This window comes from Colossoma macropomum, unplaced genomic scaffold, assembly GCF_904425465.1.
Source record: "Colossoma macropomum unplaced genomic scaffold, Colossoma_macropomum, whole genome shotgun sequence".
In the NCBI taxonomy this organism is placed as follows: Eukaryota; Metazoa; Chordata; class Actinopteri; order Characiformes; family Serrasalmidae; genus Colossoma; species Colossoma macropomum.
This window is the reverse complement of record NW_023494802.1, coordinates 6,650,546-6,794,724: the sequence shown is the minus strand read 5'-3', so window position 1 is coordinate 6,794,724 and position 144,179 is coordinate 6,650,546. Positions and strand designations below refer to the sequence as shown.

General features: G+C 38.6%; 2 protein-coding genes across 2 annotated transcripts; one reads left to right on the top strand and one right to left on the bottom strand.

Moving 5' to 3' along the window:
* Nucleotides 1-29,221: 29,221 nt before the first annotated feature.
* On the top strand, nucleotides 29,222-109,889 carry adcy6b (adenylate cyclase 6b). The gene is made up of 23 exons (XM_036591589.1): nucleotides 29,222-29,398; nucleotides 33,021-33,223; nucleotides 35,760-36,648; nucleotides 81,040-81,189; nucleotides 83,006-83,127; nucleotides 85,561-85,672; nucleotides 86,925-87,052; nucleotides 87,725-87,883; nucleotides 89,194-89,335; nucleotides 89,579-89,707; nucleotides 92,214-92,242; nucleotides 92,639-92,786; nucleotides 94,222-94,319; nucleotides 94,467-94,554; nucleotides 94,668-94,784; nucleotides 96,100-96,258; nucleotides 96,393-96,568; nucleotides 97,925-97,948; nucleotides 98,416-98,548; nucleotides 100,954-101,217; nucleotides 102,033-102,237; nucleotides 103,626-103,750; nucleotides 106,088-109,889. The coding sequence occupies exons 3-23, from the start codon at nucleotides 35,761-35,763 to the stop codon at nucleotides 106,214-106,216; spliced, it is 3,525 nt and encodes a 1,174-aa protein (XP_036447482.1). The 5' UTR covers nucleotides 29,222-29,398; nucleotides 33,021-33,223; nucleotide 35,760; the 3' UTR covers nucleotides 106,217-109,889.
* Nucleotides 109,890-118,081: 8,192 nt separating this feature from the next.
* LOC118822443 (hormonally up-regulated neu tumor-associated kinase homolog) lies at nucleotides 118,082-129,838 on the bottom strand. The gene is made up of 10 exons (XM_036591499.1): nucleotides 129,041-129,838; nucleotides 126,523-126,815; nucleotides 124,575-124,630; nucleotides 123,542-123,680; nucleotides 122,132-122,259; nucleotides 120,854-120,989; nucleotides 120,591-120,768; nucleotides 120,418-120,498; nucleotides 119,468-119,693; nucleotides 118,082-119,131 (listed from the first exon to the last, which is right to left on the bottom strand). The coding sequence occupies exons 1-10, from the start codon at nucleotides 129,254-129,256 to the stop codon at nucleotides 118,377-118,379; spliced, it is 2,208 nt and encodes a 735-aa protein (XP_036447392.1). The 5' UTR covers nucleotides 129,257-129,838; the 3' UTR covers nucleotides 118,082-118,376.
* Between the last annotated feature and the right edge of the window lie 14,341 nt (nucleotides 129,839-144,179).

The following is a 144,179-nucleotide window of genomic DNA, read 5'->3' as shown; positions in this document are numbered from 1 at the left end:
CGGGAAGGGCCGCCTCAGGCCGGATCCCACAGAGAACTAAAGTTGCAGTCTCCTTGCACAATAGGTAAGATCATCACAGGACCGGGTTCTTTGCATGATGGATAATGGAAAATCAAATTTTTCTTGGTTTTCTGAAAGAAAAAAAAGTTTAATGTAGTATGTAAACGTATTTACAGTCTCACAAGGTACTGTTCTCTCCAGTCTGTATGATAACTAAGCTCCAAAAAAGACCTGTTTTGAAATGTTTTCGCAATGTCACAAAAACCAGAGCATTTTCGTACATGACTAATTCAGCCTATAGCAGTTTAGCCCTGCTCATTCACGCTGGACACGATGAGTATTTCAGCTCAGACTGCTTTTTGAAAGGGTTACAACAATCAGACGTCATTTACATTTACAGCATATAAAAAGTTTTGGTGCCCCTGGTCAAATGAAGTTGTGTCTACACGGAACAAACGTAAGTAGAAATTTTAGAACACAATTTTTACTTATGTGAACAGTTGAAGAGGCTGGAAAAAATAAACTGTAAAATATAAAATATACCATAACTTTTGCACAGGCCACTTTTTTTTTCTAATGTTAAATTCAGCAAATAAACAGTTATTGTGCATCACAATGTGCAGAAGTGTGTTCTTTGTAGAGGACATGTTCATTTATTTTCACATAGAAAATCAACAAAGCATGTCATTTAAACAGGGGCACCACACTTCTGCATATTACTGTATATGTATGAATCTTGAAGGCAAAAACAACCTGATTAAATCTATGTAAAAGACAGAGGCTGAAAAATGGTAATGTAAAAAATAATTAAGACTCGTTATGGTACATAACATCAAAACTGAACCTCTGGAAAAACAATGAAATGTAATGAAAATGCAGCAGATGTGCTCTTTAATTCCCACAATGGAGGCATACTGAGGAGAGGGCAGGTCCCACTGGGCCAGATGCCTTTGCAGCGTAATTCTGACAACACAGTGATGCACCATGCTCCAGAAACACAAGGTGAGTCAGCAGCTAGGCGTCTACGCAACCTCTCAGCGGGGCCACACGAACTCCAGCAGAGCCACATTACTGTCCTTTCCTTCTACAGGCTCTGCTCAATCCGTGTGGCTGCGCAGGCCTGCTGGCTGCCCCCGGCTGTAAGGACCCTACTTTGGAGTCCATTATCCTGGCAGCATGTGCGCTCGCTCATTCAGCTTGGCCTGCTGGAGAATTAAGTGCACTCCAACGCAGCTTCTGGCCCATAATGTCCCGGGGCAATGCTTTCTTTCTGCATTTAAGACATGCGCTCGTGTGCGTGTCCAAGACTTGAGGAAAAAAAAACGAACACGTGAATGCATTAAACGCATACATACAAGCTGAAGCTGGAGGCAACCAAAAAGAGCCTTTCATAGCAGAATGGCTGCATACTTCATTACAGCTCCACATTTACCTCACACAGGGATTATTACAAGATCATTTAGTCCCTTCCTCAATATCTCTGACATCTCACTGAAAAATGTGTATTGATTTGAATTAAATGAATACATTTATTACAGGTTTTTCTTATAGTTTACTTACGTTTGGCTGCAATTGTGTTTATGTATCATGTTTTATTCATGTGAAAATGGTGCAAGGAAGGTTTTCGGGGGCAAAATGGGCTATCAGGGTATCTGTGAATATATTGATAACTTTTACAAACTTGTTATCTCCTGATGATAAGGCCAAACCTTATATAGCCGTGCCACTGGGCAGCTCAACATGTCAACAGTTAATGGAATTTTAATCCCTTTAAAATTGGTATTGGACACAAGTGTCCATGTTGATTCACCCCCAATTAAAACCGCCTGCTTTTGCCAAATACTACATAATCCCTAAACATGTTTCAGTTTATTCCTACAGTGCTGTGCTGAAGTCAGAGACCACTCTTCCTTTATTTAGTTTTCAGTCAAAACTGCCTTTAATTACAAGCTTTTCATTCTTCAGCATTAAGAAAAAAGCATAAACCATTTATTTAACACAAAATTGCACAGAAGCCTAAACAACTCAATGCAATATCTCTTTTTTCAGTATTTAGTGTGTTAATTCTTTGCCTTTATTACGGCTTCCATTCTTTTCAGGCGACTTGCTTTCAGTTCTTCAAAGAAATCTGCAGGGATATTTTTAACACCTCCAAAGTCTTACAAGTTGCATTTTCTGCATCGCATGATCCAAACACATTCAATAATGTTGTGGTCTGGCCTCTGAGGTGGTCTGTGGTTGGAATTTTTGTCTATTTTTTCTCAGTAAGGGCTTCTTGACATCCTTTCAGACTCATAGTGCTTCTCCCAGTGGAAGGACAGACAGAAACAGCTGTGGATTTTTTTCAGATCTGAAGCAGCTTGATTTTCTCCTCTCTCTCAAAGACGAAAGATTTGGTGCTGCTTTTTCTGACAATTTTTTAAAATCATTTTTTGACCTCCAGTTTTGGAAACTGCCCTTTTTCCACTTATTTTTCCTTTAACTTCCTTCTTCTTTATGCAAAAAGTAAAGAAGGTGGAAGTTACTGTATATTTAATCTCCTCAGAAACATCAGAAACATCTGAAAATTGAAAAAACTTAATTGCTGTTTTGACTGGAAGTTAAATAAATGAAGGGTGGTCTCTGACTTTTTCACAGTACTGTATATTCTATATTTTGCGGTCTGTTAGAGATCATTGCTCTTTCATGGAAAGTCTTTTATTGTTTGTGTCTGTGTTGTATTTTACTCTTTGATAAGTTATTTTATGGTTAATTATTGTAATATGATCTTTTAATGGAGAAAGGCACTATGTGAATAAAACATGAATAAAACTATAATACAATCATTTTTATTATTACAGACGAATATGCAAGTCAAAAAATTTACACAATGAGAGAGAGAGAGAGAGTAGGGTGAGTAAAGAGTGAGTGAACGGACAGAAAAGGAAACCTCTCTCTCTCTCTCTCTCTCTCTTTCTCACTCTCTCTCTCTCAGCCTTCGGACTTGAGAGGAAGAAGACTGTGTTTTTCGCTCTGTCTCTAAATATAGATGTTCTTCTATTCTGCTCTCTCTCTCTCTCCCTCTCCTCCTCTGGCTGATGTGGCCAATTGGGCCGCCTGGGTGCTGGCTGATGAAGCGTTCTAACGTGGAGGGTGGGCCAGGGCAGGGTGGAAGGTGCTCGCAGGGGATCTGACCAATGATGCAAATTTCCTCTTTAAAACAGAAGAAAACAAATGACACGACTCTCTGTGGCCGTTTATTCACCTAACATCTTCAGATAATCGTACAATTTGTGTACTTCGCCATAATTATGTAATTACATAATTAGTTACATGATTATTTGTGTAACAATTTCATTTGTGTATTCACATTTTGAACAGACAGATTCAAGTCTGCAGGTCAGAGCTTTTTCTGTTTGTCTTGACATTAAAAAAAATTATAAAAATGTGGCAAAAAATGTAAAGAATGTGAATGTAAATAGAAAACAAGATGGCAGAAAATATCTTTTCATTAAATTCAAATAATATACAACAATAATCATAATAACGACAATAATAATAAAATATCTCCCACTGTACTTGTATTCTACTCCTAGTGTATTGTACTAATACAATGTGTATTAGAATTTGTGCCTTCAACTAAATTTCTTTGCTTGTTTTGATGAGCTATGAGTGACAGATTAAAGGGTTCACATTGTGTATTTTTAGAGTATTTTTTCTATGAGGTCCACATTTGACATTTGTGTGGGTTTATGCACCAAAAATAGTCATAAGTAATTTTTATATGAACATTTCCAGCCTCTTTATGACTTAAACAGGCTGTTTTTATGGCTGTGCCTTTAAGACTGATATATGTAAATGACCCCTGATGGGCTGCCCTGTACTGTGCCTCATCAAAAAGCAGTTCAGGCTGAAACACTCCTATAAGTATAGCATGAAGGGGTGTAGCTGACCTGCTATGGGCTAAATTGGTGGACATATGTAAATAAACTGTTTTTTGTGGCATCACAAAAACAGTGAATTTAAAATGGGCTCTTTTTTGCACCTCATTTTCCATATATGGCCTGGGGGCGAAACGGAATGCTTTTAAATTCACACAATCTGTACATACTACACCAATTTAGACTGTTTTTAAAAAAAGCAAAGCAATTTTTTTTCATGACATTCGCCCATTAAAGAAAATCTAAGAAGAGCCACTTCAAGACATTCCATTATGTCTGGCATTACAGTTGACTGGATTGCAGAGATTCACTTTCAAATACAGCATGTCTGGAGTAGCTATTTCAGTACAGACGATCAAAGTATTGTCTATTACTGATGCCTAGTTTCTAAAATAGGTCTATACACTGTTCCGCTCTTCAAACACCCACCAGAAGAGCTCGCAAGAAGCCATAGGTGCTTTCACACGACTGCGTGGTACACGTGAGGCCGAAGCCTGGAGATATTTCTCAGAGGCGCTGAAAGCCAATCCAGCAGAAACATCATGTACTTCAATAACCTTCCATCTGGATTGCAGAGCAGGTTCAGCTAGCCCCCGCTAGTCACTGAGCCAATCAATATAGCAGCAACACACGCACTGATAGCTCATCCTGTCCCAGAGAGCACTTCCTCTCCTCCTTTCCTCTTAAGTTACCTCGCTGTTTGTCTTCCATAAGCAGCTAGCGCTACCTCTTCATTCTAAAATAAGCTCTCTGGTGTTAGCCTCCACCACAGTTACACAATACTTAGCACAGGCTAAGCATGCTTCTAATGGTCTTGTCATTGGACACCAAGTCCCAACAAAGACTCTGTGCCTCTGTTGTTCGCATGCAATGGTAAAAATAGGAGGAGCATCTCACATTGCAAGCATGAATGATGAAGATGCAATGAGGACAATGGAATGATGTTAAATTAACTGACAGTGATATGCTGGCGATGGCGCTAATGGCTACACAATGACTCAGTACAGAGCGTAGCAGGTCTTGATGACTGTCACAAAACCTTTTCAGTATATGGAGGTCAAGATCAAGCTACATTAGCGCTCTTTGTCTTTCAGGTCATGAACCCCTGCAGATTCTTTGCATTTTGTAGGTCCAACTAGATAAGACCATGTGCTAAATCAGCGGCTCTTTTACTGCCCTGTTGCGGCTCCACAGCAGAAACAGATTTTAGGCAAAAATAAAATAATCCTCCTTTGCAGTAAAATAAAGCTCTGCTGATCATTCTAACACAGTTTTAGGAATAAATGGTCTTAAATGCTGGAGTTAATGTAGCCTATATTGGCTAATTCAGCCTTTAACACTGAAAGTTGGTGCACTGACTGCTGGTCACCATAGCAACGCAGAAAATCTTGCCTAGCTAGTAGCTAAAGAAATGACAAAGAGAAAGGTTTAAGAGAGCATTGATGATTTGGAGACGAATGGATTATTTGCATTTATAAATCCAGCTGGTTTCCTGATACGTTTAATCTGTAACGAGAAACTGTCAAACACTAAAAAAGCAAAGTTTAATTCAGCTTTTCATTCGGCAGCTTCTTGTTTGAATTGTCCCGTTCCACTTCCATTTAAGGTGGAATTCGAACAAGAAGCTGGCAAATGAGAAGCTGACTTTAGCCTCGTAAAAATTGAACAGTGAAAGATGTTTTACAAGCAACTATTCTACTCTTGTTTCCTGCTGGAGAAGCGAGAAAAGCAACTATAGCTGTACTAAACCTTAAAACAGAGCAAAGTAAGTCTGTGTTTTCATTTATATTAGCTATATTTTTAGCCTATACTAGTACATCAGCACATACTGAGACAAATTTACAGCCAAGATGGTAAAATTTATATAAAATATTGTGGCTCCCAAGGTGGATTCTTTTTTTTTGAAAGGATAAAATGGCTCTTCTTAACATTTGGGTTGCGACCCCTATGCTAAATGAATAACTGTACATGTAAGTCATCGCTGGCATATTAAAACCTACCCACTGTGAATAGTCCTCTGTTTGCTTATATGACTGCAATACAAGCTGAACTCATCAGTTTAAACACAAAACACCACCATGGTAAAAATAACAAAACATGTTAAATTTAACAACAACCAGTGTATCGTAACTGTATGAACTGTAACAAGAAACCGAACAGAAGTCAGCCTATTATGCCATCATCGTATTTTTTCCAATTATTAGATTTTTTTCTCCAGTTCCTAGGTAATTTTTTTCTGCAAACATTATACATAGCAAAAACAACAAAAACAAAAACAAATCATTTTACTTATAATTTGTAATAGCCTTTTAAATGTGGCACTCCTGTTTTTGTCCATTTCAAACCTCAGTAAAGTGAAACCAAATACCATGATACATATTATATATCATGAAAATAACAAGTGGCATGATGTTATTTTTGCCTTATCGCACACCCTTAGTTCAGAAGATCATTTGTGTTTTGGAGACGTACAGTTGAAATCAGTGAAATTTGCTTTTGCTTTTACAGGACCTTTATCTCCATTACTATCACTTTTTGCTTGTGCAAATATTTGAACATTTCAGATATGCTTTGCATTGTGTTAAAATTTCATCATGAATGGAATAATAGAAAAGGCAGAAAATTACTGGGACAAAATACTGTTACTTCAATTCCATTATTATTTAAGACTGTTTTTCCTTCTCCTGTACAGTTACTGTTTCGGAGATGCGACAGCGACCATACGCAAAACAGTACAGTACATCATTCACAGAGATGCAGGTCGAAGCACAGGCAATCATATACACATTTACTATGACACTCTCCATTCAAACTGATTGTCAGTGCAATGAGGGACAGTGTCTCTAGTGTATGTTTATAAGGAGAAGAAAACTGGAGCCTCCACTTCACAAAAACTCTGCTGGTTCATCAAATTTAATCAAAGCACTGTGCACTGATGCTTCACTACACACACGGAGCACTCTTTTCCTCGCGGGACAGGCTTTTAGTGCTCTGTCTCATGCAGTATTTAATTGACCCCACACTCAGAAAGCCCAGCGGTTCCAAATGCACTCCTTCCCTCAGCACATGAGAAAAGCCCTGAGAGCCAGAGAGCCAGTCTGCTGTTGCTGCTGCTGTCACAAACACGCACTCATCTCCACACCAGCCAAACATGCTCTTCTGATCGCAGAATTACTCAGAACTGCACTGGAAAAGTGCAAAAAGTGCTGCATGGAGTTTATGTGATTGAAATATGAGCATAGTTTTCACATAAGCATGGTCAATATGATGCTATTTAGCATTATCATGACACATCACGTCTCATTATGTCACAATACGCTTGTCTGACTAGACTGTGGATATAATAAGTATTTCTAGAACACAGAGCTGCACGTTTCATTTCATAATTATATTCAATATTCAATTATATATATTCAAGCATAATTAGTCCTTGTTGTGTTAGTCCTCCAAAGTGACTGTATTCATAGTTTTGATTGTGATTTTTTTAAACGCAGCACTACTGGTACCTATTTGTCCATTCCAACTTATCATAAATAAATAAATATATAAATATTTAAATATATAAATATTGTGACGCATATCGTGCGTCATGGATTTTCTTCTTATTATATTTCTGTCATTTTGTCCACCCCTAATTCCACATAATATTTGTATTTATATGGAAGTGATCATATTTGATATAAATATATCAAGTCAATTCAATATATCATTTTTTCACTGTGAAATACAGTAAATCTTCCCCGAAAAAGTCAAATGAATATTTGACTATACTTTGTCTCAGATGCACAACATAATGAAAAGATCATAATATTCAAGCAGCACTTTAAATTCTAATTTAAAACATGCAAATTTTCAAAAGTACTCAAAAATTAAACTGCTTTATGAGTTGTCAGATATCCTCACTCAAACAGAGTAAACTCAGCATATATGGACACCTCAAAACAAAATGCAATTGCAATTAATATCGACAAATTTACATTTTGTAATGAAAATAACAAGGTTCATATTTAAGTGCACACGTGCACTCAACAGACAAACAGCAAATCTGCAGACAAAAAGTCAAACTAACACCAACATACATGCTATTTCAAAACATCGTACTATTCCAGCCACGCACCAGCTTTAAAGTCATTCTAAAGAAATCAACATTTAAAAAGGATCCAAAGAAAAGCGCATAGCGTCCTGCACGCCTTTCTTTGGTGCGTTTCATTCAAAATTTATTGTGATGAATATTTCATGGACTGCTGAAATTATTTCAGAGCGTAGCAGCTTTGAATAGACAGCGCACAGCGTATGTTCACTATTACATTAAACAGCAGGTAACTCAGTACAGATGCCTTAAACTGCCTCAAAGCAGGAGGAAAGTGATGAATGTTTGGATACTCACTCATTGGGAGGTACGGAGAGCGCGCTCTGTCTCTCTCTCTCTCTGTTCCCCTGCTAGTCAGTCATGGTGCGCTTGCTCTCCTGGGTAGAAGTGAAGTGTACTGTAGCATGCATGCAGGGTAAGTCTCTCTCTCTCTCTCTCTCTCCCCTTCACTCGCTCTCTACGTCCTAAGCCTGTGGTATGCCATTAGCAGGCTGCTTGTCTATGTATAGTCTCTCTCTCTCTCTCTCTCTCTCTCTCTCTCTCGCTCTCTCTCTCTCTCACTGTCTCTCTCACACACTCTCTCATGCATATACACTCTCATTTTCTTTGCCACTGCATTGCTGTTTGTATCACATAATGTCTTAATCACATTTGTTTTTATACAATGTCAGGATGTGGAGTCATATATGTCCCATTGGATTATATTTTAAGTACCTACATTGGATATCTATCTATCTATCTATGTCTCTCTCTCTCTCTGTCTAATATATATATATATATATATATAAATATATATATATATATATACATATATATATATATATATCTTTGCTTGCAAAACCATTTTTCAATTTTTGACAGAATTTGAAATCGTCAGCTATTAAATATGTAAGTACCTATACATATAATAATATGCCCCATATGTATTATATATGTAAGTGCCTATATATAATAATAATAATATGTCTCATATGTATTACATAGGTAAGTATCTATATGTAATAAAAATAATAATAAGATGTCCCATATGTATTATATGTATAAGTACCTATATATAATAATACGTCTCATATGTATTAAAAAAACGTTATAATAATAACATCCCATATGTATTATATAAATATCGTCACAGTTTGAAGAGATTTTTTTATTTTTTATTTTTATTTTTTTTATATAATTATAACAAGCCAGCTGGTGTTGACACTGTGCCAAAATGACAAGTGCACCAAAAGACATCACTCAAACGGATTGTCACTGTCAGGGCAAAACTGTATCTCACAAAAAAGTTCTTACCTTATAATAGACTTCAATGTAAAAAAGACTTTTTCCAACTAATTTTGGATGATTTCCACCGTTACATTCAGCGTGAAATTTTTAAACAGTGTAAAGACGAGCTGGTGTTTGTACATGGTGTTTATATAACCCGAACTTTAACCTTAGTAAGAAATGAGAAATGATCTGCCTTTTTAGTCTGAAAACACAAACACTTTACAACGTCAGGAACATTTTATTGCTGTTTCCATCACATAAAGTGAGACTGGTTAGTTAATCCTCTGAAATAATGAAAGGTGATACATATAATGTCACCTAAAGAAATTTGCTCAGCTCGGTATCCTGACATGAGAGGAGATACGTCTGAACCAAAACCTTCAATCCACTTACACTCACACCATCATCTCACAGCACTTACGCACATCTGAAACGTGCAGGTATCAGCCCCGTACTGCACTCTGTATTCTCACACACTTCCTCAACAGCATCAAAGAAACCAGCACTGCTTTTACACTTTCATGTGCCAACTCACAGGGCAGTTGTGGGTGAGCTGTATTGGCAGGGCTGTGGTTTGGGAGCCACTGGGTTGCCAGGTGTGTCGTTTTTGTCAGATATATGGAGGGGTCCCATGTGTGTGTGCTGTCAGGACAGCCTCTGTACTCCTGCAGTACTGACAACACTAAGCTGAATAGAAGAACACGCTGGACAGGCACGTCACACCACAAAAACTTTCAGCAGGCAGAGCAACAGGGCTGAATAGACTCTTATAGCGTTTGTGTCCATCTGAGCTACAGTGAATTTGGCTGCTAATTCAACAGTATAGGTAGAGGTGTAACCCTGTGGTATTTACTTACATTGAGCTCTCCTATTGGTTAGGACCTCAGGAGCTGAACAGAAAGTCTAATGTTTCAGATTAGCCTCTAGGATAATTAGGAACTGACAGAGAAATCAACCAGTTATGGTTTGATTTACAATCAGAGGCGTAGCCAAGGACTGGCCAGAGGTGGCCAGTGCCACCCTGGAATGAAGCATGGCCACCCTTCTGGCCACCCCTGTTATGGAAAGTAAGCCAGTCAGCCATCACTAATAAAGCATCAATTATGCTTTATAGCAAAAATCTGCCATCAGAATCGTTATCAATCAGTTATGATTCTGATGACACCACATTTAATAATTAGTGTACTTTTCTTTGCTAATTCACTCAGCAAACAGCCCAGCTGCTCTGTGAGCTAGACTACGTCTCTGACTGTAAGTGTGAATGGCAGCCTGATCAGAGCTTTTTTATTTAGAAATAAAAACAGTGGCAGTAGCTCTATGGCAGGGTTTTTTTTTTCCAAATGAGTCACTGCAAAACTGCTACATAAAAGGTAAGTACACATTAATATGTGTATTTTATTCATATATAAATATGAAATGTCTTTTACAAACTTCAAAATTACTGCATTTTATCTGAAATGAACAACTAAATCATTGTTAGCTTGTTAGCATTCTCATAGACATGTTTTTTTTCCTTGTTTTTGATTGAATATCAACATTCATTGCCCAATTTGAAGGTCTGGCTCTAATAGTTCATCACTGCTTCAAATCAATGCCACAGTGCTGAGTAATCTCAAATAGACTTGTTTATGTGGTTCCTGACACTGCATGATAGTGTTGTCTAAAACCCCATTTCCAAAAAAGTTGGGACACTGTGCAAAATGTAAGTAAAAACAAAATGATATGCAAATCATCTAAACCCTATTTTTCATTGAAAATAGTACAAAGACAACATATCAAATGTTGAAACTTTTAAATTTTATTGTTTATTGAAAAATACTTGCCCATTGTTCTCAATGTACAATGGCAAAGAACGTTTGCTTTTCATCATCTACAGTATATAATATCATTAAAAGATTCAGAGAATCTGGAGAAATCTCTGTATGCAAGGGACAAGGCCAAAAACCATTATTTGTTGGCAATGATCTTTGGGCTCTCAGTTGGCACTGCATTAAAAACAGACATGATTCTCTAGTGGAAATCACTGTGTGAGCTCAGAAACACTTCTGAAAACCACTGTCTTTAAACACAGTTTGTCACTGCATCCACAAATGCGAGTTAAAACTCTAAAATGGAAAAAAGAAATCATATATATACACAGGATCAAGAAATGCTGCCACCTTCTCTGGGCCCGAGCTCATTTAAAATGGACTGAGGGAAAGTGGAAAAGTGTCTTGTGGTCCAACAAATCAAAATTTGAAATTCTTTTTGGAAATCATGGATACTGTGTCCTCTGGGCTAAAGACCACTCAGCTTGTTATCACCATGCAGTTCAAAAGCCAGTATTTATGATGGTATAGGGGTGCATTAGTGCAAATGGCATGGGTGACGTGCACATCTGTGAAGGCACCATTAATGCTGTACAATATATACATGCTTTTGGCAATCTTTTTCAGGGAAGGCCTTGCTTATTTTAGCAAGACAATGTCAAACCACATTCTGCACATTCTATTACAACAGCATTGCTCCGTATTAAAAGAGTTCTAGTGCTAAACTGGTTTGCCTGCAGTCCAGACCTGTCACCCACTGATAACATCTGGCGCATTATGAAATTGAAAATATGACAAAGGAGACCCTGAACTGTTGAGCAGCTGAAATCCTATATCAAACAAGAATAAGAAAACATTTCACTTTCAAAACTATAGTAGACGGTCTCTTCAGTTCCCAAACATTTAAGAGTGTTGTTAAAAGAAGAGGTGATTAAACAAAGTGGTAAATATGCCCTCGTCCCAACTTTTTTGGAATGTGTTGTTAGCATCAAATTCAAAATGGGCATATATTTGTCAAAAAACAATAAAATTTCTTAGTTTCCACATTTGATGTTGTCTTTGTAGTATTTTCCTTTAAAAATATGGTTTACTTGATTTGCACATCATTGCATCCTATTTTTATTTAGATTCGGCACAGTGTTCCAACATTTTTGGAAATGGGGTTGTATAAAATGAACAAAAATATAGATGACTAAAAAACCTACAAAACACAAAATAACAAAAGCACCACTCACTATTGTGCTAATTGAAAAATAAAAAGAATGAAACACTAACAACACTTACAAGCACATTTTTGTGCACTGTAAGGCTGTTAGAACAGCTAACAAAACATTGCATATATTTAGTTTCTAGATAGGCCTCCAAAAAGAATAAATACATATTCAATATAATAAATACATATCTATTTCCTCAAAATGATCCTCTTGGTTGTTGCAGGTTTGCAATATAATCCATTTTTGCTTCACACATTTTACACACAACACTCTGAGCGAGAATAATCATCGCATTCAAAAACATTTTTTTCAGGCCAGTGTTAATAAGGAGTAAGGATTGAGTAGTCTCTGAACTGTGAACGTGTATGTGCTATGTACTTGCCTTATATATCGGACTAAATGCAGGAGGCCAGTGTTCATTCGCCACTCCTAAAGCTACACTCCTGCCAGTCTAATTATGTCACTCTTGTGCTGCATGTGTAATTTCATGCATTCTGTCATCACAGCTCTTAATCGCATAAACTCATATTGTGATGATGATAAAGATGTGCTTAATCATGCAGCCCTAGTGGCAATAACAAAGTCAAAGTTATTACCAGACCCAGAAACATGAAACTGAAAGCCACATTGAAGCTGTACTGTGTAAGTTTTGGAGATGTAGTGACCTCTCTGGTGAAAATGTGTAATTGCACACAATGAGCGGAAGAAAGTGTCGTAACATGGGTCATGCTTCTGACCCCTTCCCCGAATGGATGAATGTGATGATTGTGACATTAAGGCCCAATCCCATTTCTTTTTTTTACCCCTACCCCTTGTTTTTGAGTGTCACCCTAACCCCTTGGAACTGAGTTACAAGGGGTAGTGGTTAAAAACTTGCCCTATGAAATGGGACAACCCTCAAGTTACAAACATCGCTTAATTAACAACCTACTAGCGCTGCTCTGCAGGCGACCCAGCATGTCTTCAGTGATAGCAGAGAAGGGAGAAGTTCAGCAACCTCGCTGCTGGGCTTTAGTCACATTTAGCGCATCAAATGCCTTCAAAGAGGGGGATAAGACAATCATTTATTATCACCCACTCCAATTATTTGGTGATACGAAGCTGAAGTCATCTATTCACCAGCTTCTTGTTCGAATTTTCCCGTTCCATCTTAAATGGTGCAGCAGTTACATTCTGGCGCTTCTGGCGTCAACACTGCTAGACTATTTAAGGTGGAACGGGAAAGTTAGCTGGCTACTGAGAAATTAGCACGCTATTAGCGATTTTTTTTTTGCTTGTTATGAAGAAAACGACCATAATACATTAAAACGACACTCTCTCAACTAAAATTGGGACCCCCTTACCCTAGACGTGAATGCGCAAAACAGAGGGCTAAGGGTTAAGTGGTAGGGGCAAGGGGTGAAATGGGATTGGGCCTAAAAGAGTATTCAGAAAGAAGTAAAGTCAAAACTTGGTTCAGGATGTTTCTTCTGAGGATGTGAGTGAATTATTGACTATTGTCATCATATCTTCATCAGTATAATGTTCAATTAGCATTTGAAACCTAAACATCGAGTCGGCCTTCTTTTTGAGCCTGTGTGTGTGATGTAAATTCTTAAAGATGTATGACGTAGTCTGAAAAACTCCCACAGAATCTGACCTGATGTCTCTGACTTTTAAACGACTATTGCAGGCTTTACAGGGTGACTCGCTGCAGTGCATCTAGACCATAGTTTAGCATGTTTCTTTTTCTCCTGAGTCATTAATGCCACTCCTTTCAATTCAAACAAGAGAATCTTACATAGTGTTGCTTTAATGTTTCTAAAACATATTTGAAAAAAAAACTAAGAACATTATGCAATTGCTGTAAACCATGCCAAACTGTCACTATCACTGCATGATACAGTTTTATAAAATGAACAAAAATGACTGCTACGACTGCTTTGAGGTATGCAACATACTTTGGCTATTTATATACATAATGATATATCATAGTTCATTGATGAAGGCTTTCTCCACTTGCAGCTTTACTACCAATGACTTTCCCCATAAACAGATGCCATGTTATGAGCTTTTTCATTCTTTTTTCAATCAGTGAACTGTCTCCTCCTCCTTTATAATGTTTCTAGCTATAAGCTTCAATTGCTTGCAAGTTGCGTTAGCCTTGTAACTCCAGGGCAAAATTAAACATGCAAACTTCGGACATCAAATATGTCTTGGCTGATTTATTGTGTTTGGAATAAGTAGAAGATTGTGTACATTTTGTTTGCAGCCAAACTATCGCTTTAAAATCTAATAAGAAAAAACAGTGAAGATGTCTACTGCTTTACAGAGTTTATGTTATAGCACTGCTATGCAAATTGAAAAAGGATCAAATGAAACATACCACAACAGTGGACAGTCATAACACAAAGGGAGGTGTAATGGATGGAGCGCACATAGCAGTTAGCATGGTCCATTTTCAATCTTCACTGAATCTAAGATCTATAATAGATGAGGATATGTTGCTGAGAAAAGTCAGGCAAGGAGAAGAGCAGAGCGGGCCATCAATTCAGATTCCATGAGTGCACAGTGCACGTGAATAAAACATGAACAGAGGGGCTTGAAAGCTAAAAAATCCACAATGTTATCAGAGCAGAGAGAGAGAGAGCAGGAGAGACAGAGAAAGATGCTCCTCTCCTCTGGAGCATTCAGTACCAGTGTCTGTCAGTCTGTCCCTGGCTTCTGCTCACTGGGCCGACCCTTTCACATGCCTCATGCATAGGGTACAGTTTTAAGGAGCTCTGGAGTTAAAGGGAGGGGTGACACCTACTTGCTTTAACAAGTCAGTTTCAGTTCTGTAATTAAATTCTTTGAAAGGCCTTTATCAGTCATAGTCACACTCTTAAACAGTGCTAGAAGACCTAACCTAAGATCAAGGAAACATCTTCAATAATACATTTTATATATATATATATATATATATATACATAAAATTGGTTAAGAGCCAGATTTGAAGACACATTTGGGACTTTTACCTGTCTTGGACTAGCTTTGAGTGACTTTAATTATGTAAAACAAATGATTGAACATTTCATTTTTTGGCACTAACAAAACATTTATAACACTACTAATACTAATTTCAACTAACTTTATCAAATGCTTCAGTAGTGACTGTTTCGGTAGTGAAGATTTTAGTTCATTTTAAGCAGGAAACACAGTTATGTAAAATCATAATATTTTTATTAAAACACAAAAATGTTTACTTAATTGCAGAGAATGTGTGTTTCGGTAGTTACAATTCTTAATGTTACACACTGATTTTCAGACATTTACTTCAAAACAATGGAATCTAACTGCAAATCATTTGGCCATGAGGGACAGGGATGCAGTCTCACTTCCTGTTCTAAAATAAGGCTCCATCTATGGACTAAAAGTCTGTTTCGGTAGTGACATGAATACATGAAGCAGCACTTTTTCAATATTTTGTTTTTAATTTAACAATTAAACTCATCATACATCTAAATAATTCAGCTTCACTTTAAAATGAATTTTAAAAGATCTGTAAAAATATTGAAAAAAAATATTTTCACAAGTTTTACAAAAAATTTAGGGGTTAGGGTTTGGGACAATTTTCCAATAGAAAGTACCCTATAAAAGATAATTTTGCATATATTTAGCTTATTACTATCTCAGTTAATGGCTTGGGTTCAAATAGATCATAACATAATTCTTGTACATACGTAAGTAATGTAATACATTATGGCATTGTGCTTTACAAATTTCTCCATTTATCTTTTTTTTTTAAATAGACAAAAATAAACAAAAAAACAAAAAAGTAAACCAAAGTGTAGTAATTATAATTATTCAGTATACGCCATGTGTTACAGTGATTATACTACAGGTAAGTGGGTTTTGACACTCTGCTTCATGTCGTGCATAAGAACACCCCTTACGCATGACAAGTACCACTACCACACTGAGTAACCTACCTAGAAGTAGTTGTTAATGTAAATGAGTGCAAAGTACCTTAACAGTTAATTTGTTAAATCTAGATTTTAAATGACGTACATTAGCTAGCTATGTTTTATTGGCTGCCTTGGATCTATTTAGCATTGCGGGTGAGAAGAGCAGATTTTGTTGCACATCAACAAATCGCTTCTGTACAGCAGTAAGTAAATTAACTTTCATAGTTTTGATGCTCTTCATCTCTCTTTCAACAAGACTCTGTAGCACACTGACAGCAGGAATCACATTCAAGGCTAAAGCATCCTCACATTTCGAGAATTATGTCTTGTTGGAGTGTTTTTGGCTGGTTGAGCTGTAGTTAAATGTTCTCTAAAGCCAAGCATACCTTGTTTTAGAAATCATGTTCTAAAATAGACCATCGTGTATGGACAATGCCTAAAGCATGTACGGTCTTTGCTACTGCAAATATTGAACTTTTTTGCTACCGTTTTGCTAGCCTACATGTGTCAGAATGTTTAAAGTCACCGTCTTTACCGTCTGACTACAGAAACACTTTGCTGTGCATGCAGACCCTCATTCACTGCCAGCTTGAGTCGTTTGTTCGTTGGTGTGGCAGTGCATGCTAGATTTACGTCCCACAGTATCTGGTGATATTGGATGTTGCTATCAGTGCATTTTTACGAGAACAAGTAAATGAGCACTGAGTTGGGCTGATACCCGATAACAGCACCAATATAGAGGCATCCTAATTACACACTTTTTTGAAGCATTTACTAGCTAGTAAATGAATTATCCTTGCATGCCTGTCGATTGGCTAGTCTTAAAAGCCAGACTTTTGCCAGACAGCCTGATGCATTTCATAGCTTACCGTGGCCAAGACTTACCCACTTTGACAGGAAAGGACCGTTGACAGACATGCAAAATAACCAACCAAAGACAGCTGTTGTTTTTGTGTGATATTCAAAAACACACCTACAGGAAACAAACTTCATGCTTAAAAAACAGAAGCTGAGACTACAGACTGGAACACTCCTATCTTTTATTGGGTCTTTTTTTTGTTGCAGCATGTTTGACATCCATGGTTTGTGGTTGGTCATTTTGGTCATGCCTTACTGTTAAAGTAAGTTGTTCCTGGCTATCTTAAGCGATTAAACCCCTCCAGGCTCTTTAATGATAGGCAGACGTCTGGCTTGTGAGATGATTGAAAGTGTTCCTGTGCTGTCTGAAATCAACTGTCTTGCATGAAATTGAGGTCATAACACAGCATGAGTCAGGTGCTGTGTAACGTGTGTTTGTTTTCTTCTACTGTCTCCCACAGGAGCACACACTGGAGAGGAAAGAGGAACACACACAACACGCATGGAACTCCTCACATCAAGCACTGCACACAGCTGACTCCATGCTGTCTCCATACAGGAAAGGAAACATCTGCCATGCATATAACATTGAGGGTAACAGGACTGCTACAGTAAAAATACTGTATATATTTTGTGATAGGGTGGCGTCAACAAGATTCACCCTTTTTCTTAGAAGCAGGCTAAATCTGTGATGCTCAGCTTTTCAATTTTGCGTCTAGCTCACCTATCATTGCTGACTGTGTTATTAGACAATTCTGAAGAATCTTTGTGAAATGAGTCATAGAACTACACACGGTTTCAGATTCAGAATAGTCAGAAACATCCTCAAGCGGAAAAAAGGGCAGCAACAGACTGACCAACAATTTTTTCCATTAAAACATCATTTACTTGTTAGCTTGATACTGTACTAGTAGCCATTAGCTATCAAGCTAACATCATTACCCTCAACATTCAAAAGAGCATGGAGTAGTTAAACAGTCCCAAGTGACTAATAAGAATACATTTGTTCAGGCACTGGACAATTCTGCATCACTGCAATAGAGGTATATAAGGTACATGCCGAATGTCAAAGCCTACGGGAGGTCATTTCTGAACAGTATCATTTATGTATATAGATATGAAGAATATGCATTTCATAAGTAAACCTGCTACATCATTTTGAACAGTGAAAACTAGAAAAGTCTGTTTTTTTTGGGAAAATGTCCTTTAATGAGCCAGAGCAGGAGAGGAACAGGAAAAACCATGGACAAGACAGCAGCTGCGTGTTAATGCTTTAAACACAGGCCAGAAAGTACTAATTCTGGTGATGCAGATGGTCTGCACTGAAAGGTCTGTGTGCCTTAGCACTTCTTTAAGAGGATGAGAAGTAACTTTGGATGAATAAACACTACAGATTGTGAAAATTTGGCAGGACAAATCAGGGTTACAGTCAAGCTAAAAACTGTACAGTATAGGCCCAACTTTAAAAACTTATATTTGAAAAGTAAACCAGCAACATTGCTTTAAAAACACTAAAAACTGCAAAAAGATTTTAATACTTTAAAGGTGAGGTGTGTAACATTTAGTGACATCTAGTGGTGAGGTTGCACATTGCAACTGACTGAACACCTCTCCCTCACCCTTCCTTTTCCAAGTGTGTAGTAGAACCATCAGATTTTCTGCTGTCATTTGTCCCAATTTCATTTTGCTTCTTTTTCACTTCTTTGACGACGAGGCTTAACCCTTCCTAGCTTTTTCTTGTGCTAAATAATAATAATGATCCTCCATTTGTCAAAATTCTCAGGACACAAAATGGTTAGCCAGCCCAGGCAGCAACCACTGATTCTTCTTTTTTCACGTCTTCCAACGGGGGCTACAGAACCACCAAATTCAAGCTGCTGCTTCAGTGTAAAAACACAACAGGCACCCTCTAGAGCCAGTGTTTGGTTTGTCCATTCTGGGCTACTGTAGAAACAACCTGCTGGAAGATGATCCGCTCACTATGTAGACAAGAAGAGCTCATTCTCAGCTAACGAAAACACAATGATTCATAGTAACACGTGATTATTCACTAAGGAAAACATGGTTTTGTATACTATATTCCACCTTCAAGTCTATGTGAATCAGAATTCATAACCCGTTTTCTTTCAGTAATGTTAGGGTCTTTGTGCTAGCCAAGCATTTTCTGGGAAGGATTTTGCGGGAAGGAGAGATAAAACATGATTTTTTTAGTTATTATTACGTTTCCCCGCCCACTGGTGCACGGTGACGTAATATGGTATGATATTATAGTGCTTAATATGACCATGAGCTAACGAGGGAGAAAAGGTCAGTTTTGGTTTTAGGTTAAAGTGCTGAAACACGTTGGTGATACAGAGGGTCTATACTGTGTTTTAACTTTTGTCAGAGGATGAGAAGAGAGAAAGAAAGGTGGAAACCGACAGATAGATAGATAGATAGATAGATAGATAGATAGATAGATAGATAGATAATACTCCTTTTTGAATGAAGAAGTCACTTCATTCAACTTTGCCCACTACAATAACGCTAGATTTGAATTTAAACCTCACCCATCAATATCTCAACAATAACGGCTTACCGTTTTAACTAAGCTGTTCGACTCTCATAAGCTAAAGAACTCTCTCGTTTTTATGGCAGTTGATGTCGTGAGAGGAATAAAATCCACTGTCCATGTCGACCAAAACCCCCCTTCTGTGTCTTGTTGCAGCAAACCCCGCCAAACTGACCAGCACTCACATCTCTGCTGGCTGCTGCTCGGCAGCCGCTCTGTAATCTCCCTCAGCACCAACACAGAAACAAACAATACGGGGAAGAGACCGAACTAACCTCTTTTAGCAAAAAGACGCTCGAATTGGAAAGGGACATCCGTGATTTAGGAAGTCTCTGTCACCACAGCCCAACTTCAACGAGGAGCTACAGTTAAAGAGACGCTACGAGCCGCGAGCTGCTCTCTCCGTCGAACCATGCTGTGTGAAATGGCTCAGAGTTGGCGATGCTACGCTAACCTGCCTGTAGTCGCTCGAGCCTGCACAGCCACATCACCGCGCGCTCTGCTGAGCGTGTAGCTCGTTAGCTTTGTCAGCTAAGATGATTAAGACGTGTGTCTGTGGCAGTTTGGTCCTCATTCTGCCCTCAGCATAAAGAACAGCGCCTGTGTGTAAACGAGCAGCAGAGACTGAACTTGGTTCCTTATTCGAATTTTTCAGTTCTGCCTTAAATGGTGCAGCAAGTGCAGCCTGGGGACTCTGCGCCTGAGTGGAAGTACAGCACCATTTAAGGTGGACCGGAATATTCGAGCCGCTCAAGTGTGAAATGCACCATTTTAGAGAAACGTTTATAGTCAGAATTGTTCACAGTGGTGCTGATAGCGGTGTCTACAGTGCAGTTCTGGCCATTTGACCGATTATCCAAAATGACCAGTGAACCTACACATATCCAGAGTTTATATATGTAATGCTGTAAACTGTAAAATTACAGAGCCCTGTTGGTGACATACCATATAAATAATAATAATGTGTGGCCACGTCTTTGTAAGGCATGGGAACAAGATAATTAAGTCATGGCCACAACTTATTAAGGCACGGGAACGAGATCCTAATGAGTGGCCACGACTTAGTAAGGCACAGGAATGAGATATTAAGCCTTGACCACAGCTTAATAAAGCATGATCTCATTCCCACGCCTTACTAAGTCATGGCCATGCATTAGAATCTTGTCCCCACGCCTTACTAAGTCGTAGCCACTATTTAATTATCTTGTTCCTACTCCTTACTAAGTTGTGGCCACACATTATTTTTATTTTTATGAAATGTCATCTGCAGAGCCCTGTCTTATGTCGTATTAAGCTGTGGCCACGACTTAGTGAGGTGTGGGAACGAGATAACTAAGTAGTGACCACAGCTTAATACGACATAAGACAGGGCCCTGCAGATGACATTTCATAAAAATAAAAATAATGCATTAGGATTTTGTTCCCATATGTTATTTTTATTTATACAGGATGTCACCAGCAGGGCTCTGTATAAATAGTGATAAACAAAAAAAAAAAGTTTGTTTTGAGTATTTTACCTTACAATGTACCTCTTCATTGTGAATAGTTTAAAAACACAACTTTTAATTCAAAACATCCAGACAAATGCTACAAAACAATGTCTCAGGCATCTCACCATTATTGTAACTGTTTTTTGTAATAACTTTCTGTGAGGTAGCTTTGAGAGACAATGCTGTCTTTGGACGTTTGGTTTCTATCATCACCACTGTGAACAGTTCTGACTCAGTAAGTTTCTCTAGAATGAAGCATTTCACACCAAACCACTCTGAAGGACTTTACTTACATCCTTGTCTTTTAATTATGCAGAAGTGTATAGAAATTGTTCAATGCGCCTTTAACAAACACGTCCGGGAAAGTCAAAGTCGAAGCTTTTTATTGATCCTACACAGTCTGTCAGGGACATTTATGCACTGAAAAGCTAGTGGAGAGACTCAGGTAACATGAATTTGAGAGAGAAAAAGAAGGAAAATCAGGAAATACCGAAATAAGGGACCATCTCGCTGTATTCCACGATAACACAATGAACAAAAAAGTCATTTTTTAACATATCTATTAAAATCTCAGCCCTTAAATAGTCTACAGTGTGAAGTCCTGAGTGGAGAGGAGAACAGAGCCATGCACTCTTCTCAGTTTTCACTGATGTGGCACTTTTGAGGTGGGTTTGCAACTCTATCTATTTTCATGTGCACTACTGACCTGTAAGGGCAGATTACATCAATATCAGAAAGATAGGCTGACCTACTGTAGTCAGCAGAGTTCTGAGACATCACAGGGTTAGGTTAGATCAATAATAACAGCCTACTGTTTTAAGTCTTTAAGAACAAACAGGCCACTGGTGACATGGTTACGGCATGTCTTGTTGAAACCTAAACAACTTTTTAACAATAATCAGATATCAACAGACTTCAAATTCAATAGCTACTGCTTCACAGTGGAATCTAAAGTGTTTAATATGTAAATAGTCTATCTTTCACACCACACACTGAGTACGAAATCTCTGGTTGAAGTATGTTCAGGTTGCTCAGTTTTTTCCTCTGCTTTATTTCAATATCATTTATTTTTAGCTACATTTGACTGCATGTTATTCAACTTTGATTTTTTTATTTTAATCCCTAGAAACCTGTGTTAGGAAGGTGTTATATACAGTATGCAGAGTTTTGATGCTTAACTATTATTATTATTATTATTATTAGTAGTAGTAGTAGTAGTAGTAGTAATAGTAGTAATAGTAGTAGTAATATGTTGAAGTACTTTTTCTGTGCTTTTATGTATTCACCACTAGATGGCAGAAATAGGTAAAATTATACCCAGGAATTTTCTGTGTATGTGTGTAACACAAATCCTTTATGGCAGAAATGGCAGCATATGTTTGATTTGCCTTATACAGCAGTTAAGTGTGACCTGAAACAGGAGCTATTGCTCGATGCTGCAAACCAACCTTAAACTAGTCTTTTCAGCCTTATTTATTCATTTCTTTTCCACATTTGTAAACATTAACTGTATTAAGTATCAAAATTGGACAGCAGAGATGTGATATGCAAGTGTTTCTGCTTGGAGAGTGATTTTCATGGTTTTTGCTTTATAAAAATATAATGCAATGTTATGTAAATTACAGTCAAATGCAAAAGTTTGGTCAGATGACATTTTGTTGATTTTCTAACTGGAAAGAAGTTAACAATTACTGTTTATTTAACAAATTGAGAGTTTAACAAATTGGGAAAAATAAATAAATTTTCCCCTATGTTAAACTCATGCCATATTTAAGTGTGTTCTCAGTAGAGGATATGTTGACTTATTTTCACTTAGAAAATCAACCAAACGTGTCATTTGACCAGGGGTGTTCAAACTTTTGCACACAACTATGTATAATATGTAAATAGATGTTATAAAACTGAAACTAGGCAGAAATCTCTGATCCATGTATGTTCAAGTTGCTTGGGTTTTGTGGCTTTAATGTGAGCAAAATAGGAGCTTGTGTTAGATTTCCATAAATAATTAAGTCTTTCAGCTTCATGTATTTATTTATTTTGTAGCTGCTGGAACAAAACCTCATATTTTCAAATTGGTAACTTTACAGGAGAAAGAAAGCACATTTATAAAGAGGACATATTGTGCTCAATTTCATTGTTCATAATTTTAGTTTTGGGGTCTACTAGAATAAATTTACATGCTTTGATGTTCCAAAAACATTATTTTTCCCTTACTGTGCATCTCTATTCACCTTCTGTCTGAAATGCTCTGTTAGAGCTCCTGTGTCTTTAAGCCCTGCCTCCTGATGAGCCCAGCATGCTCTGATTGGTCAGCTCACCCATTTTGTTCTGACTGGTCAACTGCCACAGAGGTTCTACCCCTACATGTTCTGCCCCTGTCTGGTCAGGTCAGCTTCTTCTCAACACAGCTGCAAAACTAAACAAACTCTTCCCAGCCTCCAGTTGTTGCTGTGTGGTGTGTGAGGCCATGCCAAGCATGCTAGTAGGTGGACAATAAGGGTTGTGTTATGAGATTGCATCATCTTGTAACAAAGGAAAAGGGCTGGAATTCCAAGAGGCAGCTGAGAAAAGTGGTTTCTGTGGGAGAGAGTTTCTCCCCCTGGTGTGTACTTTGAGTTTTGTAACTTTGAAGACTGTTTACTTGCACAAAAGGTATATAACACGCTAAAGGAAAGGAAAAAACCAGAACAGCATAATAGGTCCTGTTTAACTTGTAATGGAAGTTAATGTCATAAGTAATTTTGGACCGTTTGTTTGGGTCCATTCATCATGAAATTTTAACATAATATTAAAAAGTCAACAACAACGAAGGTATAGAGATACAAGGTTTTGGCAACACAGCGATTATTTATTTCATTTACTTGGATTTGGCTATTTTTCATGCATTTAGCATTCAGCCTATAAAAAGATGTTCTACAGAGCTACCACACTGGTCTGATATCCGCAACTGAGGCTCTCTGGGGAAATTTTGTGTATGCACCATTGCTTGCAAACAGTGTAAGGCCTACAGCAAAGTGTAGCATCAAAAATAAGCACCAAAACATTACATAACAGCCTCAGTTTGGGATACTGGATATTTTAGGCTTGTTCAGTTTCTTATCACCCATGACAAACACAATCTTCATCATTACTTATTTACTTATCTATACCAGAAAACAGGGTGTCTCACAAATCCACAAGGCAATTTTACCATTATATTGCTCCATATCATGATAGTGATATGCCTTGAAGTATATTTAAAAAGTCTCAGTATTATTTTGAACAAAATGTACAGTTGTTGGATCATGTAAATGCTCTGATTGATGAAAGCATCCACAGAAGGTCTGAGGTTTGGCCGGGATGCTGACGGCATGCAATGAAAAATTTTGTGATTTGTTAAAAAGCTCATTTGCATATTGCAGCCAATCACAAAGGCTGGTGTTGCAATAACAATAAGCAACCAATATACTGCGTAGCACCAGTATCTAGTAGCTAGCAAGCAATATCTCACTGAATGAGTGAGTGACAGACAACATCAACAAAACACAACATAGTTTAGTAGTTTTGAACTCAACATGACCACCAAACTAGACACAGAGCACAGGCTGGAGCTCCACACTGTTCAGAGGGCACTGTCCGTACGCAAAGCAAACACAGGCCTATTTGCATGGTGGGGCCTGTAGCCTCACACACACTGTTTACAGCAGTGGAAATTGGCAGAATCCTCAAAACAGGCCTCATAACACAAAACAGACGGGAGAAATAAGCCAAGGTTTTGAAGAATTGTTTGGATTGTTTGTCCACTGACTCCACTTTTTTCTCTCTCTCTTTAGCCTACAAGCACTCTGGGTTTTGTCATTTCATCATTTGTTTCTTAGTACTTAAGATATTCTTCACTGGAAAAATGCAAAGGCTCTGGGAATCTTCTGCACATCCCAGCTTGTCTGCAAGAAGAGCAACACTTCACCATTTCGAGCAAAAAGGAGATTCATCTCTTAACATTCTACATTTTAGTTTGCTGACTTAAAATAACTCAGTAATTTGTTAATTACCCACTTAAAATACCAGGCTTATTCATACTACGGCTTATTATTCAGTAATACAGGAACTCCAGTGCAAACTAGTTGAGCTATTCTTGGGTTATAGAAGTGTGTAATAAGGCTTTGGGCCTGCTTGCAGGCCCCTGGCCTTTTATGCGGTTAAACAAAACCATTTATTTAGCAGTTTCTTTAGTACTGTTTAAGGCCTTTAATGTCAAAGATGAGTTCAGATGATTCATATATTCAAATAACCAAGCTCATCCTGAATGTGTGTTCTGTATCTGTGTTCTCTTTGGACTGCAATCATGCCCATATGGTGAAATGGAGTAAACAGAGAAATGGAAAAATAAACACTTGTTTTATTGATTTTTTTGAAGTAGGTTTGGTATTGGTTGGTGTTTCTGACAGAAATGAAAAAGCAACTGTGGTTCTTTAAGAATAACCCCAATTTGTTAGTAATTACGTAATTACCATATAATAAATGTTAAAATGCAATAAGCCTGGGATTTTAAGTGTTTCAAAATTCATATTTTGAGGGGTTAACATTAATAATCACGTGTATTTAAACTCTAATGCTGGTTAGAAAGCTGTGCTAGATGGATTTTTTGTTGCCTGGCCCTTTTTACTCGTTCACGCAGAAAATCCCACAGATTTGCCCAGATTTGCATCTACACACTGCGCCTCTGCCAGCACTACAGTCATCTAGTTCTATTACTATCTTCTAGACCCATTAAACAATACAGTAAGCATTAAGTGTTCTTTGCCCTGTTCATCTCCAAGTTCTGTTTAAATTCGATTAAAGAACTTATATTATGGAATAATAATCCACTTGCATAAAGAATGAGAAAGTCAAAGGAAATTATGAAAAACAAAAAATTTAAGTTTACGATCATTTAAAAAAAGATTAAAAGATCTAGATAAAAATGACAGCCGTACAAGGCCTGGTAGACCACCAAAACTGTCCTCATTGGATAAAAAGCACTGAAATCTTTCATCTTTGAGAGAGAGGAGAAAATCAAGCTGCTTCAGGTCTGAAAACATGCACAGGTGTTTCTGTCCATCCTTTCACTGTGTGAAGACAACTCAGTGAAATGGGTCTGAAAGGATGTGTAGCTGCCAAGAAGACCTCAGTGAGAATTTGCAAAAACAAAGAAGGTGCTGCTGTTCTCAAAACAATAGCCTGACCACCCCAGAGTCCAGATCTCGACATCGCTGAATGTGTTTGGGATTACTGTGATCATGAGAAGCAGAAATTGCAACCAACTTCAAAGACTGAACTTTGGAGGTGTGGAAAAATATCCCTGCAGAATTCTTCAAAAAACTGAAAGCAAAGCTTATTGATATGTCATTTTGTATTACAATATCTACCATGAATCCAGCTATTAGCAGTATATTAGTGAGTAATCCCTCTGTAATAACTTATAATATGCCTAGAATATTTTTAGGAATGAACATGTAGAATTTGGTGAATGCAGATGTCTGAAATTTTGGTTCTGAATGTGGAGAAACTTGGATTTTTGAGTGAGATCTCAGAAAACATGCATCATTTTTGTGAATGCTGTTGCTGGTTTAAAGGAAATAGCTGGAGTACTGTTAGAAATTGTTAGATTAAACTGTGAAGAGTTTAACATTTTCATGATTACCCAAAAGTCTGAAAAATGATTGACAGCACCAAAATTGTCATTACTGCCTGTAGCGTCTTGTCTTAAACACAGGGCCATCACTCACCGTCACAGGCTGAGGTGTGTAAGAACGCTCCTGTAGTCATCTCTCTCACAGGATGAATAAACGAGTCCTATTCCTGTGTTGTATTCGTGTGATCTGTCGGTGCCAAAGCCCTGTAGGTGTGCATGCATGCTGGTGCACATTAACTCACTATTATCTCAACGCTGGATGATCTTTTGAATGTAAAGCCACCTGCCTTCCACACAGCTCAGAGAGAATCATTCTGAACTGTCTGCTCTTATAGAGGTCAAAGGTTCATTTTGAAGATTGCCCAGGAGTTTGAGGACTGAATCCACTTCCTGTCCTCATGTCTGGAGGCTTTTTGCCTTATTTTTGCTGTCAACTTATGAATTGTGACAAGTTATTACACATTGGCACAAAAATAAGGCAGCAAGCTGTGAAAAAACCAATCATCTACTTAACACCACATTCCTAATGTGCCCTGAAAAGTGATAGTGTTTATTCTTTGAGTAAATCGCTGCTGTTGGAACAAACCCTCGTAACTCCTTTTGTCATTTTTCAGTTTTAATCAAATCTGAAAATGCCTATTGCCCTGTACATCGTGTGTAAATTTTCTTCTGTAAAATTCTCATTTTGGAGAATGTGAGGTTTTGTTTCAACAGCAGTCAGAAAGTGGGGTGGGGGGGCACTCCAAAGACTCTTGTGCCCAAGGGCCTCAAGAGACCGTGATCTGTCCTTATGTGTTTTCTGCTTTTTGCCTAATGCTGAAAGATCAATGACTTATACTTAACTGCCATTTTCACTAGGAAACCAATAAATGGAAGCGTGGTCTCAGAGCTGAGTAGTAACTGGTTAAATTTACTCAAGTACATGTACTTAAGTAAAATACTGGTGGATTTGTACTCTCCTGAGTCTTTTTGAATAAGAATCCTTCACTTCTACTCAAGTAGGCTGTACACTCTCAGAAACAAAGGTACTAAACAGTCACTGGGGCAGTACCTGTCCTAGTACTTAAGTAGTTTTTGACCCAATACTTGTGTACTTCTACTCAAACTGTTTTTAGGAAGGTGCTTTTACTTTTACTTGAGTTATTACTTTTACTTGAGTATGGGTTTAAGCTACTCTACCCTCATCTGGTGGAACCTTTTAGCTCAGCTATAGCTGCTTTTCTCGCATCTCACTCAGGAAACTTTTTTCTCAGAAGTAGACTAGTTTCTTGTAAATGTCGCTTGACATTCTACTTTTTACGAGGCTGAAATCAGCTTCCCATTCTCTAGCTTATTATTTGAATTTTCCCGTTCCACCTTAAATGGTGCCTGAGGTGCCAGAATGTAGCTAACAGTGTAGCTAACTGTTAACTGCTGCACCATTTAAGGTGGAACGTGAAAATTCGAACAAGAATTTTTAGCGTTTGACAGTTTCTCGTTGCAGATTAAACGTATCAGGAAACCACCTTGATAGCAAGAGGATAGTGGGTCACTGTCGGCCCGCTGATGGCAGAGCTGGTGGTCCACTGGCGTTTTGCTCAGCATTTTCTGGTTGGTCCACTGGTGGTTAAGCAGAGTTTTAGACAAAATTCATCGCTCATTTTCCACTCACAGTCCAATTAGCTCATTTTTCCTTCCCTCCTTTCTTTAGTTATACTTTGTAAATTAGTTTAGTAATTAATTTTAGTCCACCTCAGTGTCAGCAACATTTTCTATGAAATCATTTTATATCAGGCCTTGTCATTATTTTATTTCTCTCAGTTGTTTGTAATATTTATCTAAGTTCATTTTCCAAAATAAAACTCTGTGTGCATTTAAAATCTTTTTGGGGAGATTAAAAACTAGTTATTCCTTATATGCAGGACAGTAACCTGGGTGGTCCGAGGGTGTGCCAGTAGTGGCAAACAGTCAGCAGGGTGCCGACCTTACCAAGCCAGCGGACCAATATATGCTCGCTATCTGGGCGGTCAGAGTGCTTATAAATGCAAATTAGTCCAATTATCTTAAACCTCTCTCTTTGACTTTTTGTTAGCTACTAGCTAACTTAGGCGACACTGCTGTCTGTGTTGCTATGGCGACCGCGCCACTGTTCAGGGTTAAAGGGTGAATTAGCAGTTGGACATTAACTCCAGCGTTTAAGACCATTTATTATTAAAACTGTGTTAGGACGGACCTAAACATCTAATTCTGCTGCGGAGCCGCAACAGAGCAGTAAAAGAGCCGCATGTCCCGACCTCTGGTCTGTGTATCGATCAAGAAGGAAAACGGTGGAATCGCTCGATTCTAACATCAACACTGGTCTGCATGGCCCGTCATCAGGCAGCCATGCAGCCATCGGCCTGTAGGTGGCCTCCCGGCTCTGGTCCAGCTTTTACAGAGAGAGCGAGAGAGAGAGAGAGAGAATGTGTGTGTGAGACAGAGAGAGAGAGAGAGAGAGTACAGGACGGACGGGACTGCACACTGCAAAATCACAACCAGAGGATATCGCTCTCTCTCCCTCGGTGTGTGTGTTTCCTGCGAGGAAAGCAGATACCGTGAATATGTGTATTTAAGGCATGAAACACGCTGAGCTGCTTCTTGGTGAGTGCTACTGTATGTGTGTACCCTCGATATAGATCACTCCTGTAATGTGGAGGTGCGCGTATCTGTGTATATGAGCAGGCTGTGTGTGTGTGTGTGTATGTGTGTGTGCTCGGTTTGCAGTAGGCTGTGTTGTTGGTTAGCAGCCACAGCAGCACCATCTGAACCAACAGATCACATTTCACTTATTACATGCTAACAAAAGGCGCAGCGGAGCTAAACACGCTGTGGAGTAGAAAACAGAAGGAAGGCGTGCTTTCTGACCGCAAACGCTGCTGCGTTTGTCTCAGGAGGATTCACTTCAAGTCGAGGCATCTCGATTTTGCAGGACACAGCAGTGACCGCTGGTTTCTGGTGCTGCTGGGCTGGAATACAAGATGCAAATGTGGGTGAATTAGCTTTGTGGGCAAGTTTGGAGTTTGAAAATCACACGAGCAGCTGCCATTAGACATCCACGAGTGTCACTCTGTAACGTTAGTTGGTGCCCACGAAAACTTACGTTTACTAGAAATGCTGTTCTCAGTCTGTGCTAAAATGTAGAGCCCCTAAGGTCTAAGCACTGTTCAGTCGATGCTGCTAGTTGTAACGAGACTGAAGTTCGAATTTCCAGTTCCACCTTAAATGGCGCCGCAGCTACAGTGTAGCGACTGGGCTTCGGAATGTGAACGCTGCGCTGTTTAAGGTGGACTGGAAAATTCGACTTAAGAAGCCAACTTCAGCGTCGTTTAGTACCCGTACAGCAGAGTGCTGTTGCTTATGGCTAAAGTGTCCTACGTTCGTCTCGTATGAGTTTTGGCGTAGACTTTCAGTTCATCCTGGTAGCTGGTGTTATGGTGGCTTATGTAATTCGAGCTGTGATGCGTGTGTGTGCACTGAAGTACTGAACAGGGCACTAACAGGCTTTGCTACACTTCAGGAGCTACAAGCACAGTGTACAGAATGGGAGGAATAACCGTTTTGGAGGGACCATAACCTACATGAGGGGTCTCAAACTCAAATCGCGTGGGGGGTACTAGCCAGGTGGTCTTCTCCAAGGGGGGCTGGATGAAAAAATGCAGGGAAAAGTGCCTTTTTATGAGTATGAATCTACTACATGATGTATACACTTGTTAAAGTGCATCTTAGTCAGTGTTTGTTGGCTCTGTCACCATAGACCACCACCACCACCATTACTACACTCTCAGAAAGAAAGGTATGAAACTGTCACCGGGGCAGGCCCCCCTCTTGTCACTGAGGTGGTACCCTCAAGGGTACATGTCTGTACATTTAGTCAGGGAACATAATTGTGCCATAATCCGTTGAAATTGTATTTTCTAAGTTGTACTGACTCCACACACCCCGTCTCGTCTCCAGGCTTTTTATTTTATTGTTCTGTTTTAAACCATTAGGTTCTGGAAAGGTACAAATATGTATTTTTCACCTGGAAAAACTTTAAAAACTTAAGGTACACAACTGGAACCACATTTACATTGTTTGTACCTTGATGAACGAAGAATGTCCCTGCACAGAACCCGTATTTATAACAGTGTACTACTTCTAATTGCAATAATTATTATAATAATAGTAATAATTAGGCAAATATTAGGCCATTCATGAGATGAGTCAGATGTATTAGAGCAGGAAAAAATTAAAAAGTTTAGTGCATGGCATTTTATCAGCACGAGAACTTTGTCTAGTAGTAGTTCAAGGCTATTGGACTTGTGGTTAAAGCTGTTACGATACCAGAACTTTAACAACACTGATAACCTGTGTGTTACAAAAACGATATCATGGCAAAAAAAGGAAAATGAAAAACAGCCAGCCCAACAAATTATTATTTAAATAAAAAACTCATGCGGCTTGTGAGCAGCTTCAGTGCTATAATCGAGATATCAGAGTTCATCCCTAGCAATGCCCCCATCCATCTGTGGCCAGGGTGTAATTGGCCTAAGTCCTCCTGGGTGGGTGAGATGGGTTATGGGGTGAGATCTAACTAGTGGATTGAATTGTGTGACCAAATTGGGGAAAAAATGGGCAAAAATCAAGAAAAAAAGAAGAACTGTAATGAAGATTAAGGCTAACATAACACGGTAATGCTAAATATTCTGACTTAGTTATTTTATTTTAACAAAATGAGCAGAATGTCTTCGGGTGAAGAAGAATATCCTTTTTGTGCCTCACAGAATGAGTGAACACTGCTATTGGCTGGGCTACTTTTTCCTAAAAACTGAATGTGCTTTCACATATCTGAAGCCCGTATCCCAGTTTGGGTTGTTTTGATTGTGCTAGTGCCTCCACAGGACAAAGCAGAAGGAAAACTAATCCTTTTGGATCTATAGAACCTTTATCAGTAAGTTTTAATTGCTGGGACACAACCAATCCATCGTCTAGGTTTTCAAAACGCCAAAGCCAGCAGTGATTGTTTGAGCGAATTCATATTGGCTTCGAAAGTTTGCAGAAATCAAATAGAGGACGCCTAAAGTAAAAAATCTAACTCAAATAACTACAAACAACTACAAACAAACCTCCTTTGTGTTTAGTGTGCGAGATGTAATGAGATACATGGGTTCATATTCATTTATTAATGTCCCAATAAATCATACAAATATATACCATTCAGCATGTAAGAAGGCCTTTAGTGTGTTGAATTGGTGCAGTGTGGTGTCACCAATCATTTCATTTAACACAGTATATAAACAGTGCAAGGCATTGTCCCCAAAGACATTTTGGGGACACCAGAATATGGAATATGTGTCCTGATATGGACAGCGGAGCGCTTGCCATGCCTCGATTTCCTTTCGCATGGCCTAAGAAGCTGGCTTAGTTGTTCAGCTGCATCAGACAACATTGTGGTTGAGGCTTAATTCACAAAACCGTATGGTAGTTAAGTGTGAATTCCAGCAGTGTCTGTCAGTCAGTGGCAATGAGTGTATGGGATGCGTGTGTAAAACACATGACTTGAGAAATTTGATGAAGCTGAAACTGGCTTCTTGTTCAAATTTCCTGTTCCACCTTAAGTGGAGAGCAGAAGATTTGAGCAAAAAGATGCCAAATAAGAAACCAGGGTTTTGTGAAACAATATTTAGTACAGTTATTGTTTATTTAATACGTTAAACTCAGCAAATAAATAGAAATCGTGCAATAATATTTGCAGAAAATGCCATATTTAAGTTTGTTTCCTGTATACATATATACAGAAACCATTAATTAATTATTAATTACGCTGTGATGTAATTTTTCTTTATATGCAACTCGACATGCAAAGTAATCTTGAAGACGTTTTGCGTTTATGAGCGGCTTCATCAGACTCAATGATCTAGATGTCTGAAAGCCCTCATAGACATTGGGGGCTTTATTTTCCACACTGGCTCCATGTTCTGGATGTTTTGGGGGAGGATCTCCGAGATGCTCTGAGATGCTCTCATTAGGCCTTTGAAAGTTAAAGCAGCTGCAAGTGATCTGTGTCCTTTTGCTGACGGTGTAACTTAGTGGTCTGTTAAAGCCAGGGGAGCTTTTTCCTGCTTCGTTCTAGCCTTGCAATGACAGCGACCTGCTATGTTTACCCATAACACTCAACATATGCCGCTCTCTTGTCCAGATCTAATCATGTGTTCTTGTTCTCTCTCTCTGTTTGTACGGACAGACTCAGCTTGCTCAAAGATGCAGAGTTCTTGGTGCTCAGCAAGATTCTATTATTGACCATCTGCTTAAGTGGGTGTCTTGGATCTTTTAGTCACACCCAGTGTGTATTCAGAGCAAGTTGGTGCCATTAGCTCTGCACGCTGGCTTAAATGCTGGACCTGGCTGAGGAGAGCAGCACTGCAACACCAGGAGGAAGCCACACAGGTAATGTGACCTCTCCAAGAACACTAAGCTTTCATGTGTTTTGATGGCCTGGTTTGTTTTACATGTTTGGAAGGCTAGAGTGGACTTAGACCGCTGAGTAGAGCTAGAACTTAGACCGTTGTGCTTCTGATTCTATTAGACCTTTAGAAGTTAAACAATTAAAGGAGGAAAACATATCAAATATTTATTGCAGTTCCATACTGATTATTTTTCGGAGCTCATTGAAATTGAAGAAATTACAGTTTGTCGAACGTACAGATTCTAAAATTTCTCAACATTCGATACGTGATTGCATTTGTCAGTAGAAGAGAATATATTTTTATTCAGATTTGAATTAGATGAAAAATGATTAGGCATACAGTCATACAGTCAGAGACCTTATAAAGGAGGAGGAGACCAAGAGCCAATTGACTTGCTGGTAAAGTCACTAGTGGGAAGAGCCCTGCCTTATCGTGAAGACGTGCATGTGCAATAACCAAAACAACCTGAAAAAAAAACATTTTTGGTGTGTCATTTAAGCCTCAATGCAAAAAAAAAGGTTAAAGGGAATCAGTCATGCTTTCGAGTAGTCATAATCCACGTAACAGTCCTCTACATAAACATTCAGAACAAAAAGTCATGACATTTTGCTGCATAGTTACAGAGAGATTGAACGATTTTATTCCAGAATCTACAAAGCTCGATTCCTACATCTCCCAGAGTTATTCTGCGCCATGGCCATACCCCCTCATCTACCATGAGTTCAGTCAAAATAGTACTACTGTTGTTAAATTGCTGTGTTTTCTGTGAAATTCGTAAACATATTTACGTTGTTGAGGAATGATCAGTTAATGAGTACTTGGCTCTTGTAAATAACCTAAACACAAATCAGAAACACAGCAGTAGATGTAGTGAAAACAGATGAGTTCAAAACAGGTTTTTTCAAGAAAGATTTAAAAATTTGACTTTTTGGAGATCCAGTCCAAACTAGAGTTTGACAGACATCACCAAAAGGGGAAAACAAGCGCTGAAGGTAGGCCGTCAGTAAATGACCCGTGACCCAGAAGGATAAGCGGTTTAGATAATGTGCGTGTACTGCTTGCTTTATAACATTACAATGTGTTTATCTCAGCAAAGCTGCTGGAAATAAACAGAGCCAAAATCATAAGTTAAACTCTTAGACTTGAGTAGTTGTCTTCCCCTCACGCTTTAGGCTAGCCTGCTGTTTGTGCCGTTATTATCTTTGTCATATGGTTTCATGGTTGTTTCAGAATCAAATGTTTTATATTCTCCAGCTATCAACTCTGAAAATGTAAACTCACTGCGAGACTCTGTCATATCAGAGATATATACTCTGCTCCATCAGCCACTGTGGCTACATCTGTATCCCTGGTTGGATGTGTTTGAAGGGGGTTTAATGGGAGATGGTTAGTGGTGGTTGTGGACAGACTGTTTCTGTTTAAGAGTCTGAAGGGTTTGAGTGAGTGAATGGGAGTGTAGGCCGTGCACACTATACAGCCGCGGTGATTCTCGGGAGCTGTATTTTCTCTCTATTTGAAACATGCCCAAAGTCGTCACTGCTGTGTTTTACCTCTGGCATCATCTGATATTCCAAAATAGCCAAACGTGACTGACTCCCTTTAAGCGATCTTTGTTTGATTTTTACCAGTGATTTCAAATATGTTTGAAATGTTTATGTGGCTTTTAGTTTGAGGTTTATAGGTCTCTCCCCATTCAAAGAGATAGGAGACTAGTCCTGTAATAACTGTAATAACAATTGGAAGTAACTGCCTGGGGGCATTGCCAAGATGGCCACCAAGTGGGCACACTTTGCTAGAAGGACACTGGTACAGTCTTTTTTTTTGCAGAACAAAAAAGCTTCCTATTTCCATTTCTTGTTATTTGATACTAAAACAAACAAAAAAACAAAACAAACAAAAAAAGTGCAGATCCCGTCCTGTCAATGCTGCAAAATATGAATAACTATGTAACTAAGCTGTAATTAATTATGTGATTACATTTAAATAACTGTGAAGTGTAAACTGAATATATACAACAATGTTGACTCTACACTCTTAGCAAAAACAGTTCCATATAGTACCCAAAAGGGTTCTTTGGCTTTTAAGTGCAATAGTGGAACACTTTTTGGAGCTAACCCTTTCAAGAGGGTTCTATATAGAACTATCTACAGCACATTCTCCATCAATCTGAAGAACCCTTTCATGATACAGAACCAGTTAAACATGCACACGTTTCTTTAATTGTTCATGGTTCTATATAGAACCATTTTCTTTACTAAAGAACTCTTAAAGAACCATCTTTATTTAAGAGTGTAAACTTAAATATTCTTCATATTTAAAACCCAAGTCATTGCACACACAATTCACTACATAAGCTACATATATAACTAGTATTAATACTTAATTACATACTTATAGCAAAACAACAGTGATTATTTAGTGTAACAGCACTCACAGATCACTGCTTCTGTGAACTACGTTAGCAGTGCTCTGTGTAATCGTGCATCCTTGCCACCTCTGCTCTTCCTTTCTCGCAGGATGTCTTGGGTCAGTGGCTTTTTAGTCGCCCGAGCGGACGACCACAAAACGGCGTGGGGCGAGCGCAATGGCCGCAAGTGGCGGCGCAAGAGGGGCTCATCGCTCTGGAGCCCGCGCTACATGAGCTGTCTGCGCGACCCCGAGGGTGCGGATGGTCCGGCCCAGGCCGTCCAGCCCCACCCACATGGAGGGGGCGGAGCCAGCAGCAGCAACTTCAGCACACGATGTGTCTGGCAGGAGGACCACTATGTGGGATCCAGGGCGGTGGACCTGGCCTTTGAGGATGGCGAGTCCAAGAGGATGAAGGAGGAAGAGGGGGGTGAGGAAGGTGAGGAAGAGGAGAAGAGGGGGTTAGCGGCTAGGATTGTTTTAGGGTGCCTGAGGCAACTGGCCCATGTTTTCCAGTCCAAGCAGTTCCGGTCAGCCAAACTGGAGCGGCTCTATCAACGCTATTTCTTCAGACTGAACCAAAGCTCTTTGACCATGCTGATGGGAGTGCTGGTGCTTGTATGTGGGGTCATGTTGGCCTTTCACTGCGTCCATGGACATCCCAACGTGGCCTTTGTCTCAGTGCTCTCGGTGGCCATGGCCCTCTTCCTGGCCATGATGGTGGTCTGCAACCGCAACGGCTTCCACCAGGACTACATGTGGATTGTGAGTTACCTGGTGATGGCCGTGCTGGTAGTGGTGCAAGCGTTTGGGGTGTTCATGGTAGCCCCCCGCAGTGCCTCAGAAGGCGTCTGGTGGTCCATCTTCTTTGTCTACATCATCTATACGCTACTGCCGGTGCGCATGAGGGCGGCAGTGCTGAGTGGAGCCGTGCTCTCCTCTATCCACCTCATCACGGCCTGGAGACTCAACCTGGAGGACGACTTCCTCTGGAAACAGGTAAGGGACATGTCTGGGGAGAGACAATCATATTTAAAACCTCTCTAATAAGACCCGTATTGTTGTAGACAAGTGGTCTGTAGAACATTTCTGCAGCAGGCACAACCTCAACCTCATCCTTGTCTGGCATGCAAAGGTCTGTTTATCATTAGGCCTGATTACAGTTGTTTGTAATTGCCAATAATCAATTAGTTTTCATCTAACTGCTCTTTTCAATGTGTGTAGTGGTCCACTATGAGTGCTTAGTAGGTGTTTTTAGATGTTATTGTTGAGCATAACATTTTTAACCCCTTAAATAGGAGGTTTTCTCATGTAACCCAGGAATAACTGCCACCTGCAGTGGGGAAGCGGTTGTGTTTGCGTGAGTATGTTTGAAATAGGCTAAAATTCACACATTGTATTCCTGGTGGGAATATACCAAGACAGAGCGTTTAAAGTGACCGACAGCTTTGTGTCCAATTGTGACGGAGTCAGTAGCTCTTGTCTTTGTTAGCAGAGCTTCCTTCACTGCGTTTGTACATTAGCGCAGCACTGTAAACTCAGCTTACGTCACAGTGGGCATCGGAATGTTAGCGTAGGTGAATTTTTAGGAGTACGAGTAAATATCGGCCCGATACCCGATACCAGCATTGGTATCGATGCATCCCTACTTTTAATGCATCATAATATTTCTTAAAGGGCCAGTAACCCATATTTACATGCAAATGTGTTGGTCTTTGTGACATCACAAAAACACTGAATTCACAACCGATTGTTTTTGCAGTTTATTTTGCATATGTGAACTGTATCGACTCGGGAGTGAATGGTACTTTCTGAAATTTTACCAGTGTTTAAAAAAACCAAATCAAATTCTTATTTTAAAAAAGTGAGGAAAATTTGTTTTTTCAAATTTTGGTTTGGTTTGGTTTTTTAATTGGGCCCTTTAAAGAAACTTGAATTGCTAAAATGAATTGCTGTTAGTGTATAAAATCAAAGCATTCTTAATTTACAAAAAGTGCTTTTGAGTTGAATGGAAAACCAATGAATTGCAAATCTATTTGATTCACAATCAGCTCAGAGATTCACTATCAACGGTTAAGATCAGTGTATCTAACTCGGCCAGCTAGCACTGAGCTTCTCAAGTGCACTGTGGGCATGTTAACATGTTAAATCCAGTGACATTCTGTATGAAGCAAACATCAGACACCAAAAATGTCTTGGCTGATCGAGTACATTTGGGTATATATATATATATATATATGTATAGAGAGAGAGAGAGAGGGAGAGAGAGATTCCCTGCTGTAAATATTGTTAATTACGTTGTAGCGAGCCTTCTAATAGTGTCATTAAGTTACCCAGAGCTAATGTGCAGGAATGTTTTGACGTCCAAAGCAGTTCTTTGGAACATGTTTGTGTTACATAATCTTATCACTAAGTTCAGTAACCTTGAGTCGTGTACGTTATGTCAGTGTGTGTAAGTCAGTGACACACTTTACATTCTTTCCTCTTTTCAGTGCTAAAATTAATGCGGCTCCTCTCTCCGAGCTCAGTGGCTGTCGTACGGCAGTGCCAGCCGGCCTGTTTAGCAGACAACCTGGTGACAGATAATAGCATAATGCTGTTCGCTGTCTGCCTAGACAAAGCAGCTAGCAGTCCTAGCAAAAGGCGGGCTTAAAATTGGATGCACTAAAGAGAAAGTGGTCATGTTTTTATTTTATACATACTTATCTATTTCAGAGTTTCATACATAGTTTTTATTTTATATATAGTCCTGAGGGCGTTTTTGATAAATGCAGCTGACTCAAATGAATGGGTTGCTTGGTGACTTCTCTTCTAATCCACTTTATCTGCCCTAAATCTGCACTAAATCATCCACGTAATAATCACTCTCTCACTCGTCTGTAAGTGAGGAACTGGAGAAATCTTTAAAAGGTGCATGTTTGAGCAGAGCCCCACGAGGACCAATTAACTCGCATCTCCAGGTCTTACAGAAAGCAAAAAGAGAATGCTTCACTTTGATCTTAATTCTGTCTTAGAGGGCATGTATGATGGAAAACTGATTTTTTTTGGCTGTTTTTTAAAGTTTATGTACGCAAACGTTGTAAAAGTTTCAAAACGTATCAGTCCATAAGGTATATAAGGTATATATATATATATATATACACAAGCTGTTTTTGTTACTGTTTCTTTAAGACTGTTATATGTAAATGGTAAACGCGTTGTTTTTATGACATCACAAAGTCCGTTCATTGAAAGTCATTTGCTTTGGTAGTTTAGTCAATGTACATCTACTGGGGAATTTACGATAAATTTAAGATCGTTAGGAATGTTAGCGTACTGCACCAACCTCTTTTATTTAAAAAAAGGAAAAGAATATTTTTCCATGATATGGGCCCTTTAAAGGCACAGTCACAACAACAGTGAAAGTGAGGCTGAATGGTCAGCTAAAAATGAATTATGACTGGTTTTGGTACATAAAACCAGACACATCTAACAGTAAAATACCAGAACAGTGAGGCATATGGATCTATTCATTTTTTCATTCAAAACTCCATCCAGCACAAGTCCGTGTTTCGAGCCGTGATCGGTGGGCTCCAGTGCTGACGCTGTGCAGGTTAATGCTGGTTCAGTGAGCTTGTGCTTTAGCGGGTTTGTTCCTTGGAAAGCTGAGCCGTGGGCTCCTGCTTGGCACTCAGTATGGTGGGAATGGATCGAGATAATGGTTGCTGATTGACTGTCCCCATGCCCTGCAGCATGTGCTGGTAGATTTTCGTCATCGACATTTGGGATCAAGTTCAAACCCTGCAGGCAATCGATGCAGGGATTAAAGTCCACTGGCCGTTCCGATGTCATGCTCTCTATGGTTTTGGCCTTGGTGCTGGCAGGCCTGTGACCCAGTGCAGAACTCATAACGCGCAACACGGAAAGCGATGAGGTATCAACTCAGTCGGGGGCGTTTGGACAGTGCATGATTTGCAGTCCATGTGTTACCAGTGTGATCTTTTTGGATGATTCAGTGTTGTCCCAAAAACTCTCCATTCGGACAGTGTTGCTCTGATTGTGGTGGAAGTCCACACTATGGAAACATCTTTTTAGCTGTTAAGAGACTTAGTTCAGCAACCTACAATAAGCTCTGTGGATTTCCTGAAAATTGTGTTCTGTCATTTTTACTTATTTTAACAGTAAAGGCTAAAATGAATCAACTACTGTTTTTCATATTAGGTCTGACTGTGTTAGTGACCATCTGATATGGTCATTTTAATAACCAATAACATCGAGCGGTATCACTCTGATGTCACAATAAACTTTAAAATTAACATCAGAAACTCACAGTATTAAAAAAGTGTCTGAACTATCCAGAATTTTCTTTTTTTTTATTTGTTCTCTTCATAAAAGTAGTGTTTATTCTCATGCTAAAGGTTAGGCTGGGGTACAATTTACATGTTGTTATACTAACTATGATGATGATGGTGGTTTGTGTTCAAATTTAAACTGTCAGCACAATGTCAGCTGTGTTTCCGCCAATATAGATTAACCCGCTGGTCAAGACCGGCCAACATCATTGGTCATCCTATATGTCAGTTGGGCTCTCGACTGTATGCCAGAGTGTTCAGTGAAAATCTGAACACAAGCATCAGCCTAACTGGGACATTTTATTATTTTTATTAGCTAGTCTGAAAGAGGGATCGACTCAAATTTCCTATTGTTTTCTATGATTTCATGTCTCAGTCACCCTCTCCTTACTGTCTGTACACAGCTGCCCAGTACATCAGCCTAATCAGTTCTCTGTGACTCCGCTCTCCACTGCGTGATCAGTTTAGCTGGCATTCTGGCGGTTTTCAGGTCCAGCTTCCTCAGCGGAGCATTAGCTCCTCAGTTTGGTGTGTTTACAGGTTAAAAAGCCCTCTTACGCAGCGGTTTGGCAGTGAAAGAGAGGCTGTAAGAGTCCATTTGACTTAATGAAAAGGCATTCAGACGCTCATTCTTTCCCCTCGCCCACTAACTTTGTGAATATGAGGCCCTATTCAGGCCCATCCCAGACAGAGGGCCTGTCTGTCTGCATGTCTGTCTGTCTGCCTGTCTGTCTCTCTGTCTGTGTATGAGGGCAGCAGTGTGGCCATTCACCTCACAGTCGTCGTACAGCCGCAGGGGCAAATCTGAGAAGGCCACCTCATCTACTGAGAGATCGTCAATAAGCTCTTTCTCTCTCTCTCCCTCTCTCTCTCTCTCTCTCCTTATCTCTCTTTGTCTCTTTATCTTTTTCTCTTTCTTCTGTACCCATCTCCACCCTCCATTTCTCTCTGCCTCTCTCTCTCTCACTTTATTTTTCTTTTTATGGGTTTATCACTCTTCACTCTTTCCCTCTCTTTCTCCCTCTATCTGTCTCTCTCTCTTTCACCCTCCTTCTCTTTCTTTCGTTTTCTCCTTGTCTCTCTCTCTCTCTTTCTCTGTTTTTTCTTTCTGCCATTTTCTTGTGTTTTCCCCCTCTACCTCTTTTTCTACATCTGTCATTTTCCTTTCTCCCTCTTTCTGTTTTGTTGTCTCTTTCTCTCTTTCTTTAATTTTCTCCCTCTCTCCCTCTTTTTGCCTATCTTTCTCCCTCTCTTTCTTTTGTCCTTTTTCTCTCTTTTTCTTTCTTTTTTCTTTTTTCTCTTTCTGTATCTCCCTCTCTTTTTTCTCTTAATCTTCTGTCCTCTCTCCCTCGTTCTTTCTCTCTTTCATATGCATTTCAGTTTCTTACTCCTCTCTCTCTCTGCCTCTTGCCATTCACTCCCTCCCTCTTTCTCTCTGTTTTCTCTCTCTCACACTCTCTGCCTTGCCATTCAGTCTGTTTAGCGCTTCTCTCTCACTTTCTCTCTTTCCTACTTTTTTGGGTCTTCTCTCTCTCTCTCTCCATCTCTCTCTGCCACCCCTCTTCTTTTTCTGTTTCTCTTGCTGTTCTGCCTTTCTCTCTCTCTCTCTCTCTCTCTCTCTCTGGTTGAGGGTATAAGCAGTTCAGAGGTCGGATGTCTGCAGAGACAATAGCCGTCTTTGTGCAGAAATGCCGTGATGGGGTTGAGTTATGATGGCAGCAGTGGATCGACTCTGCAAAACAGAGCTGTTCTGACGTCTACGGCTGAAAAAGGAGACTCTTTTTACCCTTTTATTGCGTTTCCTACTCCATTTTCCTTCTCTCTCTCGGTTTTTGACACTAGACTGTTTTTCACAAGTCAGTGTTTGAGGTGACTTTGATTTCCACCACAGGATTAAAGTGTGAGTTTTGCAGCCTTATGTGGGATTTATTCACAGCGTGGCTACTCCATAGCCAATTTCTCTTCACAGCACCTTGTATGGAGAAAGAACCCCTGCTGATGGCCTCGTAATGCTCTGCGTGTAGCAGACAGAACCAATTGTGCCGTTCTGTGGGGACCTGTTGCAGTGAACACGTTCAATTAAAGGAAGTCCATTTGAGAGGCTTTTACAGTGACTAGGGTTGAAATGTTATGATTTGAAATGCAACCAAATATCTGATTAAATACGTGATTTCTAATCAGATTCAGCCAGTTTTCTTCAGACATGCGGTTGGATAACACACGACTGAACCTACTGATCTTACATATGAAATTAAATTACATTTTACCCCCTCAGTGAAACAGCAGTTAACAACTGGCCATTTGAGTGATGATAATTCATGTTTTAAAATTTCCTCCTGCTCTCTTTTACAGTAAGACACTGAGCCTGATGAACACACTCCAAAACCAGATCAAATATGCGTAAAATGTAAAACATGCTGACTTTTACATACAGCTATATCTGATTTTTCTCATCATGAGATATGATTTTAACATTCACCTTATTTTTAGTTATTTACATGTTTTAAGTAATTTTATTTAGTGAAATTATCTTATTCTCTTGGCATATAACTGAACCTGAAACAAGCAAAATGATCTGCCAGTAGAACAAAACAAGTGAAAAATCGAGAAATAAATGAAATATTTTATTACATTCTTACTGTAGTCACATGATGAGAAACAGTAGATATATTAAGTAGATTGAAGATGTTTTCACTTGCGATGATGGAATTTTTTGCATTTTTATTTGTGCCACATATTGACTTATGATGTAATTAATTTGTAATTGTGCATATTCTCCCAACAATGTATACAAACAGTGTATATATGCTGCTGTTGTCAGAACAAAACCTTGTATCTCCAAAATGGTAACTTTACAGTAGAAGGGAAACACATTTATGTTTAATGTAAGTCAATGGAAGCAGACTTTTTTCCAAGTAATTTTGGGCCGTTTCTTTTAGGTCATCATGAAATTTATATACAATGTAAAGGCCAAAATGCATTTTCAAAATATGTCAAAAATTATATTATTTATATATCTTGCTGCTGTCAGAACAAATCCTCGTATCTTCATATGTATAGTTATTATATTGTTTATATAATGCCAAGCATGGCTTGTTATTGTTCAGTTAACCTTTTAAGATAAAAAACACTGACATTTATACTGCTGAATTGACTGTTTATTGTCAAAATGATTTCTCAATGCTGTCACTGTATTTATTTCGATAAATAAAGAACTTGATATAACAGAGCTTAATATTGATCGATTTTTATTCTGTTTGTGACGCAAACTACCTTTGACTAGGAATAGGAAAACATATACTTTTATTATAACTCTGATTAAACCAACCAAAACCCATCATTTCTATAGTGATGTGAACTGTTCTGAATGTGTTTGCATGCTGAGATCACAGTGTGTCCAACAATAAAGACAGAATAGAAATCTTCCACATGAAGATCCATTTTACTGTCCAGCGTGGACGTACACGCTCACCAACCACTCTGAGGGCAGATTTGAAAAAGTTAACAGGGACAAAGTGAAACATGAATGTATCCCAGTTGAAGTCCATGTTGTTTATTGTCTGTTTTTTTTAAACCCTATTATTTGATTAGTGACAGCCCTAAAAATAGCACCTAATGTCAGCCTCGATGCAAAACCCAGCCTACGTAATGCAGGATTAGAATCAAGCTGCACTGCATTGACTGACAGGTCTTATTGCGTACATGAAAAAAAATCATTAGCGCAGCAGTGGAGAATTCTGGGCGCTCATGTTCAGCTGTGTTCTGCTGATCTGATGCATCGAACGTGTTTGTCCTTTTTCTAACCGCAGAGTTCTTTCTTCCTTTTCCTCTGCCCTTATAAGCCGCAGCAGGCTGGCTCTCCTTTCTGCTGCAGCGGAGTGATTGGGTGTCGACAGATCTCGTTTGGAAAATGAGTTACAACTTGTAGCTAAATAAATAATGCCAAGAATGTGCTAGACATGTATCTATGCTCGAAATGATGGTGTGTTTAGTGGACAGTGTGTCTTGAAAAACTCATTTACAACAGCACAATGCATTGCAAAGGAGTGTAAAGACCAGTGAAAGTGATTTTAGTGTGTGTTTGTGTTGTATATGATGTGCAACACCAGCAGAAAACAGAGCCTGACTGATGTGAAAAGTTTAACAATATTAGTTTAAAAGGGGTTTAAAATTCTGATAACTGGTTATAAAAGCCAACACGTTTTTTAGATATTTAATGCTTGATATATTTGTTAGTTGTCTTCTGTTAATCGTCTTATCAAAGTTCTTAAAGGATTGTGTTACGATCTATTTAAACTCAAGGCAATAATAGAGATAGTAATAAGTTAAATATATACAAGATCGTCATTCATAGAGTGCTTTCTGTTGAGAGGTGGCTGTTTAAAACCACAACCCCTAAATTTCAACTTGTGAAAATAATGCTTACATTTTTTAAATATTTCAATGTTTTTTTGTTTTTTTTTTATTTTAAAGTGAAGTTGAAATATTTAAATTTATCTTGAGGTTAACTTTTAGATTTAAAAAAAGTTTATTAAACAAAGCTGCCTCATATTTTCATGTCACCACCAAAACACGAAGAGTTTTAGTCCATAGGCGGAACCTAGTTATAGCCACACCCCTGCATTTTAGTGTAGGTGGTGAGACTGCATTCCTCATGGCCACATAGTGAGCAGTTAGATCCCATTGTTTTGAAGTGAAAGTGTCCCAAAGTCTGAAAATCAGCATGTAATCTTAAGAATTGTCACTACTGAAACACACATTTTCTGCAACTCCGTAAACTTTTTTGTCTTTTTAATGAAAATATTATGATTTTATGTGTGTTCGGCTGTTCAAAGCTGTGTTGTTCAATGTGGAATGGCCATTCATTTATTCTAATAAAATGACCATAATTAAGGGGCAGGGTCACTCAAAGCAAAAGGGTTTTAGAGTCCATTAAAAGTCCGAAATTTGTTTTTAACTGAATTAGCTATTGTTTTTCTTAGTTTTGTCTTATTTTTATTATAATATCCTAGTTCTTTAGGTTTAGCTGCATTTTTAAATTAATTTTAAATTATTTTAAAAATAAAGTCATTTACAGTGGTTTCATGTGAAATGCTTCATTGTATAGAAACTTACACACACAAATTTCTTTACGGTGGTGGTGATGGGAACCAGGGGTCACAATGTAAACATTTTATTTTCTCTCCAAAATGACCAGTGACCCTACATGTGTCTTGTGAGTTTTTATATGTATAATACTGATAAAATAGTGGTAACATTTTATTTCATATACATTTTATGACTATTTTGCCAGCAGCTTGTACCTCTTTGCCATGAATGGATTGAAAAAAAAAATTAAAGACTAAAAGAAAAGGATGCAGCTTTTAGAAGCAGGACGTCTGGTTCCTATCACGACCACTGGGAGCAACTCTGACTCTGTACGTTTCTCTGGTGTATTTCACATTGAGCCACTCCGACTGACCATGTTTTCATATTTTTTGCTTTATATAGACTCTATAAAAACTGCCATGTAAGTAGGAAACCTTCTTAAATCTTCAAAAGTAAAAGTCAGTGGATCGTTACAATACGAGATCCCCATAAATCTGTGGTACCTTAATATCAAACCGTTTTGATAAGCCAGCTGACATATTTGTTGGGCCCTCAATAAAACAAACTTTTGACTTCAGATATGATGCTGAAAATGCCCACCGAGCCTCGCTGCTGGAATCACGCAGGATTAGTGTTTCCTATAGTAACTGAAGGACATCATGTTTGACTAACATGCTGTCCACTAAAGCTCTGATTCATCTGTCCATTCAGGACTTGTTCTCCCAACTCTGGAGGATTATCCGGGGGCTTTCTGGCAAACTTGAGATAAGCATTCATGTTCCTTATAGACAATAGTGCTTTCTCCTAGCTGTTCTGATGTCAGTTCCAGCTTTGCCCTCGTCTCTTTCACCCAGATGATTCACTGGCGTCCCAAAATGTCTCCATTTAGACAGTGGTGTTTTGATTGTGGTTTGGTGGAACTCCAGACCATGGAAACATCTTTTTCAGCTGTTTCCAGCTTGGAACCTGCAAAAGAAGGTCTCCAGATTTCTTTTAGATCACATTTTATACCACTGAGAATTACTCAGATGGTAAGAGTGACACTTGTTAAATCATATAGTTCGAATTAGGCTTAAATGTATACAGGAAATTTCAGTTAAAAGCTGAACATAAACATCATTGGAACAGATTAGTTGTGGGCAGTATGGGCAAAAATGTACTTCACTGTATGATTAAGAACACAGAGTTTCAGTATATATCACTGTTTAGAGCATTTATGTACATTCTTCTTTTAATAAAAACACTTTGGATGCTTAAAAAAAGCCTTTTTTTGTACACTAACGATGACGTATTATTCTGGATGTGCCTTCACGTTTTAATAAGAATTTGCTTCCTAACCCTAATGAGATAAAGGCGAATGTATGTAAAGCTCAAAGCGGCTTCTGTGAGCCCAGCAGGAATGGTTCTGAATGTTGTTTCACGTCCGAAAGTCATTTGTCTTATATGTGCAATCTACAACCGTCAGACGCTGCTGATTTCAGGAATTATTACAGGCTGTTCACTCTATCACTCTTAGCTGAGAAGCCGTGGAGCCTCTCGACTTGTAGGTCGTGACCATGGTGTTGCCTAAAGCAGCTGGCTGAGGGAACAGTGCCGCACATGGAAAGCCAGCTAGTCTCTATGCTAGGTTGATGGCTAACAGTTAACCCCAAGAGACAGGCTTTTCCTTCAACTCTGTTCCCCCTCATTAACTCATTAACTCATTACAACCTGATGACGCTCCTTTGACAGTAAACTGGACTAACGTATCTCAGGCTGCACCTCACTACATGAGAGGTGAGAGAATCAGCATGTTTTGTACTGTTTGTATGTTGCATCATCTGCATTTATTTGCATCTTGTATGACAATAATGACAAAACTAATACCTTAAAAAGAATTTCAGCTGGTATACTGGATGAATCCGTATATCACCCACTTCTAGAACAGGTGAGAGAACAACTATTTTTTCAATGCTAGAAGCGAATGACAGGCATATTTTTTTCTCTACACACTTCTTCAAGGGTTCTTTAGTAAGGAAAATGGTTTTATATAGAACCATGAACACTTAAAGAACCCTTTGCATTACTAAGGCGTCCTTTGCATTGTGAAAGCGTTCTTCAGATTGATTAAGAATGTGCTGTATATTGTTCTATATAGAACTCTTTTGAAAAGGGTTCTATATAGAACCATCCACAGCATTATATACACTCTTAAAACAGATAGTACTTTGAGGGTTCCTTAGTAAAGAAAAAAATTCTTTAGAGAACAATGAACACTCAAAGAACCCTTTGCATGATTAAAGGGTTCTTTGCATCATAAAAGGTTCTTCAGATTGCTGTAGATGGTTCTAGCACCCAAAAGGGTTCTGCTCTAGGTACAATGTCAAGTTGTAACAGTAGAATTTCAACACCAAATTTCAACAATTTCACACTAAAGCACTCTGAATAACTTTGTTAATAATTGATCTAAATCAGCAACCATTTTAACACATCAGTGTTCACACATAAGATACACGAAGATACGTCCTCTGGATAGACAAAGCACTTTTTGTAAGTCGCTCTGGATAAGAGCGTCTGCTAAATGATGTAAATGTAAATGTAAATGTAAATAAGTCTTTAAGTCTAATGTGGGACAAAACATCAAAACTAAAAATCTGTCAGGTTGCCAAGCTCTGCATTCATGAAATGACAGACGTGTGTCATGTGATGGACAAGTTAGTCATAATCCTCCGATCATCCTTCTGCATGAGGCGTGAGTCAGAGCTAAATTAGCAAGCCCTGTAGGCACCATGTGACTTGGAATTAAAATACTTTCCTTCTTTTTTTGTACTGAAAACTTAAGTGTGAATATGTGTACAAAACACACACACGTGTGTATATGTGTGTGTGTGTGTGTGTGTGTGTGTGTGTGTGTGTATGTGTATACTGCATGCAGTCATATGCCGAATCATTTGTTGAGTGTAAAGTAATAAAACATAAATGTGGCCTGTGCAAAAGTTAGTGCACATATGTTTTATTTTCTTCTGAATATGTTAAACTCAACAAATAAAACACTAAAATTAGCAGAAAATGCCGTCTTCAAGCTCGTTCCCTGTAGAGGATGTATATATTTGTGTATGAATTTTTGGGATTATCCTACATAAAACTGGAGCTACGAGGCAAATGTTGCTACCAAACACAAGAAGTCAATATTCATCCAAATCATTTCTGTAAATACATTCTCAAAATGTCTTTTGGATCGCATAAAACGTATCCAGCTCTTAATGAAAAATGCACATCTTGCCGAAGTGGTTTAGAGAACAGTATGACAAACTGTCGACTTAAAAAAATGAGCAAAGCTTCACTGTGTAGCTGAATGCTGGGGGCAGATATTTTAGACAGCAGGGTTGTTGTGCTGAATTTCGACTCCCTTTCATGCGCACACAAACATGTGAACGCAGTAGATTACATTTAGATTAGATTATATTTCTGATGTTTATTTTTAAACTGAAAATATAAGTTTAGTAACCGAAACAAGAGAAACCATGAACATCCGTAGTGTCCGTACTGTGTACAACTGTGTGACATGCGAGCACACGAAGGGTGTCAAATTCCGTGGCGATTTGGAGAGTTCAGCTACTCTTTAAAGATTTGGGTGACTATTGACTTCTAGTGTTTGTTAGCGACATTAGCCTCGAGTGCTAAACTAAAAAAGCAATGCATGTCTTGGATAATTGTTGTGTAATTTGTGTATATTAGAATTTTTGCTGAACCATTTCTTTAATACATTACTTGATATGATGTAGATTGTAGACTGGCCTGCATTAGTGTGAATGCCTCACACCTACAGCAACTCATCTGGAACTTCCAAGATTGGTCAGAAAGTTCACAGCACACAATTAAACAAAGCTGTAGTTTGTTAGGCTCTTTTGCATGTTGCAGCCTTCTGTGATATTTGCACTGTCAATGTCTTTGTGGCATATTGTGGTATATTGTCTTCTCAACAGAGCTGCTGAAATGTTTAAGTGCTAATTAAACCTAAGGATCCCTGTGGTTGGTACACTGGCTGGTCCTGGTGGAAAAACCAGTTCCTGTCACTATAGGCTGTTATGAAGTTGGCCCAGTGCAGATGCACAGAGATGCTACTGATTTCATACCACAGCAGATAGCAGCAGAGATAAGGGTTTACGAATGGCTTAGTCATGGGTTGGAGGTGCACGTGGTGCCTTTAGTTTAGGGGCATTCCTTACATGCTGTTCAGTCAGGTGCTCACCAACTCTAATGTCAACCAGAGTTTAAATGACAGGTGTTTAGGAGTTACTGTCAGCTCTGCAGTCAAATCTGGATGTGCTGCAGTTTGACTGGAATTGAGTGGAGCGTGTCTGGTTGCATAAGTGTGGTGAAATGTTTTTCTTTAAGATCCAGTGAAAGTCTTACTCATGACAGTAATGCATGCCTCATTATGAAGGAAATGTATTGCTGTCTTGTACTTAGAACAAATAATGCTCAGGCCGATCACAGCTTTATTTATACAGCTGCTTTTTTACTTTCAAACTTTAATATCTTTGTAAAAAGTGCCTATTTCTGCCTTTTAATGTACTATTCACTATTAATAGCCTGATGTCTCAATGCTGCTGTTGCATTTTCTTTCATATGTAAAGAATATGATCTCACAAAGCTAGAAAGGTGGTTAGTCATGGTGTATGATCAGATGGTATTGATGCTATTGACTTATAAAAGTGGTATTGCTGTCTGTGGCAATATTTTTCATTTTAAATTTTACTGTAAAATTACAGTAAATTACGGGCTACTAGTTGCCTTACTTTCACAGTAATGTACTGTAGCATTTTAACAGAAGATAACAATAAAATAACAGCTGTGCACTGCGCTGTCACAGTTACCTTCCCACAAGATTGCTGTGATGTAGCTGTGTTCTGCGGTACACTTACAGTAATAAACTGGAATTAAAATACTTCTGTATTTTTACGTAAAAACTGTTAAAGTAATGCAACACAATAGCCAGTAATTTATTGTAAAATTATATATAAAAATACTATATTGTAGTAGACCTATAATTATGTTCATTAAACAACACAAAAACCAATATTAATGAACATATTTGTTCACCATGTTTTGCAATATATGGGTCGAATATCTCCAAATATGTATTTTTTGAATGGAAATACACATTTAATTTTACCTTTGCTCATCATTTGCACAAACATGACCAAACGATTATATTTGGCAGGACTGAAAGCAGTAACATTTTTGTCAACACCTCAGTGTTCCAGCATTTAAACAAACAAACGAATAATAAATAAATGAGTAATGTAATATTTAAAAAGTCTCTAAAACACTGAAGCCTTAACCATCAGAATAAAAATTCAAATAATTTAATTGAAATGTTTTTGCCTTTTTATTTGTCATGTCCCATAATTCTGTGTGGTACAGCAACATCAACCTCACAGTAATCTGCATTGTTATTACAGAAAATATGAGTTGATTTCACAATAAAATGATAAATACAGTATTTAAGTGTTTAATATTATGGAGTCCTGGCAGTCCTTAACAATATAGCATGTGCTTTCTCTAAGACACAGGAGGCGCCTCTACATCTCCTCCAACTGCTGGTAATGCAACTTAGACAGCTCAACACGCTTGCAGGAGAATACTAACTGCTAATGCTCTTATACTACACTGCAAAAAATAGTATCATGTCAAGTGAAATTATCTTACTTCTAGTCGATGTTTCTAATATTTCTTATTTAGAGATGGTTGTGCACTTATTATAAGATTATTCAGCTTATTTTAGACATTTTTTTTGACCTGTTTTAAGTAATTTTCATTTAAGTAAAATGATCTCACTATACTTGCAGATAAGTTTGCTGGTTTCAAGCACAATTCTTAAAACAAGCAAAATTATCTGCCAGTGTAGTGAGATAATTTTACTTAATGAAATTACTTAAAACAAGTATATTTGCTAAATAAGTTAAATAATCTTACAGTAAGCTTACAACAATTTCAACAGGAGAAATATTAGATTTATTGACTAGATTTAGGATAATTTTACTTGACGATACTATTTTTTGCAGTGCAGCTAACGGACGTTGGCTACCATTGTGCTGAGTGATGGGCAGGATAGGGAGGACCATCCTACCCGCCTAGAGAGTGCGAGGCCAAATACGTTGTCTTGGACCCCCGGCTATGGATGGCTGTGGGATCAAAATGCATGATCTCCCAACGATAAGGCCAGCACTTATATGGTTGCACCACTCAGGCTAAAAATAAGGATGTGAGTAGACTTTTGACTGGTAGAGTAGGAGATTTGTTTCGTGGCATTATGATCAGTGAAAAAGACCCTCTGTTCAGTCCTCTTAAGCAGCAGTGTTTAGTCAAAGGAAATATGACAGAGCCATTAAACGTGGCATTTATGTAACCCGAACCTCAGCATGTGTTCCTGAGTGTGAGACTGATGACTGAAGTGTGGTGTTCTCACAATGCTCCCCAGCTTTTTTTCTGCAAGGGAAACAATAGTGACTGACTCAAATTAGAAAACAACTTTGCAGCATATTGAGGAACTCCGAAAAAAGCTGGTTTAAATGACCACCTGAGTGCTTTCATCCTGAGGGCTGATCTAAAACCAGTTCTCGTACCACGATCTGTAATATACTGGACAAGGAACTGGCCCCAGACCAGCAGCCAAGGGCAGAGAGCACTGGCTGTGCCTCAAATTAGCCTTCATGCTGCCTGGTACAGTCTGGCTTGTAAAGTCAGCACGGTGGGTGATATAAATGAGGATTAATGATAAGTGGAATACAGCACTTGAAATAACTGCAGTGATAAGAGTAATAATAGCATGTCTAATAATAGCAACTGAACAGAGGATCAGGCTAAAATCTCTAATAGCAGACTCTGCATGGTGTGCTAATGACCGCTGCTTTATCTCACAGTAAATACAGGGGTTTAGAGCAGAGCGCTAGGCCGGGCACTGCCAACTGCTACATATTAGGACTCCATTAATGGAGTGATGTGTTGATTTTCGTGGCATGCAAGCCCTGGGGAATGTTCACTCCTTCACCTCCAGCACCCTGCTCCATCTCTCTCTCTCTGATTGTCCCAGTTTCTGTTTAGTTATGTATCGCACTGATAATGCTTCAGTGAGAATTAGCTTGATTTGTATAATAGTTATAAATATAATGTGAGTATAATAAAACATGCTAATAAATTAATTAAGGTAAATACAGTCAGAAATCATCCTTCATTGATGTAATTTTCACTCAAAATGGACAGAAAATACTAGATTTTTTTATCATCAGGAAAAAAAGTGAAAAACATATTTAACAGAAAATTACACAGTGGCCTCAACAGCTGATATAATATCAAAATTAGAATTAGTGTCCACTTTTCACCTTTATTACAGCTTCTGTTCTTTGTAGGAGACTTGATTTTCAGTTTTTCCAAAGTTCAGTCTTAAAAGTTGGTTGCTTTTTCAATACTCACTATCCAATGAATTCCCAACACATTCAGTGATATTGGGGTCTGGACTCTGGGGTGGTCAGTCCGTTGTTCTGAGAACACCAGCAGCTTCTATGTTTGATTCTCAAACGTTTTTCTCTTTTGTCTGTTCCCTTTTCTTAGTAAGCACTGAGTTGTGTTCTCACAGTGGAAGGATGGACAAAAACATCTGTGGATTTTTGTTCAGATCTGAAGCAGCTTGATTTTCTCCTCTCTCTCAAAGCTGAAAGCTTTAAGTGCTGTTTATTTGATGGGGACAGTTTTGATGGTGTTCCATGTTTGCATGGTTGTTAGGAGCCATTTTTTTTCCACTTATTTTCATTTGACTTTCCTTTTCTTTATTCAATCTTATCTAATCTCATCAGTAATATCTCCTGAAAAAATGTATAACTTGTAATTAATGGCCGTTTTGACTGGAAATAAATACATTAATGGTGGAGTTTTGCACAGTGCAGAACGTACAATAATTGAATAACTAAAATGAAACAATTAAAGAATGAAATAAATGCTTTAACTTTCCAAAAAGATCTGATTAGATGTAAACGTATAACTCTGAACGAGATTACCAAAACCAGTACTGAAATCTTGTATACTGGCTGACACTGATCCAGTATGTCTTGTTTGAAAAGTACTAAGCTTTAAAATGTTTTTAATTGAAGCAGTTCACTCAAGATGAGCATCTAAAAGTTGGCTATCATGATCAACCTACTCAATCACTCTACTACCCTACAGGAAGAACTACACAGCTAACAGCACATCACACAGTGTGAGTTAGAGCTGCTTCAGGACTTTTGTTCCAGGATTGAATCAGATTCATTCTTTTTTTCCCTCCGATATCCAATCTAGCATTTCCTGCTGATATCAGCTTGATACGATACGTGGTATCAGATCGGTCTCTAATGTACATGGAGAATAAATGTCGTTTGTGAAAAGTTAGTTTAATGTTAAAAGGTTTGTTTTATGCTAAACCATTATGTAAGTCTTTGACTTACCGTAAAAGTTGCTTGTAAACATAAGGGAGATGAGGGACCCGCAGCCACCTGCACCCTGCAGCTACAGCATAATGACAATACAGAGCAAAAGAAGTTGATTCCTCTCAGGAAAAATCTTGTCTTTGGCTTTTTCTGTTACACTTGATTATGGCCATTTAATGCCATACGACTGAAGTAATAGTTTTTCTGGCTCATAACTGAGTGTTATGTTGTGTTTTCAGAAGAGGGTGAGTCATATCTAGGCTAGACTATTTCATACTGTTGAATCATACAAGCCAATTGAATTATGGCTTATGAGTTGGGGGCGATCCTGTGATATTTGTCTTCCAGACTGTTCGGACTTTGGAAGAGTGTGGTAAGCTGTGTGCTTAAGGGTGGACAGTATGGTGAAACATTACGTCACTATAGACCTCTAGTATTTCGTGGGTCTAGTGTTTCTCAGTACTTAAAGAACACTGAACAACTGCTTTCTTATAGAAAGCCTGTACAACAATAACTATTGCGGTGATTGCGCAGCTTTAGCAGTTCCCAGGTGGTTGCCAGGGTGTTGATGAGTGGAAGCTTGGCTGTTGCTGAGTGGTTGCAAGGGTGTTGTTAGGTGGCTGCTATGGTGTCCTAGGTGGTTGCTAGGGTGGTGCTGGGTTGTTGCCAGGGTGTTGCTAGGTGGTCGCAAGGGTTTTGCTAGGTGTTTGCTATGTTATCCCAGGTGGTTGCTAGGGTGTTGCTGGGTGGTCGCAAGGGTGTTGCTAGGTGGCTGCTGTGGTGTCCCAGGTGGTTGCTAGGGTGTTGCTGGATTGTTGCCAGGGTCTTGCTAGGTGCTGGCAAGGGTGTTGCTAGGTGGTTGCTATGTTATCCCAGGTGGTTGCTAGGTGGTTGCAAGGGTGTTGCTAGGTGGTTGCTGTGGTATTCCAGGTGGTGGCTAGGGTGTTGCTGGGTTGATGCCAGGGTATTGCCAGATGATTGCTATGGTATTGCAGTTGGTTGCTAGGTTGTTGCTGGGTGTTTGCAGGAGTGTTGCTATGTGGTTGCTATAGTATCCCAAGTTGTATGGTTACCCACATGGCTAATGGAGTGTTGCTAATGGTCTTGTATCAACATAATATAAGTTGGGTGCACAAACATTTGAACCCCCTTCATTTCCATGGGAAAAAAAAATTGTCATTTAATGATGACAACGGTACGTCCAATCAAAAAGCTGTATAGATACATATCTGTATAACATTGTCACATTGATGCTCACCGAGATGAGACGTCACAGAGATGATCACTGTAGACATCTTTAAGTTTCATTTTATTGTCTCAGAGTTGCACATAAATCTGGCAATTTTAATTATTTATCTAACAGTAAGTTGATAAAAATGTTCTAACTAGGATTGCAACAACTAATCAACAATGTTGATAATTTCAGTAATAAAAAATAATCGGCAGAGAATCTTCTTATTGATCAGTTGTCCTGATGATGTTTTGTGCTCCCCGTTTAGTGCATAAGGCTGAAGTCGCTTCTCAGTTACCAGCTTCTTGTTCGAATTTTTCCGTTCCACCTTAAATGGTGTCTTTTTGTCATTTAAGGTGGAACTGGAAAATTTGAACAAGACACTGGCGAATGAGAAGATGACTTCAGCTTTAGTGTTTGACAGTTTCTTGTTGCAGGTTAAAAATATAAATGCAAATAAGTCCGTTTGTCTCCAAATTATCGATGTTAGTCTTAAATCTCTCTCTTTGCCTTTTCGTTAGCTAGGCGAGACTGTTGTCTGTGTTGCAATGGTGACCAGCAGGCTCTGCGCGAACCTTCAGGGTTAAAGGGTGAATTAGCAGTTATACATTAACTCCAGCGTTTAGACCATTTATTGTTAAAACTGTGTTTGAATGATCAGCAGATCTTTAATTTACTGCAAAGGAGGATTATTTTATTTTTACCTAAAAATCTAATTAGAGCAGTAAAGAGCAGTAAAAGAGCCGCATGCGACCCCTGGGTTAGGTAGTCAATAGGATGTTCACTTACAAAGCTATAGCAGTTTCAGACTAGTGTGTCTGGATGTGTCTCAGTATATATTTACTTTACTTTAGGCCTTATTAGATGATTGCATTGGGCTACAGTGACTATGCCAGATTTTAAGACAGTTGAGAGGCAGAATTTCAGACTGGTGCCCAGAACAGAGCCTGTGACGCCAAAGCCACCAAGATTGGGGTGACATCACCTCAGTGTCTAACTTGTGGATTAATTCTGTTTTCCTTTGGCTGAGCGAGACTGAATTGCTTGTTCAAGCTGAAGCTGTTTGTGTTGGTAACCTGAAGGACTCCAGCCTGATTCTCGTGGCAGTTCACCCCTTTTAAGTTCATTAGGATGAAAAAGTCCTTGCCATATTGTCTTGGACTTATTGGCAGCTCACTCTGCAGCTTGTCCCAGAAACATGGCCCTGCTCCAGGTGTAGAGTCCTCTGCTGGGAGACACTGCTTTGTGTGTTTGTGTAAACGATACATCATGTTCGGACTGTAGCCACGTGGACTGTCACATGCATTACTGTGCTTGACTGACCTTGTGCTTGTGACGGGCAGTCTGTGTTCAGTCCGAGAACACATTACAGTCCGACTGCTCAGAATACAAATGAGAGGGGATGCACTGGATGGAAAGCGCTTCTGTGGAAGTGATGTAACTGTATTGATTGAGCCATTAGATGCCATTAGCTCGACATTTTCTGTATCGTTAGGTATTATCTTAACAGGTGAAATGAATGCACCTACAGTATTAGGCTTTCACGGTGCCCACGAATAACCCCTCGTTCTAACATTACTATATTTTTTAGTCCATTTATCATCCATGATAATTTGCTAATGTCCTCAGTAGGGACAAGACTCCACCAATATATCGGTTGGCCAGTAATATCGGCTGATATTGAGGCCCTTTGGATTTATCGGTATTACAACTTGGAATCAAGGGTCAATTTACTTTGCTTCAGTACCAACAAGCATCGAAAAAAAATCTATGCCTATTTAGTACCAAATTTCAGTACCTAAGTGATCAGTCTACTTACAGTTAGTGAGCCAATAAGCAAGGTTTTTTCCAAAATCTAGACTGCTGATTGAAATTACAACAATTTTTTCAGTGATTTACTTTTATCAGCAAATATCGGCCTCTGCTATATCAAGGCTATGTGTCACTAGAAAATAAGTGGAAAAAAAACAGAGTTTCCAAAGCTGAACTTCAAGCAATTGTTAAAATACATAGAGAAAATGAGGCTTTTAACAACCATGCAAGACCTGGTAGACACCAACACTGTCTCCATCAGATAAACAGCACTTAAAGCCTTTGTCTTTGAGAGAGAGGAGAAAATCAAGCTGCTTCAGATCTGAAAACATGCACAGGTGTTTCTGTCCGTCCTTCCACTGTGAGAAGACAACTCAGCACTATGGATCTGAAAGGATGTGTAGCTGTCAAGAAGCTCTTACTGAGAAAGGGAAATAGACAAAAAAGGGGAACATCTGAGATGTGGTGTAAGGTTTTATGGACTGATGAGTCCTCATCAATTTCTTTAAGAAACTGGATGTTAGTCTCTTAGAAAAGAATGGAAGTTATAATAAAGGCAAAGAGTGGACAGATTGAATGCTGAAAAATGTGGTACTACATTTAGTTGTAGGGCTTCTGTTTAATTTTCTGTTAAATGTGTTTTCTGATTTATTCCTGTGCATCAACATTTTGTGACCTGTTTTCAACCAGACTAATCTGATATGAGGAAAACTTCACTTCTGAGGATCTAAAGGTTTGATGCTATCTATCTGTGCTCTTCTTTTACAGCAGTGCAGGCTGATTGGATAAATCTGAATGAAGACACTGTCATGGTTAAATCGTGAGTGTCTGTATAACATAAAGAACAAGTGTTCTAGAAAGAGAACTGATTAAAATGAACTGATAAAAAATAAGAAAAAATCGTTTGTTAACAGAGAATAGCAACACTGATGGGGACTCTGGGTAGCTTCGCCCCTAGCGCTACAAAACGTACAAAGAAATTCAAGACCGGAGGTTTTTCCTGTATATCTGAGTTTAAGGAATATATTTAATATTAAATTACATTGGATGATATTGTTTTTTTCTGTTTTTTTTTTTTTTACTAATTTTCTCCCCAATTTCGGTGTGTAAAATTTCACCCACTTGCTAGGTCTCCACTTATCACACAACGCTACTAAGTTTGAAGGGAGAAGGTGAGCATGCTGAGTCACATGAGGCAACATCTTTTCAAACTGCTGCTAATGCAGTGTCATTGGACAGCTGTTCACGCTTGGAGGAGAACACTAACTGCCATTCCTGTTACCTCAGCTATCAAATGTTGGCTAACATAGTTCTGAGTGATGGGGTGGGAAGGAGGACCATCCCACTCACCCAGAGAGAGGTCAGTTTTGCTCTCCTGGACTCCCGGCCTCAGATGGCTATGGCATCACCAGGGATCGAACTCGCAAACTCCTCATAATAGAGCCAGCTCTTGTCGAAATTTAAAAAATCTGTGTCCGTCACAAATGATCATAACGGGCCTGCCCTACTCCTCACATGGCATCAGCCCGAAGGCTGAACCAAACACCATTTTTGAATGTGCCTGTTTGTTTTGATATTCCCAAGGAAGAGCTAATTATAGCGCTATAAAGAAGAAATGCAACTGTTGTGATGCTGAAGGCTGTATTATAGTCCACAATCAGATGACTGAGTCCACGGCCTGTTTGTACATTTGCTCTTTCCCTCTCGATGACATGGTAATTTATCAGCGGCCCCCCGGGCTCAAACTGCTGTGAATGATGAAGAAATAAGCCTTTCTAGAGTGGAAAACACAGAAAGAGAAATAAGTTGAGATGAATGAAGAGAACCTTGATATTAAATGGCCCAGCAAAGTAGGTCTTTGTCGTTGTATGAGAACTTTCCCAAAGGAGCTCAGGATTTCTCCTCAGTCCTGCACGTCTCTCATCTCTCTGCTGAATGCTATGGCTTTGTCAGGTGGATCAGCTGGCCTCTGTGCATTCCTCGTGGGGCAAAAACAGCATTTTATTTGCCATAAACAGATGAATTTGCTGTCAGAATAAAAAAGTTTTGTGTCTGGACCAGCAAGTTGATTTCACAGTTGGTTTATTGTCAGCATTGAACATGCTAAAGTCTCCTCTTACATGTGGGTGGAAGGTTTTAAAGCATAGGGGATTTCTTGCTCATTAAGGGAAAAAATGTTGAGCTTTGCTAGTGCATTGCTGTGCATATAGAGCTCTGGCTATACTACTCTTTCTCTGGGTGCACTTTAGTGAGTAGAGTGCTTAATCTCTTCTGTAAAAGAGCTGTGAAACAAGAGCTCTCTAACAACCCTGACTTCCCAGAACCTGACTCTCTGTTCTACTTATCTATTGATCTAGTTTATCCTCTCCTTCCCTCTCAACTTTACCTCTCCCTCTCCTCTTACCTGCTCTTTTCTTTTCTTTTACTCGGTACAGCTGCTGCTTGGTACATTGAAGGGTTTGAATGTAGAATACATCCTACTGAAATCAGTTTTTCGCTCAGCATTACTTTTGTTAGGAACGCTATAAGTGATGTATGTGTATCTTTGTTAACGCTTAGAATTTACAGGTAACGTCAGAGATAACAAAAGCATGCTATGAATTATTTCTCACTTTTAGCTCGCTGAATCACTTCGCTTGCCGATTCTAAACTTTCAATCAATACCACAAAATAGAAGATTTCTATAATTAATTATCATGTATTATATTTTAAAAATGTTGTAGATCAGCTTGGGTGAAAATGAAAATTTAGACGTGTGATTGTCAGAATTATTGAGATAAACAATATTGTGATCCAAATTTAGTTATTGAGTACAGCATGTGAGGCGGTACAGATATCAACTGGACAAGCTTCTACTATTACTTATCTGTCGGCAGTAGACACCATATTCTGCTCAGATGGTAACACAGTTAACTTACAGGGCTTTCCACCTTCATTTGGTTAGAAACCAAAATATTGCCAAACTGACACACTGGTGCTCTTTTTTCTTCTAGACAAATTTGTCCATTTTGATCTGTACTGGACAGTAGATCTCATGAGCTGTGTCCCAATTCAGGGGCTGTATCCTTCGAAGGATGAGGTTACCGTTGGATCACAAAACGCTGCTCCTGTCAAGTTCTTTAGCATTTGTATCGTTAGCTATTCAACTCAGTTTAAATCTAATACATTTAAAAGTGTCTCCTCAGCCGCCGTTCATTCTTCTGCTGATGCTGCCATGTTCTCGAATTGTTGTCCGCGTGCAGTGAACCTTGGGATCGGCGCACCCCTATTATATACATTCTCAACTATTTATAGATTAGTATGATTGAACAAATGGAACGGTTTATGAAGGCAAAGCCCTAAATTAATCATGTGATGTAAAGCAAAACAAATCAACAGTCATTTGCATAATATTGGCACCTTTTTATAGGATCGTGATATTTGATAATATTGATTAGCAGCCCACAGTTAGCTTTGTGCACAGTAAAAAGTAATTTGTGTGACTCACTATGTAAATAAATATGTAAATAATGTATATTGTATCGTACGACAGTATAGCAACATAAAAGTAACTCTCAACTTCTAAGGGTTAACAGTGACCTATCAGTGGACTTCATTTTATCTTCATTATAACTATTAATATCAACTGATATTGATATTATTGATATTATTGATCCATAATTTTATCTGTATCAACAAAAATATCGGACAAAATGTGTCAGTAATTACTGAATTTTCTCCTAAAAATTAGATGATCTTTAACTGTGTGACAGCGATACAGGCAGAACTGCTAAATCTGAACACTAAATATCATCATGGTTAGGATAAAAACATAACATTTTCATAAATCTCACCTTTAAGACGACAACAACAACAACAACAACAACAACAACAACAACATGTTAACACACAAAAAAAATTAATAAAGAGAACAAATGGAAAAAAAAGAAAAATAAAACATTGATTTAAAAGAATTCTGGGTAGCTTCACTTCCAGTGCTGCAATATTTATTATATTTAACGCTGTGACTTTCTGCTGTTTATTTGAGTGGATTTAATGATAACTATTGGAGAAAATTAAACTATACATAGAAAATTATATTGGCTGATATTATCATTTATATTTTAGCCCCTTAAAATCAGTATCTATATCGACCAAAAAATGTTCATATCATTCGGGTTCTAGATACGCTGAACAAATATCTGCAGTGCAGTTGAGCGAGAGAGAGAGAGCGAGAGAGCTGACGCCGTGACAGCTGACAGAAAGCAGGCAAGAATCTTTCTGTTACGTTTCATCCAAAAAGGGTAGAGTTTTAATCAGGTCTAACGTGTGGAATGAGCCAACTGGAGGGGATAGAGGGCGGACAAGAGGGGAGGGAAAGGGGAGGGTAGTGACAGCATGCTTAAAGCAAAACAGTCAGCTTCTGACCCCTGCTGGGAAACTGAACTGGTGCTGTTTCAGATCCATGTTAGCTGTACATTCCATGCGTTGACATTTTGTAGAAGCAGATTTATTATTTGGGAGAATTTCAGAGCGAGAGGACAGTTGGTGAGTGTGACCAGAGGCCTTATTAGGGGCTGAATGGGGAGTTTTCTGCCTGCCTTAGCTCGGAGCGGAATAGAGCGAAGGCATGTCCTTTCCCATGGGGTCTATGGTGGGATTGCTGGGCTGCTTGAGCTGGATTACTGTGTTGGATATAGCACAATTGGCACGGACTATTCTTTCCTGTTACGACTGAACATTTCAACTCAATTACTTCATTGAACTCCATCATAAATTCAAATTTGTGTGCAGTTTGATTGGTAATAATGTGTAGTTTAAATTCTCCTACTACCTTCAATAAGAAACAGTCTGGACAGATGGACCCAATTATATGAGTCTGAAAAGTCTCTGCATGGCTTGTTATTGTGTAATTAATACCATTTCTGTTGTTGATCCAGTTCCATTGTATGTCCACATGTAGCCAGATATTTATTAAGGCATTAAATGATCATCAAGTCACATTTCTTTGGAATCACTGAGGTATTAATATTTGCAATAGAGTTGACATCTCATTTTAAGAAGTGAGTGCAGTGCTGGAACATCCTCTCGTGCCTTGTCCATGTCTTGCTTTGTATTTGCCTTTGTTTCCTCTTTTTCTTGTGCAATGTGCTGTTGTTTTGATCTGTCTTTTCCTTGGTCTTGCCCCCTTGTCATCTGTTCCACCTGCCTGTAGTCTGTAGCCCCGCCCTCTCATTAGTCCCAGGTGTTTCTTGTTTCCCCTCAGTGTGTTTATACCCCTGAGTGCTTAGTCCCTGGTCATTCATTTTCTGTGTACCCTGTTACTGTTGCCTGTTTTCACTGGTATTAGGTTTGGTTTCTGGTTTAGTTCTGTTTTTTCTCGGTTTTGTCTCAGCATGGATTTGTCTGTTCTACAAACCTCTGCTACTGAGTTTCTGGACTCTGTTAATCTGATTTAAATAAAAGCAACTCGTACTTGCATCCAGCCTCATCACCTCCTATGTTAGAGGTACATTCTGACGATTCTGGCTCTGCAGTTTAATGAAAAGTAAAACTAAGTTCACTTAGAAATTGTCACTGCCAGATCACCCCAAATTGCTGAGGACACAGAAACAACAAGTTAGTGCTGCAAAAATAGAATATTTTGATATTTGATTATTCATGTGTGACTCATAATAGATTATTTGGCTTAAATGTGGCCTGAAAATGTGAAATCTGTAACAGTGCAATATTTGGCAGTGTTTTTGAGCTGAGGTGCTGTTCACCTACAGCCGAATTATCATTACAGAAAAACATGGCGCTTTGTTTAGGCCTGCAGATAATTTTGAGCTACAGTAAGTTATAAGCATTAGCTAAAAATAAGTGATATAATAGTAAATGTAGATGTACATTAACATCACATCTCTTCGAGCTGCAGCCTCAATTAACCAGCTTATCATTTTAACGTGCCAGTTCATTGGATAAGCACTGTGTGAGTATGTTAGTAATGGAACGTTAGTAATGGAACCTGATCAGTTTTAGTGATTTTTGTAGGGGAACGTTTGCACATTCTGACAAATCACTTAATGTACAGTAGTTTGGTTTGACAGAACACTTACATGCTCTAATAGTCACACTCTCGACATCAGCGTGTTTTCTTTTCCATTGGTTCAAGATTATGTTGTGCCCTGCATCTCCAAGACGGTAACGTCACAAGAGAAAGAAAAACCTTGTAACATTTGATGAAAATTAGTGTAATGTTCAAGTAATTTTGGACCATTTCTGTTGATCTGTTCATGGTGAAATTTTGACATAATGCAAACGGTAACTGGAGTTTTCAAACTCAACAGCGACAATATGAGCACTTTATTCTTCATTTTAAGAAAATGCTTCCAGATTCTTCTATTATTCTTGTCCTTTTCGTTTTGCTGACTGCTCACACTGGTACGATAATGTAGTTGAATTGCTTCAGGTTCGGTTGTTAACTCACTCTAGGTGGGTCCTCATTTTGAAAATGTAAACACAAAAAAAAGAGAACGGAAATATCTGTCGATGATTTTTTATTATTGTCAATATTGGCAACGTCGGATAATTGTTTCAGTCCCAGTGATATTAATAACCGAAGAACTGTCAGGACTTTATTTTGACGATCATTAGCTTGGAGCTTTTTCACTTGTTTCGAAAAACTTGCTTTTCCCTCTGCAGCTCCAGTGACAGATGTACTGTGAGGTTGTGGTCCAAGTGTGCTGAGCCCTTGGAATTACACACAGTTTTCCCCAAAGACCGCTCCACTGCCTTACCACTCGGCTGAGACCACGTCTGGTTTGAGCCAAACCATGATTTAAACTTAGTTTAGCTTCCAGATGGCCCACATCCAGGCTGGACACCCTCGCCCTCTCCCCCCCTCTCTCTCACACTCTACATTACACTCTCACACATGCATCCTGTATCGCACTCAGACTGCGCGTTCAGACATAGGCCGTGCTAGAAAAAGTGCCGGCGCTAAAACTAATGTAATATTTTTTCTACGATGGCTTTGGTTCTTATTACAGAGAAGTGTGGCTTTATCTATGATTTATCTTTACTTTCACTGCCAATTAGGTATTTAAGGCTGAAAGTTGATTTAGTTGGTGATCATGGTGTTCTTAGACAATATCATTGTGTTGTAGTTGGTACATTGAAATAAATGATGTACATGTGCATCATTTCCACACGAATATCAGAGGAGGGTAGAGAAGCATAAACCCATGCTCCAGTAAAAGTATTGATGCTTGAGTAAAATAATGATCACTAGTATAGTGGTATAGTGTAGTGGGTAACACCTTTGTCTTCTACACTGTAGACTGGGGTTCAAGCACCCTACACTGTACCAATAAGAGTTCTTGGGCAGGACTATCACTACATTTGCCTACCTGTGTAAAATGATCAAATTGTAAGTTGCTTTGGATAAGAGTGTCTGCCAAAATGTCATAAAATGTAAATGTAAGGACTCAAGTAAAAGGATAAAGGACCTTCCCAAAAAACAACTTGAGTAGAAGTACACAAGTACTGGGTCAAAAACTAAGCGCTGAATAACTTACAGAACTGCATTGGAACTTCTTAGCAAATCCAGTATGTATCAGCAGAGGAAGTGAAATTTGTTATGCTCTATTCTTCTCTTTTTGGGGTTCTTTTGGTGTAAAATTAAGTGCTAAATTAAAGTGGTCAGAGATGTGACCAATCACAGAGCAGTACAAATGTTGTCACCAACAAAACATAATGAAATTAATAACAAATTAGTAATAGGTTAATAACAGTTTTACCATTTGTATCATTTTGATGGTACTGTTATAATAGTGAGAATGGCATCTCTGTCTGCTGTAGCACTATGTAACTTTGGAGGGGCGTGCACTAGACCTCTCTTGAGAACTGCGTAACACTTTACGGCACCACGTCACCCACCAACAACTATGGGTCATGTTAGCAGTAGTGATCTGTCTCACGGCTGACGTAGGAAGAAAGAAAACCCGAAAGCAGAGTGTTCATCCCTGCCAGTGTTATTTATAAAAGACTGAGATGTAGGCTGTATCCTTATCTGTGTCATCCCTGCCTCGTGGAGTTTTGTAGTTTTTCCAGATGCCAGAAGTCATTTAACCTCAGCCCCGTTTCAGGCTAGCATGCACAGAAATAACCTCATGCCAAAACACACTGTCCAAAATGCATATTATTATTATTAATATTATTATTATTATTATTATTATTATTATATCATGTCGTCAACAAGATTTTATTCGATTACACACATTCTCCACATTCAAGTGTTTAGCAAACAATGTAGTCTATATAGGTTTAAAGCACAAGCAGTATTTCAGCAAAACTTAAACTTTGTCATTCCATTTTTTTAATTCTTTTTTTTAGTGTCCATTTTCAATGTCACAATGAATAAAACTATGCAGAGTCGTATTTTTGTAAAGTCCTGTAATACTACTCCACCTTTTGAGTCGACGTGGTTCTTTGTCGTTTGATATTGTCTTTGCGGTTCGGTTTCCCTCAGCTTGTCAACAAATGCACATGTACAGGTGTCCATGAGGGGCTTAAAGCGTGATTTGTATTTACGACAGTGGTGTAAAATATTTTATATCACATCAACCCAGTTGTTTCCAAAAGAAAGTAAACTGAAAGACAAAACTGTGTTGATGTATTTCATTCATGTGTAAATAACGTACATTCAGATCAAACTTTAATGCGCTACTGTTTTCAGTGTAGTAGTCAGTTGTGTGTTGGACTGCAGGCTCTCAGTCAGTGCAGAATTTGTCCATTTGGAAAGAAACATTTACCTTCTATTTTGAGCTCTTTATCCCTAAAATATCCCCCCTTCTTCTTTGGCTCTTTTGTTTCTAACTGATGGTAGTTCAAGGTTAGTTTTGACCACCTTATATGTCGATGTTTGGAGTTGGACTCTCTGTACGGTTCTGTCATTGATGCTCTGGTAAAAGTAAATACTGATCCAACATCACACAGAAGGACAAAAAATCTGGCGTAGACGCAGTGCGATTATAAACAAAGCTGTGGACCATTATCCCTCTATCCTGTCTAATGAATTACCCACACGCCTCGTCTATTTCTGCTCTCTCCTGTACAGATTTGCTTTAAAAGACTTCAGCCTGGACAGCGTGTTATTATGCATGTACCATAAATTGCAGCATTATCAAAATAACAGTCTCAGCAGAGGTTCGTAATCGGTTATTCAGAGGTTTCGTTAAATGGAGGGTCTTTAAACTTCGAAAAGGTTCTTGTTTACAAAAAGCTACTAATTGAAAGGTTTAGGGTTAAAGGTTTAGGGTTAAACAGCATCACTCCAAAGAACCCTTTTTGGCACCTTTATTTTAAAGACTGTGCCTTGTGATATTGTGAAAGTTCCTTTTAGGAGTTTGCCTTGGGCATAAAAACCAAGAGAAAATGAGTGCTGTAACCCAAACAGACTGATGCATTGTGTACTGTGGGAACAGTTTCCAATAACCCTTCTGAATCACAGGCATTCATGCACTTTGGTATGTTTGTGATAAAAGCACTGAGTTTTCTTAAGACCACGCCATACATATATATTAAAGCCATAATGAATTGCATTGTGTAACAATATAATTTTAAAGTGAGATTTAAAGTGGCATTCCATGTTTTTCTAAATTGCGACATAATTAAATGACTAAGACGGAAACAAAGCCACTCAGGGTGGTTTGATTTGAACTGTTCTGCTCAAGAAAAACTCTCAGAAAATGTTCACAGTGGTGGTGACAGGGACCAGACGCCTGAAGCGTTTAGTGCCTCTAAAAGCTCCTTCACAGAAAGCTATTAAATGAATTAGTTACAATGGAGACATTGTTTTGCTATCCAAAATATCCAATGAATTCAAACATGTTTTGGTAAACATATGTTAGCAAATAGCAAAATGGTTCTATTTCTGTTACAGACATTCTGACAACTGGTTCCTATCACCACCATGATAAAGTCAGAGTCAGTGAGTTTCATTACAGTTAACTACTTCACATCAAACCACCATGAATTACTTTTTCTTTTCACATCTTCCTGACTGAAATCTGCTAAAAATTTGAAAAATCTGTCTTAAATCAGTAGTGTGCAGTAAATGTGGGTGATACAGAAATATGACTTCACAATTTTCACTGCACTTGATGTGTTTTACAATATTTAGGTATTTTACCCAAATAGGAATTGACAGAAAGCACAAGCAAAACAGTCGCACCATGTTTAAAAAGACTGTAACTGAGTAGTATAATATAATAAATAGTCATTCAAGAAGGAACATTAGGAAAGATCAGGCAATTGCTAAAAATATATGAATAAAATAAGCTGGTCATAATGAGCTGACAGCCAATCAGCTATTTGTTACTGCACAGATTATTCAGTTACTGTAAACTGGTTGTTGTTGTTGTTAAGTAGGTTAAATCTATGTTTTAATGGAACATGCAGTTGTTCAGTGTTCTTTTTATACTGTCTTTATCCACCATAGACCCAGAAAAGCACACTGTGTCATAATTTAGGATGCTAACAATAACATATTGTCATATTGTCCTGTTTACAACCCAGATCATATGTGGTGTTTATACAGTATCACTCACCCAAAGCCACTCAGTATCTTGTCTTCAGATAAAAAGGGAAAAGTTTTGATTCCTCAGCCGTGGTTTCAGGCTTTAGATGTGGTCTCTGGCTCGGACCCAGTCAGCTCAGATCTGCACAGAATGAAACAGGAGTCTCTTTATAATCAGACGAATATGAATACAAGCTCATCTGACACCAGCCAGCTGACTGACCTGAGTGTGACTCTCCACTACAAACACGACACACCAAACAAATCAACAGTCTCTTTTAATCTTAGTCTTGCTCAGAGGTGTATGATATTACTTTGCACAGGATGGTCAGAATGTCAGCCGTCTTCCAGAAAGTTGTCCATTAGTCTGTACTGGAGCCCAACCGATATAACAGTATTGACTGATATTGATTTTAGGAAGCTAAAAATGAATTAACTGATAAATTAATTTTGTTTGATATAATCTAAAGTTTGGAATCACCATTTAAAAGTTTGTAATCAATAATATGAGACAAATTTTGTTGGAGGTAAAGGTGTACAATTATTGTAATGCGATGCTGCTGCTGTACAACTTCACAGATTTCAACTCATTTGTAGGAAGCTGTAAAAATAAGAAATGTTAGATGTGTCCAGAATGATGAAGAGAGCTGTAGACGATTCAGTAATGACTGAGAAAGCTGTCTAGCAGTGAGAATGAAGTTGAAATATAATGATTATCACAATAAAATTAATATCCAGAATGCCATTTGAAAAGTGGAGATTACATCTCAAAGTAGAAAACGTATCGAGAAATAACTATGAATAGATAATTACAGTATTTCATTTATCATTTAACTTCTTGCTGTTTCCAAAATACGATTGAATAAAACATCTTATAACTAGAGCTGGGCGATATGGCCAAAAATGTTATCACGATAAACAAAATTTATATCATTCGTTATCGATATATATTGCGATAAATGTCAAATCATTATTTCTTTCAAGTTTGAAGGCTGATTTTTGCTCCTGGGTGGTTAATTGCTGTTTTAAACTATCACTTATGGTCCGATCATGACAAACACTCGCCAAACAGTGGAACATTTGATTTGTAATAGTCATAATTTAAGAATTGAAAACAGATTATTTTTGCTCGGCTACCCCGTTACAAATGACATCACAGTATTCAAACACCAGCTAGCGACGACTGGATTTCTCTATACTATCGTAGCTTAGTAGTTTAAGGGGTGAACCGCAAAATATCAACACCAGACAAACAGAGTCCTCCTTTTAGGTACGTGTAAACTGAAAGCGGTGCTTTTGTGTCTTGTTTGATCTACAGTTTCATCAATTCGCCGTGTTGTGCGAGTGACGAAGCGCTGCTTTAAGTTAGCCAGCTGCTAAAAACAGCTAGCCTGGAAAGATAGCTTAGCGCTCTACCGCTTTCCAATGCCTCACAGCTTCCTCAGTTTACTTTTGTTTAAATCAGGGCTGTAACTGCATGAACCCACTTCTTTCTTTCACTTTCGTTGCTTGGGAATGCACTAATATTTAAATATGACTGTCCGAGCGCTGTAACAGTGCTTTAGTTGTGAGGATTGTGATTTAACGCTGCTAAAGCTGGTTAGGATGTTAGGAAAGAGGTGAGTTCACTGTAGGACAGTACAGTTACACCACTGACCTCGTCACTCACACTCGGTCACAGGAGAACAGATCGCCTGTCGCTCCATTCAAACAGGGAATGTATAACTCCGCGTTTCAGCGGTTGCTAAAGACTCATCTTACTCGTGGCCCCCTTCCTCTCTAATCATGTAGAAAAACTCGGAAGTGCGCCCTCTCCTGGCGACAGCACAGTAGTGTCGCTTTCCTTGCAGTAGAAAACGCCACCAAGGCTTTCGCTGAACGTGGAAGTGTGAGAATGGGGTATTATATTGAACATTTATCGAACATGTCGTATCGCTCTATCGAGGAAAAGTTATATCGCGATAATTATCGTTATCATTTTATCGCCCAGCCCTACTTAGAATGCCTTCTAGCTTAGGGATTTCAGTCTACCCTGTGTAAGTTATTAATAAATAATAATACACTAAATAACAGCAATGATTAATATAACTAATAATTCCAAGCTTTTGAACTAGACCTGTCACAATTATTACACAATTATTTTATCTGATTACATTTATTTTCCACTGTCGTTATCTTTCACAGGTATATATTTATGTTTCAGCAGAATGTGAATTGCGATTTTAATTAGGTTTTAATCAGGTGTGTTGAGGCAAATACATGCAAACAAAAGAAAACAGAAAACACATTTATTGAGATGAGGTCTTATGAAAACTAGAAAAGTTGGTGCTGTACTATGCAGTGAGTAATATTTGTTTATTTACTCTTGAGCTGTGTCTTGCATCAGTTTGGATAATATTAAGTATCTATAGCTATAAAGTCAGATGGCTGATCACTCAGTTTGCCCACTTTAGGCTTGTGCTTTAATACTTTCATACAGTGAATAAAAAAAGATAAATTGTTCATCATAATTATTTATATTGCTTCTAACATTTTATGATCATAACGAGTCTATTTTGAACAGTAATTAAAATTTAAAAATTTAAAAAAGTTTTTAGAAAGTTACATTTAAGCCACTGAAAGTTTTGAGACAGAAATGATGGCACTTTTAAAAGAGTGATCATTTCCAAAAGTGCAAAAACCCAAAAGACAAAGTAGGCCTACATCACAGTGTATGATGGTAATGAACATGAGAAATGGTGATGAAAAACGCTGTGTTCAAACAGTCAGAGCGGCAGCAGACCAACAGTGAAAATGTCGACTGTGTTAAACTAGTTTTGGTTTCTGTGACATTAGATAAGCCATTTATATTCACTCTTCGTGTTGAGCATCACTTCTCAAGATTTAGTTTTACTTAACTGACTACTTTAATCACTAATATGCTTCTCAAATAGACAGCAGTGAAATTTAACCGATTTTTCAAACATAATCGCATAATTAAACGATCAAGATGTACACAAAGTCAACCACCAGAGGGGTTTGGTGTGAAATACTTCATTCTGGAGAAACTTACCGAGTCATAATTGTTCACAGTGCCCAAAAAGCACAAAATGGTTCTGAATACAATGCCTGATGACTGAGACATTGTTTTAAAATAGTTCTGAGATAAGCGTTTGGCCTAAAATGCATTTTTTAATCCATTCATGGCAGAAACAAACATGCAATTTGATACGAGGAAAAATAGTCTCCAAAGAAAACTTGAGCTTTACCACAATTTTACCATCATCAGTGTTACTTACAAAACTCAGATGACACATGAGCTCACTGACCATTTGGGGAAATAAATAAAATTCATATTTTCTGTATTTGTAAATGTATTTGTGATTAAACTTCGTCACCCTGGTTCCTGTCACCACCACTGCAAAGAAGTCTGTACGTTTCTCTACAGTGAACCATTTCACATCAAACCACTCTGAATGATGTTTACATCTCACACACACACACACACACACACACACACACTGAGCCGCTTATCCTTCTGGGACGCGGGGGGAGCTGGAGCCTATCCCAGCGGTCATTGGGCGGAAGGCAGGAAACACCCTGGACGGGTCGCCAGTCTATCGCAGGGCAGACAGACAGACAGACAGACAGACATGTACATTCACACACACACACACACACACACACACACACACCCAGGGGCAGTTTAGCATGTCCAGTTGGTCTGACTGCATGTCTTTGGACTGTGGGAGGAATGTTTACATCTCAGTGAGTGAATAACATTATATAATAGCTTCTCAGAATTCATTCAGTTTCAGTCATATTTATAAAAAGCCCATATATTTGAATGCATTGTACTTTTTTTTATCCATTGAAGTGTTTTTTTGATTTCAGGCTGTATTGCTGTCTTTAGAACGACCGACAAGAAATTACTAGATCCTCAAAACTGCCTTTTTTTCTTTTTTTTCCATATCAAAAATATGTAACAATATCAAACAGGCCATTCAGTCAGAGATTCAAATTTGGCAAGTAGTGGGAACCAACATCAGGAGGTTAAATCTTACATACAGCAACCCAAAACTGTGTAAACAAAGTGCACGTACAATTACACTTATCATATTCATATTTCACACCTGGTTTGTCAATAGCCAAACATGATAACAATAATATTATTAACAGGAATGATATCATCTATATATTGTATACAGAGTCTATTACAGTGGCATATCTTTTGGTTTATCTTTTATCTGCTGTATTGCATCACTAAGTTTCTCACTCTGATCTGCATGTTTTTATAAATATTTTTGCAAAATACTCCAGCAATAATAAATATGATGATAATTAACTCAATATGGCACAAATCATACAATCATAATAATACAGTGTTGAAACGGATTTCAGGGGAGGTGTTTTTTCTTTGTCATTACTGACTGTAACTAAACAAAACAACACAACAAATTAGGGTTAAGTTGTTTTAAACTGTAATTAACAGCTGTATAATAATTGAGATCTTACAGCTCTTTTGCAGTACAGTTATCATGCATTACGTCAAAAGGTGGAGGAGACATGCTAACCCCTTATCTCTGGGAATTTTACCAATGCTGATAAATTCACAAGGCCTCAACATTGGCCGATATATTGGTCTAGCTGTGGTTTTTACAATGTTTAGATAAATGAGTGCTAAATATTTGAATTCTTTGCATATTGGAGGTTGTCTGCAGCTGAAGAGGATGAATGAAAACTCTTTTTGACTGCAGCTGTGAAGAGCATGTCTCTGATTAATTAGAGTCCTGCCAGCTTTCTCGAGCCAGTGTTGAGGAAGATCTTTCATTCAGCTGTTTGTTGTGTTTTCCGTCCACTAACATCAAACCATCTCTTCTTAAGCAGTTTGAATCTCAGCTAATTTCTGCTTCCCTCACCAATTATACGTGTTTACTTCAGTGAAGGCGCCTTGATTGAGATTTTTTTTTTGGAAAAAGCCCAGAGAGAATCCAAACAACATGAGCCACAGTCGTGATGGGATTATGAGAGCCAAATGCGTCATCTCAGCTAAATGGATGCCTGATGAGCTTTGCTCTTCTGCCTGCCTGCGCGGACCCTTAACTCTGAAGATGTTTGTGCACCCGCTCTATTTTTTCCAAAGCAAGGCTTTCTGTCCGAACTCAGTGCTGTGTCATTAGTTGTCAAGGGGATAGATTGAGGCTGCTGTGTAAGACTGGATCGTTGCTGAGCTCCTACATGCAGTTTTCTTATTTCTTTCCTTCCATCATAGTGGACCTGCTGGTGTGGGTCTGTAAGACATATATGTATAAATCATTATAAATCTGATTTATTTTTGATTGGGCGCAAGAAAATGTCACATACAGTAGGTTTGTGAGATTGAGTACGATATACTACACTGTTAGAAATAAAGGTTCTGTGCAGGTACATTCAACAGTGGTTTTAAGGTCCAGCTGTGTACCTTAAGTTTTTCACAGGGAAACAGTACATATTCTGTCTTACAAGTTAAACAGTAACCGATGCTAAAAGAGTCCTCATTTTCACCTGTAGCTGTTAACTTTGAAATCTGTACCTATCACCTGCAACCAAGTGAAGAATTTCACAGTGTGGCACCGCTGGTTACTGATAACAGGCTCTTTTTAACAGGTCTGTATTCTGTTTTTTCTGTAATATGATTGTATTCTGTCCTCATTAGAGTAGGTTGACCAGTTCAGCAGAGCGCTGTCAACAAATTATCAGTGCAGAACGAGAGCAGAATAGGGGTGCAATGATCGTTCAACTCAGTCGTCTAAAATCGACGACCAAATTAGTTGGCAACTAATTTGATAGTCGTTCATCTTTATTGTCTTCATTGTTGGTTAGCAAATGCATAAAACAACCACTGGCTAAATTTAAAAGCTGAGTAAGGGTTATTTGGTAATGTAGTGATTCATAACCCAAATAAATCGATCATTTGTTTCAGTAATCGATAAATTATTCAACTGTCAAATTAGTCATTTGTTGCAATCCTAGAGCAGAACCTAAAAACTCTCAAAGCTTAGGCTCAAATTAAGATTTGGCAACAAAAAATACATCATTTTCTTTTTAACAGAATTTTGTAGTAATGCTGTAGTAACACTAAGTAATGCTGAGAAAAACTGTCTAAAAAAACCCATGGATACCCACCTAACACCCCCCCCCCAAAAAACCCACACTGCCTGGCCCAGCCCACCCAGACCATTTTTGTAAATGAGATGTGTAAGTGTGAAAAAACTTTTCAGAGGTTAAAATTATTCACATAATGTGAAGGTTCTTGAAAGAATCATGAAAATTGTAAAGAACCTTTAGCTTATGTGAAGGTTTTTTAAACCATTGAATAGTTCTTCATTGTTCTTTAAGGAATGAAAAGAGGTTCTTTTGTGGAACCACTCAAAGAAACCTCTGTGCCACCTTTGTTTATTTTTAAGAATGTTTAATGTTGCTGATCCTCCTGCCCATAAACAATGTGGATGGATGGTATATTCAGTCTAGCACTGACTATTAAGTCTGTTTACTTAAACTAAATCTGAGGCTCTTGAGCTGATGTGTATATAAAAGTCAAAGAAAGAGGCTCAGTTTATTCTACATAAGAATAAAAGTCTGACCAAAGTGTGCAGAGAATTTCAAAAGCACCAAGATAATAAACAAAGGAAATGACTATAAGGGGCTTCCCCCACCCCTGCCTATTCACACTCACCCCCCAAAAAAAACCTCTCTCTTTTAACAGCAGAAAGCAGGCATGTTGTTCTCTGCTGTCTTTCAGAAAGGTCACCTGTCACCTGTAAGAGATTTACTGTCTCAGTCTGAATAATGTGTGGATGTGTCATTACATAAATGCAGGTTATGCACAGAGACGTCAGGCACACACTGTGTGTATTTTATAACAATATGGGTCTCAGTAAAGGTTGCAGTTGTAATGTAACTAATAACTAATAATGCAGCTTGATTTAATATAATGTAGGGTATCTAGAAATGTAATCTCAATGTCTAGCAGCATAATCACATCATCATGGAAGATACTAGATTATTATGTGGCTGCCAGGATAATATTTGCTTCATAGTGCTTTTTTGGTTGCAAACGTACATATAAATTCATAGGTCATTGTTCAGTTTTCCTCCAGTTTACTTCTGCCCACTAGCCAGGTCTGTTGCCCGTCACACAGTGCGACGAAGTTGGGAAGGTCAAGGCTTGCACGTGTCCACTGAGTTACATGAAGCCCCAAAACATCTTTTAATGCTACACCACTGGCCAGCTCAACGCGCTTGCAGGAGAACACTAACAAGCAGCTCTGTTAGATACCCACGTTGGCCTACATCATGCTAAGTGAGAGTTAGGACAGTTATGGACTCATGGCTCTCACCACAGACGGCTGTGGCATCACCGGAGGTTGACCTCGTGATCTCCTGATGGTAGGGCTAACACTTAGATGGTTGTGCCACTCAGAAGCATGAATCCAATGAAAATGGCACTTAAAGGGCCAATATCCTGCAAATATTTTTGTTTTTTATTTTTTTACCTGACGTCCAGTAGTGATATTTTTGTGGATTTGTGTACTAAAAACAGTCATAGTTCATTTTTACATGAACAATTTTCAACGTCTTGTTATTCCTTACAATTAAACAGTACAGTATGTAAATGAGCCATGCTCTGATTGGCTGCTATGTTGTGCCTCAATCAGAAAGCAGATTGGGCTGTAACACTCCTTACAACTTCACTGTGAATAGATGGGGCTAAACTGCTGTAGCCTGAAGAGGGAAAAACATGTAAATGCTTTGGTTTTTGTGACACCACAGAAACAGTGCATAGTCAAAATGGTCTGTTTTTGAAGCATAGTTTCTATATATGGACTGTTTGAACTGGGAAGCTGTTGGTGTATTTTGAAACTTTAGCAGTGTTTACATAGTAGAACAAACTCTGATTTCAAAAAATGAGGGATATGGACCCTTTAAATAAACGTGCTAAGAATGTAGGAATTAACTCTGCGTAAAACATGGGGAAGCACTGCACTGTAACCCTTTAACTCTGTTCTCTTTATTTTTCGGCCCGGGAGCTACGCAGATGCACACAAACATGTTTTTTTGTCAAAACTCACAGGTTTGGCTGCATACCATCTCACCATCTCACTGCTCCAAATGCTAGCAGTGATCTGAGATAAGAGGCAGTGTGCAATGCTAAGCCCAAAGTGCATTTCTCATTACGTCACTTTTGTGCTTTCAATAGATTTCAGTAGATTTGAGCAGATATGGTGGCACCCTGTGCTGTGAATGGCTTTTATCACACAATAGTATACAACAGTGCTGCATCTGGAAGGAAACTATGTTAAAGAATTTAAAACATAACAGTTCTCTGGTGTATTCAGTAACGTGATTTTTCCTCTGCCTGATAATGGTTTTGTGTTGTGTTTCGCTCGCTGTAGCCTGTACCTCTTTCACGGCAGCAGGAAATGCGAAGGTTGAAACTGCAGTAATACACTTAAATGAAAGTTCTTTAGCGGTGGAGAAGGACCGCTGTTGGCTCTTTTTCTCTGCTATATTCCGAATGACCTCATCCTGCTGCTATGCTTTCTACTCCTCTGTGTTTGTGTGCATGAAGCTGAAGGGCCTCCTTTCTGCCAGCTCTCAGTGGACATACTGTGCAGGGTTTGAAGTTTATATGAAGTGCTAATTCCAACGGGTCGGACACTGACGTGCTGAATAATGAATAGCACTGCAGAGGAAATGAAAAGAAGGAATAAGCCTGAGATGAGAGCAGCTGACACACTCATCGGCCCTGACGTTCTACAAATACAAGGAGAATTTTACATTCACTCAGTCCTGAAGGGGTTAATCGTTCACCTGATTAGAGTCCAAATGGTTTAAAAAACAGTCAGTCAGTCAGATGCAGACAGACAGTCAGATTTGATCTGATAGAGGCCTTTCCTGCCTCTGGAGGCTGAAGCATTTGAATGCGTTTGCTCTTCACACATGACCCTCTTAAATTATACTGATAATATCATTTTTATAGGAAATGGTTTCTTCTACACTCAGAGGAAATGTTTGTTCCCAAGATGTAGTGTAGACATTTTCACACAAGTGCAGAATATACAAACATTTGGACACATCTTATAAAGCAGATATAATGTATGTTTTTCACAGATGTAAAGGCTTCTTGATCTAAAGGTCTATGCTTAAAGCGGACTTCAACCAATTCTGTACATAATTGTCTTTCAGAGTGGTTTGATGGTTCATTGTAGAGAACAGTGGTAGTGATAGGAACCAGGGTTCTTAATGTCTCAACACATTTTATTTACTATCCAAAACCACCAGTGAATCTTCACAATCTAAGTGTCTATACATATATATGTGTCTGTATGTTGACGATGGTAAAATAATGATAAATACAAAAAAATTGTACCTCTCTGCTATGAATGTATTTTAAAAAATATCCTTCAGGCCAAAACCTTCTCTCAAAACTATTGCACAACAATGTCTTAGGCATCTTGCTGCATATTTATAAGCACTTCATGCAGACCCTGAGGGCCTCCTAGGACTTCAGAGAAGGCCTGATTATTTCTGTGAAATAAAAAAAAAAATATGTCTAATTTTTTTGCTCATTTTTTATTCGTTAGAATCATCATGTTTGTTGTATTAAAGTTTTGCAAGTATTGTAGTAATACTCTTATTTTAATGTTACATTTTGGTTGGAAGCAAAACGGGATAAAATTCCAAGAAAAAAATCTAAAAATCTTCTAATGGAAATTATCCAATCAGGTTCTTTTTCTCTGTGGTAGATACAGTCAAGCAAGCTCTCCCATTGGTAAACTATAGCAGCCAAGAAGCGTTCATGTAAATCACATTTAGCTTAGCGCCAACATGCATTTAGAATGTCATAGGGGCGCTAGCTGAAATTAGCATTGTTGAGAAGGTGTTTCTTCCCTTTTTTTACATTTATGGCCTGAACCAAAGGCCTAGCACTGATATGAAGATTTCATGTAATAACTTTCTGTGAGGTAGCTTTTACAGTCATTAAACGTTTCAGAAGTCTGGTTCCATTCATCACCACTGTGGACAATTCAGGCTTGGCGAGTTTCTCTAGGATGATGCATTTTACATCAAACCACTCTGAGTAACTTTGTTCACATCTTAAAGATTTAATTGTACAGACATTTTGAGGAATCATTGGAATCAACAACAGTGTAGAACAACAGGGAAGTTCTAGTCACTGAGAATTTATTCATGTATATCCAGAACAACAATTCAGCAATGCCCTCAAGTAGTTTTCAGCAGCCAGCAAGATTTCAACATCTTCAACCTTGTTGGAAAATCATCTCAAGTGGCTCCTCATGAAGCTGCTTGAGAGAATGCCAAGAGTTTGTAAAGTTGCATGAGGGCAAAGTGAGCAATCGAAAATAAAAGATAGTTTTGATTTAACACTTTTTGGCCACTGTATGTGTTATTCAATAGCTTTGAAGTGTTCTGTTTTATTCTAAAGTGATAAGAATAAGGAAAGCACTTCTATAGGTAGGTGTCCAAACCTTTAGGCTGGTGCTGTATGCTATTGCTTGGTGGTTGCCCACAAGGTAAGTCATACTGTACATCAGGATGAAGACAGATATCTGTGCATGCTTACAGCTGGATCAAAATCACCATTGAGCAGCTGTCTAATCACACTCAGTGTGAACCTGTGTGATGAAAAACTTGTGCTATGTATGGTCTTCTGAATTTCACACCACGTGACCTAAAGATCTATCTGCCTCCGGAACAGTGTGTAGTCGTGGTCTTATCTAGCAGTGGAGAATGAGCTTTTTACTGACTCATTCAGTGCTAACAGATCATCCAGCATTACTCTGTTAGCCTGGTGTTTCTTGGACCCTCCCTTCTCTGCAGCAAACCCCTAAAGCTGATAGACATCAGCAGGTGCTGATCCGGGTCATAGAACCAGTGTAACAAGTTTTTTTTTCCACCTGACTGACTCTGTATACTCACGACGCTCAATCCAGTGGGCTCACCGTGTTTACAAGTGCTCTAGTGGATAACCAGGTCAGCACCTATTAGTGTTGTGCACTGGGGCTTTTATCTAAGCGAAGAAAGTGACTTTTCATCCTGACAGCCAGTGGCGCACAGGCAATTTAGCCTGTCTCTGTGAACGTGCGTTCATAGCTACACTGCCTATCACACTCTGCTTTCTTTTGCCGTCTGAATTTTTCGAGCTGTTATTTTGTAATTAACAAAAAAAACATGCAGGAGTTTTTCTGAGCTTTTGGTTCATTAAGGCATCTTTCTTTTCTGAGTAGGTTTTGCCTAAATGATCATTTCTCTTCCAAAAAATGATGAAAGCAGCAGAAGTGGTTTAACCCTATCAAACATAATGCTGTGTTTACATATTGGTTTTGAAAGAAACATCATTCCGTGACTCATAGCGGTATGCAACCGAGGCATGAAGCCAAGCAAACATCTTCATGATGACAGCGTCACCGGCGACAGTGGATGATTATCACAGGAGAACTTTAGTGTGGATTGTTTATTTAAGGTGGAAAGAGACAGGATGATGCTCTGTACACTGTCAGAAAAAAGGTACTGTGCAGGTTTATCAAGGTACAAACAGTGTAAATGCGCTTTCAAAAGTACAACAGTGGTTGTAAGGTTGAACTGTGTAACTTAATACGTTTTTCCCAGAGGAAAGGTGTTTTTATAACCTAATGTTTTAAAACAGAACAATACTTTACTATGCACTGCCACTTGTTTATACACCCATGCATATGTCACAGCTACTAATGTATGTTACTGTTCACAGTGTATAGTCACTCTTCCACTGGACGTGACGTGCACCACTGCATTGTCACCTGCGTAATATTTATTCACGTAGTGCATATCTATTCGTCCATCCATCCATCCATCTATCTATCTATCTATCTACACCGATCAGGCATAACATTATGACCACCTCCTTGTTTCTACGCTCATTGTCCATTTTATCAGCTCCACTTTCTATATAGGTTCACTTTGTAGTTCTACAGTTACAGACTGTAGTCCATCTGTTTCTCTGCATGCTTTTACCCTGTTCTTCAGTGGTCAGGACCCCCATGGACCCTCGCAGAGCAGGTACTATTTGGGTGGTGGATCATTCTCAGCACTGCAGTAACACTGGTGTGGTGGTAGTGTGTTAGTGTGTGTTGTGCTGGTACAAGTGGATCAGACACAACAGTGCTGCTGGAGTTTTTAAACACTGTGTCCACTCACTGTCCACTCTATTAGACACTCCTACCTTGTCAGTCCACCTTCTAGATGTAAAGTCAGAGACAGTAGCTCATCTGCTGCTGCACAGTTTGTGTCGGTCATCCTCTCGTCCTTCATCAGTGGTCACAGGACGCTGCCCACAGGACTCTGTTGGCTGGATATTTTTGGTTGGTGGACTCTTTTCAGTCCAGCAGTGACACTGAGGTGTTTAAAAACTCCAGCAGCACTGTTGTGTCTGATCCACTCAGACCAGCGCAACACACACTAACACATCACTAACACACATCTATCCGTCCATCCATCTAATTAAAATGAAAGCCTGGAGTTAAGATGGGGTGTGTGGAGTCAGAACAGCTTTAAAAGTATGATTGCAGAGGATTTTGGTACAATTATACTCCCTGACAAAAGGTACTGAGATGTACCCTTGAGGGTACCACCCCAGTGACAAGAGGGGTCCTGCCCCAGTGAGAGTTTGGTACCTTTTTTCTGAGAGCGTGCTCTTATTTTTGTTGTATAATGCTGAATTTGTCTGGACATCAACAACAAGACATTTGGCATCCATGGCTCCCAAAAAAAAAAAAAAAACACAACATCCGATTTATTTCACCACTGCTGTTGAATTGAAATCGAATTATTGACAGTGTTCTGCTCACTGCTGCGGTCTGCAGAACAGTGCAGATGGTGGTAGCAGAAATTGTGAGCGTGTGCACACAATCAGAACACATTATATTGATTTATTTAATCAAAGTAACACTAAAAGGAAACTGAAGTGTGAAATGTATTCCACACAAACAAGATAAAAATGTAAAAATGTTCATCTTTGTTAGAGCATGCTCTTTACATGCAACAAAAAATGCAACAACAGCACTGAGACATCATCTTATTAACGGAGAAAAGTTGATTAAACAGTCAAAATAACCACGTTTTGTGTTGATCTTAAAGGCTTGAGCATCTGGATGGGAGTGCAAATGTTGTAACATAGCAAGGGGATAAAACATACATGGGATTTGTTGTGATAGCACGGTCACTAAGGCAGTTATTTATATGTGTGATATTGTTTTCCTCTAAATAAAGCTGCTCTTTAATATGTTAAAGTCCTACATTTTTCTTACATTTTCTTTTTAACCCCTGAGCCCGTAAACATTAGTGTGGTTTCATGTAATTCATTTTTACTGCATCATTTTCCAACCTCTCTTTATCCTTTAGAATTAAACAGGCTCTTTTTGTGTCTGTGCCTTTAAGACTGATATATGTATATGAGCTCTGTCCTGATTGGCTGCCTTGTATTGTGCCTCATTCAAAAAGCAGTCTGGGCTGAAACTTCAGTGTGAATGGATGGGGCTAAACTGCTATAGGCTGAGTAGGTGGATGCATGTAAATGTGTTGTTTTTTTGTGACATCACAGAATCAGTGAATTCAAAAGAGTCTGTTTTCCAGCCTAGTTTCCATATATGTACTGTGTGGATTGGGGAGCGACCAGTACAAATGAAATTTAGTCAAGTTCTGTTTTCCGTGATTTGGGCACAAACCGACAAAGAAAACATGCTCATTTAGTAGAACGTTTTGGAAAGCTGAGTGTTCCTGAACATTTAACTGGCACTCTAAGTCAAGTGCTACTATTAATGTTTTGTCAGTAAACATACAGGTAAAGTAGTACAAACTCAAAGTTGCCTCATAATTACTTATCGTTCTCTCTTTATTTCTCTCTTTCTGTCTGCTGGAATGCAGTTATGTGCAAACGGACTGGTTTTTCTGTGCACTAACATCATTGGGATCTGCACACACTACCCAGCTGAGGTGTCTCAGAGACAGGCCTTCAAAGAGACCAGAGGATACATACAGGCCAGAATACACCTGCAGAGAGAGAACCAGCAGCAGGTACACCACACACAGGACACGGAGCCGTACAGATCATATATATGTGTACATGTATGTACAAGTACATATATGTAATAGTAATACAAGACTGTGTTAAAATCAGAGACCACCCTTCATTTATTTAATTTTAAGTCAAAATATCCATTAGAGTTATTAGCATAAAAGTACAAGTTATTTATTTTATTTATATATTTCGGAGGAGATTAGATCCTCTTGCATAAGGAAGAGGAAAGTCAGAGAAAGTAAGTGTAAAAAAGTAAAAGTTTTATCCAAAATGAGAAAATGGGACTCCTAACAACCATGCAAGACCTGGTAGACCACCAAAACTGTCCCCATCGGATAATCAAACTTCACTCTTGCTTCAGCTCTGAAACAATATACAGTCATCCTTCCACTGTAAGAAGACAACAACACTATGAGTCCCAAAGGATGTGTAGCTGTCAAGAAGCTCTTACTGAGGAAAGAAAAAATGCAGATCAAACAAAGAAGCTGCTGGTGTTCTCAGAACAATGGACTGACCACCCCAGGGTCCAGACCTCAACATCACTGAACGTGTTTTATTTTGCTTGGATGTTGAGAAGCAGTGCAGCCAACTTCTAAGACTGAACTTTGGAGGTGTGGAAAAATATCCCTGCAGATTTCTTTGAAAAACTGAAAGCAAGTCCCCTGATAAGAATGAAAGCTGTATTAAATGCAATTTTGAATATAATATTTTAGTTGTTGAGGCTTCTGTGCAATTTTGTGTTAAAAATGTGTTCTGCTTTTTTCTGACGCTGACAAATGAATAACTCAATTTTGACTGAAAATGAATTGGTGTTCTCTGACTTTTACACTTTTGTTTTATATGTATTATTTATATGTAAGTATCAATATGTTCTAATCCTAATCCTAACCTCAGTAAACAAAATAAATATTTTACCCTCTTACCCTCTACCCTTTTAACAAGGAATTGTATCATAAACCTTTTGGTCAAAAACACTGTGTGTTGTTTCTCTGTGCTCCTACACTGCATACAGCTGAAGGTTTAAAGGCCAAGTGCTGAGTCTTAGTAATCAGTGACTTTGTCATCACTTTCTCTCTGTATTTTTGGAGAGGAATTCAAGCAAAATTGAAAAGCAGTCACTACAGTGGAAAATCGTGAAATACAGTGCACACATGACATTACTGTTCCATAATGACATGCAGAATATGTGCCAGAATGAAAAACAAACCCTAGTACACTGGTTTTATGTCGCTTGACCTCTTTTTTGTACTTCAAATGTATCTGCCTCATTGAAATGCAACCAAAACAGTGAAATGCATTGCACACTTGAGATTGTATTTGAACAGTAACATGCGGAAAACGTGCCAAAATGAGAAGTAAAGGACCCATTACATTGATAGCGTTGTTTGAAGCACTGCACAGTGGAAAGCAGCATAGCTGTGCTTTTATTACTGTTTCAGTGTGGATTGTATTCAGTTGTGACATGAATTCAGCATTTCCTTTTTAGACTCTTCATGCATTGTTTTTCACTAAGGAGGTCAAGCAGCATGAAAACAGTGTAACACAGGGATTGTTTTTCATTTTGGCACATATTCTTCATGTCACTATGGAATAGTTGTGTCATGTGTGCATTGCATTTCACATTTTTCCACTGTAGTAATTGCTTTCCAATTTGGCACAAATTCCTCTCCATGATTTTCTAACGCAAACGAATACAGTCCTTAGCAGGAGCTCATAGAGTATGAAAACAATTCAAACTCCTGGACTCTCACCCAACTGCTCCCATATGCATCAGCACATGCTCACTAAGGATCCCTCTGTAACTCTTTCCAGGAACGCCTGCTGCTTTCAGTGTTGCCAAGGCATGTTGCCATGGAGATGAAGGCAGATATCAATGCCAAGAAGGAAGATATGATGTTCCACAAGATCTACATCCAGAAACACGACAATGTCAGGTAAATAAAATAATCCCAGAGCAGGAAACAGCTGTGGAAAAGTAACATTAATATCATTACATCTGAACACAAAGCAACAGTGTGGGGTTATTCAGTCTGTTGGCACGGTCAAGGTGAGCAGGGCTATAGGTGGAAACATGTTGGCTCATAAACACCAATTCCATCCACTTCACAGAAGTAAACTACTGCTGTATTCCTCACAAATCACCAATGGAAACGGGTTCTCATATACCCAGTTGAGTTGTTTGAAATACATCTGGTTTGTATGTTAGCACTGAGTCAGTTATGTTGTAAATCGAGTGATTTGAGGCTTTGTACCTCAGACAAAAATGCTAGTTGTATCCAGATGGCATAACCCAAGTGATGAAATCATCCGAAGATGGAAACTAGTTGGACAGTGACTTTAACCCTAACGTCTCTCCAGCGATACATTCAGATTGTTTGTCTCCTTTAATTAAAATCAGTCCACAGAGTAGCTGGTGAACATTCATGTGGAAATGGACCATCTTTTGGAATTGGAAGTGTTTATATGCTACTGTGTTTCCTATTACTGTATAAAAGAAGTTTCATGCTGCCTTTTTTGTTGGATGCAATGCAGCACTTTCAGAACAGACACTTTGCATTTGTCAATATATCTCGGGGTCGGCAAGATGTGGCTTCGGTGTTGCGTGCAGCTCTTTTACTGCCCTGTTGCGGCTCCACAGTGGCTCCATATTTAGGTAAAAACAAAATAATCCTCCTTTGCAGTAAAATAAAGATCTGCTGATCGTTCAAACACAGTTTTAACAGTAAATGGTCTTAAACGCTGGAGTTAATGTACAACTGCTAATTCACCCTTTAACCCTGAAGATTGGCGCACAGACTGCTGGTCACCATAGCAATGGAGACAACAGTCTTGCCTAGCTAGTATCTAACGAAAAGGTAAAGTGAAAGATTTAAGACGAACATCAATAATTTAGAGACGAATGGACTTTGCATTTATAATAACTCCAGCTTGTTTAATCTGCAACGAGAAACTGTCAAACACTAAAAAGTCACAAAACTGAAGCCAGATTCTCATTCGCCAGCTTCTTTTTCAAATTTTCCCGTTCCACCTTAAATGGTGCAGCAGTTACATTCTGGTGCCTCAGACACCATTTAAGGTGGAACAGGAAAGTTCAAAAAAGAAGATGCAAGAAAAGCAGCTATAGCTGAGCTAAAGCTTAAAGCAGAGCAAAGTAAGTCTGTGTTTTCATTTATATTTCCAGCCTATACTAGTGCATCAGCACATACTGAGACAAATTTACAGCCACAATGGTAAAAGGGACGAATGTTGTGGCTCCCAAAGGACAAAATGGCTCTTTTTAACATTTGGGTTGCCGACCCCTGATCTATCTCTACACTAGAAAACTGAGCATCTTGTTGGTGATACCGCAGCATTTGGCCTCTATATAGAATTCACATTTGCTGCCTGAAGTGCATGCATGTTGATGTCAGTCATAATAAAATAAATCAGTGTGTAGAATCTGTTTTCAGTCTGATTTTCTATCACTGTGTAAAAGATGCACGAGGCTTCCTTTATTGCTTAGTGCACTGATTTTCGAGCAAATGTGCAAACTTATTCAGTGTAAATCAGATCTGTAAATGTTGGTTTAAACGGAGTAATGATAAAATATACAACTGATGTGTGAGATATATTCCTAACTCAACTCACAGAAGAGCAGATTAAACGGCAGCTTTAAAGGGTTAACAGACTTTGGATTGGCTGCTGTTCTCAGTGTATATTTGAGAGTCCTATTTTTTAGTATATTTTCTGTTCCTCTGTGTTTCTTCTCTCTCTCCGTACTTTGTCTTCTCATGTTAACTTGTCAGTTAAGCGACTGATGTTCTGTGCCCAGTAAAACAGCAGTGTGAGTTTGTGCTACAAGCCTCAAGAACAGACATCCAGCAGTAGTTTGGGAGTGAAGAGAGAGCCCATATTATCCGCTCCAACTCGAAGCATCTGTGTCACATTTGCTCAGGAAGAGTCGAATGCGTAAAATTGGCCAGTTTTACTCCGAGGGCAGAGACGCTTCTCGCCAAATGTTTTAAAGTTTCCCAGCGGCAGGCTGCAGGAAGGGAACAGTGCCATCTGTTGCCCCTCAGCACGCCGTGCTCTCATTGGCTTCATTCTGTCACCTTTAAATTGTTGTTGATGAGCACCTCCAGGCCCGGTGGATATGAGGTCTTTAAAGAGGCCGGCCAGTTCCTGTTCCTGATTGAGGAATGGAGCGCTTCATTGAGAATGACCCGTCTCCAATCTGTACCACAACCGAAATGATGATTTTCCAACTAGGCCCTTCACACCAACCACCATGACCCAGACGAGGGACTTGCGCAATTATTGATCCACTTTGTCCCTCTGTCTGTCTTTTGTCCTTGCCTTTTTCATGTTTTATTTCCCTTTTTTTGCAGCATCCTCTTCGCAGACATCGAAGGCTTCACGAGTTTGGCATCGCAATGCACTGCCCAGGAGCTGGTGATGACGCTTAATGAACTTTTTGCTCGTTTCGACAAATTAGCCTGGGTAAGCAAACGCCATCAAATCCTAATTAAGCCCACAAGTCTGAGCTGAGCTCCTAATGCTGCCATATTTTCGTCCTGTGGGTTTTACTCCATTAAATCCATCTTTTATTACAAATTTATGATTCATCATCCAAGTCTGAACATTTTCCTTGATGCGGTATTGATAGTTGTTTTGGCCCCAGTGCTCGAAATACAATATGCTCGCCCAGTGTTTTCATTTCAAGGGATCACTTGAAAAGAATGATCTAATTTCTTATTGAAGTTGTGTAAAAAGAGGCTTAATAAACCATTTTTGCAGGAACTTCTGCTTTGTATTATAACTCGCTCAGCTGTTGCTAATATGTGCTAAATTTTTAGTATGTGAAGCTCAGAGCTGGTCACATCGTCCTTTACTGCCTTTATCTGTGGGTGCATAGCCTTTGTTGAAAATAAACAAACAGGTTTGTACGTGTTGTGCATATCTGAGAAGCAACACGGTACTACAGGATACTGGAAAGGCTGCTATGGAGACAGTTACAGCTACTGTGGGTTGGTTAGGAACATGAGTATCTACTGCAGATCAGAAATACATCTTTAAAAATGTAGTTATCATCACTTCCAATGCAAGAGCCCACACCTCAGTAACTTTCTCTAGAAACTGCTATGTTAGTTTCATAGCAGTTAATGAATCTTAGGATTTACTTTTCAGACTGATAACTGAACAATGAACCTGCACTTTAAGGGGTTAATAGCTGTTCTCTTCAAGACTTATAATGATGTTCGGTGGGTTTTTTTTTAATTTTTGCATAATTTAATGGTTGAGATGTTAAGTGATTCAGAGTGGTTTGATGATGTAGAAAAACAGATTTCTTTATAGTGGTGGTGATAGGAACCAGGGGGTCGCAATGTCTGCAACACAGACATATTCATATTATTAGCTATCCAAAACCAACAGTGAACCTTCACGTCTTTTGAGTTTTTACATATAATATCAATATAAAATTAGTGGTAAGGCTGAAGGAATGTTTTTAGGGAGTTAAGTTTAAGGCCAAAATCCTCCGTCAAAACTGTTGTAAAACAACATCTCAGGCATCAGGCAGCATATTCTTAATCATTAACTCTAAGTTTCTCTAGAACAAAACATTTCACACCAAACCACTCTGAATGACTTGGTTTACATTTTAACCATTTAATTATGCAGAAATTTTGAAAAGTTGGTGCAATTCCCCTTTAAAGGTTCTCATTTGTGCTTGTGTATGTGTATATGTTGTTAGGAGAACCACTGTCTGAGGATAAAGATTCTGGGGGACTGTTACTACTGTGTGTCAGGCTTGCCTGAGCCCAGAGCTGACCATGCTCACTGCTGTGTGGAGATGGGAGTGGACATGATTGAGGCCATCTCGTGAGTCTGCTGCTTTTCGTTTATTTAATTTATTTATTTAAAAAAAACTGGAGTACTCAAATATGATGGAAGTTATTATATTCACAGTCCAACCTTAAAAAAGTAGTTCTTTAAAGGTTTAAAGGCGGGGGTGACAAAGAAACATCTGAATGATTCAGTGGCCACTAGGAAACCTGCATAAAGGGGTTAATGAACCTTTTATAAATGATACAGCACCAAGAAAGGGTTCCACTATTGTTGTGAGACAAAGAACTATTTTTTAGCACTTAAGCAGTGATTCTCAAACCAGTCCTCAAAGAGCCCCCGATAGTCCAGATTATTGCTCCAATCTTACTCACAACACACAGGAATAGAGCAAAAATGTGGACTGTCTGGGGGTCCCTGAGGACTGGTTTGAGAACCACTGCCATATAAAACCCTTCTTGCTAAGAGTGTATTTGAATATATTGGGATTATATTGGAATAAAGTTTTTGTGTGGTGAAAAAATGAGCACACACTCATTTTGATTTTACTGAAATCATATAATCATAATCAGTTCTAATATTCTAAATTCAGTGTAGTTGAATTTCCACCTTCAGATCAATACATCATGACATCGCTAATAATATGCTCTTATTTCCCTTCCTATAAATGAATGATTTATGTGTGTGTGTGTGTGTGTGTGTGTGTAGCTTGGTGAGAGAGGTGACAGGCGTGAATGTGAATATGCGGGTGGGCATCCACAGCGGGCGTGTGCACTGCGGGGTGCTGGGATTGCGTAAATGGCAGTTTGATGTGTGGTCCAATGACGTCACATTGGCCAACCAGATGGAGGCTGGAGGCAAGGCAGGGTGAGCCTAAACACCGTCCACCCAGAACAGACCCACTGACACCTTACAGCGCTCTATTGGATTGTTCTGAACAGAGTGACACTTGCAGACAACATTATATTGCAGAAATAATAATACTTAATTTAACTTGACTGCCGCTTAAACTGTTTTTAATATGTAGAGTAATTTGGGGGAAGAAGCTCTCAAGGTAAGATGTCCTCCCGCTTAAGTCCTGATGAAGTGATAGAGCCAAATCTGATCTCAGCACTGTTCATCGGATCATCTGGCCTGCATTCCTGGGATTTGCCTCCCCAGAAACTTTTTGGGATCAGCTGATCTATGCATTTAAATTAAGTTGTACAAGAAAACTAGTTGAAATATATGGTTGTGATTGTGTAAAGCTTAGTACATTTGAGTTTGAGAGGAAAACTTAACTTGAAAATGTGATCTTTGGGGTGAGGCCTTTGGAGGAAGACGTCCTGCCAGACGGGGTGCAAAAGCCCCCTTTCATTCTTTTCCTCAGACACAATATTTTGTTAGATTTTCAGCAGACAGAGCAAGTTTTTCCCTGACTTCTCACTGACTAGGTAGCATTCGCGTTACATGCTACCTACTGCAATTGTTAGCTTGAATTAACCTGCAGTTTAAAGTGGACGGAACTGAGTTTTTCAGTTCTGTCCACTTTTTATCTGTTTAATGTCTAATAGTCATTTACACTGTACAATTAAACATTGAAGGGTGTTGCTTTGTTAAATTGTCACTGTTGTTGTTGCAATAAAAATAATAATTATTATATATTTTTATTATATTAAAAAATAATAGTAAAATTAATTAACATAATAAGTAATTCTTATAATCACAATAATGAGATAATACATTTAAAAAAATGCACATTGTGTGTTTCAGATGTTCATTAGAAATATTATTTAGTTAAAGTTTGACCATAAAAACAGTGAATTACTCAGATGAAGTGGACTCATTAAGACAAATTGATGAGGCCTAAATTTATGAAAGGTCCCAAGTTCTAAGAACTGCCAGATTTACCATGGGGCTTCATACCCCAGGCCTGTTTTTGGGGCAAGAATTGTTTGCTGTTTCAGTTTATTTTTATAGGTTTATACATCATCCTCCTGTACATGATTAAGTCACAAACAGATGTGGGTTAACTTTTACTGTAAAAGGACACTATTCTTAAAGGAGGCATTTCCCCCAGGTGGCACTCATATAAAACCAATATTTTTGCCAGTACCTTATTCTAATTATTCTAATATGATGCAAATAAACTTTTTAATGAATAAAGAAACAGTTACTCACATAAGTGTTGTCCACAGGCGCATCCACATCACCAAAGCTACACTGCAGTATCTGAATGGAGACTATGAGGTGGAGCCGGGTTTCGGAGGAGAAAGGAACGCGTACCTCAAAGACAACAACATAGAGACCTTTCTGGTGCTCGGCTGCAGCCAGAAACGGGTCAGTTATGCACACCGCAGCCATGAATTTATTGTGGTGCATTGATCTGTATGTGGTTATTTAACTGCATCGAATGAAACAGTTGTAATTATATCACAGTGTATTACATGATATATTGATTTTATAGTCTGTTTCCACAACTTTCTAAATAGTTCTTCCAGTCACATGTATGTTACTTTAGTATTGTGTCAGCAGTGTGTATGTGTGTGTGTGTGTGTGTGTGTGTGTGTGTACACCCTGCAGAAAGAGGAAAAGGCCATGATGGCTAAGATGCAGCGTGCCAGGGCCAACTCCTCTGATGGGTTAATGCCCCGCTGGGTGCCTGACCGATCCTTTTCCAGGACCAAAGACTCCAAAGTCTTCAGACAGATGGTAAACCCTGCACACTCCACTCACACACTCAGCCTCAACACACACAAACACACACACACACACACACACACACACACACACACACACACACATGGTTGAATGATGTTTCCGCATTTTGTAATAACAGAAGCGATAGCAACAAGCTGTAATTGCATCAGCTCTGAGTCAGTTCCTAAGTGTGAATTACTTCTGCTGGATCCTGGCTTATATCAGCACTGGGACCCTCCAACAGTGAGCTGAGACACAATGACAGAACAGATAACTCAGTTTGACTCAACCTTATTTATATAGTGCGTTCTGTATGGAGAGGCATCTTTACAAAATATTAAACTGTAAATAATGTAAAATCGATAGACAAGAGAAAATCAGTATAGTACAGGGAAGTATATGGATCATCCTACTGAACTGCTTCGAAGTCAGACTTCACATTTCAGACTTTAGGCTAAAATCTTTTTGCTTTGAGTGACCCTATACCTTCATTATGTTCATTTTATTAAAATAAAGATTGACCGTTCCATTTAGCTAATTTTGCATGAAACTCAAAAATGCTAGCCAGTGCATGACTAGCAAACACAGCTTTGAACAGTTGTACACATAAAATCATAATATTGTATTATAACACCAAAAAGTTTACTTGATTGCAAAAAATATGTTTCAGTAGTGACAGTTCTTTATGTCACACTGCTTTTCAGAATTTGGGACACATTTTCTTCAAAACAATGGACTGTTCACCATGTGGCCATGAGGGATAGGGATGCAGACTCACGTCCTGCTCTAAAATGCAGGGGCGTGGCTAAAATAAGGCTCTGCCTATGAACTACAACTCTATTTCCATAGTGACATGAAAATGTGGGACAGCATTTTTAGTACAGTTTTTTAATAAAATGATAAATAATGAATTTAAATATTTAAACTCCACTGTAAAAGAATTCAAAAAGCTATTTTAAAAAAATTGAAAAAAAATACAATAGTAATTACCCTATAAATGATGATTTCAGGTATATTTAGCTTTTTACTATATCAGTTAATGCTTCACTTGGTAAGAAATAAATCATAATATGATCATTGTAAATATCTAAAGTCTGAATACTTTTTTTTTAATAGTTTTTTTTTTACAGTGGGACCACAGTCCAGACTAATCTGGTAGAATGGTCCATGTATATGAAAATAAAAGAATACAAATATCTGAATTAAGACTAAAGCTACACTATGTACGTTTTGAGGATTTTGGATCTCTCTGGTGGAAATGTGTAAGGTGTAGAAGAATATATTGTAACATGGGTTGTGCTTCAGACCCCTTCCCCAAGTGAAAGAATCTGATTGTGAGTGCATTGAAAGAGAATTCAAAGAGAACTCAGTCAAAACGTGGTGAAGGACGTGTGTTCTGAGGATCTACGTGAATTATCTACTGTTGTCATCACATATTCATCAGTGTAATGTTAAATTTGCATTTAAGACCTAAACTTCGAGCCAGACCTTCTTACTGAGTCTGTGTGTAATTCCCAACGAATTACTGTTTCAGGCTTCACAAGGCGACTCACACCATAAAATTTGGACACCATATTTTAGTGTTTTTTCCCCTCCTGACTCAGTAATGCTACTCTTTTTAATTGTAACTTTTTTTTTTTTATTTTAAAACTATTATATACCATATCATGGGAAAACTAATGTGTCCTCACATTTTTAAATAAAAGAGTTTCACGTAGTATGTAAAACATTGTTAAAGTTTCAGAATGTAGCATTAATTCCTACATACAGTCCATTTAGGGAAACTAAACTTGTTTTGAATTCAATTTTTTTGGCAATGAAACCAGTGCGTTTACATGCATTTGCCTGTTCAGACTGTAGCGATTTAGCCCCGCTCATTTACACTGAAGCTATGAGTGTTTTGGGCTGAGCTGCATTCCGAAGGAGGTACAATACAGGGCAGCCAATCAGAACAGAGATAATTATATATAAGGCTTAAAGGCACAGTAACAAAAACATCCTGTTTCATTCTAAGATAAATTGGAAAATTGCCATGTAAAAATGACACAAATGTCATTAACAATTTCTTAGGAAAGAAAAATAAAATACATGAGAAATTTCAGATATGGGCTCTTTAAAATGAGCTATTTTAATAGAAGCTGTTTCATGATAGATTTGTTACAGGATTGGATCAGATTTATTTATTTTACCCTCCGATGTCCACTACAGCATTTTCTGTTGATATCAGCCCGACACCGAAACCTGGCATCCTATCAGTGCCGTCTCTAATAGACACAGTTTTAGACTATTACTATGTTATTTCTTTTCTGTCTGAGGTTCTCTCCCTCTCGTTGTGTCTTTATCTCTCGGTTGCTTTCTTTCTGGGTGTACTCTGAAGTCTGGACTGCTAATTAAAGCTGCGGGCTGGAAAAGTCTTCTTGGCTGTATCGCAGCCTGTGCTGAAGTTGTCTGTGTTTTTGTGATTCGTTCTGTTTGCACTGGCTACTGTAACTAATCTCTGCGTCCTGCTTGTCCCCAGGGCATCGACGAAGCCTCCAGCAAAGACAAGTGAGTAGTGCTTTTATTAGTACTCCAATCCCCTCCTGCGCTCTGGCCTTGCTGTAGACGCTGGGTTAGATTTCTGTGCTCTTACAGTAGCGGGTCGTCTCTCTATAGCACTGAGCCTGCATGATGTGAATATTCATGTAGGGAGTTAAGGCCAATAAAGCCCTCCTTTGTGTGGCTTTGTGCAGAGCCGAGCTGACTGCTATTAATAGTTAAATAGCTTTAGCGATATGTCAGAACAGTGATTTGAACTATGCTGCCATGCAGAGGGGGATCATTATTTGATCCCTATGCGCTGCATACGAAGTGTTTGACAGCTCTCTTTAAACCCTACACTACAGCTGTGTGACCCGTTGCTCTCTCTGAGGTGTCTGTGTGTGTGCGCTCTGATTTCTCTAGCCACTGTGCTCAGGAGGCTCTGAACCCCGAGGATGAGGTAGATGAGTTTTTGGGACGTGCCATCGACGCCCGCAGCATCGACCAGCTACGCAAAGACCACGTCAAAAAGTTCCTGCTCACGTTTCAGACGCCATTTCTGGAGAAAAAGGTTCATAGACAGTCCACAGCGCATCATATCAAACAGTGCAGATGATTGAACCACTAAATGCTGAATTCCAAACAGATGGAACACTGAAAAGAATTTCACTGAATTCACTTAAAGTGGAATTTCACAGATTTTTCCAAATTTCTACATGATTAAAATCACTAGAAACAAATTCATTCAGAGTGGTTGATGTGAAATGGTTTTTTTATAGATAAACAGTGGTGGTGATAGGAGTCAGGGGTCACAATGTCTATAACACAAATATAGCCATTTTTTTTACTATCCAAAACCACCAGTGAACCAAAACGTCTAATGAGTTTTTACATTTAAATGTAGATCATGATAAAATAACTGAACTAAAAAAATACAAACTTTTAAGTAATATTTTGGCTTACAACACCCCACATATCTCTCTGGCATGAATATATTTCTAAAAAATATGTTTTAGGCCAAAACCTTCTCAAAGCTATCTAAAACAGTGTCTCAGGCATCAGGTAGCATATTCAATGGCAGCATAAACACAAGCAGCATATTCAATGACTGCGTAACCATTTCCTGTATTAACTTATTTTGAAGTAGATTTTAGAGCCAAGAACGATGATCACCACTAGTTCCTGTTCTGACTCAACGAATTTCTGTAGAACATTTAACCACTTAAACAATTTGTAAAATTTCTCTTTTAATTCAAATAATTTGTCTTTGAATAAAGGATGTTACATCAACACAACTGATGTAATATAGAAGTCCGAATTATATACTTCATCAGAGGGCAGTGTAGAGCCTGTGTCTTACATTTTGGTCAGAGGTTCTAGTCTGTTCAGTTTAAAGAGGGAAACATAGAAAGACCACTACAGTTGTCAAAAGGCAAAACACACACCAAAATATAAATTTTATTAATGTGGAAATGTGGAACATTTGAATCAAGTCAATTCAGTGCACGTTTTTCAATGTAAACACCAATTGGAGCTGTTTTTTTTTGACTGTAGTCTATTCACAGGTGTCAGAGTATACCCAAAATATCAAACATGCATGCTTAGATTCAAGTCGATTTTAGACCAGTCATTTTACATGATGGACACTGTTGTCCCACAGTGAGAGAGAGGAGCTGCTCACAACTGGAAAGCTATGATTGCCTCTACAGTAGCTCCAAAAATAACCCAATAAGTCTAGGGCAAAACTTTTTTTGCTTAAATCTGGTGGTAGTTTCAAAGTAGCCTACTAGGTCACAAGCTTGGTTGGCATAGTGACATCACTTCATCACTTCTTGTTATTACAAAAAAATGTTTGTGCACTAACCAGCCGAAATCTCACAACACTACATTACACACTCCATCTAATACCCTGTACTATTAGTGTTTAGTATACAGTTGTGATACAGCATAGATTTGCCAATGATTGAATTCCATTATATAATTCAACATGCTCTTTTTTCCAATAGTATTCTAAAAAGGTGGATGACCGCTTCGGCGGATATGTGGCCTGTACCCTGCTGGTCTTCTTCTTCATTTGCTTCATTCAACTCACTGTCCTCCCACAGTATGTAAATAAAATGGTTGACAAATGTTTATATATCAAGATCCCACATGTAAGCTACTTATAGCCTAATATGTAATGATATAAAAACATATATAATAAACTTTTATGTAAAACACATGATGTTTACATGTTTTTGCTCTCTTTCAGCACAACACTAATGCTTGGCATCTTCATCAGTATCTTTATAATTCTTGCCAACATCCTCTTCATTTGTGCCATCTACTCCTGTGTTAAGGTTAGCGCTGCTGTATCAGTCAGCCTTAAATTTTTGAATTTTCATTGGCGTTAAAATGGTTTTATTTGGGTGAAGTATTCACTCTTTTTTCACTCTCTCTCTTTTTTTCTCAGCTCTTCCCTGTTGCCTTGCAGACCGTGTCAAAGAAGATAGTGGAGTCTCGTACCAACAGCACGTTAGTGGGGGTCTTCACTGTCCTACTTTTGTTCATCTCTGCCTTCGCCAACATGGTGGGCACTGCTGTTGTTCAGTCTTAGGATGGCATTTGAATTGTGCTCAGCCCCTTTTTGATTATCTGCCCTTTTTGATTTTTGCAAACTTTCACAGGTGACATGAATTCACTCAATCCGTCACTGTTGTGTCTGTAGCTGGCATAGCTGGGCGGTAATGTCCCAGCAATGAGACCTTCTTTACAGAAGTATTACTTTGTCCTCTGCTTTCTCATTAAGCATCTTCAAAAGCAGCTCGAACTGGACTACAGCCGTGTGTGAAACACTCAAAGTTTAGGCTCCTGATTTAGGAGCTGAAACTCCCTGTGCTCCTTTTGCTTTTCCAAACGGAAAGTAGCCAATCCAGGCTCTGTTGGTCTTTTTGTGAGGAGCAAAGAATATCTTTATCACTTAAAGACATTCTGACTGTTTGTCTTACACAACAAGTAGTGGTTGAAATCTTCCCCTACGAAATGAGACCCTCAAATAAAAAAAGACCATTATTTCATTAACAGGCTGCTAGTGCTGCTCTGTAGGCGACCCTGCCAGTCTGCAGTGATAGCAGAGGAGGGTAAAGTTCAGCAAACTCACTGCTGGGCTTTTAAATTTAGGGCATCATATGACTTCAAAGAGGGGGGTCCGATAATTATTTATTAGCGCCCACCCCTAATTCTTCAGTGATATGAAGCTGAAGTCAGCGATTCACCAGCTTCTTGTTCGAATTTTGATGTTCCACGTTAAATGGAGCAGCAGTTACATTCTGGCACTTCAGGTGTCAAAACTGCTGGACTATTTAAGGTGGAGCAGGAAATTTAGCTAGTGAGCTACCGACAATAGCGTACTATTAGCGATTTTTTATGCTTGTTATGAAGAAAAAGACCAAATGCATTAAAACAACATTAAACTAAGATAATACAATGGTTATCATATTTTTTAACGGAGAAAATACTTCATCATCTCATCCAATACTTTTCCTGTAGCTTATTGCAGTTGTGTCAGAATGGCCACGTGTATCATTACATGTCTTTTTAATGCAAATAACACATGAACATTTTCTCATCAACTTAATAAACTAATAATTGATTAATCAACTAATCGTTACAGATGCTCTGCTGTATGTTTCTCTTCAGTCAGGATGGGCCAGTTTTGCCGTTTTCAGAATTGTAAACCAGCCTTTACTAACTCATATTGAATATTAGTAATACGTCTCACTGCGGTATGACAGTGTAATGCTATTAATGCTAGCAGTAATATGGTGTAATGTGATGTTTCTTCCTGTATGTGGATTTAAATTCTATTAGCCTCTGAAGAAATACGCTGGTTTATCTGTTGGCAGTTTACGTGCGAGAAGGAGGGTGTGATTGAATGTGTAGCTGAGGAGCTGAACATCTCTGAGAGCGCAGTGACGCTGTGTGTGCTGCACAACCTCACACACTCAGCAGGAGACACACTATCACTCTGTCCGAGCCAGAAAACCCCGTGTCCTTTCCCCGAGGTCAGTGTACGTGTGTATATGGAACTGAATGAGCATGTTGATGTGTAGCCTTCAGTTTTGCATTCATATTCGCACGTTCATGTCTGGATGAGTCTCCAGGGTCTGACTGCTCAGGGTTGTGTTTTCTTCTCCAGTACTTCACCTATAGCGTGCTGCTGACTCTGCTGGCCTGCTCTGTGTTCCTGCACATCAGCAGTATAGGCAAGCTGGCCCTGATGCTGCTCATTCAGCTCACCTTCCTGCTGCTGCTCGAGTGGCCTCTGGTGGTCCTGTTCGATAACACTGACCTACTGGTCACCGCCAACGCTCTGTGAGTTCACCATTAGATCTGTTAAAGAAAGATACGTTGGCTAGTTCTCCACTGGAGAAATATACATTGCAGACACAGCACTGGAGAAAGACACACTGGGTCTGTTAGCTCTCCACCAGTCTCAGATTCATATAGGTACTACTGTAGAATCCGCTGTCCTCCTTGAGGGGAGTCAATTTGCTAGCAAATCACAACCAGATAGGACATGTTAAAAAAAACAAGAATTCAAATGCAAGTATGTCATTTTCTTTTAGAAAAGCAGTAACTGCAAATGAATCTCTCGTTTTAAGTTAGTTGAAATAAATCATAAATACCTTGGAAATAGGGCCCCTACAGTTGTACGCAAAAGTTTAAATATGTCCAGTCAAATAATATTTATCTAAGAGAAAACAAGGTAAAACACTTTCTACAGGAAACAAAGTTATATATGACATGACATTGTTCAATATTTCAATAATTATAATAGAACAATAACAATATTAGCTGAGTTTAACATTGTTAAAAAATTTTGTACTCCAGAAGTTATAGATAAACAGTGATACACCTGACAGATGTGGCTGTAAGTTCTCAATTGTTATACTACTTTAAGGGCCTGTGAAATTGGATAAAATGTAAAAGAAGAGTTTTGAAGAGTTTAAGTGTTTGTTGTAAACATGGTTAAAGTTTTAAAAAACAGTCCCTTTTAAATTATATGTTTTTATGATGTCACTGAAACTCGCACGTTTGTTAATGCTTATTCAGCCTACATAATTTGGTTTGGATACATTTTAATTGTTTTTGTAGTACTAGCCAAGACAGTGTTTTGACCAAAAGAAAATCATTAATTATCAAGGTTGTTTTTGCTGATACCACTAAAAAAGCTGGTCGTCAGTATCGTTCAACTGTTATATTGGTCGGCCACTACTCTGAACAGACACATTCATTTCACTTTAATACATTATATTAAGGAGTATAAATGAAAGTAAAATGTCTTTGTTAAAACTAATGTTACTCTTTGAGCAACATTATTTCCAGAGTGGAATTTCATTGGAATCCACTCTGTTGAGTTTCAGAGTTAAAATCTTCTGCATCTGGTACTGACACTAGCTCTCCACTAGACAAGTTAGAGAAAGACACACTACGTACCCTGTTAGAGAACCAGTGTTGTAGCTACAGCAATGTGTCCTTCATTGTAGACAGACACAAATTATTTTAATGTTCACACAAAGTAGCTTTGTTTCATGTGATTTTGTTCTTCCCTTTCAATTCCCTTTCTGAGAGAAAGAAGCCTCTGCTGTGTTCTTAGCTTTGCGTGTCTGTGTGTTCTTTGTGGGTCATGTAGGCCACTAATGGGAATATTTCTATTTTTGTATACAGGTCCAGTTTCAATGGAACACATTGGTAAGTTCATGACACTAGCGTTGATTGTGAAAAATGGTTCAAAGTCAAAGTGATAGAATGATAGAATGAGCCCAAGTTGTTCCAGCTAACCTTGAATCTAATTTGGTCTTGGCGTTTTTTCATTGTCTCCAGCCTTCTAAAAAGTTTGCACATTTATACAAACCTATAAAACTGAGTCCTGACATTTAAGGACAAGCAGAAGAGTAGAAGTGACTGATAAAATGTAACTGGGTGAAAAGAAAGACAAACACAGTGTTCCACATTTTATTGCATATTGTTGCTGTTATCATGAAATTTTCGCAGTGTAAAAGGAGCTGATTTGATCACTTTGTCAAACAATGAAAAATGGAGATACTTGGTTTTTTTTGGACAGTGACGATATCAGTGCGGCTGTCGAACAGTGTCTACTTCTGCCACTGTATTGACTCTGAGTCCGTGCTCATGTCTGCTTCCTGTTCTCCTTATAGCCATGAAAGAATGAGTAAGGTGTCCTTGAAGGTGATGACTCCAGTAATCCTCACTGTGTTTGTGTTGGCGCTCTACCTGCATGCCCAGCAGGTTGAGTCCACTGCACGCCTGGACTTCCTGTGGAAACTTCAGGTAGTCCATGCTCATGTTACTGTGAATTACATTGTTCTTTAACTATGTAAGAGTAGAGATGGTATGATGACCACTTTCTCGTTTCCAGTACCAATACCAGTAATGAAACTGGTGATGGTCATTACAGTTATATGATATTCTAATTTGTAAGAATTCTCTACTACATAATATTCTACTACATTCACAGACTGGACCACAAATCCATAGTAGTGGACATAGTGGATTGAAGAACAGACAGATGTTAAATGTCTGTTTTCACCTCAGCTAACGGTTACTAGCCACATTGTATTTCACCTTGTACCTTTTTAGCTCCAAAACAGCGGGTTTATGAAGAATTAGCTGATACCAAGTCTAATACGTTTATTAAAGAATGTTCGAAGTTTACTCCATTAAATCTATTTAAGTAGAGTGTAAAATGCTACGTGCTGTAGCCATGCTTTGTTCTAGCTGCTACCCTAAAGTCCCAGAGACCCTCTGCCTTCATGTCACAGAGCTTCTTCTCTAGTCTCTGGTAGCTTTTGGCTGGCTGCAGTAGTCTTTCTATTCATCCTTCTTTGGACCAAGCAGATGAGAAACTGACCAATATGTAAGATGCAAGTTTAACACTGAGTTTAGAGTTCATCTGATTCGATATTCAGTAATCAGGACACGCAATGTTAGAGAAGCTAATTTGCATATAAAACATTGACTACATTTACTTTTCCATTTTTGAAACTACCATGACTATTCAAATATGTGAACATTGACTGATCCCTAAACAAAACCTTGCCAGTACTGCTGACACCGATCCAAGAATTTTTCTTTATGTTTTTAAAGTTAGTAATCTTTTTCTTTAATTGAATTATGTTGCTTAAAATAGTCATCTAAAAGTAGAATCCTCAAACTGCTTAAAATCGCTAATTTTTAAATGTACAAAAACAGAGACATGGATCCATATTTAGAGAATGTATAGCTTTACAGAGAAATGACAGGTTAAAACTTTTTTTTGTGCCTGCCATTAAACTCATAGGACTTGCATTTGGTTTCTGTTACATTTTCTTTCTGCATTGCACTTTTATTTAATTTTACTTTTAACCAATTAAATTTTTTATTGCTAGTAATTTATTGTTTTTATTGCAAACTTTTATCTTTTTATATTTTTAGTACTAAACTTTTCCTTTTCTGATTATGTAAAGCACTTGGATTGGCAGTTTGTGTGTTATACAAACTTGCCTTGCCTTATGTTAACATTAAGTTACACATGGCTGCTTTTATCTCGTGGCTTAGTTTATTTTCTGTAATATTTCCTAGACATGGAACAGAATTGGATGGTTTTTTGTTATTTCTCTCCAATCCAGCATTTTCTGCTGGTATCAGCCCAGTACAAAGACGGGTGGGTGCCATCGTAATTGTGTAAGAATCAAAAGGATTGCATAACTGAGTGTTATGAATCCAAGGCTTTGTTTGTGCTTCAGTTTGTAGTCATGTTCCTGTCATTTCTGTCACAAGGCTGTCATTTCAAGAAACTTAGTGACTGAGAAGGAAGGAAGGGTACATTGTGAGATCGTCTACAGTTTTGCAAACACGAAGCGGTCAGTTAGCCTTTATTTCCTTAATATTGCACACATAAATCTGTGTGCAAAATCTCATTTGTGTCATAACAGCCCTCTGGCTGAGACGCTCTCCTGATACAATACACACAGATACACAGGGAAGGCACAGGTGGTGTTGTAGACACGTGCTTGTCCAGTATATCATCTGAAATTAAGGGTATTAATAGAGAGTTTGTCCCTCTGTGCTGCTGTAACAGCTGCTACTCTTCTGGGAGGAATTTAGATTGGATGTTGAAACATTGCTGTGAGGATTTGATTGCATTCAGCCACACTAGTGCATTAGTGACAAACTCCACTCCAACCCTTTCAATAGTACTGGTTGGAGCTCCATCACTCCAGAGAATGCATTTCCACTGCTCTACAGCCCAGTGCTGGGGGGCTTTATACACCTGTAGCTGAGGCTTGGCGCTGGGCATGGTGACCATAGTGACTTCTACAGAGCATCCTATTCTATCAGTATATGTTTTTTATGGAGTTTCTATAAGCTGTATATGCAATATTCAACACCTATGTCAGCAATAGGTGCACCTTAAAGAAGCTCACTAGAGGTCACTTATTAGGAGTGTTGCAAACTTTTTGACTTACAGTGTAACTTACAACGTATAACAGCTCAGCCTTAAAACAGTAAAGCAACTAAAGTACAACCAATGACAAAATATATTTTAAAAACTAGAACAGTTTAAACTGCTTTCCAATACTAAAACTTACTTTTTACTGCGGTTTTTAACACATGATAATAAACATGCCTGTCAGTGTTCTTGTAGCATGTCATGGTCTGGTAGTCCTCACTAATGGCTGTGTTCTGCTGGCTAGGCTACTGAAGAGAAAGAGGAGATGGAGGAGCTGCAGGCCTACAACCGTCGTCTCCTTCATAACATCCTGCCTAAAGACGTGGCTGCCCACTTCCTGGCCCGAGAGCGACGCAACGACGAGCTTTACTACCAGTCATGTGAGTGTGTGGCTGTGATGTTTGCCTCCATCAGTAACTTCTCTGAGTTCTACACAGAGCTGGAGGCTAATAACGAGGGTGTGGAGTGCCTGAGACTGCTCAACGAAATCATCGCTGACTTTGATGAGGTAAGGAGGGGAAATGAGGACACCGTGGTTAGCTGTATTGACTAAAGTGATGGTGACAATGTGGTGCGTGACAGTCTATGTGCTAGCATCAACATTTTTTCTTCACTTTATCAACTCTGATCAATGACAATTATGTAAAACTGTTTAAAGGGCCCATATTTCTGGAGAACTGAATTGTCCTCGTTTTTCTTAAATAAATATGTATGTCATATATAAACATTAAGCAAGTTTCAAAGCTTACCGTTAAGTCATCTGTCTATACAGATCATATATGGAAACTAAACTGCAAAAATAGCTCGTTTGGACTCTTACTAAACGCTTTTACGTATATCCACCTATTCAGCCTTACACAGTTCAGCTCTGCCCATTAATGCTTAAGTTACAAGAAGTGTTTCAGCCCAGGCTGCTTTTTAAACAAGACAAAAAGAACCAGCCAATCAGAACAGAGATCATTTACATTTATCAGTCTTAAAGGCACAGGAACAAAAACAGCCTGTTAAATTCTAAGGGATAAAAACAGACTGAATTTTTTGGTACATAAACCTTACAAAGGACACGAGTGTTACGAGCAGAATAAAAAAATAGCTACAGTAATTTTCCTCTTGCCTGGATGTCAATCAGTCAAAGTTTAATGTCCCAAATTATCTTTTAATTTTACAATTGGTGGGGAATAAGCTTCTATTATCTGTTAGCAAACATGTTTAGACTGACCAGCTACATCTGGGGTGAACGAAAAATTGTCTAAATTTGTTTTTTTCAACTTTTCCTTCATGATTTTTCATTCATGTTTTTATTATTTTCCCATTTGTTTTCAGATAATCAGCGAGGACCAGTTCAAGCAGCTGGAGAAGATCAAAACAATAGGCAGCACTTACATGGCAGCGTCAGGGCTGAATGACTCTACGTATGACAGAGAGGGCCGCTCACACATCTTAGCGCTGGCTGACTACGCCATGAGACTCCGCGAGCAGATGAAGTACATCAACGAGCACTCCTTCAACAACTTCCAGATGAAGATTGGTCAGTAGCTCTCCTCTACTGATAAGTGTCCAGACAGCGGTTTGAAATTTCAGCATACAGTTATATGCAAACGTTAAAACCCCCCAGTCATATTATTTTTAAATAAAGATGATGACACATCCTCCACAGAGAATAAACTTAAACAGAACTGTGTCAAATTCTACAGCATAATTTCTGTTTATTTGTTGTGTTTGCATATATAAAATGTGCCACTTAAACAAATAACATTGCAAATACTGTACAATTGTGTATTAAAATGTGTGTGTTCACTTATTTCTACATAGAAAATTAACAAAACATTTGACTAGAGGCACCCAAACTTGTGCGACTCTACAGTGCAGTGGGCAATATGACTTTTTTGTGTATATATATATATATATATATATATATATATATATATATACACACACACACACACACATACACACACACACATACATACATATATATACACACACACACACATTCCTTATTGGAGATAAACATGGTGGCTAGCTAGTGTTAAAATATGGTGAAAGCTTTCATTTTAAAATGTGACAATCATCGCAGTCAATATGCTACAAATGCTGGCTAGTTTAAGGACAGCATTTCTCACTACCCCTGCTCGGATATGTCCTCATCCTCCTGAAGTAGTTTTATCATTCACACTGCCGTGTTTGTTTTTTTTGTTGTTTTTTTGCCACTGCTGTCTATCTTCACATGACTCACCCATGACAGTTGCTACAGTGGTAATGCAAAAGTAATGAACTCTGTAGAGCATCAGTGTCAGCCAGTACCAGATTCACACCATCACATGGAATTTGATACACTAACATCCTGAGGCAGATATTAGCTTCTTACTTGAATTTCCATTCCGCCTTAAATAGTCACAAACTATTGCTTGTACAAGCATCTAAATTTAACCGCTGTGTCATTTAAGCTGGGATGGGAAAAGAGAATTAGAGGTTAACTTGAGCTTCATCTAATGTAACATGTATTGTCTGAGTGTTCTTGTGTTTATATGTGTAAGGTTACACATTAGTTCACAGTAACTGGTATGAGAGATTAGCTGTACCTGATCATTTGGTTGATTTAGTGATTTATCTTTGTGTTTTTGGGTGTATTTGCTTAAACACAGTACCAGTTGACTTTTAGTTTAGTTAAACTTGCTCTATACAAATCTGTGTCCATATGCAGCTGGGGTTAGATGTCACCATTTTGCTTCATGTGAAACACAGTAACTTGCATCCTGATGTATTTTTAAGTGATGCCCACCCCTAGAGACCAAGCCCACCCCTAGAGACCAAGAGAAAAGAATTGAATTTTCTCTCTGGCATTATAATAGGCCAGCTGTGGCTTTACCTTATGAAAGTGTGAAAGCAGGCAGTGATCATGCATGTGCTCTACAGGTCTGAATATTGGGCCTGTGGTTGCTGGGGTCATCGGAGCTAGAAAGCCTCAGTACGATATCTGGGGGAACACAGTGAATGTGGCCAGTCGTATGGACAGCACAGGAGTGCCTGACTGCATCCAGGTACCATTTCTGTTAAAACCCCTATACACACAAAGCCATTGCTCATTCTCTGCATAGACACATTCTGAAGGATTATTCAGTGAACATATAAAAATCCACAGACAGTAACAATCAACAATACCAATGTCTGATTATAGCATTCTGTAGGTAATGAAACAGAAAATAATAATAATATATATTATATATATATATATATATATATATATATATATATATATATATATATAATGTGTGTGTGTGTGTGTGTATATATATACACAGATTACAGGCAGTGATTTCTTGATCTTGCAGGTTACACTGCCATCTGTTGTGCTCTGAGTGCAATTGCAATCTTAGAATATCTCAGGAAGGTTTAGATTAAGTAGAGTGCTGTTACTTTCATTAGTGTGCTCTTCAAATATAATTACATAATAATTTCATAGTGATTTAAGCATTGAATTTTCTCATCAAAGTGAATTGTAAGCTGCCATTACGTTACTATAAATGATTCAATTTTCAGAGCCAGGAAAAAAACAGAAACCATATACAGTCATAGGCAAAAGTGTGTGCAGCTTTGGTGAAATTGAATTCTGTTGATTTTTTACGTGAAAATAAATGAATAATAATCTAAGTGAAAATAAATTAATTCCTCTACAGCAGGCGTTATTAACCTTTTTTCACAGTGTGCCAATTTTTAAGGGTTAAAACTATTTTGTGACCCCCCTCTCTTCCCTTGCCCTGCAGGTCGCCCCACACAACTACACACATTACAGACGTTACAGGATAATCAAATAGTAAATCTGCTCATTTAATGGGATGACTAGGCTTGCATTACTTAACTAGCACTTTGCCAAAAAACACAAATCTTTTGTTTGTGCTAAAAGTGCTTAAAATGTCGCAGTCAGTCAGCCTATTAGTTCAATCAAGACCCTCCGTCAGTAACAAGCTCACCCAATAGAAATTCCTAATCGATGTTTGCCTGTTTTCTGAAGCCTGCAGGTGGCGCTATTGAGCAGAGATTGTTTGCTCTCTTCAAAATTATTTTCTAATTATGTTTTATAAAGTGTGTGTCTTCATAGCAACATTCTTGCGACCCCCAAGTTACTTACGGGACAGTAGGAAGGTGGACCCAAGTGCAGAGAGGAAAACCCATGAAAAAGGGTCTTAAATGAACTAATGAGGTGACGTAGGGCAAATAGAGTGATCCTGTATGTTGGGGTGGCTCAGAGGAGTTACCGCTGCGCCACAGGGAAGCACAGGTGAAAACGGGAAAAACACCTCAATGATTGGGAATGAACAAAATGGCGGGAAAGGGCAGACAAAGGGGAAACTGCCTGCTCAAACAGAGGCTGAGATAGAAAAATAAAATAAAAAAAAATCAAAAAACAAAAGATACTTCCTCTGTAATTATGAGAGGAAGATCAGTTTTGTGTTTCACCTGTTTGTTCTTTATAGAACAAACACTTATTGGTTGGCTTGGAGCCGTTTAAGCCTTCTTTTTGTGTTTTCAGTAGTTTTTGGGCAGTTTATTCTTTTTAGCCCTCTTTTTCTTCTTTCTGTCACTTTGGGGTGATTTCTTTTCTCAGCCCTCTTTCTTTTCTTGAACGACACTGAGTACTGTACTGGTCACCCCTCTACAAAGGTGTGACAAGGAGCTATTGTTTGCCATGGCCTTAAGCAGAGGAGCCCACAGGTGTGCCAGATTAGCTCCTATCAGCCCGAGGGCTTCTGGGAATTGGAGTTCCCTGAACTAGTGGTGCTGTCGCCCTCTGCTGGCAGCTGGCGGCACAGGGTGGACCTTTACAGGTTCTGCATATTTTAATGCATAATTACTGTTTATTTACTCAATTTAACATATTGGAAAATAAAATATAAAGTGTGGCCAGTGCAAAAGATATGGTACATTTTATATTTTGTTTTATTTTTTTTTGCACCATGTTAAACTATAAATAGTTAAAAATAAATAGGAAAAAATGCTATATTTGAACCGCGACCCAGAAGGATAAGCGGTTTAGATGATGGATGGATGCTATATTTGACTGATTTGCACTTAGAAAGTCAACCAAGGGTGTTCAAACATTTGCATACAACCGTATTTAACAGAAAATTATGAAAATGTTTAACAACTAAATCTGTGTGTGGATTTGTGTAATAGAGCAAAACTGATTATTTCAATTGAACATGCAAAAGTATGTATAAAACACAAGTCGGCTTTCGTGTAACAAGAAGTGTTACCAGTGCAATAAATATTGAATTGCACCATGATTTTGTTATCATCAGAAATAACTTACATGTAAGCATTAAAATTCAACAATCCCACTTTCACTGTATACTGATAACAGTCTTTGTTTCTCACAGGTGACCACTGATCTGTACCACGTTCTGGCCAACAAGGGCTACCAGCTGGAGTGCCGTGGCCTTGTCAAAGTGAAAGGGAAAGGAGACATGACCACTTACTTTCTCAACAGTGGCCCTTCTAGCAGTTAACACTGACCAAATGCCTCCGGTTGCACTGAAGTGAAAGAGGAGGATATGCTCTGGAGCATAAACGAAACATGCTTTTCTTGCTGTTCCGGAGTAAAACCACTGAGAGACTCACAGATTAGCCTGACGGTGGTATTGTATTTAATATATGCACACACTGAGAATATGTTCTCATTCTTAGCTGCTCTCATAGACTGTCTGAAAGAGCGAATGTCTAAGCGCGCTGGCCTTAGATGGAAGTGACTTCAGAAGAGGCTACATTTTCATTTCTTTTGTTTCAACACCAAAATGTGGATTCTTTATTTATTTTCTTTTTGACTGATTTTTAAAGACACACAACACACAAATATATATGCAAGGATGAAGAATAAGAATGCAGATGACCAAAGAACAAACGTGTTTGATATAGGAACACTACATGCGTGTTTGATATGTCAGAGCTATTGTCTGATTTCTTTTTTCTATGATTCTTGAAGATCTACGTTCTTTTATGGGCACTTAAGACTTTTTTCTTTTTGTTCCCACCACATAAAGGCTTCAGAGACCAGAGAGGGGCTGTAATGACTTTTATTCGTACAGCTTATCGATGCTTCTTATTGTTTTTGAAGAGTTTTGGGGAAGTGGAGTGAAGAAACTATGAAGGATGAGCATTGGCATTGGACACAAGAAATGTATCTTACTGTTTATGTTCTTATTGAACCTGTAAGTTAAGTGTGTGTGTGTGTGTGTGTGTGTGTGTGTGTGTGTGTGTGTGTGAGAGTGGGCTGAAGCGTCTGAGAGAATATACTGTCTTCTTTAAAGGGCAAAACTGCTCACTGTGAGGTTTCTATAATCTATGTGCAATCACTTTCTTGCCAAATTGACTGCTCCCAGGCATGTCGGACTTTTGTTATCAATATTTCTATATATAATTTTGTGTTCATTCCTCTTAAATGGTTTAATGGTTTAACTCCCCTCTCACCAAAGTTGATGGTTTTATGCCAACCCTTCCTCCATTCCAAAAGAAATCTCTAGTAGGGACAGAGTGGAAGTGTTGCTTTAACAGATACAGCTTTAATGCCGAACGCCCTCACAATGGGCCTCGTTCACCAACTGTTCTCAAGAAGAAATTTCTTCTTAAAACCTACTTACGCAGTTTTTATGAAGATTTTGACATTCACCAATGTTTGTCCTTAGGTAAGAGCAGAATCTACGCACACTCAAGAACACAAAGGTGCGAATAATTCTGTGATTTAAGAACATGTCATGAATCTGACGTAGACTTCAACTTAGGACTTTTCTCAAGAACACATTTAAGAGGAAACTTAGGGTGATATTGGTGAACGAGGCCCAACATTTGTAACCGTGTTCCCAGCAGATGATTGCTGGTAAAAATCTTTAATGTAAACATACCAGTGTTAAGGTATTAGGCATAATTAAACCCATTTAAAATGGTAATTCAAAATTTCTGCCTTATTAAATCATTAAGATGTAAACAAAGCCATTCTGAGTGGTTTGACGTGAAACTAGAATTGTTTGTGGAATTAGGAATGTGTCACAGTTGTTTACAGTGGTGAAAGGAACCAAAGCTACAACGGAAAATTATTCCATGAACTGGTTATGAATACACTGGCTGATGTCTTGAGACGTTGTTTTACCTTTGACTTCTGGCCCTTATCAGGCATCGAGGAAACCCCTAAAACTCATCTCTGTTCATTAGAATTACATATTTTGAAGTCATTTCCAAGAAAAAATCCCCTAATTCCTTAAAAGCTGCTTAGTGTAGATAGATAGATAGATAGATAGATAGATAGATATTTTTTCAACTTCATTTAGTTTGTGCAGATCTATGAATATTTCCACTGTGGAGCCAAATGGTTCTCAGGGCCGTACTGTGCCGTTCTGCGCTTGTCCGGACTCAAGTTATGATAAGACAAGTTATGGTTTCTTTTTCCATCTGTTGTGCCACTAAATCAGAAACAGGGAATATCTAAGAAATCTACACGAATGAGTGGCTATCTGCTAACAGGCTAATAGCTACACACACACCACCCACCACAAAATTTTATTCCGTCTGTCATTCCAAACACCAGTCTCACACCATGCTCTCAGATTCTTTGCCCTGGGTTTTATTTGAGCATCAGTTACTGAAACTGAGGCTGTACTGTGGCAAGTTACACCTGTAGCTGTCTAACTACACTAGCATTAGCGTAGCAAAGCAGGGTGCAGCTCAAAGCACCACAGAACCACAGAAGTCTATTTTTATTTCTTTTCTATATTTTTTTTATATCTTCTTCACTTAAACACCTGTCAAATTTGTGTTCTCATGTATGAGTCGGTGATTTCTAAGCATCGGTTCGCTGAATAGAGTCTGTACTGCAGTGGGAGGCACCATACACTTGTGTTAGCTTAGCTTAGCAGGCCACAGCTTAAAGCACTATAGCACCGGTTTAATTTCAGCTTTCTGTCACTCCACCACCAATCAATCACCTTTGCTCACTGAAATAAGTTTTTATTGTCTATACTTAGTCAAATCGAAACTATGCTGGGGTGTTTGGATCTCTTTAGCTAAGCTAAGTTAGCTAGAGGAGACAGGAGCCAGCTAGCATTAGCTTAGATAGGAGGCTACAGCTTCAAACACCAGAAAACAGGCTTATTTTTCAGCTTTCTGTCCCCTCTAACATCAGCCACTTGACTTTGCTTCCTCAGATTTGAGTCATTGTCATCTAAATTTGTGTCAGTAAAGCTTTTGGCAGTCAAAATCGAACCTGTTCTGTGGTGAGCAGAGCTAGCAGCATGCTAGCTAACCTAACGCTCACCAGCTACTATCTCCTGGTTAGCAGTGCTGTTTAAAAATTGGTGTTAGATTGAAGCTTTGATGTTTAATGAATGGTGGATTTAAAGTCATGCACTGCTTTCGTTTATTTGGCGTCAGTGTGAGCGAACTGAACTTATTTGATTGTTTTCTGGTTTAAAATAATGCACAGGATACTGTGGAGCAATACCACCATACATGTAGAACCAGTCAGTGAATAGCTACGTCACTATGTCATCCTACCAAACGGTTCTGTGGTCCCAAATACGGTTAGCAAACTGTGCCGAGAGAAATGCGCTGGGCCTGTTTTTTTTTTTAATGACCACAAGTAAAATGGCTATATTTTTTATGTAGACGTGGTGACTCCTGGTTCCTATCGCCACCACTGTAAAGAAATCTGAATTGCTGAGTTTCTCTACAATCAACCATTTTAAACCACTCTGAAATACCTTGTTTATGTCTGAATGACTGAATTATGCAGAAATTTTGAAAAACAAATTCATTCCATTTTCAGCAGCTTCATGTTTTAGAGTGTGTTTAAGTGATGATGTAATCTAACAGTGGACAAATCACGGATATGTTCATCATTTCTGCGAGGTGTTGCCGTCAGGACGGAATATCAGTGATTTACCATTAACACATAGGATTAGGGCTGCTGCAGTCATGACTGTGTCTTTGTAATAGTGCTATTAAAAAGTGACTCATGATCCAAATTCTCATCACTTTCAACTGGTTTCCATGTAAATGTACATTTTACATCCTTTTCTCTGCCCTATATAAATGGCCCTTTTTAAGTTAAAGCATTATAGTCCCACATTCAGGACATTTTCCACAAGACAGATCAATAAACTGTGCGCTTTATTCCAGGTTGTTTGTTCCAAATGGGTTTTGTGTATTTTATTGTGTATTCATTTATTTCTGCAGTCATTCATTTATTTATGTGGTTGTTGATTAAAGACATTTTATTACAGATGAACAAACCACATTAACTTTTGACCTTCAGCAGGTGGATACTTCAGCCAAACACCTCTGATATCTGTGATTTCAAATGTGCACATCATTTTCACATGAATAAAATATATTATATTAACACAGTAATTGCCAAATGTAAGAAAACTGAAAGACAAATCTGTGTAATATATATTTTATTTATGTGGAAAAAAAGTACATATTCCAGTGCAGAGTGAGAGGCTTAGTAAACTTACTGCCTCTGATTTTTAGGGTTATTTTAGTTTTTAAATTTTATATAGTAGCAGAAACTATATAATTTTGTCTTGAACCTATATTTGAATTTTTATCTTGTGTGCATGTTAAACCTTTGAAAATTAATGTTTTAAGCTTCTCTTTGTAATTTTTTTGGTCATGTATATTATTATATATAATTGTATTTATAATTATATATAATTATAATAATATTATGATACACAATACTTTAAAAGTCAGAGGTGTCGGGTCAGATTTTGCGGGAGTTTGTAATACGTCTTTACGTATTAACGGCACTTGTTTAGGTCTCAAATGCAAAACTAACATTATAGTGATCAAGATATGCTGACAGTAGTAGATCATTCACTCACATCCCCTGAAGTTCTTTTCAAGCACAACCAGTGTTACAAAATGTTCTTCGTCATGGTGCGCAGTTCCACATTTCCACCAGAGAGGTCTCCAAATCCCCAAATGTTACATCGTATAGCTTTCAGTTTAGCCTTCTAGATGCCTCTTTCATCCTGTACTAATAGACGCTCAAGTTCATTGAGGGCTGCTTGATCTCCTTTTCTAATTTTCATTGTTTGCATCGCAAATAGATCTGACCTCTGTGTAAAATTAGGGGTGACAAAACATGAGGCAACTCAGGTGCGATTTAGTTTTATATCTGCATTGAGCAAGTAAAGTTGCATGAATGTTTCACTGTGTAAAGTCAGCCTAACGTGTCCCTTGTCACGAAACACTACAATAATGTTCCTAAAGTTTTGGCACATGTAGATCAGGTTACTGCTTGCAGAGAATTGTATGAATGTTTGACAGCTAATTGTGTTCCAGTGTGAATTTCTTCTTGACAGAGGTGCTGAAAATCCTAATTCAGGGTAGTTTTTTATACACTGACAGGAAAGAAAGTCCAAAAGATTAAAAACAGGTAACTTATCTGACAGTAGGAGGCACTCTAAGACCAAACACTGCATAGTCTTAACAAAATCAAACAGAGTGCTGCTGGTAGGGAAATAAACATTCAGCACTGAAAGTGCTCTGTGGCCAGAGGTTTAAAATAATGAGGAAAAATGAAAAAAACCATGACTCTCTTCAGTGGCTTTTCACTGGATAACCTTACACTTAAATCAAGTTTTCAATTCTACTTTACTGTCTGTTAATGTACATGTTATAAAAACAATAACTGGCAGGCTAATTAATAAATAAAGCTGCTAATAATGACAGAATAAGAAGACAAATTAAATGGTGAATAATGATGTGCCAATGTAAAATAGGAAACTGACAGGAATGCTAGCCAGGTTTAATAAGCTACAGATAAAAAAGATAAAACATAATATTAAAAATAATAATAAGAACATTGAAATTAATAATGAATTACTAATACCTAATTAATATTGATTATTATTTATATTTTTAATTAAACCATGTAATTAATTCTTATTCATTTTGTTGTTTTGGGCAGCCTAAGCTGTGCATGCTTAATTTGGACAGTATCCCTATACACTGAAGTTATAAGCAGTCATCTTTACCAACCAGGCTGCATGAATATAAAGTGAGTCATTGTCAGTGCGCCGCTGCTGGACCGTTTAGTGCATGACTGACCCTTTGCGTCCAGTGGGCCCTCAGTGCCACCACACTGCGCTGCCTGGGAGGGCTTGCTCAATAATGCATGAGCGTCATTAGAAACCAGAGAGGGCCCGTTAGTTCACTGTTATTTCCTGGGAAATGCGAGTCAGGGCGAGGTGATGACAGCCCTGTGCTTGGTGCACCTCACGTTACACACAGCAATCTTTGGAGATTGAGTCGAGCACAGATGAGATGGCTGAGATAGAGTAGATGATTTCCCACTCGTTCATGCTTTGCTATCTCATAAGACATATTCGGCCTAGTTGAGGACAATAAGTTAGGACAGGTGAGAAGTGCTAAACGTTCTACCCTGTCATGCCCTACGAGTGGCTTTTAGCCCTGAGCAGAGGCGTCACCGGTGTCACTTCTACTTGACCCAGAAGTCAAAGCCTCATCTTTTATTTAAGTGGGGATTTGCGGCCTGCGCAACACTGGCACTGCCGATCCAGCGATACGGGTGGTTAATAACAGCTCAAACACACTGTGCCCCTATTCTCAAACAAGTGGGCTTTGAATCTCACTGCTCTATCTGATCACGGCTGTGTGCAGTGTTTTGTAAACAGGGGCCAGAACATTTGGGTCAGTTTAGCAATGTAGCTCGCAGTCAGCCAGAGGACAGCCACTGTGGTCATTTAAGCAGCCACTGGGCCTGTTTTTTAATAAGTAGTCTGTCTGTATGGCAGTAAATGAGTTTTATGTTTCTTGTGGGTTTAGTTACTAAGAGACGTCTCTGCGTTAAACTGACATTTTACTTGTGCATAAATCATGAATGGCTTCAGCTCTAAATCTTCTAATGGTTTAATATGTAAGCGTCTGTGTTCTTTAAGTCTTTGAGTTTAGTGAGATGTCACAGTCAGGTTCAGACATGCCCTGGTCAACATGCTGCACTGGTCAGAAACTAATGAGTGGCTAAGGAGAATTCCAATGATTTTTCGAAATGTCTGCATCATTAAATTGTTAAGTTGTAAACAAAGTCATTCAGAGTGGTTTGGTGTGAAACACTCCAATTCTAGAGACACTTAATCAGTCAGAATTGTTGTCAGAATAGGAACCAGACATCTGAAGAGTTTAATGTTCTTCAAAACTAGCTACCAATTATGTAAAGTGCATACGATTACACTGTCTAGTGCCTGAGACATTATATTATTGGCGTAGAGGTACATGCAGGGTATTGTAAGGCAAAATAGTGCCAGAGAAAACTGACCTCTAGTTAACCAGCATCAATGTTACATGTAACAACTCAGAAGACACATAGGTTCGTTATAGATAGTAAATAAAATGGTTATATGTGTGTTGTCCCCTGGTTCCTACGAACACCTCTGTGAAGAAAATTTGCATTGGTTTACAAGTTTTGCAATACGCTTTTGGCTTAAACCACATTATCATAACCACATTCATGGTGGAGAGGTATATGGAGGATGTTACAAGGCAAATGACTTCCAAATAAAACCTGTTTATTCCACCATCAACATTACATATAAAAACTCAGAGGATATGTGGAGGTTCACTGGTCATCCTGGATAGTTAATTCAATGGCTATATTTGTGTTGTAGACATTGCAACACCAGGTTCCTATGTAGTTCTCTACAATGAACCATTTCACAGTAAGCCACTCTGAATGCTGTTGTCTGTTACAATTATCTCAGTGATTGAATTATGCAGAAATTTAAAAAAATCAGTGGAATTCCCCTTTTAACCTTCACCAGTGAGCCTGATGTGGGTTTTCATTGGTTTAAAAAAAATTACAGGCATTTTGATCATGGTTGGTAGTAAAAAAAAAAAACATATTCTGACACACACATTCTCATTGGGGTCTATCCCAGCGGTCATTGGGCGGAAGGCAGAAAACACCCTTGATGGGTCGCCAGTCAATCGCAGGGCAAACATATATTGAAAATATATTAAATTTCATTTGTAATTTGTCATATGCTGGCAAGAAATAATAATCTCATTTTCATAGAGCATGCCTTCAAAATGAGTTTACCCTGGAATAATGTATGGATGGGCAATGAGAAGACTTCATTTGTGTTTCCTTTTCCATTGAAGTGACCACTGTAGATGTTTCTATTCTTCTTTCCCGGTCAGTGTTGTCCATGTTAGCATTACTGGGATTAAGGTTTTCACTAAAGTTGCAGGTATATTCATTAGAAATGTTCATTGCAATGTAGGAAGTATATGTTTAGAAGTGATGGAGAGCAGAATGAGGTTCTTAAAGTGCAGAATTGTTCTCACTTTTTTTTCTTTTCTCGTGAGTGTGTGTAGATTCAAGTAAGAACAAATCCTGAATAAGAAAACACTGGTGAATTACAGAATCTTTGTGAAAAATGCATCAGTGCGTTTTAAGAAATTTCTTAAGAACGGTTGGTGAACGAGGCCCAGTGTTACAGGTTGGTGAATGTTCATGTGTCTGTGATAACTGTCTAGAGTGGACATTTAAGGTATGTTTCATATACTTTATGTTTATATGGATAAATTCAAAATTTCATATATATTTTTTCTTCAGGTTAACTGCTTTATATAACACTGCACAGTTGTTACAGGTTCATAATAACATTTAGGTTCAGTGTGTTGGTGATTATTTGTTCTTATTTTTTCAGATTCCCTCACAGTGGTGCTCTGTGCACAGTACAGGCTGTTGGAAATCCAGGCTAAAGGAGAAAAAACTTTGGTCCTTTCAATGTTTTTTTTTATTGTAATGCACTTCAGTACAGTAGTGATGTACTTCATCACTGAGCTGTTGATTAAAGCTGACCCTTTTCTGCTTTTCTCCGTTGAAATCTCTCTGCTGCTCTGATGTTTCTTGTCTCTCATCTCCTCTTTTAGTGTGTCCCCTGTGTTTACTTAGAGACCAACGGGATAGCTCAGTTAATGACCAGCTTCTCTGCCATAACTCAGCTCTTAGACACACTGACTCAGCTGTTAGACACTCTACATTTACACACATAAAATAAACCAACTTATTTTCACAATGCCAGCTTCATAGTGAAACAGGGCTCAAAGTGTGTGTCCTTTATACGCATATTTAAGACAAACTTAAGCACTTGTGTGGTTTCACCTCAGCCATTAACCAGAGTGAATCAGTCGTCATATATGGATGATTCTACAGAATTCGAGTCAGACTTGAAAAACACGTCTAAAAAGCTTAACTGATTGGACTTTAGACTAAATCTTTTAGCTTTGAGTGACCACTTTCATTATGGTTATTAAAATAAATTACTGAACATTCCATGTTGTCACTACTAAAACAATACAAAACAACACTGAAACTCTATCACGTTTCAGTAATGACTGATTCAGTAGTCGCAATTTAGTCAAGATTTGACTCTCTTTAACATTAAAAAATCTCTGTGGTATTAAAAAACTTCTTTTGGCATGTTAAACATAGTGACTTCCACAGAGCCAACAGGATGTTTCCAGCAAAAAGAGCCTACCTACATTTCTGACTGACCAATAGTGGCTGAGTGGTTCCTGACTGTAGATAACCAGAGAAAAAAAGTTTTTAAATGGGAAAATACAACTTCATTATAAGAAATAACAGTAAATTATCAATTATGTTACATTATATGATGATAATGATGTGGCCACTCAGAAAGTGGCTGTCTCGATTTACCAAAAAGGAAGCAGTTCCCCTTTTGATGAAAGAGGCATTGTGGCTAAGCTGACTAACTACTAAGCTCAACAATAAGCCTGGTTTGTGTGGTGCAACCAGTTTTAATTTAGGGATGTCTAAAGCTGAACTTAGTAAACACTTACATTATAACAGACCTCAGTTTGAACTTGCGTACAGCTGGTGCAACTGGGCCCTGGACTCACTGAGCCTTTAGCATTAGCTAGAAAACAGTTGCTAAGTTAGCTTGCTTGACCGATGATAGTGCTAGGTAAGAGCAGCATGCCTTTAGGCCAGCCACGATACAGAAGTTTTCTTTTGCACTGTATTTTTTTTCATGGTATTAGAAAAAAAATTAAACATTGGCAGCTCATGAGGCTGAAAAGGCATAGCATAGTATTCACTGCATACTACAAACACTGAAAATATACAGAATAGGCTGTTTAAGACAATATCAATTAATGATAAAAAGCCCTTTGTCCAGACGAGGATGAGGCTGTGAAGACTACTGTACATGTTGAGTATAAGTTTCTGATTGTACCTTCAATACTGGTCTTAAGTGCATTTTTTTCACAGTAACAAAACAGCAAGAACAGACAGAGACATCTCAGTCAGTCTTACTCAGTCTGTCTCTATCATTACACACACACACACACACACACACACACACACACACACACGCCAGGCCCACTCAGCACAGTATCTAGTGGCACAACATGCTTTCAATTATTCATCAACTTCTCATAGGCTGAAAAGAGGGAAAGATTCCTTTACCCGTCTATTATTCACAATGGAGTACTATGAGCTGATGTGTAATGCCCATCACAATAACACGCACATGTACTTGCACACATACATGCAGGACCATGGTCAGCAGAGGCAATCTTGGAATCATCACTTATATCCTAATGCACAAAGAAAACGAGTACAGCCTCAGTAATGTACTTTTAGACATTTTAATCATAAATAAGGATATAGAAAAAATCTAGAAAACGATAAAGAAAATGATTACAGAAAATTATAAAAATGGGCCGTATCAGTGGACTGTATCATTTCATATCAACGTCGTTACAGAGCTGTGCTAGCTTGTAGTTTTAGGGTTGTAATAATAATAATAATATCATATCATAATGGCAGATAATTGCTTTAAACAAATGATTGGCATTGGACTGGAGTTTAGTTTTGACTGATATTGCAAACCAATATTTGAGGATGTTTTTATTGTACTCCAGAAGAACAGAATGCTAAAACGTCTGTATTTTATTCATTTTACTGCATTCGTAACACTACAAAATCTCTGTAATGCTAACCCAGGTAGATGTAGTCCCAATTTCTACATTTTATATGTACCAGCATCGGCAGGAATGTACATTAAAAACACTGAATATCAGTATCGGTACACAATTCTCATATTGGAGCATCTCTACTATAGTTTCTATTTTCAAGGTACAACATTTTGTTATGAGAGTAACAATATACTTTGTAAAATATCTTTATTTTCCGCAGATGGAAGATTCTTATATCTTATCTTTTAGAGCAGCAGAATTTAAATATGACTTGACCACTGTTACTGATATCTCTAATACAGGAACAAACAGGCTAAGAGGCCACTGTGCTCTGAAAGAACGCTGGCTTGCTGAACTCTGCCCTAGTATTGGGTGTTACCCAAGCACTCAGTGGCATAATCTTGTTTATTATCCAACTTCATGGAATAACAATTGGAACGTCACCCTTTGGCACTGACTGGCACAACTGATTGATGCCATTCAGTAACATTCATTCATAAACAGCAACATGATACAGGCTTAAGAAAACAATAGGCATCAGTCAGACCCTGAGCAGATAATAAAGAAGCTCAAGTACAATTAAATTGGCTTAAGAGTAAATGATCAGAGGAGAGACAGAGAAAGAGAAGAGGGGAGGAGGGGTTTGTTGAGAGCTTTTAATTGCTTGTCTGGATAATCTTCATGAAACAAAAGAGCTAATGTCTCATCCTCGGTGGATGTTCTTACGACCTGAGTTGGGTTTCTTTTGACTTTGGAGTGAGTTTATTTAGTTATGTCACCTACACTCAAAATTCCAACAGGCAATAAAACTGACCCTGATCACCTAAGAGAGAGACTTTTGATGCAGTGTAAATTTGGAGCATACAGTAAGAAAATACTATTGAGAAAATCCTGTTATCCTTGATCTGACAGTCTGACTAATCACACTCAACAAGCTCAAAAAGTAGAATCAGCTCATCATGGGTCTGACAGACAGCTGATCAGCTGATGAGCTGATTCACGTGCAATCCATACTCTCTTACAAATAAAGGTTCTTATGTGGTTCTTGGTTTGGATGTACAGTTCTGGAAAAAATGGCTTAGAACCATTTACAATATGCAGAAGGTTCTTTAAAGTTTTTAAAGCAGAGGCTCACAAACCATTCCTCAGAACCCCCTCAGACAGTCCACATTTTTGATCCCAACTTCCAACACATACAGACAGAGCTAAAGTGAGGACCACTTAGAAGGCCCTAAGAACCAGTTTCAAAACTTAGGGTTGCACAGACCTGGGAATTGTTGGCTGATGACATTTTTCACGTATATACCTGCTGATGCTGATGCTAATACATTTCTAAAATATAGTTGGGACTAGATCCACATGAGCTAACATTACAGAAAAATATAACACTTATTTCTGTAGGGTTACAGTAAAATAGGGTTACAGTAAAATAAATAAAACACAGATATTGTGAAATATTAACCCAGCATCAAATAAACATACTCCTAGAGTACAAAAGTACTTTTAATTTTGGGGGGGCCAAAAAACTTATGTCCTGAAAAATGCATATTGATACATTTGTCACCAGAATTTAATCTGTGAATTAACATGGAGGTCACTTGATTTTTAGTCTCTCTCTCTGTCTTCCCCTCTCCCTCTATCCCTCTGTCAACCAAAGTCCATTCGGAGTATTTCTGTTTTCTTGTCAGTCTTGCTGTGGAATGTGGAGGGCAGCATGGGCAGGTTTAAGTCTGTGTCTCTGTGCTGGATGAACGTCCGCAACTGCACAGAGTTCCTTTTCACTGTGTTTCCCGGGACACTAATCGCTGCTCCTCCTGCGTTCCTCTTTTCTTTTGCATGCCTCAGGGTCTTGATGACCAGAGCCTGCTGCCTTTGGGATGGAAACACGGGTGGCTTCGAACCATTGATCAGAAAGGGGGAGGAGCCTGTGCTTGTCCCAGCTTGATGTTTAAGCCCCACCCAAGTCACTTTCCTTGGCGACACAGTTCCATGACGTAGTCGTGGTAACGGAGAGGTTTGTGCTGTGGTTTCTGCGACGCTTAGGTGACGGGCAGGGTGGGTCTTTTCCTCTATGGCCAACAGGAGGTCCTTAAACCGCTGACCTGCTCTACTCTCCAAGTGTGTTCTGGGTGACACGCCTTTTTCTGAGTAGAACGTCTGTAACTTCTCCAGCTTGTCGTCATGGTGATGTGTTAGTTCTTCCTCTGAATAGTTTTCAGAGTGTGTGGCTCTCAATTCATGAGGTTTTGGTGGTGGTTTGGTGGACTGGGAGTCCTTTTTATTTTCCATAGTTACTGGAACATCACAGGGGGTGGAGTCACACAGCTTTGAGCCACTCCCTTCCCCGCAAGAGCATTTTGGGGGCGAAGCATGGACAAGCTCCCTTTCACCAAACACAGAGACTGAAACCCACACAAAGACATAAACAGTAAATGATGAATAAACACATATACTGATAAAAGAATAATAAGACTGAAATAAGGTTAAGATGCGTAACTCCTACTCCTATTTTAAACTGTTTTGTGTCTGCATTGTATTCTGGTTGTTGTACATTTTATTACTGTAAAATTTGTACAGTGACCTTTACAAAGTTTACAGTGATAAAAGGGTCTATGAAACAGTGAAGACATCTAAACTGTAAAAAAATTAAGGAGGTATGTAGTAAAAAAGCTCTTCTCTTTTAGATTCTTTAAAGTAGCCCCCTTCGCATTGAAAATCAAAGAGATTAGTTATACTACCTTCAGGAAACAGCCCGTCTTTTGTGTCTGTGGTGATTGCAAAGCCATCATCATTTAACGTGTCTGCTCGTGGAGTGGATGGGGAAGATGCTCGGTGCTCTGAGCTCGGCTGCTTTTGTCTGATGGCCTCCTCTGGTCTCCTTCTGCCACTGAGGGAATCTCTATCTTGTGACTGGATCTGGTGAGTTTTACTAGACTGTCTCTGGCTGTCACTGGTAGTTTCGCCCTGTGGGACAAAGGAATATTTATGCATATAAATCCAAGATGCAATAAAATTAGCCCTCTTCATCCGGAGGAGGTTCTTACTTTTGATGGTTTGGTTTCTCTTTCACATATAACTATGGCTTGCATGCTTTCATGGTGAACTTGAATTGTTATGTCACTGTAACAAGGCTGAAATTCCCAAAATGCAATAAAATTGACTCAGACTCATTCAGGGAAGACACTTAGATTTTTGTTGTCTCTCAAGTGACAGTTGTCTGCTAAACGCTCCTGATTATCAAAGCAATCTATCTAAACTCAATTCAACTCATCAGGATTTGGCTTCCTAAATTTTGCAACTAATTTAAAAACCATTCTTTCTAGCAGTGTTGCATAAAAAACTCCATGTGGGTGAAGATCTGGAAACTATGCACCGTTAAGTTCTTAGTGCAATGATTTGGCCACAGAGTTACATGATTTTCTTCTGCGATGTCATGCAGTATCTCATATCACATCAGCAAGTCTGTTTGAGATTACTCTGTGGTTTGAAGAACTTGTGCGATAATTCAAGCATACATTTATGCCAACCTGGTGGCTCACATTATTAGTTAGCAATAGCTCCTATACAAAACTAAAAAAGCAAACTTAGAATGCCAAACATGTCTTAGATGATCAGCTACATTTGGTGTAAGATTTGTACATTTAATTTTTGGCCAAACCATTGCTTTTAACATCCACTGCTAGATTACCTGTTGCTGAGTCTTTGCTGGGGTGTTGTTCCTCTCTTTCCACACAGGCTTATTTTGGTTCCACTCACTGGTTTCCACTCTCTGGAATAATCATAATGGATCATACTTCATCCATATGTACATGCATTTGCTGGTGTTAGTAATAAGTTTGTTTTTGTGTTTGGGTATATTACCTTCATGGCCTTGGCTCCTTTCTGGTGCCTGATCAGTTTTTTCAGCAGTAGTTGGTAGGTAGCTAAGATGGCAGAGGGTTTGTTGTTGATCACAGTGTGGATGACGTCTGAGAGACCAAAGCCAAGAGACTCAGTCATGTAGTTTAGTACTGATGAGTTGAGATCTTCAGGACGCAACCTAAGCAAACGCATACATGTGCTATGATATTTTGCTGTGTGTATAATGACGCTTTAAAGCTGGATTACCTCTTTATAATACAGACCTGTTCTTATAAACCACAGTGTGTAGTGGTCTCTTGGCATAGCCCTCACTGAGCCATTTCTCCTCCATAGCTGCTTTCACTGTTGGCCTTTTCACTGGGTCTGGCTCCAACAGGGACAAAACAAACTGTATGGCCCCTACATAAAAAAGGACAGATTTACAACATTTCATTTTTCAGTGAATTTCATGGCAGAGAAGTGATATGGTCTATATTTGCATAGCCAATGAGTGAAGATACAAGGTAGGTGTACCTAATAAACTGGAAACTCATTGTATACTCTCTCTGTTTCTCTCATTTGACCTCTGTCTCTTTTTTGTCTCTCTCTAAGGTCTACTGGCTTTAGCTCTCTTGCATCATGGCAGATCAGATTAAAGTGGCGCTATCCTCTCTCTTGCTACCCTCACCAGCCCAGGGATGACCCAAGATCAGTGTGTCAGCTTGGCACTGCACATGCTGTCTCTGTTGTATGTGTGCGTGTGTGCGTGTGTGGCCGGGTGAAGGTGCTGTTAGTGTCGCTGGACAGTGACGATCACATTTACTCATTCACTTAGGGTGCTACACACCCTCTGGGTGCAAACAAGTTTAAGGCCTTTAAAGACGCACATTGTAACTTTTTACATACATTTAAATGTAGGAACAATTAATATCCAAATAAAAAAGAGTGCCCTCTTTTTCAACATATTACACTCATTAAGGCTTTAACCCAAAGGCCTGCTATGTGTTCATTTGTTCCTGCTGATTTGTAGCACTGCCATAAATATTTCATGATCTTCAGTGCTGTTCTGGAAAGAGGTTCCTCATGGGCCGTTACGTAAACAGCGGGGTGTGTGAGGGTGTGTCTGAGTGATTGTGATTGCTAAATCTCCACTGTGGCCTAATCAATATTTAATGTGTTGTATCAAATGATCAGATAATCACAGTGAAGAAGAACAGCTTGTACTGTCTTATCTCAGCCAGTACCTCTCACCACTCTGTCTCTCTCTCCGTTTGTATTTAAAAGTCTGTTTTTTTGCCTGGGTACACAAACTTAAATGAGTGTATAACATCTGTCATTTTTATGAGGATGAGATATTTTAATACTGCAGTTACAAGCAACCATGAATTATGTCTGGGAGCAAGTTAGTAAATCCAGACTAATACTATATATTACACCTGTTCCACTTTACAAGGCCATTCATTTCTATATCTATATTTGAAGATCATTTCTGCTGTATGGAACATCAGAGTATCCTCATGTGTCTAATTGAAGTACTTATAGTTGTGTGGAACAGCATTTACCTTTACTGATGTCAGATGGAATAGTGCTGATTTCTCCATTAACCATTTTTTGATAAAGCTGTTTTATGTTGAAGGGCTCCACTGTGAAGGGCAGTGTGCCGGTCAGCATGGCAAACATACTCACGCCCCTACACATACACACACAAACACAATTAATACAGGACATGATTATACTTTTACACCATATATTTTTTGTATTCCCAATAGCACCATTGCAAGACTAAGCTAAAATAAGCCACACACCTTACTTCTTAGTTCCAACATTTTATTACACAATCCTACCGTCTAGCTGGCATCATAGCTAGTAGGATTACTGCACTCGAAGTATGACTTGTATATAGCACTTTATATGTCTTTTTGTAATATGAGCTTGAAGACTGATGTGAAATGTACTGTTGTTTTGTCATCATGAGACCTGTCAAACTGACCTGTGAAAAATGTTTAGCGTAGCACAACGGTGTAATGCTTAAAAAAAAAAACTTTGACTGGCACACAGTCATATCAAGTTTGATTATCCAGCGGGGTCAGCTGCTCTCTACCCCCTTCCTGTCAGTGTCCTCCTCATCTGAAGTCATGTTTATTTTAACTGTAAGGGACTCATACACGCCCAGTAACTTTCTAGGTAACGTTATTTCTGCAGCATGTGCACTCACTGCCATGATCTGCTCATTACAATTATGGGTTTGGCTGCAATAATAATAATGAATACAGTACTGTGAAAAGTCATGTTTAACTATCTGAGACACATTGACAATATAACCTAACATTACTTTGCCAACTTAAATACCTGGTGAACACGCAAGCTAGCTTGCAAATTACAATATGTTAGGCTAACGTCTACATCCACTTCAGCACGTTTACCTTTGCAAAGTAGTTAAAAGCACTGTCCTTCCTTATGGAACCAGCCAGACAGAGTGAAAAGGGCGAACGAAAACATTTTGTGTTGCTATTGATTTGTAGTCTCTTTAAATGATTGACATTATGCATTTGTCATCCCAGGGGAATGAACCCAGCGCTATGATTGGTTGAACTCTTCTTTTCCTTTAGTTTTTCGGAAAGATGGATGCTGCTGCCACTTGCTGTTAGATTTGAGTACTGGACATGCACAACTGAACTGGCGACTGTGTCACCAGCTTTTTGCATGGTTTAGAGAACTGTATCAGCGTACTTTGATGTCAAAATGCACACCTGCTACTCAAAATGAGTAAAGGTTGGCAGGTCTGAAGCATACAGCATACAGAGTTATCAAATCATCAAAACTGGAATAAACTAGGATTTCTCTTTTTCTGCATGTTTACTTTGCTTTCAGACAAAAATGTGCAAATACTATCAGCAGGCAAATTTAATTTTTACACGATTCTTACTGATCTCATCCACTGCCCTCATCAAACACACTTGATGTGTACTCACACAGACCATACATCCACTTTAGGGCCGTACTTTCTGTGGGCCAGCAGCTCAGGGGCAGCGTATGCTGGGCTTCCACACTGAGTGTTCAGCAGCTCCGGGGAGAGAGAATCCACCTTCAGAGTGTTACTCAGACCAAAATCTATTAGAAACACACAAATACAGGTTTCTGTTTTATTAATGAAAGGCCTGTGGAGAGGCATTTGTCTCAGGGCCCAACAAAAAAAAGAACAGAAAACAGAGTAAAGTGCACTCTGCTAGGTATTACTGCTGCTGCACCACAGTAAAATATTACTAGCTACAAACAGAATATATATATTTTGTGTCTATGTGTGTGTGTAAATATACACGTGCCCACGCACACACACATACATATGGAGATATAAATGACTGATGTTATTTGCCAATAAAGGGGAAAATGTCATGTAATTATTGTTATGTCCTAAATTATGCCTGCAACTGAGTACCCTAACACTTTTTTCACATATGTTAATTTAGTCAAATAGATAACCAACACCTCCATTTCAAACAACAAAGATTTCAGACACTATTTTGATTAGGACACTATATAAAATAAGCTCTTCAGTACTGTTGTTCATATCGTTTTAGGTCTCTCTGCATAGCTTTTATAGCTGTTTAGACATTTTTGTCAGTCTAGTGGATCATCTGAGGTAAACTAAGTCTGTTCTTGAAATAACTAAAACTGGAAAACTGCCACTGTTCTGCCTGCTGTGTGGGTATCGTAACCTGTTTTTCACACTTGACAGTTGACAGAAGCTAGTTTACTAATCAATCTCTTCGTTGTTAAAGATGTGTGGAATATACAGGTGGAACATTATTGACAATATAATACTGCCATGTCTGGATTATGATTTATATGGAAATGTGTGTGGGCTTGTATTGGTCTGTAACTCCTATAATTGCTGGAACATATGGTCAAAATTCAGGCCCAATTAGTGTAGATTCTACAAAAAAGGTTCCAAAACCCTCAAACAGCAACTATCATAGGCCTCTAATCACAACAAAAAACACTTACCAACAATCTTAATGTTGTTGTGTTCATCCAGAAGGAAGTTCTCAATCTTCAGGTCCCTGCATTGAAAAGAGCAAAGCATAGTTAAAATGCTTTAGGGTTATATATATTAGGGGAGTGTACATATTTTTATTTTTTTTTTAAATTAATGAACAACATTCCTTTCTCTCTCTTTCTCTTATGTGTCACACAAAAATAGAAAAGAAACCTAAAAGTAACTTAAAAAAGTATCAACAATGCCTTACTTTACCATAGAGAGAGTAGAGCCTAATACAACCAAAAAACCTAACCTTAAGGTTTGGTCTTTTGTGAATGTGTCTGTGTACATGTGTATAAGAATGAGTTTACATAGGTTAGCAAACTTGGCTACGGCTTTATCAGTGTCAAATCGACCTGCCTGTGGTTTGCCCTCAACATACACCACTGTTACTATGGAGGCAATATGTGTACTGACCTGTCCTGCAGTGCAACTGGAACTTTTCCTCCATATTGATGGATCTACAGCCAATAATGTGGTGAGTGTGTGTGTGCATGTGTGTGTGCATGCTTTGAACTAAGGAGTCTTCTTATAGAACTGAGGACTCTGTCAGTCTCATTAAAGAGAGAGTGTGTATCTGATTTTTGCATTATATGGCTTCATCGTGGGACTCCATTAGTGCAGTAGTGTGTGAATGATGTGTTAACCATAGCAGCACATAGTGATGAGGTCATCGAGAAGCTCAGAGTATTCCGACTCTGGCGCCCTGCGGAGCCTTCTGCAAAAGCCAACAGCCTCATGCCCACACACACACTGCAAGCACAGCTCACACACAGCTTTATTCCTAAAACACACATTCACTTTCATCACACAGCACCTCAGTCTCATTTCTGCAGTTAAACACCTCAACAGCACCCCAACTCTATTTAACAAACATGCGTTTTCTTTATTTTTACTTCCTCATAATGTGAACATTTTCACTCAAATGTTTTTTTCTTTTTCTTTCATTCTTTTTCTATCATTCTCTGCTCTTTTGTATACACTTGGTTGATGTTTGGTTTTACCAGCTGTTCACCCCATCCATGGAAAGGGACTACCACATGACTACTGTTGACCGGATGTTATATGGGAAGTGATCCATTCTAGCAGTGACACTAGTCTCAGAAGCTTCTGCCTGCATTCAGAGAGTCTGGTGCATTTTGCCGTTTAATATGGCCAAGAACTGCCTACTTTGATAGAGAAGGCCACAGACCTCTGTTTCAGTGTGACCTGCATGAGTGTTTTTCAAAACGGGGCTGCAACCAAAACAATTGGTTGGCATGTTCTCAAGGATATATCACTTAAAAGCTACTAAATGCTTAGAAGAAAACTCTTGAAAACTTTTAAAGATGCAGTGTATCGCAAAAACTTATTTTTAAATCCAGCAACTATCAAGCTCTGAAAGGTTCATTCATGACGCATAAAGCATGTGAAACCCCCCACCAGACTGTAAGTGTATGTGGTGCAGGTACAAGTGTTATCAGGCACAGTGGTGGTGCTGGGGTTTTTACACACATCAGTGCTAAAGTCAGAATCTGCCAACCAAAAATATCCAGCTCATGGTGGCCCTGTGGTCAGAAACACACCACTGATGATAGGGTAGACGGTGATTAACACAAACTGTGCATGAAACAGACACACCCTGGTCTCTAAGTGTACACCAGCAAGGTGTACCAACAAGGTCCCTTTACACAGCACAGCTGATAAATTGTACAGTAACATATAGGCTACAGTCAGTAATTACAAACCTACAAAGTGTACCTATACAGTAGATGCATCTGATAAAATGGTGAATGCATGTAGCTACAAGGCAGACATACCTGACAACACCCATCTTTACCTTTTTCATTTATCTACCGTATGTGTATGTGTGTGCATGTTGTTCAGTGTGTATGATCAAGCTTATGTGTGTATGCACTCCACTTCCATCACTACCTGTGCACTATGCCGTGTGTATGTAGATGGTCCACAGCAGACAGTATCTGGCGTGTGTATCTGCGGACCTCTCTCTCCTCCAGACGTTTGCGTTCGCAGATTCTATCCATCAGATCCCCCCCAGAGCACAGCTCCATGGCCATGTAATAACAGTTCTCAGTCTCCAGTGTCTCCAGCAGCAGGACAATGTTGGGGTGACGGATCATCTGGTGGATTCTCGGCTCACGCTTCATATTCTTCAACACGTATGAGTCCTGCCGTGCTTTCTTCTTGTCGATGACTTTAATCGCTACCTGATGCACAGAGAGACAATAAAATGAAAATCTGTCCAACCAACCAGGCAAACACTGCCGATCAAAAGTTTCAAGTAATTCCAAGTCCATTCCAAGTAATGTTTCATTTTCACTGTTATTATCCAATAAATGTCCAATAAATACCCTGCTTTGCATTCATTAAAGTGTCTTCCATGGTATGAAGAGTATCTTTTATATAAATAAAGCTTTGACAGTTTTGTTTTTCATAATATTGTTCAAAAGCACATATTGAAGCTCATTTGACCTAAAAGTGGCTGGAGTGATGATGAGTGCTGACATCACCACAAGAGGATGCATTGGCTTTGGTCCTTTACAGGTATTGAAAACTAAGAAAGAAAACATGCATATTTGCATCAAAAAACATTGTAAAAAGGTAGTCATACTCAAACTTTTGACCTGTAAGGCCATATAGTTCTGATTTAGGCTCTTTATTGCAGAAAAGCTTCCTGTAAGTCCAAGCAGTTTAGCTTAAAGGGACTGTCTGGAGCATGGGACAACAGTGTGGGAATACACAGCCCTGTACTCAGAGGCTCTGAGAACCATCTGATCCTTTCCAGCCTTAGAATTAAACTGCTATGAATCAGCATTTTTGCTGTACATTTGTGTTGCTATAGATATGCAAAATTAATGATGGGTATTAGGCAGTTAAGGGGTGGGGGTAGAAGCCCATAGACTAAAGAGGAAAGTGATGCATGCTCTTCAATCAAACTCTTGGTCATCGCTATAGCAACTTGGGCAGGTAAACAAAGTGGTCAGAGAGGACTCAATGACCCATGCTAGAGGTGGACTGACATGCACACACATGTTCCCACAAGGATATACTGAGTGGATTCAGTGACCCATGAAACGGCTGATTACCAAGGTGAGGTAAAGGGGCATGAGGAGAAACACATACAGGACATAGCATCCATATTCTTCTAGACACGGACACAACATGCAATGTCATGAATGAGAGATGTTGTTAACTTACAGTTCTATTTTCACTGTACAGTTCTTTTAGTTATTTTGGGATACAAACATTCACAGAATTTTCACTTTCCAACATTTTCTGTTATGAACTTATTTCAGACTATGCCCAAACTCGGTCATATAAAAAACTCGGAAAGTAATTTAAACCGCTGTCTAATCTCCGCCAAGGCAATTTACCCCAACTCACACATCATCCAAAATCCACTTTAGACCACAGAAGTCTAGACTGACCACAAACTACAGTGACCCAGTGCCACCCAAGAGAACCATTACTCAGTCATCCAGTCCTCCAGCTGACCAGAAATCATCTTTACTGTGACAATTTACTTTGCCTCAAACACACAATGTTGAACTAGACCGGCAAAAAATATCAATATGCTACATTTATGCAAGGTTTACCCTCTTGAACTCTAACTTCTTCATTCATAAATACAGACTTTACATATTCATTTCATAGTAGTTACTGAAGATTATATCTAAAAAGTAATAAGGGAAAAAAATAGAAAAAAATTGCATTTGGATTTATTATCATTTAACTGATTTATTTTTTACTTATCAGTAAAAGTAGAGAATCAACATCAGAAGAATCTGATCAATGTCTTTCTCAGAATGAGTCTAGTCTTGCTTTATTAATGCTTTATGTATCAGCCGTGAGGGTAGACAGAGTGAGCCTCACCGTAAACTGAGAGACACACACAGCATAAAATATGGATGACAGTCCTTCAATACAGCGATGAGTGGCACCTCTCAGTGTTTGACGCTACTACTCTGATTGACAGGGATATGTGTGTGTGTGTGTGTGTGTGTGTGTGTGTGTGTGTGTGTGCGTGTGTGCGTGTGTGTGTGTATTTTACTGTTTTACTGTTACTTTTGCCTGAATCTGCTGATACTTGTATTCCGCACTACTGTTAAAATGATGCTCTATTTTTAACACTGTATTTTTGTCCTTTGTACTTACGCACTAAAAATGATGTATTGAATATAATCCAATTCAAATTCAAATATGTACATCATCTTTCTACATGAATAAAATGAATCAGATCAACAGAATTTGGTATTTCAGTTATTTCATTATGCACACATTTAAATCAGGTAAATTCAAAGCAGCACTTTTTCAGTGAGACCTATTATTATAAAACTCAGGGAGTCATAAACTGAATCTGGTTGCACTGACAATAAAATGTAGAATGACAAAAAATGTACTCTCTTCTGTTTTTGTGTGTGCATCTTCTCACCTTCTCCCCCGTGCTAATATGCATTCCTTCCATCACCTTGGCAAATGAACCTTTGTTGATCATCTTGCCCACCAGGTAGCTACCCACACGTTTAGTGTGTGGGAAGTTTCTGACCAGTTCTCTGGGCACCTTCCCTAAGCAAGGGGGTACAGACCGTTCCAGCTCCCCTGAGTCCGACATCACACCGTCCAGAGATGTCTTCACTGCAGCTGGCATGATGCCAAAGTCTCAAAACAGTGTGTTAGTTAACACCACGTTTTTTGTGCTATTGCTATTTTAACACATTTTGTGTCAGGCTGCAAGAACACAGCATACCTCTCACACAAACTGTGTCAATACAACACATCTTAACATACACTGGCTGTGTTAAAAGTAACATTAAATGCGTTGTAACTGTGTTGTTTTTAACACATCTGTTTTGAGAGTGCACCTGCACCCATCAGTTCCCAGCCTTTTAAGGTGGTGAAACAGATGGAAGAAAGGAGGAAAAGGAACAAGGCAAATGGGACTGACAGGCAAAAGGATGGATGGGTAAGCGTGGCCCAGTTTCCCTAGTTTGCCTTCTTTCATTCCTTCTCTGATGTTAAAAAATCCATTCCCTTGATCGATGTTGCGTCTTTTAGTTACGTTGTCCAAATTCTAGACGTAGTTCTTGTAGCTCCTCTCAGTATCTTTCAGTGACAAGTACCACATCTCCACATTTTTTCTTCTGTGTGTGCTCCTCTCACTCTCATTCTCTCTCTTTCGTCTTCTGGCTCCTCACTCTCTATTTTTTCTCCAGGGGAAGGTTCCACTGTCAGTCTGGTTGGATTATGCACCCCTCATGTGCTTGTGCGTGTGTGTGTGTTTGTGTGTGTGTGTGTCTGTGCGGTGGATAATTAACCGTATCTGGTCTCAGGTTAGTTCAGTCAGCTTAGAGTACAGACAGGACATACTACACCATAATAACCCCACACCAACACACACACACATACACACACACACACACACACAGGTTCACAATGACAATCCTGCTACAGACAGAGTGACATACAGTGCAATCACAATGTATCTTTTTCCTGTTTCTTTAGTAGCTTTGTTGATCATGTGTCTAATAACTATAAAAAAAGTTAATGTTTTAAATAAAAAGTAAAATCGCTGCCATACATTTTCAGTGCACTGAACTTCTAATCTTCAGTAAACAGAACAACAATTTGTGTGCTTTACATTCTGTAAAAAGTGCCACAGAATGCATTTATTCAGTATTTTGAATTGTTCTCTGATGTTTACACAGAAGGTATGCGACTTTGGTCAGGGTGAAAAATACCCAGACAGGGTTTTACACAGCAATTTTCAACCGTGATCTGCCCTCGAATGAAACAAGCTGTTTTTTCCCTTTTTTGGTGGGCTCATGAATAATTTGATGGGCTCTGCTCCAATTTGCTGGTTTAAAGAGAGGCACTTCGATGTCTCACACAGAAGCAAAATGTTAAAATAGAAACAGGCAGGAAACTAAAACGAACCTCTATGTAAATAATCTAGGTCTAAGCTAGGTACTATTTAGTTAAGCTTCAACCATCAAAAAGTGGATAAAATCAGACATTGTGGCTAGCTACTTACAAGCTGCAGCATTTAAAACATTCAGTTAAAAAGCTGGTAAATAGGAAGCCAGCTTCAGCCTTGTTTAAAGATAAACATTAGCCATGCCCATTGGGAAAGGTATGAAAAGTGCTAACATATCTTCACAGCCTGGATCAGTGCAATTTCTGCAAACTGTCTGCCATTTCCATTGCTTTCGCTCTGCTGTCATTGTTTCGCCAGGATAGGTTGCGGGCTGGTGTATGTACATTTGGGGCCATGAATATTAATGAGTCAATACTGTTAACTATGTAACAGTTTAGGATTGTGGAATTGGCCCGTATTACCACCATCTTTTACAAGTGCAGCATTTGTATTTGAAGGAGGAGACAACTGTGTTTGAGGTTCACGGTATGTTAGTTCCACATGCCGAATTCTCCTCAATTCAACTATGCTAATGCCAGTTTTCCATCCAATGGCATATTTAAATTATTAACTATTTGAAATGAAAATGTTAAAGTGACCATGTTACAAACTTAAAACACTGAATCATTTTAACTGTGGAGCGGTTCCATGTTCACAACAAATATCACATTTTTCCTTATTATACTGAATTTAGGTGTTGGACATGAATGGGTTAACTTCCAAGCCATTATTGCATTAGTGGATACACCCTTAAAAACAATGTCTCTTTAAGGTTTCCTTAGTAAAAGGAATAGTTTTATATAGAACCATTTCATGCTTAAATGGTTCTTTGCATGGTGAAAAAGTCTTCAGTTTTTGATGGAGTGATTTCAAACTAGTAGACACAAGCTAACAGCTTAAGGTTAATTTACCAAACCAATCTAAGACTCACTTGTTAACGTACTGCACCACTACATTTCAAACATCCAAACGAAAAATAACAACCTACTGACACTTAAAACACACCTCGGTATGTAACTACAGAAGATATCCTCAGATAGCCTGACTGGCTAAATTGACAATGATGGTAATGATGCTAAAATTTAATAAAACAATTTAAGTTGATTATTAGTTAATGTTACCTTTGGAGAGTTATAATGACACATCGTCATAAGTTTGCTAACATGTTCAAGGGCACTGACTGTGAGAATAGCAACTAAAAACTGTACTTTTCTTCAGCCATTTAAAATGAGCCATTTTCTCCAACCTGCACTGAGGTTTCCATTGAATTTTGAATTTGAGTGCACGCTACATCAGTGCAGCTACTGAGGGTCTGGATTAAGAACTCCTCATAGTAAGATGAACTTACTCAATTTTTAATAGTTTAATCATCATTATGATAAAGTCCTTCAGTCTTTATCTACTAGACGGGGGGTTGGAACATGCAACTTTTACTATCCTCTTGCAGCTCCACAGCGGAATTAGATTTTTAGGTAAAAATAAAATAATTCTCCTTTGTAGTAAAATAAAGATCTGCTGATCATTCAAACACAGTTTTAACAATAAATGGTCTTAAACGCTGGAATTAATATGTAACTGCTAATTCACCGAACTTTGACCCTAAGGGTTGGCGCAGCTGACTGCTGGTCTCCATAGCAACACAGAGAACAGTCTCGCCTAGCTAGTAGCTAATGAAAAGGCAAAGAGAGAGATTTAAGACGAACATCAATCATTTGGAGACGAATGGACTTATTTGCATTTATAAGCACTGGTTTCCTGATACGTTTAATCTGCAACGAGAAACTGTCAAACACTAAAAAGTCACGACATTGAAGTCAGCTTCTCGTTCTAATTTTTCTGTTCCACCTTAAATGGTGGCTGAGGCGCCAGAATGTAACTGCTGCACCAGAACAAGTGCTAGTGCACTAGAACAAGAAGATGTGAGAAGCGGCTATAATCTAAAGCGTAAAGCAGAACAAAGTAACTCTGTGTTTTGGTTTATATTATATTTTTATCCTATACTAGTGCATTAGCACATACTGAGACATATTTACAGCCGAAATGGTAAAATGGACATACAATGTCGTGGCTCCCAAAGTGGTTTGAACACGTCAGAGACAGCTGACACAGTCCTTTGCATTCTGATAAAAATGCTCCTCACCTCTCTTTCAACTTTCACCTTCCAATGATAGTCTTTTTTCCCTCTGTTGTCTCTCTCTTTTGCTCCTCTCTCTATCTCTCTCTCCCTCTCCCGCCCCCTATACTGCCCCCCCGCTTTCCCTTCTTTCTCTCTTACTACAGTTAAATTCCTCTTTTTCTTTTTTCTTTGTCTTTCAATCTCTCTTACACACTTCCCCCTTTTCTCATTCTCTGTCTCTCTGCTTTTCCTCCTGTCCCCTACTCTGGCTTCTCTTTTTCTCTTTCTCTTACTCTCTTTCCCTCTCTCTCTCTCTCTCTCTCTCTCTCTCTCTCTCTCTTAGCTGGATTACCCTTGCTTTGAAGTTGATCTCTCTAGATTTGATGAGCTGAATCTGTATGTTTTTTGATGGGAGATTGTGTCAGTGGTCAGAGGCACGGCTCACTACCTTTCACTGGGCAGTGCGGCCAACAACAGCAACACACACGCTTTCATCTCAGGTTCCAGTGATGCAAAACCAGTTCTAATGACAAAAAGCAAACACACCCCACTCTCCCTATCAAGATAAAAAATTAGGATGAAGAAGTAAAACAATAACACATAAAGAAAATATACATATGAATGTATAGACTATATTATTAATATCATAAAAGGGTCTGTATGTGGGTCCACACTTCAATTTCTCACTCTTATTACTACATAAGTTGCATATTAGTTTCTTTGTGGTTTCCAAATAATTTATACTTAATAAATAATAAGTCTTAAAAACTTGAGCCTGCAGTTTAGGCCTTAGACAAGCATGGAGCTTTTAAGTTCCATAGGCATCCACCATTGGTAACATAGTAAACGCCTTGAGTGAATTGAACCTTTGTGATTATGTTTTTGATGAGCTTGGTATTACATTCCAGCCTGTGGAAACTTGAAAAGGACACATTTTTGGTTAATAGGCAAATATAAAGAATTACTCCAGTGATTTTCAACTTTATCTCTATTAACTGCAGTGGTAGCATACCACTGATTACCACAGACAAGAATTTTGACATGTTTACCTTTACTTAAAGGGGAATTCCAACCTAAAACTATAGTTTCATATGTTATCTGTTGTGTTATGCAGTATACTGTTCAGCAGCATTATATCCCTAATCCTCACTGGTTTGACAGAATTTGTGATTTTATATATATATATTTGTTATAATTTTATAAAGTTCACAATACCCAGCATGAATTATGCAAATACATTACATAACATTACATACATGGGAATCCCTGCAGAGTCAACCAGCTCTGCTAGTCTAGCCTCTACCTCTAGGCTTAGTGGTAATGATAATACCAAGCTAGCGTTAGTGTAATTCACCTCATCTGCAAAAGAAAAGTAAACAATGATTCTATCTTTAAGCAGCACAAAATGAAAGTTGGAAGTTAGACAGAGATTTTTCAACCCTGTCAGTCGGAGGTAAGGTATTAGTCATATCTACCTTGCTAACTTTAGCTTTTAGTCATCTGATGAATGTTTCTCTCCAGTGTAATAATGATATGATGACAGTTGTATGGCTGCAAGAAGATATTTGGCTTCCCAATACCTCTGTCATCTGTCTGCTTTTGGCAGCAGTTTTTCAAAATTTCCTCCCACCCTCAAGACACTTCAAATCACTTATCATGCCTTTAAACCAAAAATTCTCATTCTAGAGATTACCAGTGTAAGAGATAAGTAGACATGTTTACAACAGCTGTAGTGATTATGATTTTTTTTTTTTCGGCCAGAGTGCCTTTTTAATAAAAGAACAGAAAACCTGTTTACTTGAAACATATTTCTAATAGCTGTTGAATTATCTGCCCACTGGCTTCTATTATAAATGTGTTTTGAGTCAGCTGGTTTTCTGTTCTGCATCATAATTATTGTCTGTGATAATTGGCCCCAATACTGCAGATGTTGCAGACAGAGATTAGGCTGAAGAAAAGCTGAAGTATTGCTTTAATGTTTGCCATTCTTATAGATACCCTTAAATGATAAAAGGTACAACTGTTGCATGTGGCACCAAAAATGTATGTATTATGACTGTGGTGAGATCATCCCATAAGACCAAGTCTCGTTTCAGACATGTTTTTGCCAATTTTGGCTCACTTGGCATACATAATGGGACAGTGGGGAGCAGGGTCTAATGTTAGTGCTTTACTTTTTGTTGTTGCTAGCTGTGTAGGTTTTGGCTTGCTAAAGTAAAATGATGATGCTGTATCAGCAGTCATGTATAACAGGTATTCTGCAACCCAAAGAACAGCAAATCAAAGGATATGGTTGTGTTTTTTAAAAAGGTTTGAGCATAACATTTATAAAGAATTGTGTTGTCTGGCTGTAAGTGTTGCTAACTAGCAAGCTAGCAGTGTAAAGTGATGTGTCATGTGAAGGCGTATCAGTCATGCAGTCATGTATAACAGATGGGAGTAGTTTTCAGCCTAAATAACATATTCTGGGTTGTAAAGTCTGCTATTTTTGTGTCAAATCAAAAATATTTCTGGGCAAGTTCTGTTGCTGAAGTTGACACTTATGTTCACTTAGTCCCTTCAAGGGCTAGTAAACTTCAGTTGAGCAAACAAAGTAATGTAACGGCCTTTAGGCTGGCACTGGGGATTCCCCTGAGGGGAAACTGTGAGGCCAAGTGGACGAGAGCTTCTTTTAAACTGCTATTTAAATAGGTGGTAATAGGGGGGAATTGGGAAAGGTTTGGCACGTGGGCGTGGCTTATAAAGGTATGACTGATATGTAAGAAGACGTCAGACCAGCACTAGGATGGGGGGGGTCATGTTCCCCACCATTCTTTCACTCAGTCCATTCAGCTGCTGCACAGAAGAAACACTGAGGAGCAGAGGGCTGCAATCTGAGCTTCAAATACTACAGTACACACACACCCACACATGTTGTTACTCTTTATGTACCACAATGCAGCAGTGTAGAAGCTGAACTATGATCTGGCATTTTTCTCTGCTTGTGTGTGTGTGTGTGTGTGTGTGTGTGTGTGTGTGTGAGAGAGAGGGCCTCAACTTCATCAAACTTTTATATTCATGGTTCAAAGCAAGAAAGGCAGGAGAGCCAGAATACACACACACACACGCACACACACACACAGAACTAAAAAAGTCTTGCGTTCATCCCCAAAAATGTGTTCCAGCCCGGAGGCTTTGGCGTAACACCATGCGGTCAAATTAATAGCCCCGAAAACCCCCGGCCCGCTTCCTGCTCTGTAAGAAACGAATCCCCAGCAATCCATTAAGGCATATTTTAACACCAAATAACTTCATAAAACCCCGCCGGACCCCCTCCGCACACACACACAGTCGCGTGATAATCTTTACGAGGCGCTTGCAGAGTCAAATCGTACATCTGCAAGATTATCTCCATTCGAAGAACACTTCAAATCCAAAAGTTATTTAAGATGTTTCTATGACCTTCAGCCTGATTCTGATTGCGTGTAGCATTGGAAATGCTGTTATAGTCCTAAAAATAAGCTGATCTTTCAGCAAGCTTTGTGGAAACATAATATGTATTCTGAACAATCCAAGTGACAGTACATGCTGCTTTATTTATGCTGTCTTTGTGAAAAATGCAGTTACACATGCTTTTATATATATTAATGAGCACAATGGAAACCAGGCTGCCATTTTATGATGTTGTCACTGACCAACAAGCAGGGATGTAATCTTATGTTTATTATTAAAGAAACTAAACTAAACTAAACTATTTATGTTAGCCAGACTAGCATACAGCCAGTGAGATCTGTGAACAATATAATCAAATTAGTTATGCCTTTTTCTTTTTTGGTTGTTTTGGAGAATGTCCTCAGGATCACTGATGGTCTGCTTGAAACTGTAATTTCTTTTGTGATCTGAAGGATTTCACGTCTCTGTCTTTACTTTTAGAGGCCATATCCTGCAGTGTAAAATGAAGTGTTGGTATTTCCAGATGATGAAATTTTCCTGCTGGACCTTGTAAGTTTCCATCGTTCTGTGATGTTCTGCCAGCTTTTTTCCCTTTTTATATTGTAATTTTGGGATATTTTGTCATGAAACATTTTAGCTTGTGCAGACGGAAAAGAAGGCATGGGTGTGTTAATGCTGTTTTTTTCATGGTTTACTAACTATTTTCATGGAATTGATTACTATTACTATTATAAACAGTGTAACATCTGTTACTGGCTGGCCCTAGATACGATTTACATTCAAGAGTTTTTACATATGATTTATTATATTAAGCATGTAACAGTTATTGCTAATGAGTAAATAGCCAGTTTATTTTTTCTGAATTTACAGATCTATTCTCTCACAGCAAATGGATTTAGACTGCATTAGAAAGTCAGGACATACACTGCCCTCTTGTGGTTGACCAGAAGTTCTGCATATGCTGTGTTTTTTCCACTTTTATGTAACTTGTAAGTATACACACTAACATTCAAAAGTTACTGTTACTATTCAATAATATGTCATAAACTGTATGCAATGTTAATACAATAAGAACGTTAATGCAATAACAATGTTTTATTCACAATTTGAAACATAGAAGTTATGACATGGCAAAAAAGTCAATTTTTTAAGTAATATATTGCTGTTATTCTGATTATAGTAATTTACTGACATAAATGACTATGAACGGCTATATGATCACTCTTGGTCACCACTTCTCAAATATGAAGCATTCTGGATATAAAGGTTTTTATTAAATCATTCTTGATGCGTTACAGCTTTCTCAGTTATTATGAAATCATCTACAACTTTGTTCATTGTACAGCTTTTTACAAAATGTTTGTATTAGCATCATATTAAAAGCACTTTATACATGCATCTGCAACAAAACTTTTTATATTATTGAAAATACGGTGTAATATACATCACTATCAGTATATGAACAGAAGAAATGCCCCGTGAAGGCACAGAGAAATCATACAGAGAGTAAAGACGTAAGTGTGAAATTACTATGCCTGAATAAGCTGCAATTATTTCATCTTTTCTTTCATGCACTGTGGTGAAAGGCCACCTTTTCAGGCATTCTTAGTGGATTTTTCAGACACACTCACATGACTTTCATCCCTGCGTGTCCCCAAGTAGACTCACATACACACTCACATGCACACACACTCACAATCAGAGTCTTTTAAAACGAATGAAATACTGTCGCTGGATAATGTTATGCTTAACCTCGATTTTGCCTCTATAGCTTTTTAAAAAGGGTACAATTTAAAAAATTGTATGCTTAACCCACAGTTTGATTCGATTCACCATCCTGGGATCATGATTCAGTACTTTCACAGTATTTTGAATAAAATTTGAATGAAGAAAAATCATGATTATGATCAAATTGTTACTTAGTAACAATACTAGAGCTGTGAGGCAGAAAGAGTGCTGGTGCATTGTTACACCACTACACCTCATAGTCAACTTGTTTCCTATCATCATGGGAATAATTGGTCCCCCACAAAGACCTAAATACCCTGAAACCCACACTCACACAAACGCCTATAAACAAGGTACTCTTACACAACCTTTAACAACCCTTATCCCTGTCCTGAAGTAGCCTCTCTCACACTCACACACACACACAGGTGCACAAACACACGCTAACACACACATATACACACAGCTCTGATCCCAAAACCATCCGGAAGCAGCTAGTCTCACACACACGTAAGTGTCCAGAGCTTTTCCTCTGAGATGAGTGTGGTGTGTGTGTGTGTGTGTGTGTGTGTAAGGGCGTAGCAGAACTGCAGTTTAAACCTTAATTACAACCAAACCTGCTACACACACACAGAGCCACATAAACACACACAGACGCTCTGCAGGGTGATGACAGCAGTGAAGTGAAGCAGTTGTTTCCTGAGCACTGCCGCCAGATGTGTCACTCTCTCTCTCCCTTCTCTTTGCTCTCTCTCCCTCACTCTTTTTCTCTCTCTCTCTTCCCTACTCACTCTCTCTCTTTCTCTTTCTCTCTGTCTCTCTCTCTCTCTGGTTTGTTCCTGTGTCACTCTGCCATTAGAGCAGTAATAGACGCACTGCCACTGCAGAACAATGCTAAGAGAAGTGATGGTGATATTTCAGGTGCAGCAAGATCAAACATGTGATGTGCGTTTTGTTTGTGTTTTGTCTATGTGTGATGCAGAAATGTGTGTTAATTACTGTGTGTTAATGAAAGGCTGTGTAACTGTAACCAACCCAAACTGTCAAACTGCCACGCTCGCCTCACAGCTCGTAAATTGCACACCTTCCAAAGGATGTGGGCTGATGTATGAGTGTGTGTGTGTGTGTGTGTGTGTGTGTGTGTGTGTGTGTGTGTGTGTGTGTGTAAGCAGGGAGCACAGGGTTCAGGTCCCAAATCAACAGAATGTTGTCAAAGGTGTGCATTTGTTAGACTGGGCAATGGACAGAAACTTGAATTAGGTGGCTGTTTAACCCCTTGAACTCCACACTGACTTTTCAGTAACTGCTATAAATGATAAAACTCACAATTCTGGCTCTGAAATCTAATTGGATGAATCACAATCAAAACTATTGTAAAATACTTGATCTACACACAAACATGGCAAAAATGGGTACTGAGTGTATGAGTCAGACTGGAGTTCTCTCAAGTCACATGCTGACTGATGAGTGACTCGCAACTCAGCTTAGACCCTTAACAATTTTTTCCTCTTTCATTTAAACACCTCATTAACAAAGACTCATTAATTGAAGCTCTGTGGAACAAGACAGGGTTAGTTTTGTAAAATCAAATACCTGCAGCGAATAATGAAACTAAACTAACATTCTCTGCTAAAGACTTAACACTCGACTCACTCTCGCACCCCAAAGACTCGAGAATGGACTTTGACTCATGCTCCAGAGACTCGAGACTGGACAGGAATCTTTATTCACCAAGTACTAGGTATACAATGAATTTCTCTTAGTGCAGGTGCCAAAATTAAATCCTATAAAAATAAATATAGAAAAAGATATACTATATATATATATATATATATATATATATATATATATAAACATAAAATAGACAATATACAAACAGCAAGTAAAACGATGTGCAGTGGGAGATACTAGATAGTATAGATACATTCGAGTATTGTAGTAATGAGGAACATATAAACAGTATGTACAGCTAAGAGAACTGAACAGCAAATATAAATAGAAATGTAAACATATTTATAAAATATATATATATTGCAACATGTTAAAGTGCATATGTGCAGTGACTACAGTAGAGGAGAGTGTGAGAGGCTCTTATTCAGGATTATGGTATGTGTATACAGTGGTCATGTGCATTACAGTGAGTGTAATAAAGTGCATGTGCAGCAGTTTAAAGCACAGGGATGTAAGAAGGATCCACAGAAAAAGCCACAGGAGCTGTTTTGATTGGTCTTAAGTGATGATGCATTGCATAGACATATTCTTGGATCAAAATGTAACCATTCTCATTAGATTTTGCATTACATGCAATTTTAAATTTTTTCTTCACAATCAAATTTAGATTTACTTTTGTGCTGACCACGTGACTAAAAAGCTGAATTTATTATTCTAAATGATAAAAACTCACTTTTTAGCCATATGGTTTGATTGATTTAATCTTCACATTTGTGCTTAGCCAAGCTCTGAAAACATATGAATCAAAGGAAATATTAATTTTCAGTGTAGACAATTTATCATATTGTATTTTGCTGCTATTTCACAAAAAGCTTTTGAGTGTACCTGCTTAACCATGATAACACACAGCTTCATGAGGTTTATTTTCTGATTAGGCAATTGTATATTTACTATACAATTAATGTCTTTTATGTTGCTAATGGATAATTAGATGTGCTGCACACCTAAAAGGATGTATAAAGCTGAAACTCAGTTGCATGCTGAGTTGAGTGTGTGTGAGAGTGAGAGAGCGAGACAGAGAGAGAAAGGAGGGGATGGAGGTGTTGACAGGCGAGAAATGAACCACATTAGACGTTTTTTAGGAGAGCGAGACTCAGCTCTTTTGCTGGTCACACCCCTTCTGCTATCTTTAATGTTTGTTACTTTTATTGTCTTTATTGTCCCCTTAAAAGGCATTAGAAGTGGTGCACACAAACACACATACACGCAGACACACATGCACAGATGGTTTCACTCATTCCTCTTGAATATGGGGAAACTCCCAGAATTCCCTGGCATCCCCAGCCTTCCCTGTGGTGGCATTCTGAACCATCAAAGCCGACCAGGGGACAGAAGTGTACATGTGGTGACCAGAGGGTGGCACTAAAATGGTTAGTAATTGACTTTTTATACTGATCTGAAACCCATTCTGTGAGTTTTACAGTGATTGAGGCAGTGATGGAACGAGTACTGAAACTCTATTTAATTCTATTTAAGACTGTTGACTGAAGGATTCAAATAATAGTAATATGTTGTTTATCGTTTCTCTACCTTTACTTTAAGTTGTTGATAGCTTTACAGAGAGAAGGACTAATGCTTGAGGTTCCACTGTATTAGTGGCTACCTAATGATGTGTTTTGGTGCTTATCACAAGGTAGTACGTCTTGGATCAGTAACAAGTAAATACGACTTCGCTCTGTTCTGGTGGGTGTCAGAAGATAGACCAACAAATTGCAAATTTTATTGCAAATAAAAAAACATGCAGTCTAAAAATGACTTTATTTCTTTATATTTCAGCTTTGCTTTAACGTTTTATCTTTGCTACATTAAAAAGCACATAGATAAGCTATAAGGGCAACGGGTATTTTTTCAAATTTCCTACCAATTTCACTATTTGTTATGCATGGAAAAGGTACATGATCACGTTATCGATACATCTGGTGAACTAGTATATTGTCTAGAATCCTGCTTTCCCCTTGGGAATATGGCTTTGTTGGCCATTTAAGTGCAGTTTACAAGTTAAAAACGTGTATTTCCTGTTTCCCAGCTTACCTTGTGCATTAGCTTACATTAGCTAAATTAGCTAGCCAACATGGACTCAAAATAGAAGCATTAATAAAGAACTGTTGGGCTTTTATTTTGAAATAACAAAATAAAAAGACGCACATAGCATTAGAACACAGTACTAGTGAAAGAACAGTGAAAGTATTATTAAATAAAGCTAAAATATATTTAGTATTATTAAAGTATAAAAGTATTAGTTAGCTGGGCTGCTAATTCCTTTCTAGAGTTGGAAGCTATCTTATGAAACCAAACTCTTTGTTTTTTTGTCTCTTAAATGGTTATTAAAAATAAAAATTAGCTAAAATAGCTAAACTGAGGAGTTTATTATAAGCAGTGTGCAAAACAGGCCCTGGTATTTAGGGGGTCCTGTGTCAGCTGGCTACTCTAGTGTTGGCTGGCTGCTAACTCACTTTCCATAGCAGTGATGCTGCTAGCGACAATAAAAGGTTTGGTTTAACAATTCTTCTTATGGAAATGCTCTGTTCTAGTTTGATAATGTGCTCTTCTGTGCATTACTTGAGACCTTACACACCTTCTGTCTTCTGTTTGAGAAATGAGTAACAGTTCACTCTTTCCATCAAACTCTTGGGAAATTGGGAGAGTTTTCAGATTTACAAACATGCTACAGCATATTGTAAAGTTTTCAGAGGTGTCCCAGGCACAGTTACAGTTGCTAGGCTATGAAGGATCAACTGAGTGAACCAATTTGTGAAAGGGCCACCCTGAGGCAGACCAGTGCTGCATCTCTACTTAGTTAAGAATCCTAAAGTCAGAAGCTTGCTGATTGTGGGTGAAGCAGCTAAACAATGAGCTTTCCCTGAATTTGCATTTGAGCATCTATTTTTCCATAACGGACAGCATGATGTCATAATAAGTTTATTTTTAGGGACCCCCCCCCCAAAAAAAAAATAAGACATTCAAGGGGTCCAAGAAGTTAATTAGGGGGTCCCAGACCCCCTAGGACCCCTGTATTTCGCACCTTGATTGTAAGTATAATCGCAACTACTTATGAACAACCAAAGCAATATTATAAGAATTTCTACAGGATTCCTACAGGAATCTTAGAGTTTAGGATATTACAAGTATTACATATATAAGACAGTAATACAAGAATATTATGTTAGGGATGAACATTTTAGAAGTTTTATAGAACACTATAGAAATATTATAGTTTCTTATTGTATTACCACATGGAAAATGTATTTGAGTACTTGTATGGGAGTAATTGTAATTTGTTACTTTCCACCTAGTATTGCAGGATTTTAGGGTGGAAGGAAATCTGTTCAGCCAGCAGAAAATCATGGTATGTTGCTGGAGTATCAGATAGAGGCCTGGGGTCTAATAGCTCATCCATTCATTAACACTAGTAGAGATTTCAAATGCCAAACGCAAGTGCTTCAATTCCAGCAAAACAGATTAATTTAACTGCGATTTATGGTCATTATCATCATAGAGAACTTGTTGTAAACGAGTTAAAGTAAGCAGGAGGGTCTTCAGTCTGAAAGCATGAGCCTTCAGAGAACTTTAGTCAGAGAGCTCCTCATTAGAGGCTTTTCAGCTTCACATTCTTGAGAAACAAATCAAAATAAGGAGTCTTCCCTTCTCTGTAGGAAACTCTCTTCAAAAGGGAGAGAGAAATAAAACTGCAGTGGCCACAGAACCGTGTCCTGTACTTCACCATGGTTTTGATGAATTGGAGCAGCGCTGAGGCCCTACATGCTTGGAGTGTTTCTTTAATTTATTTAACGGCCGTCCTGTCCCTGATTAGCAGCAAGCTGGGAATAAAGCATTCTTCAGCCTAACGACTTTCTCCAAAAACATTATCAAAAAAATCCACCTCTCTCCATGGGCACAATTACTGTAAATTCACAATTATATGATTCTAATTTTTCCCCCCCTTTTTTGAACACACATACTTTTTTCGACCACAGCACCAGTGATTTCCTGCTCATATGGCTGTCCATACACCCAAAGTCAACAGCAGAAACATCATAGGACAGAATAGATGTGTTTTATGGAAAGGGTGTTATATTAAGTTTAATAGCACTGCGCGGTGGGCTAATGGCTGCCTTTGGCTTCTCTCCTGAATTGGAATTGGAGGGGTGGGTTTGGAGGGATGCCTCTGCCTGTGTGTGTGTGTGTATGTGTGTGTGTGTGTACGTGCAAGTGAGAGAGGATGATTTAGATGAAGAGAGACAGACAAGGAAACTGGAACCAGAGAGTGGAAGAGAGTGGATGATGGGTAAGAAATGGGTCAGCAATTTTATTCTTAAAAAATAATTAAATAAACAAAACCACCCATTTTTCTAACCAGTAAATGATTAATTATCTCATATTCATTACTTTGGCTGTTTTAAAAGCTAAAGCAAAACAGAAAACAGCATTATATTTGGCCTTCTCACAAAAACTTACAAGAGCGCCAGAGCAAAGGGCAAATACTAACATCTAGCTAGCTAGTTAGCCAGATAAATCTAGATAAAAGATGGGGAGACTGAAATTGTGTTTATCTGTCTAGCTAACTTATTAGATGACAGAAACTTCATCAATTCAAAGAAAACTGCAAAGTTACCACAGAAACAAGAAGAACTGTCCAAAAACATATAGGGA

Coding starts and splice junctions, on each gene's coding strand:
- LOC118822443 (XM_036591499.1), bottom strand. CDS start 129,256: ATGCCAGCTGCAGTGAAGACATCTCTGGACGGTGTGATGTCGGACTCA. Junction 126,816..129,040: donor ATATTAGCACGGGGGAGAAG/GTGAGAAGATGC, acceptor TCTGTGCATCAG/GTAGCGATTAAAGTCATCGA. Junction 122,260..123,541: donor AAAGTGGATGTATGGTCTGT/GTGAGTACACAT, acceptor GTGTATGTGTAG/GGGCGTGAGTATGTTTGCCA.
- adcy6b (XM_036591589.1), top strand. CDS start 35,761: ATGTCTTGGGTCAGTGGCTTTTTAGTCGCCCGAGCGGACGACCACAAA. Junction 89,336..89,578: donor TCGGCTGCAGCCAGAAACGG/GTCAGTTATGCA, acceptor TACACCCTGCAG/AAAGAGGAAAAGGCCATGAT. Junction 103,751..106,087: donor GAGTGCCTGACTGCATCCAG/GTACCATTTCTG, acceptor TGTTTCTCACAG/GTGACCACTGATCTGTACCA.